Source organism: Balaenoptera musculus, chromosome 15 (genome assembly GCF_009873245.2).
Source record: "Balaenoptera musculus isolate JJ_BM4_2016_0621 chromosome 15, mBalMus1.pri.v3, whole genome shotgun sequence".
Classification (NCBI taxonomy): domain Eukaryota; kingdom Metazoa; phylum Chordata; class Mammalia; order Artiodactyla; family Balaenopteridae; genus Balaenoptera; species Balaenoptera musculus.
The window spans coordinates 71975993-72113930 of record NC_045799.1 but is presented as its reverse complement, the minus strand read 5'-3'; the positions used below and the strand labels follow the sequence as shown (position 1 = coordinate 72113930).

General features: G+C 48.7%; 10 protein-coding genes and 1 pseudogene across 17 annotated transcripts in view; 5 read left to right on the top strand and 6 right to left on the bottom strand.

Annotated features, from left to right (window-relative positions):
* The window catches only part of ITGAL (integrin subunit alpha L), a 41681-nt gene extending 4122 nt beyond the window's left edge, over positions 1–37559 (bottom strand). Inside the window, exons 1-29 of one of the 2 annotated variants that reach the window (XM_036827352.1) lie at positions 37435–37559; positions 36260–36362; positions 35559–35653; positions 35382–35449; positions 32595–32712; positions 32340–32470; positions 30992–31137; positions 27575–27707; positions 27265–27415; positions 23716–23789; positions 23503–23635; positions 19231–19382; positions 18758–18895; positions 18165–18362; positions 17891–18021; positions 15986–16146; positions 15729–15880; positions 13824–13913; positions 11397–11453; positions 11231–11301; positions 10762–10903; positions 8696–8806; positions 8208–8287; positions 8006–8092; positions 6392–6467; positions 1401–1514; positions 1103–1159; positions 909–1007; positions 403–498 (exon numbers count right to left, since the gene is read on the bottom strand). In XM_036827352.1, coding sequence (XP_036683247.1) covers positions 403–498; positions 909–1007; positions 1103–1159; positions 1401–1514; positions 6392–6467; positions 8006–8092; positions 8208–8287; positions 8696–8806; positions 10762–10903; positions 11231–11301; positions 11397–11453; positions 13824–13913; positions 15729–15880; positions 15986–16146; positions 17891–18021; positions 18165–18362; positions 18758–18895; positions 19231–19382; positions 23503–23635; positions 23716–23789; positions 27265–27415; positions 27575–27707; positions 30992–31137; positions 32340–32470; positions 32595–32712; positions 35382–35449; positions 35559–35653; positions 36260–36362; positions 37435–37489 — 3219 coding nt within the window. In that variant the 5' untranslated portion in view covers positions 37490–37559. The remainder of the gene's footprint in view (positions 1–402; positions 499–908; positions 1008–1102; positions 1160–1400; positions 1515–6391; positions 6468–8005; positions 8093–8207; positions 8288–8695; positions 8807–10761; positions 10904–11230; positions 11302–11396; positions 11454–13823; positions 13914–15728; positions 15881–15985; positions 16147–17890; positions 18022–18164; positions 18363–18757; positions 18896–19230; positions 19383–23502; positions 23636–23715; positions 23790–27264; positions 27416–27574; positions 27708–30991; positions 31138–32339; positions 32471–32594; positions 32713–35381; positions 35450–35558; positions 35654–36259; positions 36363–37434) is intronic. The other variant, XM_036827353.1, reaches the window with a different exon arrangement.
* Positions 37560–55284: 17725 nt separating this feature from the next.
* SEPHS2 (selenophosphate synthetase 2) lies at positions 55285–57561 on the top strand. The gene has a single exon (XM_036827143.1). The coding sequence runs from the start codon at positions 55461–55463 to the stop codon at positions 56814–56816; it is 1356 nt and encodes a 451-aa protein (XP_036683038.1). The 5' UTR covers positions 55285–55460; the 3' UTR covers positions 56817–57561.
* An 8203-nt stretch (positions 57562–65764) lies between these two features.
* Positions 65765–68955, top strand: DCTPP1 (dCTP pyrophosphatase 1). Its single transcript, XM_036827184.1, has 3 exons — positions 65765–66017; positions 66709–66819; positions 68461–68955. The coding sequence occupies exons 1-3, from the start codon at positions 65824–65826 to the stop codon at positions 68759–68761; spliced, it is 606 nt and encodes a 201-aa protein (XP_036683079.1). The 5' UTR covers positions 65765–65823; the 3' UTR covers positions 68762–68955.
* Positions 68956–71618: 2663 nt separating this feature from the next.
* Positions 71619–80181, bottom strand: ZNF771 (zinc finger protein 771). 3 transcript variants are annotated; one of them, XM_036827181.1, is made up of 3 exons: positions 79781–79983; positions 79280–79429; positions 71619–72669 (listed from the first exon to the last, which is right to left on the bottom strand). In XM_036827181.1, exons 2-3 carry the CDS (start codon positions 79418–79420, stop codon positions 71866–71868), a joined length of 945 nt encoding a protein of 314 aa, XP_036683076.1. In that variant the 5' UTR covers positions 79421–79429; positions 79781–79983; the 3' UTR covers positions 71619–71865. The 3 variants fall into 3 exon arrangements, with proteins under 3 accessions (XP_036683076.1, XP_036683078.1, XP_036683077.1); XM_036827183.1 differs by lacking the exon at positions 79781–79983 and adding an exon at positions 80079–80181 and having other exon boundaries at positions 71622–72669; XM_036827182.1 differs by having other exon boundaries at positions 71622–72669; positions 79280–79442; positions 79781–79985.
* Positions 80182–84220: 4039 nt separating this feature from the next.
* ZNF48 (zinc finger protein 48) lies at positions 84221–88407 on the bottom strand. The gene is made up of 3 exons (XM_036824144.1): positions 88239–88407; positions 87984–88077; positions 84221–86828 (listed from the first exon to the last, which is right to left on the bottom strand). The coding sequence occupies exons 2-3, from the start codon at positions 88060–88062 to the stop codon at positions 85027–85029; spliced, it is 1881 nt and encodes a 626-aa protein (XP_036680039.1). The 5' UTR covers positions 88063–88077; positions 88239–88407; the 3' UTR covers positions 84221–85026.
* Positions 88408–94357: 5950 nt separating this feature from the next.
* On the top strand, positions 94358–99583 carry SEPTIN1 (septin 1). Its single transcript, XM_036824127.1, has 12 exons — positions 94358–94919; positions 95315–95970; positions 96142–96232; positions 96325–96411; positions 96661–96784; positions 97095–97229; positions 97329–97446; positions 98078–98179; positions 98300–98399; positions 98582–98747; positions 98979–99069; positions 99174–99583. The coding sequence occupies exons 2-12, from the start codon at positions 95968–95970 to the stop codon at positions 99258–99260; spliced, it is 1104 nt and encodes a 367-aa protein (XP_036680022.1). The 5' UTR covers positions 94358–94919; positions 95315–95967; the 3' UTR covers positions 99261–99583.
* A 186-nt stretch (positions 99584–99769) lies between these two features.
* MYLPF (myosin light chain, phosphorylatable, fast skeletal muscle) lies at positions 99770–102055 on the bottom strand. Its single transcript, XM_036824189.1, has 7 exons — positions 101950–102055; positions 101219–101314; positions 100888–100963; positions 100583–100687; positions 100396–100474; positions 100061–100109; positions 99770–99969 (listed from the first exon to the last, which is right to left on the bottom strand). The coding sequence occupies exons 1-7, from the start codon at positions 101950–101952 to the stop codon at positions 99865–99867; spliced, it is 513 nt and encodes a 170-aa protein (XP_036680084.1). The 5' UTR covers positions 101953–102055; the 3' UTR covers positions 99770–99864.
* Positions 102056–105563: 3508 nt separating this feature from the next.
* On the top strand, positions 105564–116469 carry TBC1D10B (TBC1 domain family member 10B). 2 transcript variants are annotated; one of them, XM_036825092.1, is made up of 9 exons: positions 105566–106755; positions 109715–109814; positions 110120–110227; positions 110327–110433; positions 113676–113790; positions 113917–113982; positions 114202–114391; positions 114718–114872; positions 114961–116469. In XM_036825092.1, exons 1-9 carry the CDS (start codon positions 105812–105814, stop codon positions 115579–115581), a joined length of 2406 nt encoding a protein of 801 aa, XP_036680987.1. In that variant the 5' UTR covers positions 105566–105811; the 3' UTR covers positions 115582–116469. The 2 variants fall into 2 exon arrangements, with proteins under 2 accessions (XP_036680988.1, XP_036680987.1); XM_036825093.1 differs by lacking the exons at positions 109715–109814; positions 110120–110227; positions 110327–110433 and having other exon boundaries at positions 105564–106755.
* Positions 116470–116593: 124 nt separating this feature from the next.
* Positions 116594–118625, bottom strand: LOC118881661. The gene is made up of 4 exons (XM_036826783.1): positions 118618–118625; positions 118137–118501; positions 117548–117630; positions 116594–117246 (listed from the first exon to the last, which is right to left on the bottom strand). Exons 1-4 carry the CDS (start codon positions 118623–118625, stop codon positions 116629–116631), a joined length of 1074 nt encoding a protein of 357 aa, XP_036682678.1. The 3' UTR covers positions 116594–116628.
* On the top strand, positions 118192–122698 carry CD2BP2 (CD2 cytoplasmic tail binding protein 2). 4 transcript variants are annotated; one of them, XM_036825094.1, is made up of 7 exons: positions 118192–118301; positions 118837–118940; positions 119167–119299; positions 119427–119584; positions 119669–120104; positions 120186–120292; positions 120380–122698. In XM_036825094.1, the coding sequence occupies exons 2-7, from the start codon at positions 118863–118865 to the stop codon at positions 120488–120490; spliced, it is 1023 nt and encodes a 340-aa protein (XP_036680989.1). In that variant the 5' UTR covers positions 118192–118301; positions 118837–118862; the 3' UTR covers positions 120491–122698. The 4 variants fall into 4 exon arrangements, with proteins under 4 accessions (XP_036680989.1, XP_036680993.1, XP_036680992.1 ...); XM_036825098.1 differs by lacking the exon at positions 118192–118301 and adding an exon at positions 118309–118448; XM_036825097.1 differs by lacking the exon at positions 118192–118301 and adding an exon at positions 118309–118485.
* Positions 122699–130165: 7467 nt separating this feature from the next.
* LOC118881689 lies at positions 130166–130566 on the bottom strand (annotated as a pseudogene).
* Between the last annotated feature and the right edge of the window lie 7372 nt (positions 130567–137938).

Genomic DNA, 137938 nt, shown 5'->3' with positions numbered 1-137938 from the left:
TGTGGTGTGCGGGCTTCTCATTGCTGTGGCTTCTCTTGTTGCGGAGCACGGGCTCTAGGTACGCGGGCTTCAGTAGTTGTGGCACGCGGGCTCAGTAGTTGTGGCTCGCGGGCTCTAGAGCGCAGGCTCAGTAGTTGTGGCGCACGGGCTTAGTTGCTCCGCAGCGTGTGGGATCTTCCCGGACCAGGGCTCGAACCCGTGTCCCCTGCATTGGCAGGCGGATTCTTAACCACTGAGCCACCAGGGAAGCCCTGTGGGGAGGTTCTTACTGCACTAAAGCCCAAACCTTCTCCTCTGTGGCTGCCCACACTCCCAGCTCCAGCTCTCCTAGCTCTGTCCTGGGTTCCTCCCGTTCCTCTGCTGCCCTCTGTTCCTGGGTCTTCTGAGGAGGTAGAGAGATACCTGGGCCAGGGAGGCATTGCTGCCATAGAGGTGAAAGTGCTTGCTGCTGTTGAAGGAGATGGAGAGGGAGCTGCAGAGGCTGAACATAGAGGAGGCCTGTGGGAGGGAGGGGTGGGGGTGGGGCATCAGGCCAGAGGGAACAAGGACCCAGAACCCACTGACTTCTGCCCCCCAGTGCAACTCAAGGGGCAGAGGCAGAGGAAAATGGGTCCTAGTGGGTGCGCCATCTCTACCCCATTCTCTCCTGGAGCGTTCTAACGTGCCGTTTGCCATTATTGGGAGGACATTTTTCCTATAAAGAACACCTAGGAATTATCTGTAGGCCCCTGAAAACAGTCCTGCAAATTTTAAACAAATCATGGTCCTCTTTCATCTGCAACTGTGTAAACGCTGGGGCTATTTCCTCAAGACAGAACAAAACAATGAAGGGAGGCTCTCTGGGGGGGAAGACCACCCTCCACCCCTCGAGGGCCCCCCAGAACCACTTGGAGTCTGTTGCCAGCTACCTTGATTTCCCCAACCAGCTCCACCGTCCCGATCACTTGGACGAGGATCTCCTGCCTGAAGACCACTGGGCAGCGGAACTCGGCTCCAAGTGAGCAAGGCTGCGGGAAGAAGGAAAGCAGGGGGTCAGGGAGGTCTCTTCCCACCTGCCCCCTGGCCAGCCCCCACCCCAGTTTCTGAGATCACGGGCCCACACCTCAGCCACATCAGATGGACTCTCCAGATCCTCACGGTGGCAGGTGACAGGAGGCTCCTGGGAAGGATGAGGCGAGGTCTTCAGTTAGTCCAGAGCTGAGAGGGGACGCCAGCCCCTTGCGGCCAGACCTGGCATTCTTCCCCACTCTCAGATACCACCGTGCATCCCAGTTCTCCCCCACTGGCCCCTGGCAGATTCAATCATCCTCACTCCTGTCCCCACACATCTCCCCCCAACCCCACGTCATGAGCTCACCCCCAGAGACCTGGGCGCCCTTCCCTCCGTGGGCCACACTCACCATCTGCACGCTCCACTTGTGCATGATGGGCCCCTCGCTGTGAGGCTGTGGTACCCTAACCAAGGCCTCCAGGGTGGGCACATTGTGGTCATAGACAGAAGGCTGGATCCTCACCTGGTACAGAGGACAAGGGGCTGCAGAGCCCTGAATGCCACCCCAACGGCCACCCCAGATCCAATCCTCCTTGGCTGGGACCCAAGGGCCCACTCTTCATTAGGCAGCGGGCAGTGGTCAACCATACCCTTACCGCATGGGTTCCACGTGCTTCTCTGCTTCCTCCATGTGGCTAACCCTTGCCCATCCTGCAAGGTACTGCTCAAACATCATCCCTGAAGGTTTGGCTGACTCTCCCACAGCACCCTCGTTCACCAGCAAGATGGCAAAGCATCTGCTTGTGTGTGTTTATCCCCCCTAGACTGTGAGCTGTGAGAGGGCAGGAGCTGGGGCTCACTTCACCTGCAATTCCCTACGGCTTTGACACACTACCCAGCACAAAACCAGCCTCGCAAAAAGTAGTTTTATGAATGAGTGAAAGAAGGAAGGACATTTAACAAGGATAGATGCAAAAATTATTTGGGAAAAACATTTTGGCAAGTGCACTGAATTTATTTAAGAAACATCTCCTGGGGGTTCCCTGGTAGCTTACTGGTTAGGATTCCGGGCTTTCACTGCTGTGGCCTGGGTTCAATCCCTGGTCGGGGAACTGAAATCACACAAGCTGTGCGGCGCAGCCAAGATTTTTTTTAAAAAAGCATTTCCTAAGTGCCTTTTATAAAAAAGATCTGTCTGTGCTAGGGCTGGAAGACCCAGAAATGTAGAAGAAAGTGACACAGGAGTAGCACCAATGAATCGCAGGGAGGTCAAGCAGGGAAATACATATCCAGTTTGTGGGGTTCTACCATTTATTCATTCAACAAACATCTGTGGACACTTTAAAAGCATCAGTTAAGTTAAATTTAAATGGCCTAATGTTAAAGGCAGCATTTGAATTTAGCTGTGAAAGGTAGAGAGGAGATTAACAGATAAAGATGGGGGAAGCCAGCGGGAAGAGAAAATGCAGGCAATTAGGAGAGCACCAGGTGAGTGTGATGTGGCCAGACGGTAGGGTGCCTGGGAAGGAGAGATAGGAGATAAGTCTGGAAAGGAGACTTGGGATGAGATTCTGGTGTCCAGAGGCTGGAGGGCCAGAAGTCAGGGGACCAATGACTAAGCAATGGGCAGTCCTGGAAGGCAGCCAAGGGGAAGATGGCTCCAGGCGGTTGCACCCACTGCAGGCACGGAATGGAAAGAAGTTGGGAGCCTGTGCCATAGTCCAGCTGCAAGAAGATGAGGAACTCAGTCTGAGCAGTAGTGAGGTCAGAAGAGAGAAGAGGATATAGACAACAGCACCTGAGGAGGCAGTGGAACCAAGTACAGAGGAAGGAGACGTTCACCCAGACTTGGAAGTTTTGCTTGAGGAAAAGGTGGTGCTTTTAAAGGATTCTAAGCAAACCAAAGGAGATGCTGGCTTACAGGAAGATGATAAATTTGGTTTCGAACATCCTGAGACCAAAGCTTCAAGAGGAGCAATTGTACTCCTAGTTATATATCCAGGAGAAACAAAACATATGTCCACACAAAAAACCTGTACAGGAATGTTCTAGCAGCATTATCCATAATAGCCCCAAATGGAAATAACCCAAATGTCCATAGACTGAAGAATGGATAAATCAAGTGTGGCCTGTCTTACAAAGGAATATTATTTCCCCTCCCCCCCCAAAAAAAGAATGAAATACTGACCCATGCTACAACATGGGTGAACCTTGAAAATACTATGCTAAGTGAAAAAAGAATCCAGTAACAAAAGACCACATGTTGTATGATTCTTTTTATATGTAACGTCCGGGATAGGCAAATCTATAGAGACAAAAGTAGTGGCTGCCAGGTGCTGGGGGAGGGAGGAAGGGGGTGTGACTGCAACTAGGTACCGGGTTTCTTTTTGGAGTAATAAAAATGTTCTAAAATTAGATTATGGTGATGGTTGCACAGCTTTGTGAATATACTAAAAGCCATTGAATTGTACACTTTAAATGGGTAAATGGGTATGTGAATTCTATCTCAATAAAGCCATTAAAAGACAACAACAACAAAAAAAGATGCTAGGAAGACACCCCAGGGGAGATCAGTGACCAGCTGCAGGCACAGGTGCATTGGAGGCGCAAGAGGGACACAATTCAGAGTTGTCATTTGGAAGGGGGACACTGACCCTGGAAGTGAGACACACCTAGTGGAAACAGACACAACAGAACAATCAGTAGCGCAAGCCCAGAGCCCCGAATCTGCTAGGAGGCAATGGCAATGGTGACAAAGCAGAGGACGGAGGATTAGAACACGTAGGTGGTAACTATCCCCACCTGATGAACACTTAGCATGCTAGGCCTCGTCTGAGTCTCACTAAATGCATGATCTCATTTAGTTCTTTCAATATTCCTATGTGGTGGGCAGTACTATCATCCCCATTTTACAGATGAGAGAACTGAGGCTCAGGGAGATTCACTAATTTGTCTGAAGCTATCAAGTAGTAGAGCTGGCATTTTAACCCAGGCTGTGACTCCAGAGACTGGAACCACTGTGTTCTATCACCTTCCTTGGATGATGGGGAAAATAATAATGTTAAAAACAGCCAACGTTGACTGATACCGTTTGTGTCAGCACTGTGCTAAGCTCTTAAACTGCATTTTCTGGGAATTCCCTGGTGGTCCAGTGGTTAGGACTCTGCGCTTTCACTGTCGAGGGCGCGGGTGCATGGCCAAAAAAAAAAAAAATTAAATTGCATTTTCTCATTTGTGCCTCCTGAAAACCCCATAAGGTAGGTGCTATTATCCCCGTTTTACCGAGGCTCAGAGAGGTTAAGTAAGCTGCCTAAGGTCACACAGCTTTAAGTGGCAGAACTTCAAAAAGATCTCAGATCTGGCTGAAGCCTATGTTCCTAACCAGCCAGGGGAGCAGGAGACCACGAGGAAGGAGATCCGGTGGCCCAGCTGGCCAGCTCTCACTGGGTTTCCATGCCTGTTTAGCCCACAGTAAACCTTAGTTATTAGAGCTGACCTCCTTGAGGCAAACAGGGCCTGACTAATGGGACAGCTTCAGGAAGGAGGGACAGGATCACTCATGCCGTGTTGGGTTTAGCTAAAACGGAGACCATTAGGGCCTTTAGCAAGAGTGGCTGCTTGCCAAGGCAGGCAGTAGCGAGGCAAATGCATGGCTGAAGATGCTGGAGGCTGGTGAGGTGGTGCAGGCATCTAGCCCTGGTGACTATTCAGAGGCGGAGAGAGAGAGCGAGCGAGCGTGCTCAGGGGGTTGAGCTGGTTCCAGGCTGAGTGAGGCAAGAATGTAAGGTTTCCAAAGTAGCTGGGAGGGTCAGGGCTGCAGCACGACACCCACCTCACCCCTGTAACGACCTCCACGTCCCCAGGCACCGTGCCAAGCACTCTAGAGGAAGCAGGTGACCCATTTAAACCTCACGACTACCGGTGAAGTTCTTATGCCAGACCTCACTTGTCACAGTGGGGAACTGAGGCACGGACAGGTGAATCCTTGGCCCAAGGTCATACAGAGCGCAAGCGACAGAGTTGGGGTTTGTCGGACTCTTTCCCACTATTCTGGTGGTAAAAGGACTGGCCTGGTCGACCCCCGTAGGGAGCCCAGAGCCATCCCAGTGAAAGACACTGGAAGCCAACTCCACTGGTCACTCAGAACGTTCTATCTCAATGCAAATGGGCATCTGACCTTCCCAAAGGCCCCTCTCCCTCATTGAGGTGTCAAGGTGAGATGGCTTCCACCTTTGTTCCAAAGGGGCTTGAACTGCCTGGGGTCCTTCCCCTCTGGCTACTGCCCAGTTGGCCCTGACTTCAGTGTGGCCTTGGGGAAGATGGCGCCTCTTTGGGGCCTCTGTTTCCCCCACGGTAAAATGAAAATGCTCTTGGCTTGTTCAGCGCCTGCTCCTCTCTGAGGTTACCTCAAGAAAGCCCTAGACGCCTCAAGGTTTAGATTCAGGGGGCGGCCTCCCTCTTCTGAGTTCCCATAATGAAGACTCTACTACAGCACCAAGCATTGCAGGAGAAATGAGGACCACTAACTTAAACACATGGATTTTGTATACAAGTAAGTGCTTGAATCTGACCTGTTCCCCTTACTAGCTGGGTAACCAGGGCAAGTTACTTGACCTGTCTATGCTTCAGATTTCTCATCTGTAAAATGGAAACGACACTGCCTGTCTTACAGGCTCTCACAGTTGGGTGTGAATTACAGGGCTAGCATGTATAGAGGTCCAGGCTCAGAACTTGGGTTTGGTGAGTGGTCGCGGACCCTGTTTTATTTATTGCTGCCCCACCACCTAGGAAAGTACCTAAACTAGAATAGTAGCTCATTAAATGTTTGAATAAAAACTAGGTTCTTGGAAATGCCCTGGCAGTCCAGTGGTTAGGACTTGGCACTTTCACTGCTGGCCCGGGTTCAATCCCTGGTTGGGGAACTTAAGATCCCAAACGCCTCACAGTGCAGCAAAGAAACCAAACTAGGTTCTCTCCAGAAAACATGAATCTGATTCTGTACCTAACTGAGAACACAATTAGGAGATCAAATGTCTATATAATTGAATCCTAAAATAAATGGGAACTTTCTACTTCAAAAAACAAAAACACCCCACGACACTGTAAATCAACTATACTTCAATAAAATAAATTCAAACAACAACAACCCCAAAGTTAGGTTCTCTCTCAGAGCCCTTCTGGCTCTCAAGTTCTGTGATTCCAGAAATAATTTATCCAGAGTTGGAAAGGAGCCGGTGAGTATGCGCCACTGGCAGCATTTCAGGGAAAGGATCACAGAACGAGGTGGAGGGCTGGGCTCGTTGAGGATGGGACTGGGTCTAGTTGGTCTCTGCATCCTTGGTCCTCAGGATGGGGCTGAACGTGAAACCTCTAAGGACCCTTTCACATTGAGGTTCATACCTGGTAGATGTGCTTGACATCGTGGATCTTGGGACCCTTGGGGGTGAAACTGATATAGAGTGTGGAGTTTTCCTGGCTGTGGAGAGAGAGGAGCAGCTGAAGAAGCTGGAGAAGACGGCAACCCAGTCACCCAGGGGGCCCTGGGCCAGGGGGAGCCTCGGAGTTGCCAGCCACTCTGCTAGAGATGGCGCAGGCACGATCTCGTGTCATCCTGACATCGCTCTGCTCTTGCCCTTTGGAAGCTAGGGCTCACTGAAGGGGTCAGTCTTGCCCAAAGTCCTGCAGTGGGGGACGAGGACTGGAACACAAGTGGATGGCTTTTGGAGCTGTGTTCTCCCCACTAGACGCCACCTCGCCGGGGCCTCCACTGTCCTTGGGCCCCACTGCTCATCTCCTCGAGAAGTGCACCAGCCTCTGGCTCGCTCTCCCACCCCATCCGTCTAATGACCTTCCTAATATCACTCTCTGATCCTGCCACGCACCTCCTCCGAATCCATCAATGGGTCCCTGCTGCCCACAAGGGTCAGGTCCAAAGCTCCCCCATACCCAGACCTGCCCGCTTCCTAGTCTGCCTGCCCACTGCTCCCCACAAATACCTACCATCTTCTGGGCCCGCCCACTCCCTGCTCCCCAGATCTGCCCCACTGTTTGCTGCCTCCGTGCCTTCCCCTTTGCTAGTCTCTCTGATGAGAACGGCTGCCTTCCTTCCTAGCCCTTATCTGAACCTCCTCACCCTCCAGACCCCAGTTCAAGCCCCTGTTCTGCACGACTCCTTTCAAGTCTCCTCCAGCTCACATCATCTCTCCTGGCTCTAATCTCATGTCACACCTCAGACAATATTGTGTTTGGCATTTATGTTCAAAAGCACCGGGGACCCCGGCTCAGACACGGCCCCGCCCTTATCTCACTGAGCCGACTTAAAAACGCCACTTCCCTTTTCCGGCTTCATCCTCTTCTCTGTAAATGAGAAAACCCAACTAGTGATCCCCATGGGTCCTTCCTGCCACAGCATTCTGAGACTCACTCATTCCGTGTGTTTGGGTTCTCCAACCTGACCATAAACTCTCTGTGGGCAAGGGCCATTGTGAAAACTTTTCTATCTCTTCCAGCACTCTTGGCCCCGGGGAAGAGGGAATCTAGCATGGCTGGAAATGTTCAAGCGCTTGGCTGGGGTTTGGAGTCAGACAGACTTAAGTTCAGACCCTGGTGTCAGTACTTCCTAGCTGTACTACTCTGGGCAGATTCCTCCCTTCTCTGAGCCTCATTGTTCATCAGTAAATCAGAGAGAGGCAAGGTGCCTCGCTAGGTGTCGGAAGCTCCAGGGAAAGCCCTCAGCTGCGCAGTGCAGTTGGAGCAGAAGCTCACATCAGGTCAGCATTCAGTGCACTTTTTCTTCCGTCAGTAAGTATTGATCTGACTCAGAGCTCTTCAAGGGTCTTCACTCTACTGAGTGTTGAAAACTGCTGAGATTGTAGCTAGAATCAGTTCTAATCACCCTGGGGCTCTAGGAAAGAGGTGAGGGGGGCTTTGAGGGGTAGCCCTGGGAGGAAGGCTGGGGCCCTGGGTGGGGGGGCTGAGGTGGGAGGAGAGGGGGGACGGCTGCTCAGGACTCACTCCTTGGTGAGGATGTTGATGGGGTACATGACTGGTATGCTGGTGGTGGCCGAGTTGTCCTCCAGGAGGCCTGAGTCCTCATTGTTGCTGCAGGGGGCAAGGTAGAGGGCAGTGTTAGGAGACGGCTTGGCCAGGACTGTGTGACAGTCTGAGGCCAGGGCGGGAGGGGATGCTGGCAGGGGCCTGCCTGGGGCCTGCTCACCAGCTCACATTGGCGTGCACCTCGACAAAGTCCCCCCAGGAGCCGTTCAGCAGCGTATGAAACATCACCTGGATATCAACCTGTCAGGGGAGGAGAGGGGAATGAAGAAGGAAGGCGCCTGGCCCTCAGGGGGCCACCTTAGCCCCTCGCAGCCCCCATGCCCCCCACTGCCATAGTCACAGTGACACCTTATCTCAAGCTCTGGGCTGGGTGTTTTATCCCCATTGTAGAGATGAGGATACCGAGGCTCTGAGTGGTTAAGTCATGTGTGTAAGGTCACAAAATGAATGACCCAACCCTGGGTTTCTCTGATTCCGAAGTCCAGGCTCTCAAACACGACACAGGACACCTCTGCACACATTCTCTTGGGGGTAGGGATAAGCCCTGCCTTTCCAATCACCTTCACCTTTCCCAGAGCCAGGAGCTCCCTCCCCTCCTGAGCTTACAGCCCCTTGGCTGCTTGACTCCTGGGGGCTGAAAGCACTCACCAAGCTGTCCGCTTTGAAGATGGGAGAGCTCACGTTGCAAGAGAGGGCCCTGCTCTGAAGCTTGGTCTCCTCGGGAAGCTCCTCGCAGCTCACAGGTATCTGGCTGTGGGGCTGGGGGTGAGAAGAGAGAGAAGGAGCTTTTTAGTGGGCGAGGCTAAGGGTTCCCCAGAGGCCACCAACCCTCAGGCCCCCGCCCCCCGCCAGGGCACATTTGCAGAAAGGTGGGGCCGAAGGATCAGGGGTACAGCCAGGGGTTCAGTACAAAGATGTTCACTGCAATCCTGTTTGTCACAGGGAAAAACTGGAAGTGATCAAACAATCCAAAGAGGTGGGAATCGTTCAGTGAATCATGGTACAATCACAGGAGAGAGTTAAAATGCAGCTACATCCACACATTCAGCAACCATTTACAAAATGAACTTGATCCTGGGCTAAGGAGGACAAAACTCTCCATCTTCATCACTGTCTGGGAGCGACAGATTTCAGTTCGGATTGGGAAGAAAATTAGATAAGGAAATAGAGGCTCAGAGCAGTCGAGAGACTTCCCCCCCAGTCTCACAACAGGGATCTGGTAGGAACTTGAATACAGGTCTGTTTGACCCCTGATCTCAAGTTCTCAATCACTCTACTAGATGCCCCTTAAGAAAGCATTTAATGTTGCTGTATAAGAATAATTCAAGGATTCATCAACAGAAGAACGGATAAGCAAAATGTGGTATATCCATGTGATGGAATATTAGCCTTAAAAAGGAATGCGGGGCTTCCCTGGTGGCGCAGTGGTTGAGAATCTGCCTGCTAATGCAGGGGACACGGGTTCGAGCCCTGGTCTGGGAAGATCCCACATGCCACGGAGCAGCTGGGCCCGTGAGCCACAACTACTGAGCCTGCGCGTCTGGAGCCTGTGCCCCGCAACAAGAGAGGCCGCGATAGTGAGAGGCCCGCGCACCGCGATGAAGAGTGGCCCCCGCTTCCCGCAACTAGAGAAAGCCCTCGCACAGAAACGAAGACTCAACACAGTCATAAATAAATAAATTTAAAAAAAAAAAAGGAATGAAATTCATACCTGCTATCACAGGGATGAACCTCAAAAACATAATGCTAAGGTGAAGAACGTCATGCTAAGTGATGTAAGACAGACACAAAAAGACAAATATTGTATGGCTCAACATTTTTTTTTAAATTTCAAAATTCAAAAATTTTAAAAAAACATGGAGGAAAAATAACCATATGGAGAGCAAAATGCCAATTACTTAAAATACAGAATAAATATACAATGTATCAATAATTTATACCTATGTGTATAGATAAACAGAAGGATAAACACCAAAATATTAAAAGTCATAATTGTGGGTTGTATAAGTACGGGTGTTTGTCTTCTTTAAACTTCTCTGTAATTTCCAAGTTTCTGTGGTGATCATGTATTACTTTTGTAACAATAATTTAAAAAATAAAAGTTGTACTTAAAACAACCCAGCTCAAGAGAGTAAATCCTAGGAGTTCTCATCACACACAAAAATGTTTTTTCTGTTTCTTTAATTTTGTATCCATACGAGATGATGCATATGCGTTAAACTTATTGTGATGATCATTTCATGATATATGTAAGTCAAATCATTATGCTGTACACCTTCCACTTATACAGTGCTGTATGTCAATTATATCTCAATAAAATTAGAAGAAAAAATAAAACAAAATAATAAAACAACCCAGGCCATCCCTCAAAGACAAGTTGGTCACCTTTAAGAGGAAGGTAGCTCGATCTCCCTGAACCTGTGCGCACCTTCTTGGTCACCAGGTCCATGAGCCTCTGTCACACTCTCCATTTCATGCGACCCTCTAACCCTGTGATGTCCCCAGCCTCATTTCTTGGTTGCGAATCCGAGGCTCACAGAGGATGAACCTTGTATCTCAGCTCACACAGCTCGAGGGTGGCCATCAGGCTGAGAACCCAGAGGTGGTCCAAAGACCTCCGCCCACATCTTCAGGCTGTCCTGACCGCCTGGGGCTCCAAGAGGCAGGACAAGCCTGGCACGTGGTCTGAGGGCAGACCCCACCCTCTCGCTCACCTTGAGTGTCTCCACTTTGCGGAAGGAGAGTCCCCGAGGGAAGCTCAGGCTGAGGTGGACCCAGTAAGCATCTTCTCCCAAGTTACTCAGTGTCAGCCCCACAGAGAGGCTGGCGGAGGGGGTCAGACGCAGGACTCTGGATCTGGGGGGAGGATCAGGGCAAAGTTATGGGGGCCAACAAAGGAAGCAGGATCAGAGGTGGGGACTTTCAGAACTGAGGGATCCAGTAGGCCAGAAAAAAGAAATACACAAAAATAAGCTCCTATGCACAGGCTTTAAGTTTTGCGATCTCATCTATTCCTGATAGGAGAGCTGCAAGGCACCAGCATTTCTCAGAGAGGGAAACTAAGGCCCAGACGACAAACGGAGTCAGTGACCGTGGGGGTCTTCCGACCTGAAGTCCCATGTTCTTTCTATACACAGGAGCTGCCTCGGGAAAACATTGAGTGAAATAGGAGGCCTTACAGACCTTGCAGCGGAGGTCAGCCCCAGGTCAGCCTCACATTTCTTGTCCTCTCCGCAGTTCTTCTCAAAAGGGATCTGAAAGGCCAAGAAGAAAGGACCAGGAGGCTCAGATCCCCACACCCAGGAGGACTGGACCCTGGCCTCTCTGTTTGCCCCTCTTCCCCTCTTACCTCCTTGGTCTCCGAGTGTGGTGAGGGTCTCAGGATGGGCTGGATGTCCTTGCCCTGCTGAGCACGGAGGAGGGGGAGACAGGAGAGAATAGTTGAGGCAGCAGAACTGATGGAGGAGAGCTGGAGGGGCTCGGAGCTTGGTGCTCAGCTGGGCTGGCTGTGGTCGGGGCCCTCTCAGGAGCCAATGCCTTCCCGGGTCAGGCCCCAACCTCCCGACTCAGCCCAAGGCTGTCTGTGCCACACTCCTCTGGTGGCAGTTCCTTGAGGGAGGCTCAGGGTGTCCACTTCCTGTCCTGGCCACGAGATCTGGGCCTTGACCGAGCAGCTCCCCCAGGTTCTCCCAGCCTCTGCTGGGAGCAACTCCTGGCCGTGCAGCCTCTAGACTCGCCTGTTTGGGACTAGCTCCTCCTGTGGTTCTCCTCTGTGAACCCCAGTTCTCCATCTCTTATCAGATCAAGGCCAGTTTTTTCAACGTTTCCAGAATTTCTGCTCTGGGCCAGACCCCCCCACCAGAGATCAAAACAGACACACTGCCCGTCCTCCCAGGGTGGTGGGAGAAATGGCCCGGCATCCTCAAGTGTGAGGATGGGACAAGTACAGGGTATGTTTAGAGGATATAGAAGGGGATCCTATCCTAAGCTTGGAGATCAGGGAAGCTTCCTGATGGGACGGCATCTCAACTGAAATCCACAGGGTGAGGAGGAGGGAGCCAGGTGAAGAGAATGGCAAGAGACGAGGAAAGAACAGTTTATGTGAAGGCCGAGGCAAGAGGGATTGTGCCCGTGTAAGGAGCAGGAAGATGCTCAGACTGGCTGGAGCGCCACGTGTCAGGAGGGGCAGGAGAGAGAAGCAGGGTCCAGATTCGGCCCCCCGCCTTGCAAGCCATATTAGGCAGTTGAGGGTAATGGCGACACAGGATTGTTTTATGGGTGATCAACTGTATGTTCTCGAGAGACTCCAGCCTCCTCCACTTCCAGGCCGTCTGCCAAGCAGTCTCCAGACTCTCCCCTAAGGGCGGGGCTCCTGGCAGCTCCTGCTGACGGGCTCGCAGCCACCCCAACATTCCCACCACCCACCAGACCACAGCCCGTCCCCAAAGGGCCATCCAGGGCCTCTGTCTTGCTCAGTTGTGCTGCCAGAAGCTAAGCCCACCTCCCCATTTCCCCTGAACTTAAAATCGTGCCCCTTCTCTCTCAACCTACCCAAAATCTACTCATTCTGCGAGATCCGGAACCAATGACACTTCCCCCAGGAAGACTTTTTGACAACTGTGACCTCAGGTCTCTCTCTCTTTTTTTAAAAATTACCCTTTAATTTGTTTATTATTATTATTTCTTTTGGCCGGGCGACACACCTTGCGGGATCTTAGCTCCCCAACCAGGGATCGAATTCGTGCCCTTTGTAGTGGAAGCTTGGAGTCCTAACCACTGTACCATCAGGGAATTCCCAGGTCTCTTTTTAAGCCTGAGTTGCTGCACCACACAGTTTGACTTTTTTTTTTTTTTTTTAATTAGTGCCGATGGGAGAAACTGCTGGTTGTCCCTATACATCCTGAGTGGGTGGCAGGTTGGGGGGCGGGGCACTCAGTGCAAGCTGCCAAAAGCCACAAGAAAGAGTGTGCTTATCAGTCACTGTGCTCCGGCTCTGAAAGGGGCCTCAGAATGTTGCGACTCATTTCAGAGATGCAGAAACAGTCCCGAAGAAAGACAGACGTGCTTGTGCCAGAAAAAAAAAAAATCTACATCTTCAGGGCCAGAAAAAAAAAAATCTACATTTTCAGGCTTCCAGGCCCAGGTTCCTTCCATCAGACCCTGCTGCCTTCCAACAGAAGCCAAACCACCAGCTGAGTGTCAAGGATTTCAGAAGAGGAAATTAGGCTTTTGGCACTGGGTAGGGAGCGTGTGATCCAGGAGACTAGGATAGAGAGTGTTTTCCTCCTCTTTTACATAACAAGGGCACCCCAATTAGGCTTTGAGGGAACTACCTGCCCTCAACGGAATACCCTTGGGCGAGAAGGCTAATTAGGATACCCTGTCCTTCCACAGATAAGGGATGGTCCTAGGCTTTCTGGTGTTCTCTCCCTGTAATTTGCATATGTTAGAATTCGCCCCATGTTAGAACCCTAATGAGGTCTGAAGCAGATGCACAGAGGGACGGGGAGCAGATTCACGGAAGGGGCCGTGCCCTGGGAAGTCCATCCATTATTTCTTCCTCTTGAGAGCCCCCAGAGCCTCCACCCACCCTGGTCCTCCATCTTCCCAATCCCAGTTTTCCAAATTTCTCTTAAATACAAACTCCCATAGACTCCTTTCTGCGTAAGTAAGCATATTTCGTTTCTATTGCTTGAAGCCAATGTAACAGTCCTGCTACACTGAATTTCTATTCTCCCTTATTTCCTATCAGTTTCTCCAGCTGATCTCTTCTTACCGCCCTTTGGTCCCTCGGTGTCCCTTCTTCCTCCCAGAGAGAGTAATTTAGGGAGACATTGATAGGAGAGATGAGGTCTTGAGTGCACACCTGAGGGCAATAAGAATACACCCTATGTCATGAGTTTAACCTTTACCACACTTCCAGTTAAAGGCACAACTTGTCCATACTTTATAAATGATGACATTCCAGTAGCTAGCTGTCTGAGACCTTACCAGGAGTGGAAATATGTTTACTATACATCAGGTGTTTATAATATGCCCAGCTTGCTTCTCAGTACGATTGTTCATCCCTCAGCTCCAATCCCAAGGCAGACATCAGTCATCAACCACGGCACTTTTCCCCACTGAGTCCTAACAGAAGTCCCTGAATCTCTGTCAAACTCCTCTAGGCAACCATTATCAAAGTTTGCACAGGAAAAGAATACTCTAGAATAAGCAGAATATCCCAGTTCCTTGAGAACAGGGGTGGGTGTCAGTCTTTTACGTTATTACCAGTGCCTGACACTTTGGAGACGCTCACTTTGGAGGACTTTTTGTCCTCACTTAAAGTTTCCCCCAACTCGAAGAGGTAGGCATTATTATCCCCACATTGGAGACGAGGAAAGTGAGGTGTAAAAAGGGGACACAACTTTCCTAAGGACGAGAACTAGGAAGTGAACCCAGGCCTGTCCAACTCCCAAGTCTAAAGTCTTTCCATCATGTCACAGGGCCTCTTCTCTGGCAAATTTATGTTTAAAATTTCCAAGTCTTGTAATGCGGGTTAGGGGTGTGAGGAGGCAGAGGGGTTCTGCATGAAATGAGATCAGGAGCTGATAATTGTTGAAAATGGGTGATGGCTATTTGGCGGTTCATTAAACTATTTTTCTACTTTTGTATGTCTGAAATTTCCCATAATAAAAACTTGAACACAAACTTCAAAATCTTATACTGAATATACCAATCACATATTCAGTCTCTTATGAAATATTTGAGGCCAGAATAAAATTTAATATCAATCTTATTTCATACAGAACAGGTATAAGCATACGGAATTTGGGTATTTTGGCAGTTATCTAAACTAACAAGAACTTAAAAAAATTCTTTCTGGGATGGATTTTTTTTAAAAATAAATTTATTTATTTATTTCTGGCTGTGTTGGGTCCTCATGGCTGCGTGCAGGCTTTCTCTAGCTGTGGAGAACGGGGGGCTACTCTTTGTGCGGTGCGTGGGCTTCTCATTGCGGTGGCTTCTCTTGTTGCCGGAGCATGGGCTCTAGGCACTCGGGCTCAGTAGTTGTGGCACACGGGCTTAGTTGCTCCGTGGCATGTGGAATCTTCCTGGACCAGGGCTCGAACCCATGTCCCCTGCATGGGCAGGCGGATTCTTAACCACTGCGCCACCAGGGAAGCCCTGGGATAGATGTTAATAATAAAAGACCCACACGGCAAACGAAGATCCCGAGTGCCGCAACTAAGACCTGGTACAGCCAAATAAATAAATAAATAAATATGTAAATAATAATAATAATAATAAATGACCACGTGTACCTGGCAAATAGTGACACACCACCGCGCCTGAATATTCCATAGGCCCGAATATTCTGTGGCCATTAAAAATAATCTGAAAGCTGGGCTGCAGCATTAATATATGATGTGTGAAAAGAGTAGGGAAAAAATGGTAAGTACTTTACAATTGTAGTCATGTTTAAAATGCCTATGGATGTGGATTAAGGACTAGAAGAAAATATGCTGAAGGTATTGTTACTACTGTGGTACAGAAGAGGAAACGGTAGGACCAGGAGATCAAGGTGACCTGTGACCTGTGCTGGACAGCGATGGAGCCGAGCCTGGCACTGGGGCTGCCTCCCGCTGCGGTCAGCTCGTCCGCCCCTTCCCTGCCCTGAGCAGCCTTGCTGGCTCCTTACCGGGAAGTGGAACCAGAACCCAGTGCAGGACTTGACTGAGGTGACAGCTGTGTTCCTGCTGAGCTCATGTTTCCCATCTGGGAATAACCCCCGGCTTCTGCTCCGATGGCCATCCAGCTGCAGAGTGTAAGTGAGGTTGGCAACCAGGTGCCCTGGGCAGGGTGGAAAGGCAAGAGTTGAATGACGGCGGATCCTGGGGCCGTGAGCCTGGATTTGGGGCAGGCAGCTGAGCTGGGAAGCAGGAAGACAGCACTGACCTTTGAACTGGGAGATGAGAGACTTGACCTGGAAACAGACTGTGATGTTAACGCCCTCCTTCTTCTTGTCGCTGGTGGAATACAAGCACTCGACTTCATGCACTGGGATCTCGGCCGGGGAGAAGGACATGGCTGTGATGATATCCACCACGGGCCGGGAGCTGCAGGGAAGGCAACAACCAACGCTCTCCCTCGGCCTCAACTGCCATCCCCAGCCAGACCTGGGGCTCCAGCTAGCAGAGTCCAGAGGACTCCCCTTCCCTAAAGCAAACTTCAATGTCACTGTCTCTTTGCAACAAAAATAATAATGATAAATCCTTAGGGCTCCCCATAATGATAATTCTTCCTAGCAGCCTTCTGACCCATTTCTCACACAGAAGAATGAGCTTTTAAAAAGAAAAGTCGGGACTTCCCTGGTGGTGCAGTGGTTAAGAATCCGCCTGCCAATGCAGGGGACACGGGTTCGAGCCCTGGTCCGGGAAGATCCCACATGCTGTGGAGCAACTAAGCCCGTGCGCCACAACTACTGACCCCGCGCGCCACAACTACTGAGCCCGCATGCCTAGAGCCCGTGCTCCGCAACAAGAGAAGCCACCGCAATGAGAAGCCCGCACGCCTCAATGAAGAGTAGCCCCCCCTCATCACAACTAAAGAAAGCCAGCACGCAGCAACGAAGACACAACGCAGCTAAAAATAAAAATGAATGAATGAATGAATGAATAAATTTATAAAAAGAAAAATCAGGGAATTCCCTGGTGGTCTAGTAGTTAGGACTCCGAGTTTTCACTGCCGAGGGCCCAGGTTCGATCCCTGGTCAGGGAACAAAGATATTGAGCTTCCATGCCAGTAACCTTTCAAGGATGCCCCATGGTATTCAGAATAAAATCTAAACTTTTCACTGTCTGTGCCATACCACCTGCCTCTCCAGTCTTTTTTTTTTTTGGCTGCGCTGGTTCTTAGTTGTGGCACGTGGGATCTTCGGTGCCGCATGCGGGGGGATCTTTAGTTGCGGCATGTGGGATCTAGTTCCCCGCCTGGGATTGAACCCGGGCCCTTTGCATTGGGAGCACGGAGTCTTACCCACTGGACCACCAGGGAAGACCCTCCTCTCCAGTCTCACCTCCTACCACACTGACCCTATTTCCGTGCCTTGAACACGTCACACTTTTGCCTGCCTTACAGCCTTGGCACCTCCTGGGCTTTCGACATAGAAAGCTCTTACCCCAGATTTCTGCAAGCCTGGCTCTTGCTTATCTTTCAAGTCCCAGTTCCTCAGAAAGGCCTTTCTTGGCCACCCAGTCTATAGTAGGTCTCCCCTGCTATTCTCTCTCACAGAACCCTGTTCATGTCCCTAATGGCACTTATCACAATTGTAATGATCTATTTATTTGTTTTACTTTTTTATTATATGTTCCCCCACCCATACACTGTAGCCAATGCCTTGTTCCGTATTGAAGACAGTATCTAGTCACTAGATGACATTACATGAGGCTTCCAGTGACTGTAAGATCTGGGTCAGGCAGGAAATGCCATCACCATTTCAAAGATGAAGAAACTGAGGTCTTGAGAAGCGAAGTGACTGGGGTAAGATCACCCAAGAAGTCAACGGCAGAGCTTCAACTTGAATCCAGGTCACCAGGTTCTAAAGCCATCCCACGTCTCTCTAGGAGGTTTTAGTGTTAGATAGGCCTGGGTTCAAATCCCAGTCTGTCACTGAATAGCAGCTGTTTAACCTGGAGCCAGACACAAAGCCGGTATAAAAGGAGAACCAAACTCACAGGGTTGAGTCAAGGACCAAGTGCGCCGATGTTGATAAGCATTTAGCACGATGCCCAGTACATCGCAACTGCTGAAAGGATGAGGACTGCAGTCATCCCCAGGTAGGACTCAGGAGTCCCACCTTACCTCAGCACGATCACCTGGCTCTCAGCCCCTACAGCCACATCTACCAGGCCGTCCCCGCCAAGGTCCTTCACACCGTGGATGGAACGTCCAAACCATCGAATTCCTGGGAGCATCCGGGTCCCTTCTATCCGCTGAGACCAAGAGAGAAATTCATGCTAAGCTGGGGAGAGGACGAGTGGAAGGGCGGGAAGAGTTGGTCTGAGGAGTGGGGTTGGGGCTTTGTGGCTGCCAGGTGCCTGGGCATGGGTTCTGATTGGCAGGCGGGGTACCTCACCTGACTGGGCCAGGGGCTCAGCCCCGCTTGCTGCCCATTGAAGATGTACACAGCCCCCTGCTCTTCCAGAGGGGCTCCCACGGCCACGTCCGTCAGCTCATCCCCATTGATGTCCGTCAGGGCAGCGATGACTGCTCCAAATCGCCCAAGGGGGTAGCCGGGATCCCCCTGCAGCTCTGAGACCATTTCGAACCCCAGCTGGGAAGGAGCAAGGCAACAGGTCCCACCTCAGTCACTCAGCACTAACCCCTGGACCACCAGGGAATTCCCCACCTTTGTAATCTGCGTGATTTTGTGCCTTTGGAAAGTTGCCCAGCCTTGTTGAGCTGCGACGTTCCCATTTGTAAAATAAAGCTCATAGTATCCCAGAAGGTGATTATGAGAATCAAACGAGGTATCCTATATATAAAAAGTTTGGCACTGGGCCTTGCACACATTTTACCCACCTCCGCATATTTGCTATTGTTTGTAGTTGTTCTAAAGGTCTGATTAACACAGGATCAGGCAGGGAAAGGCTTTCAGAATAACTGAGACCTGAGAAGGCATGGGAGTCTCCTTCTCCCACATTCTCCGCTCAGTGTCCTGGTCCCCACCTTTTTTCTCTGGTAGATAAACACCCGGCCTCCTCTCTGCTCGCCATAGAAGAGGGGGGCTCCAACCAGCAGCAGCTCTGTCTCCCCATCTTGGTCCATGTCAACGCCACACAGCTCGCCACCAAAATAAGAGCCAATCTGCAGGGAGAGGAAGACGTTTGAGGAAGAAACCTAGAGCAGGACACCTCCCTCCCCATCAAGTGCAGCCTATCCATCCTACTCTAAGCCCTCAAATGAAGGTCCAAGTCCTGGATCCCACTTAGAGCCCGTATGAATTCAGACAAGTTGGGATCTTAAGTTGGCAAGCGGGGATGACAAAGCTAACCTCAGAGGCTTTGCAGGGGAACAAATGTGACAGTGCTCGGCACAGGGCGTGCGCTCAGCAAGTGGATGCGTGTTCGGAAGACAGCAGGAAGCATAACTAGTGTCACTCCAGCCCCCTCTTGGGCGGACGCCCCTGCAATCACGCTCACCTGGATCCCATCTATTTTCTGGATTTGGCTCCAGGGTTCTCCGCCCTTTGGCTCTTGGAACAGCAACACCCGCCCCACGTGCTGGTATCGGGGGGCTCCAGCTGCCAGCAGCGACGGGGTCCGTCGGGAGGGCAGCCAGGTCACCGTGTAGCCTGAGGAGAGAGCGAGTGCGGGGCTTGGAGTTAGGAACACAACGGCTGCTGAACGAAGGTAAAACCCAGGGGGAAAGGCGGCAGAGACCCTGGGAAGCTGGGTTAGCAGCAAAGATGCACTGAGACGGCCAGAAGGCCTTCTCCCGAGAAGAGCAGCCACGTGCTCCGAGGAGTACAGATCCTGCCGTCAGGGTCCAAGGCTGCATGTCTCACACTGTGGACAACACGCATGCGCAGGACGAAGCAGCCGCGTACTGCAGGGTAAACATCTTCCTGAGGCTCAGTTCACCTAAGGGTTTATGAAGGAGACTACCTTCTTTTTAAAGAGTAAAATGAAATGGAATATATTAGTAAGAAGAAGGCAAAGTTTGCACGAAGATTAAAAATAAAGCAGCAGATGCCTCAAGACTGCCAGCCTGCCCTGTTTCAGACTTGGCAGCCCCTACATTGCATGACCCAACTTCTTAAAACCAATCTCTTTATAGATGATTGATAGATAGATAGATAGATAGGAAAAGAGAGAAAAAGAATTATGTATCTATATAGAGATACAGATACAGATATACATATAGATATATCCTATGGGCTTTGTTTCTCTGGAGAATCCTGACTGATAAAATAATATATACGTATGTATGTTATTCTTTACATATATATGTGTATATATATATAAAGAGAGATAAAGCAAATGTGGCAAATGTTAACAACTGATAAATCTAGGTGAAGGGTATATGGATATTCACTGTACTATTAACTTTTCTCAAAGTGTGAAAATTTTTGCAGAAAAATTTGGTAGAAAAGATTAAAGATGCGTTTCAATGAAAAAGTTTGGTAAGGTAGTACAACTCAATCAGCATGGAGACATAGCCTAATAAAAATACTGAAATTTAAACATAAAGAGTGGTGGACTTCCCTGGTGGCACAGTGGTTAAGAATCCGCCTGCCAATGTAGGGAACACGGGTTCGAGCCCTGGTCCAGGAAGATCCCACATGCTGCGGAGCAACTAAGCCCATGCACCACAACTACTGAGCCCGCGTGCCACAACTACTGAGCCCGTGCACCTAGAGCCCATGCTCTGTAACAAGGGAAGCCACCGCAATGAGAAGCCTGCACATCACAACGAAGAGTAGACCCCACTCGCCGCAACTAGGGAAAGCCCGTGCACAGCAACAAAGACCCAATGCAGCCAAAAATTAGTTAATTAATTAATTAAAAAAAAACATAAGGAGTGGTGATTGTACAGCACAGAGAATATAGCCAATATTTTATAATAACTATAAATGGAGCATAATCTATAAAACTTTTGAACCACTATCTTGTACACCTGAAACTAATATGTTATTGTAAATCAACTATACCTCAAGAAAAAAAAAAAGCAGGAGACTTGAAAACATTTCTGCTTCAAGATATCACTGAGGTTATCTACATACTTCACAACTGCTGTGGTTGAGGTTCCCTGCCTTCTGTTCCTACACTGATGAAATGCTGCAGGAAATTGGACCAGGGATTGGGGGGGAGCCAGGAGCCACCTCACAGGAATGCTCTGAAGATGACTCATTGACCCAATTTGACCTTCTTTGTTTATTTTTTTTTGAATTAATTTTTATTGGAGTACAGTTGATTTGCAATGTTAGGTTAGTTTCTACTGTATAGCAAAATGAATCAGTTATACATATACATATATCCACTTTTTTAGATTCTTTTCCCATCTAGGTCATTACAGAGTACTGAGTAGAGTTCCCTGTGTTATACAATAGGTTCTTATTAGTTATCTATTTTATGTATAGTAGTGTGTATATGTCAGTCCCAATCTCCCAATTTATCCCTCCTCCGCATGACCTTCTTTGCTCAGAGCAGTTGAAAGTGAATGAGAAAAACAGATGTCCGAGACTCTATAGCCCATGAGAGGAAGGGTGAAGAGGCTGAACCACTCTCCTGTTTCTTCATGTATATTCCTGAAGTACAAGGGTTAAGAACTTGCCCTTTGAAATCAGAGAGACAAGGTTTTAATCCGAGTATTACTTCTTCTTGGCTGTATAATCTTGAGTAAATTACTTCATGTGTCTGAGCTTCAGTCTTCTAGTCTAAAAAAAAAACTGGGACAATACCAACCTTATAGGGGGGTTTTGAGGATTAAATAAGACCGTGGATGTAAAGTGCTTAGCACCATGTTAGTGAGATCTAAACTAAGATCTGAAGGATAGTAGCATAGTAGGCAATCAAGATTATATTTACTTCTACATATACACAACACACACATACATCTGTGTGTGTGTATATAGTGGTATGGGTGCCTAACTAGAGATTCAACTTTGGGTTATTTCTTCTTATTCAGTGAGCAACTTTGCCAGCTATTTTGCAGTACAGTCATCTCTACGTATCCGCAGGGGATTGGTTCCAGGACCTGCCCCGATACCAAAATCCACCACAGACGCTCAAAGTCCCACAATTGGCCCGTGGTATCCCCGGCTTCCAAATCTGGGGATTCAACCAACCATGGATCATAAACGTGGAAACCACGGCTGCAGAGGGCCAACTGGATACTGAAGAACAGAAAACCACCTTGAAGGCAGTAGTGTAGGTGCTGCAGTGTAAGTGCAGTGGCTACTAAGCACAGACTTTGGGGCTGGACTACCTGGGTTCCACCTACTAGTCTGTGACGCTGGGGAAGTTATTTAAAGTCTCCTGGGCTCAGTTTCTTCATCTGTAAAATAGAGATGATAAAAATACCTACTTACAGGGTTGTTGGGAGGATAAAATGAGATAAAAATAAGTTAATATGTGCCATGCACTTAGAACAGTACCTGGCACATAATACTTGCTCAGTAAAGAAAAAGAAAAGGAAAACAAGGAAAAAAATCACTGAGGGCAGTCCCCCTTAGAAGGGTAAGGGTAGATGCATGATGAATAGCACCAATTTTCCCGAGGAAAGTATTTAATAAGATCTTGTGTTTTGAAAGTTTAATAATAATCTTTGTGTACTGAGCCCATCCCCAGCCAAGGGTCATGGGTGAGGCAGGGTGGAGGGTGGTGGTTCTAGATCTATGAGGAGGTAGAACCTGGAAGCACTCCTATCCCAGGGCTCTTGGAGTCAGTTCGTGCCTTGAGACAGGTGACTCTTTGAATGTGAACTAGAAGAGCTATAACCCCAAGCACAAGGGTGAGGCCGTTCTGCTCCTGAGACTGGCGTCGGCTTGGATGGACAGCATCCCCAGGACTGTGCAGGACAAGACACCACGAGGCAGAGAGAAGCAACAGCAGCTGTGTATTGACCAGCCTCGTTTCCTCTGAGCTTGGCATCTGAGAACCCTTGAGACTGAATCAACCCTGGAGTTCCTGGACAATTCAAGGGGAGAAAGCCTCACGGAGGAGGGGCTGGTCCTCCCACCGATGAGGCAGGTTGTTTTAAAATGGACTCGGGATTTAATTTATAGGTATAACTGAGTAACGACACAGAGAAGTCACTGCCATAGAAAAAAGTTTATCACTCACAGCTCCCCAAAGCAGGTGCCACAGCAGGCCATGCAGGGCCACATGGGAGAAGCACCAGGGTAGAAGGAGCAAGGGGAGAATGGCCCAGAGCCGTTATTGCAGTTTCGGTGGGAAGGAATGAGGGAGGCAAGACAAGTTTGAGCAAGCTTAGGACTGGACGGTTTGAATAATGTTGGCAGGCTCTGGGCTATAGAGGTGGTCTTCAGTTGTCTAGTACCTGGGCCTGGGGTGATTTATGTCAGGGTAGATACTGGCCTGGTGTGTGAAAGTTAGATAAAAGGGTGGTTGGGATGCAGTGTCTGGATTGGCCATTTGGCTTATGGAAGGCCTGCTCCCAGGCAAGTTGTTTCCTACCTGTAGGAATTAGCTGGCCCTGGGAGGAGAAGTCTCTCCAGGATTAGCAAGGCCACAAGATGTCAAAGCATCATAAGGTACAGAAAATAAAAACATGATTAATACACAGGTGAGGGGTTAGTAAGGGAAAAATGAAGACTATTATAACCATAGTTAAACTGAGTTTGTTCATGTTGTTGCTTAATTGCTTTCATTATTATTTTGAAAGTCAATCTGAGTGACTCCCTGGTTCCTCAAAGCTGAAAGAACCCAGCAGAAAAGAGAAGTACTCACCCAAATATCCTGTCCTCGCTTCTGGTGTCAATGGTTCATTCCCAACAAATGTATCACCCCGCAGGTCTGTCTTCAGATCGAGAAAGCCCCCAGCCCAGTCTTTGGCTCCAGCGGCCCCTACAATGCCATGGCCCTGCCCAGGGAGGGAGATGAGTGCGGTCAGCTGCGTTCCCACCACATCCCTCAGCCAGTAGCGTCAGGCTCGCCGCTCACCCTGCTGAGGTCCGCGCTGATCCCGCTGGAGGACAGCTCCATGTTGAAGGATGTCAGGTCCTGTTTGCTTGTGCCTGAGGGATGAGGTAGGGAGAATGGGCCGAGACCCAAGGAGCAGTGAAAACTGTGATGCTCAAGAAAGGACTGAGGAAAAAAACACAGCATCTACCCGTAGGCAAGGTAGAAAGAGCATGAACTTTTTTTTTTTTTTGGCAGCTCTGTGCAGCTTATGGGATTTTAGTTCCCTGACCAGGGATCGAACCCGGGGCCCTGGCAGTGAGAGTGCCAAGTCCTAACAACTGGACTGCCAGGGAATTCCCAAGAGCATGAACTTTAGCGTCAGACGGGGAAGCGACTTATGCCCTGAGCCTCCCGTGACTCTCCACGCGCCCCGGGTGTGGATATTCCATTCCCTGACTCAGCACGTCTAGGAGGCAGCTCTTGATTTCTGCTCCTACTCAGGCTTCCCCTCTTCAATGAATAGCACCCCACACCCACCTAGTGACTCACGCTGAAAGCCCCGGAAACAACATTGATTCTTCCCTTTTCCCTCCATTCTATCTCCAACACATGACCAAATCATGATAGTTCTACCTGCAAAACACATCTGCCCACTTCTGTGAATCGTCTGTATCACCGCCACACTGGCCCAAGCCATCCTCCTCTTGTACCTGACTAAGGCAGGAGCTTGCTAATTTGGTCTCTTTGACTTCATTCTTTTCTTTTTTTTTTAAATTAAATTTATTATTTTTTTGGCTGTGCTGCACAGCACATGGGTTATTAGTTCCCTGACCAGGGATCAAACCTGTGCCCGCTACAGTGGAAGTGCAGAGTCCTAACCACTGGACCGCCAGGGAAGCCCCTTTGACTTCATTCTTCCTCTTTCTATGCCTTTTTTCACAGAGCAAGTTGTGTATTCTTTTTAAAAAATGTACATCAGACCTCATCTTTCCCTTTCTTTTTTTTTTTTTTTTTTTTTTTCCCTTTCTTAAAACCCTTCCTAACTTCTCATTTGTCTGAAGACTAAAATCCAAACTCATGAGGAGCTGGGAGGCCCCTGCCTTCCTCTCCAAACTTCGGTCTCCCTTACTCCCCACACTGCTATTACACTGACCTTTTTTCCTGTTCCTCCAGCACACCGAGCCCTGCCCCATCCCCTGGCCTTTGCACTTGATCTTCTCTCTGACTATAATGCCCTTTGCCCACACTTCTCCCATGGCTGCCTGATTCTCATCTTTCATGCCTCAGCTCAAAAGTTATCTCAGTGAATTTTACCTCACTTTAAAAAAAACACCCCACGGGATTTCCCTGGTGGTCTAGTGGTTAGGATTCCGGGCTTTTACTGCCGGCTCAGGTTCAATCCCTGGTCAGGGAACTGAGATCCCGCAAGCTGCGTGGTGTGGCCAAAAAAAAATTGCATCTCAGAAAGGCCTTCCTTGAAAAGCTTATTTAAAGTGGCTTCTTCCAATTAAAGCTGTCTTATCACTTTACTCATTTTCTTTATAGCACTTACCACAATCTTGAATCATCCTGTTTGTTTACTGTCTTTCTTTATCCAACCTGAATATGAGTTCTATGTTGGCAATATCCCTGAGAGTCTGATTCACAGTGCCTACTCCATGGTTGTTGCCAGCATGAATAAATAAAATGAAAATAATACCACCAGCCTTGCAAGGATACTGAGAAGAACCGATTCAATGATATAGATAAAGTGCCTGTTACCTGTAAGCTTTCAAGAACCGTAGCAATTATTATGAAGATTTGTTCATTTACTGAAGAAACATTTAGAGTCACTAAATATTTGGTGCCAGGGATACAGGGGTGGGAAAGCAGGCACAATACTTGTCACTAAACCTCTCAGTTTAGTGTGGGAGACAGACATCTAATAGAGAGCTTTTTTTTTTTTTTTTTTTTTTTTTAAATTTTTTTTTTGACTGCGTCAGGTCTTAGCTGTGGCATGTGGGATCTTTTGTTGCTGTGCTCGGGCTTAGTTGCCCTGCGGCATGTGGGATCTTAGTTCCCTGACCAGGGATCGAAACCGCGTCCCCTGCATTGGAAGGCGGATTCTTAACCACTGGACCACCAGGGAAGTCCCCTAATAGAGAGTTCTTAATACAATGTATGTCACGGGCTGTGACAGGGAATGTACTGTGGTTAAAGCAGCACATGGGATCCCAGACTTGGGATCAGCGAGAACTTATCAGAGGGAATGACATCTAAACTACGATCTGAAGGACGAGTAAGGGCAGGGAAGGATAGAGGATAAGAGCTATGATTTATCAAGAGTCTACAAGGTACCAAGCACTTTGCTAAGCAGTCATTAGGGCTTGAATTGTGTTCCCTGAAGAAAAGATGTCTAAGTCCTAACCCCTAGTACCTCAGAATGTGACCTTATTTGGAAATAGGGTCTTTTCAGAGGTAATCAAGTTAAAATGAGGTCATTAGGGTGGGCCCTGATCCAATCTGACTGGTGTCCTTATTAAAAGGGGCAATTTGGACACAGAGGGACAGACACAGAGACAAGACGATGGGTAAACACACAGGGAGAAGACAGCCAGGCGACCAGAGTGATGCAGCTACAAGTCAAGGAACACCAAAGACTGTTAGCAAACACCAGAAGTTAGAAGAGGCAGGGAAGGATTCTCTCCGAAACCATCACAAGGAGCATGGCCCTGTCAAACCTTTGATTTCTGACTTCTAGCCTCCAGAACTGCAAGACAACACATTTCTCTTGCTATTTTTTTTTTTTTTCATTTCTCTTGCTTTAAGCCACCTAGTTTTTGGTACTTTGTTACAACAGCCCTAGTTAATGAATACAGCAGTTAAACCTTACAACCCTCTGAGACTGGTATCACTATCCCCCTTTAACAGAGAACAATGAGGCTCGGAGAGGGAAAGTGACCTGGCTGAGGTCACACAGCACAGGCAGAGTGAATTCTTGAGCAGGTTTGCCTGGTCCCATTAAATATAATACATGGCTTCTTCAAGTGAACTGAACACCAAGGCTGTGTCCTAGTGAATGGGCTTCCTGGGGGAATCAGGTACCTTTCAGCAGACTAAGCTACCTGGGGAAATACTCTCCCATAGGCAGTCTTCCATCTGGCGACTACAATCAAACCTTCTCTTATTCTGGGCCAAAGAAGAGGGCCTGTGGGCTCCTTGCACTTGGCCCCTGCCTGCTTGCCCGTCTTAAATAATTTGAGGCCCAGGACAAGTGACAATGAGGGAGCTGAGTGAGGAGAGGAAGGGATTATAGTCATTCTACAGGGCTCAGCTGATGCCTACAAGATATAGGTCAGCTTGGGGACCCATCCTGGACCAGGCTGAGCTTCAAGAGGAAGACAGACTTTCAGAGGGAAATAGAGGTTGCTCCTAAACCACCCTCCCCTAAGTTCCTACCTGAGGTCTTTTAACCAGAGAGCTCTTAACACAGTGGCAGATGCTCTGTAAGCTCCCGTGATTATTATTCCGCGTGTCCTTAATCTAATGTCCCAGGTGAGGTTCTGTATACATCCCCATGAACCCTCTCTTCCAGGGTCTGCCGCTCACCTTCAATGACATAGATCTTTTTTTGCAGCTCGGTGAATAGATCTTTCAGCTTCTCAAATGTGTCCAGAATCTTTACAAACTCCTCCGCAGGTTTTGAGGCAAATTCATGGAGTGTCTCCTGACTTTCCTTGGTCTTAAAATACTTTCCAATCTGGAAGAAATGAAGAGTGAAGAGCTAGCATCCCCAGAATGGAAGACCAATTTTCTGTTATTTTCACAAGACCCTGGCCCCAGGGAGAAAGGGAGAGGGGTTCAGGAATAGGAGAGGGAAGATGGGTCATAAGAAGAAGCAGGGACCTGGAGCCCGTACCCCAATGATGTAGCGGATGATGTCTTTGGCCACGTCAATGTTGGCTTTGTCAGTGGCTTCCCCGTCAGTGATGATGATAAGCACTTTGGTGGCATCTGGCCGGGCCCCCAGCTCTTGCTGGAACACCTTGGTCCTGTGTCCAGGAAGTGGGGGGGGGATGTGAGAGACTCCCCGCAAATCACCTGAGGTCTCCCCCTCACCCTGCTCATTAAGTCACTGTCCTGCTGATTATGCCAAATCCCTTCTCACAATTCGCAGACAGCTATTCCCGGCCTTCAAAGCTCTCTTCTGAACCTCCTTCCTCACCCTGGTTGCCATATCCCTCCTTCTGGACCAGTGGTCTTCAACCGAATTCTGGGCAGCCACGAGGTTGTCCCAGAGTCTGTGGGCAGTGAGGGGAAACTCTGGGCTTTCTACTCTTCATTTCAACCACGTGGCAACTACCCTTTAATCAGTTAGATATGCTGGTGATCTAGGTGAGATTCCAGTGGAAGGATGGGCTCCACGGCAGAAGGAAATTGGAAAGGCCACTCTTCTAGAGAAAGCTCATATAACACCCCCTTCTGTCTCCCCTACCATTGCCAGGCTACCTGTACATCTCTGCTGCAGCAAATCTCCTAGGCAATCAAAGAGACTTGTTTCTGTGTCAGTTTTTCCCCAAACCAGATTTGCTGCTGTATCTCTGGCTCCTGACTCAGAGTAGGTGCTCAGTGCATGCGACAGAAGAGAAAGAAGGAAGGACTGAATTCTGGACAGGCCGAGGCTCCAAATTCCTGCCCTGCCCACAGCCTCCTTCTGAAGCAAGACAGGCTGCCCACAGCTTCCACTGGGACAGCCGCTCTATTTGAACCATCCTCCCCTCCTCACCCCACAGCTAACCAAAGATGGACAATTAATCCAAGAGCAGCCAGTCCGCAACCCCTGACTTATGGCATGACCTGTACTGGGAACAGAAGCTGAAACTCACCTGGAGAGGCCACAGTGGGAGGTGAAGAGATACAGAGAGGAGGGCGGGAGAGCTACTTGGAAGCTGCCAAAGACAGAGGAAACTGATGGGCGGGGTCAAAACCACATCTTGTTCTATCTCGGATGCAAATGTTTCCCCAACTTCCATCCACCTGGACATGGCCTATCATGGATCCTGTTCATGGATTTCCACCCTGGTTTAAACCACCATCATCTCTCGTCTGGATTTTTCAATAGTCTGCGAATTGGCATCCTGTTTCCACCCTTGTCCCTTCCACAGTCTAATATCAACCCTGCAGCCAGGGGGATCCTTTTAAAAACATGAATCAGATTATCACTCCTCTGATCAAAACCACCAATGATTCTCATCTCACTCAGAGGAAAAGCCAAAGTCCTCACTAGGGCCTCATCCAGACTTCGATGATCTCTCTGACTTCACCTCCTACTACTTGAACTCATCACTTACTTCTTTCCAGCCACACTGGTGTCCTGGTTTTTCTGTGAACATTCCAAGCATGGGATCAGGGCCTTTGCTGTTCCCTCTGCCTGGAATGGTCTTCCTTCAGGTATCCACATGGCCTGCTTCCTCACCTCCAACAAGTCTTTGCTCAGATGTAACCTTCCCTGATCTTCCTATTGAACATTGTTTTATTTTTCTTTGTAAAACTTACATCTTCTACTATATGATCTAATTTACTTATTTATCCTATTTATTACATTTCTCTCCCCTACCAGAATGTTAAGCTCCAGGAGGGCAGAGACTTTTCTTTGTTTCGTTCACTGTTAATTCCTAGCACCTAGAAAATGGCAAACAAAAACCTGCAGACCAGAGCCAGCCCACAGCTTGTTTTTGTATGGTCTCTGGGCTAAAAATGGTTTTTATATTTTTGTTTTTAAAGAGTTACAAAAACAAAGAAGAATATGCAACAGATAACTGTTATGTGGCCACAAAAGTCTAAAATAGTACTATCTGGCCCTTTATAGAAAAAAATCTGCCAAGTTCTGACCTGGAACACTACCTGGCACACAGCCAGATGGTCAAGAATTATTTATGAAATACATTTCCATGACCACTTCTTTTTGTTCCCACAGCTGACACCTTTTGGGGTATCTTCCCATCCTGTGGGGACCCAGTTCTCTAAGAACTGTCCCCTTCCCAATGGAGGTGGGACCCCTGAATCCATGTGACTCTACACCATGAAGCAGAACAAGGCCTTAGCTGGGTTGACCCATGGACACACAATCTAGGCTCAGCCAATCAGATTTCCTCCCCTGGAAGCTAGAATTCAGGTTGTTCACCTGAACTGAGGAACTGAGGCTGCCATTTTTTCAATGGACATTGTTTGATCATGTACCCACCAGAGCCATCTACAGACAGAAGAACGAAGTAGACATGACAAGTCAAGTAAGCCCCAGAAGAAAAGAGCTGGAAACACATGCAGAGTCTTGAGATACATCACATGCATGTTTAACTTATGCAAATCCAACTATACATGCTTGGCAAAGAAATATAAATGAAAAATATAAGTGTAATAGTATGGGAGATCCTTTCTGCTATTTCACTCAATCTGAGCGTATGCCCCGGGGGAGCATGAGATAAGAGATGTAATTCTCTTATTCCCCAAAGTGATCTCGGTTTCCATGGCCATTCTAATGTTTAAATACAGGTATTTAAAAAATACACAATATGGCCCTTTAACACAGTCCAACTACATTCATCTAGGCCTCAATTTAAACACAGTAATCTGATCCAACTCTGGGTAAGTAGGTTTAGAAAATCAGGATATGCTAATTTCCAATATGGGACTTGGATATATTGACTCTGATGAACAATTCAAAGAATAATTCAAAAATAATTTGACTCTTTGAGATTTGTATTCATACACTGACTTCAAAAGCTGATCCCCAACTAAGATGTGACTCTACCGTGGCTGCCATCATTCACAATCTCTTTTCAAGTTCTGGTTCTAATCCCTCATGAGGCCTGGAAATATTCTCTGTCCCAAAGGTTCATGAGCTATCCCTGCATCCTCTCATGAATTCCCCTTTGGGATTTAGTTGGTGTAGAGTCCTGTTATAATCAAAAGAACCCTGGAGTTCCCTAGCGGTCCAGTTGTTAGGAGTCTGTGCTTTCACTGCCCAGGGCCCGGCTTCAATACCTGGTCGGGGAACTAAGATCCCACAAGCCACGTGGCGTGGCCAAAAATAAATAAATAAATAAAAATTTTAAAAAATCAAAAGAACCTGGACTATAACACAATATTTTAAATCAACTATATACTTCAATAATAATAATAATAAAGAACCTGGAATATAATTGCTCCACTAGAATGCTTACAATAACCTGCCCCTTGCTGAACCCACCTGTTGAGTTCCTACACCTTGCAACTTGAAGAAGCTAGTACACACAGAACAACCGACGGATGGGCTCTCTCACAAAAGGGAACTCACGCAACATAGTTGATGGCACCAAAGGTGTTGGTCAACAGGTGCATGTGTTTGACTTTGGCAAGCAGAATATCAGGGTCCTTCCATTTAACATAATCCAAGAAAGTAAATTCTGTTTTGTAGTCTGAGGAAAACTGAACAGCCGCAAACTAGAAAAAGGAAGGAAGACATAAAATGTCGTTACATAGTCCTTCCCACTTGTTTGCGCCAATCTCTACTTTTTTTTTTAATAAGTTTGTTTTATTTTATAAATTTATTTATTTATTTTTGGCTGTGTTGGGTCTTCATTGCTGCGCTCAGGCTTTCTCTACTTGTGGCAAGTGGGGGCTACTCTTCGCTGTGGTGCGCGGGCTTCTCATTGTGGTGGCTTCTCCTGTTGCAAAGCAAGGGCTCTAGGCGCGCAGGCTTCAGTAGTTGTGGCATGCGGGCTCAGTAGTTGTGGCTCATGGGCTCTAGAGCGCAGACTCAGTAGTTGTGGTGCACGGGCTTAGTTGCTCCGTGACATGTGAGATCTTCCCGGACCAGGGCTTGAACCCGTGGCCCCTGCATTGGCAGGCGGATTCTTAACCACTGCACCACCAGGGAAGTCTCACCCATCTCTACTTCTTATCCAGGACCTGGGCAACCCAACTCCACATTCCTGCCTTGAATCATTCTTTTGTTTTGTTTTGTTTTGTTTTGTTTTGTTTTTTTGGCCACACCTCTCAGCATGCAGGATCTTGGTTCCCCAAGGATGGAACCCATGCCCCCTGCAGTGGAAGCATGGATTCACCAGGGAAGTCCCTCGAATCATTCTTTTGAAAATGAGGCTGTATATAAACAAACACAGAAATAAATCAACCTGGAGCCCCTTATGGAGCGCTGTCTGCTGGGCTCCGGTTCTCTGGGTTCTGCCTACCTCATCAGTAGAGATGGCTCCCAGCAACCATATTTCTGCTGAGTGACCCTGCTAAACAGGATACAGTTGGCTGGGACTGAGGTGAGGCCAGTCAGAATCTCTTCTCTGAGAAACTGGAATTTGCAGAGGGAGGGGTTGCTTGAGAGGAAGATTGGGAAAAAAAAAAAACCTCCTCCTGAAACTTTAACATGTGAACTTGGGAGCTTTCCACAGGCCTATGTGATCTAAAGAAGCTGAGAGCCAGTCTACAGAGAGAAAGAGAAAGAGAGAAGGAAGCAAGAGCTAAAAAGAAACAGAAATGAGAATTAGGTAGAATCCTGGAAGCAGACGTCCAGTAATAGCCATGCCCTTAGGTTCTAGAGACACCCTGTACTAAATTTTCCCTTTATGCCCTTAGCTAGCTCAGGTAGGCATCTATTGCCTACAACCAGGAATCCTAACTAATATATTTACCTGGTAGGAAGAGTTGCTGAGTTTCTTCATCACATCCTTCATGAAGTCCAGAATTTTCTGAAATTCATCTTGCTGCAAGCTCCTTGAGCCATCAAACAGAAATACCAAGTCTACGTTGCCCTTTATACATTCTACAGAGGCCAGACACAGAGGGACTTGGTAAAGGGTCTCTGAGGGTTGGCCTGCCCATGCCAGTTCCCATGTATGGGCAACCACTTGGAGGTATTTTTACCCACTGGATCCCCCGTTCCTTACCCTGATAACCGGGGTGCCCTTGCAGCACCGGACCCCTCAGATTCTGGCGGAAGAGGTAACACAGGCCACTTAGATAGATGTTCTGGTCACATGTCCGAGACAGTCCAGAGTCACAGGCCTGAAGGAATCAAAGATTTTTAAAAAGGTTGGGGCTTCCTCTTGCTGTGTGTCTTTTGGGCATCATCAACCAAGAACAAGAACCTTCAGGGTCATCATCCCCCGACCTCATTCCCATCATCCAACTGGTTACCAAGGCAAGGTAATTCGGCCTCCAGGTATCTTGTATCAGTCTCCCCATCCCCACTACCAATGTTATATGCCAACGGATGCTCGCTGCCTATAGGACGAAGTCTAAACTCCTTAGTTTGGCATTCATATAGTTTACAGTGGGCACTATCCTACATTTCCAAACCCATCCTCTTCTACTTCCAATTACACATTCTGTGTTTAAGCCAAATCAAATGACTCCCTATTCCCAGAATATACAATGATGTTTCTTTCATTTATGACTACCTTTCCTGCCAGACTGTAATTTCTTGAAAGTCAGGGCTCATGTCATGGTCATCTTTGCATCTCACTCCCCTTCCCCCATCAGAACCCAGCACAATGCCTGGCATGTAAGAGTAGCTAAGTAATCAAGCTCCAATTAAATACTGGATAAATATTTCACTCGTTTAGCTTTCTATTTCTCATATACCTGTGTCAGAAGGATGCTGTTGGGATGAACTGTAAAGAGTAATGGACTTGTAATCAAATAGGAATTATATTCAAATTCTGGCTCTACCTCTTTAAAACCATGTGATCTTGACCAGGTCTTTTAACCCCTTTGGTCCTGTTTCCTCATGTGTAAAATCTGTATACTGATCCCTATCTCACCTGAGTGTCTTGAGGATTAAAAGAGATAAGGCAGGGCTTCCCTGGTGGCGCAGTGGTTGAGAATCTGCCTGCCAATGCAGGGGACGCGGGTTCGAGCCCTGGTCTGGGAAGATCCCACATGCCGTGGAGCAACTCGGCCCGTGAGCCACAATTGCTGAGCCTGCGCGTCTGGAGCCTGTGCTCGGCAACGAGAGGCCGTGATGGTGAGAGGCCCGCGCACCGCGATGAAGAGTGGCCCCCGCTTGCCACAACTAGAGAAGGCCCTCGCACAGAAACGAAGACCCAACACATACATACATACATACATACATACATACATAAAAAGAATGTAAGCAGACAAGAATAGCATTAAAAAAAAAAAAAAATTAAAAGAGATAAGGCAGTGTTTCCCAAACTTTAGGCGTTTGTGTACCAGTTCACAATTTCTGTCATATGGGCATATCATCCACACTATTATTTACTTAATATTTTATTTAACTAAAATTTACCTTTTTTAAAAAAAAATTATTTATTTATTTATGGCTGTGTTGGGTCTTCGTTTCTGTGCAAGGGCTTTCTCTAGTTGCGGCAAGTGGGGGCCACTCTTCATCGCAGTGCGCGGGCCTCTCATTATCGTGGCCTCTCTTGTTGCGGAGCACAGGCTCCAGACGCGCAGGCTCAGTAATTGTGGCTCACGGGCCTAGCTGCTCCGCGACATGTGGGATCTTCCCAGACCAGGGCTCGAACCCGTGTCCCCTGCATTGGCAGGCAGATTCTCAACCACTGCACCACCAGGGAAGCCCAAAATTTACTTTTTTAAAAAAATTGAAGTATGGTTGATTTACAATGTTGTGTTAGTTTTTGGAGTACAGCAAAGTGATTCAGATATATATATATACACATTCTTTTTCATATTTTCTTTTCCATTATGGTTTACGACAGGATATTAAATATAGTTCCCTGTGCTATACTATAGGACCTTATTGGGGGAGGGAGGATGGAGGAGGGAAGGATTGGGAGTTTGGGATTAGCAGATGCAAACTATTATATATAGGGTGTATAAACAACAAGGTCCTACTGTACGGCACAGGAAACTATATTCAATATCCTGTGATAAATCATCATGGAAAAGAATGTGAAAAAGAACATATGTATAACTGAGTCACTATGCTGTATAGCAGAAATTGACACAACGTTGTAAATCAATTATACTTCAATAAAATTAAAAACAAAAACAAAAAACAAAAGAAAAACCCAAGAGGAACTTGTTGTTTAAAATTTACTTTTTTAAACTTTAGCCTCATCCTGTGCAATGCGAGCCAAGAAATCATGAATTTAATGTACCTGTTGAATATTTTTTCTAATAAGCCATTAAATAAATATATGACTATTAAAACATTAAAAGTTGTGTACCACCACAAATCATCTTGTATATTAACAGTCACAGATATTGTACATTTGGAAAAAACACTGAGATAACTAAGGTCTCAAAAATAGCTGACTGATAGATGGTCCTCAATAAACACTGACTGAATCTGAATCTTTCTGATGCCTATAATCTTCTATAGCACGGGTCCCCACCCCCTCGGTCCGCGGACCGCTACCCTTCTGGGGCCTGTTAGGAACTGGGCCTCACAGGCGGAGGCGAGCGGCGGCAAGCAAGCAAGCAAACCTTCATCTGCCTCTCCCCATGGCTTCCCTTCACCGCCTGAACCATCCTCCCATAGCTCGCAATACCGCCTGTACCATCCCCCATCCCCCCGCCAGCCCGGTCAGTGGAAAAATTGTCTTCCACGAAACCAGTCACTGGTGCCAAAAAGGTTGGGGACCGCTGTTCTATAGGATCTTTAATCCATTTTTTTCTTTCCTTTGTCTCCCTTTCCTAGCATCAAGCTTCACAGGCGCTGATATCACACTGTACAGAACTCTTACCAAAAGGCTGTCACTTGTGGGGTCTGTCGCCAAGGTCATTCCCAAGTACTTGGAGGTATAGTTGGAACCTGCAGGCACCAGAAGATTGGTCTGGAGGAACTTAGGCAATCCAGGTGTGATGGGGCCAGCCTCGATTTCTTGGTACCGTTCCTCCCAGCTCCCAAATCAGTTACTCACTACTCAGTCTGACTGGCAGGCAGTGTCCGGTGCCCAGCTGGCACTGATAGAGGTTTCCCATGTTGTTCCCCTCACCTGGAGCTCCCACGACAACCCTGATGAGAAATCGCATCTGTGAGATGGAGTTGCCCAGGCCTTTAACCACCCACTCCTACCTATTAAGGGGGTTCAGACCCCCCACAAGATACCTCAAAGCAATTCAGCCACTCCTCTTCTGGGAGACTCCTCAGCCCCCATCTCGTCCCTATTGAATCCCAGATAAATAATCCAATATGACAGAATTCTAGAAAGTTAAGGATCTTTTCCATTTACAGTCCAGAAAAACAGAGGCCCAGAGAATGATCTGCTAGAATGTCACATTATGAGTTCATTCAATCAGCCAAAAATTCAGAAGTCATTTATGGCCTACCTGCTATGTGCTAGGCTGTGGTATGTACTAGGGAGGGGTGGGGATTAGAGAGAAAAACCAAATCTCTGCCATCAAGGAGCTCACTGTCTAGTCTGGGAACGAGTCTGGAATCTAGGAAGTGTGGCAAAGTGTTTTAGGGGTTGTGATACATATCCCCTTCTATTAGGCACTTATAAGGTGCTTTAATGATGGATGGTCCTCATCCTACTATCTGTTGCTTGGGTCCCACCACGGACTCCTCGAAACAGGAGGGTCCTGGCCAGGGCAGGGAGGACCTGCGGCGACAGCTCACCCGTTTCCAACCTGCAAGACGCGGTACCCAAAATGCCTCCCGGCGTGTGGAATGGAGAAGTTTTGCACGTGTCGCACATCCAGGTTGTAGCTCCAGGCTGGGGCTGAGGGATACCAGGACCAGGTCAGCCACTTCCGGCCAGGGACCCCCCCCCCCACGACCACCCCGGAACGGCGGTCGTTGATTGGCCTCAACCCACGTGCCCCCAGTGGGCGGCCTCACCCCCAAAGACCTCGCTTCCTTCTCCCCAGGCCGCCCACACCCGGGGCAGGGCTGGCAGCCCATCTCCTGGACTCCAGGAAATGTGGAAGCAATTCCCTACTACCGAGAGCTCTGGCAGCGCCATGGCCTGGGGAGGACACACAACTTCCCGATTGGCCCATCAGCAAAGAAGGAAGGATGAGAAGGCGGAGGCCCCTAAGAGAGGTCAGAAGGCCCCCCCCAACCCCCGAGGCGGTGGGGATGCCCCAAGGCAGGGTGCATCTCCCCACACACACCCACTTCTCCCTTGGGCTTGGGGCCCCATCGCCCTGAAAACTCAGATAATTAGCCTCAGGCTCCCTCCCCGTGAAAGTTCAAGATCCCCTGATCCTGTGAAGCTGCCTCCTCACTCATGTAATGCTCCCTCCCTCCCCACCCCACCGTGGACCAGTCTCTGCCATAACCATTAGATCTCAAATTCCCCCATCACATACCCCACCTAAGCCCCAAACTGTCCTTTTTGGCCTTGCTTTCCTTCCAGGCCTCAGGCTCATTTCACAGCACCTTAAGATGTCAGAGATGCTGGCCCTGCCATTTGTTCAGATGAAGAGACTGAGGCCCAGAAAGGGGGAAGGGACTTGCCTAAGATGGCAAAGAGAGGTAGAACCATGGGTAGGACCAGACCCTAGACCAGCTGTCCATACCCATTAACCATCCCCCTTTTTTAAGGGCACACTGCCCCGTCTCTCACTGCTGCCACCTTTGTCTCCCTTTTCTGTCTTTTCCTTCAGACCTTGCCTATACTTTGACTTTCTTTCTTTTCCCCCTTCTCCCTCCAGGATTCCTGGGCCCCACGTTACCTATGGCCAATCCCACACTTAAAACAGCTGCTCATTTACTCTGGTTCCACAAAGCCTTGCAGTTTCCCTGGGCACAGACACATGTCCCCTCCCCTCCCCACCCCTCTTGCCTACCGAAGAGAAAAGGCCCAGACAGCAGCAGCCTTATCACCATGATGCAGGAATTCATCTTTCAAGGGGCTGGAGGGACCCGACCCAGGTGCAGTCTCAGAGGGCTCTTGGGATTTACTGGCAACCTAGACAGGGTGAAAGAGGGAAATGATAATGCCCCGGGGCCTCTTGCAGTGGAACTTTCTCACAGAGGCGCCAAGCTGGTGACACTGCACTGGGGGAGAGAGGGTTGTGCCTGGAGGGGTTGTGAAACCGCATGGGTTCAGAGAGGAAGTGTAAGCAGGTTAAAGACACTTCCTGTGCCTGCTTGCATTTTCTTATCATCCAGGGGCAGGCAGCACAGTAGTGCTGCCCGAGAGCTGCTGTGTCTCAGTCCTTCACCAGCACACAAATTTAAGATTCGTTAAAGCTCAGTGGAGGATTGGTCAGATGAACTGTGGTACAACCGTAATGGAATGCTATGTAGCCACAAAAAAGAAGGAGGATTGAAAAAAAATAAGATCGGCGGGGGGGGATGAATGATATAGCTTTCTCTTGATGTTGAAAGATGCCCATGAAATACTCACCATCGAAGAAAAAAACAAGTTACAGAACAGTATATTTAATAATTCGTTTTGAGTCTAAAACACAAACAAAAAATAATAATTTCCACAGAATGGGAGATATATGATTTGCAAGTCATCTGATACAGGACTTGTATCCAGAATATATAAAGAACTCTTGTGGGACTTCCCTGGTGGTCCAGTGGTTAAGACTTTGCGCATCCCCTATAGGGGTCGCGGGTTCCATCCCTGGTCAGGGAACTAAGATCCCACATGCCGTGCAGCATGGTCAAAAAAGGAAAAAAACAACAATGACAAAACAAAACAGAATATATAAAGAACTCCTGTAACTCAATGGTAAAAAGACAACCCAGTTTTCAAGTGAGCAAAGAATTTGAATAGACATTTCTCCAAAGACAGTATATAAAATGGCCACTCAGTACACGAAAATGTTCAACATTATTAGTCATTAGAGAAATACAAATCAAAACCAAAAGATACCACTTCACACCCACGAGGATGGCTAGAATAAAAAAGGAAGAAAGAAACTAAGTGTTCGTGAGAATATGGAGAAATGGGAACTCTTGTACTGTGCCAGTGGGAATTCAAGCTGGTGTAGCTACTGTGGAAAACAGTTTGACAGTTCCTCAAAAAAGTTAAACATAGTTTCCATGTGACCTAGCGATTCCTAGGTCTAGACCCAAAAGAATTGAAAATATGTTCACAAAAAACTTATACACGAGTGCTCATAACAGAATTATTCATATTAGCCAACAACTGGAAACAATGCAAATGTCTACCAACTGATGAATGGATAAACAAAATGTGGTCTATTCATACAGTGGAATATTATTCAGTCATTAAAAAAAGAATGAAGTATTGGTACATTCTACAATGTTTGTCCATGTAGAATGTTTGTACATTCTACAAACATTCTACAATGTTTGTCCATGGACAAACCTTGAAAACCATGCTAAGTGAAACAAGTCAGGCACAAAAGGTCAGATATTGTATGATTGCATTTACATGAAATGTCCAGAATAGGCAAATCTATAGAGACAGAAAATAAATGAGTGGTTGTCAGGACGGGGGGAGTGGAGAATGTGGAGTGACTGCTCTTGGGTATAGAGACTCTTTTTGGAGTGATGAAATGTTCTGGAATTAGATAGTGGTGATGGTTGCACAACTTTCTGAATATATTTTAAAAAAACACTAAATGGTATGTGATTTATATCTGGAAAAAAAAGAAAGAAAAATGGAAGTTGAAATTATGGGTGTGTTTGTAAAAAAAAAAAATCTGAAAGGACACACAACCAAACTCCAAACAGTGATTACCTCTGCAGAATACGGATTACACATTTCTGCATTATCTGGAAGAGGGCGTATAACTTGGGTAATTAAAAAAAATAAAAATATTAAAAACACAACAGAATAGAGGAAGTGTATTTGTTTATGGGAAAGCGATACTGTTACACTTCATATTCTCTCTGTTGTGAGGAAATCCTGCTCAACCTGCAAGGCCACTTCCAGTGTCACTGCCCTGGAGAAGGCTTTTGCAGTCAGATTACCCATAATCTACTGCCAGGCAGTTACAATTTGACAAGCTGGCTCTTGATAATTAGATGATATTAAACAGTCTTTTTCAAATTCAGTTAAAATCAGATAAGTCAGACTGATTTCTTTGATTCTCTGTACAGCAGTTTCAACTTACAGCTAACCAAATTCTTTCGTTTTGTTCTGAAATTACAAAAAGAACATACATTTTAAAATTCAAACATCACAGAAGTGTATAAAGTAAAAGGATAAAAACTCTAGAATAACCATGGTTACCAGTTTGGAGCCATACGTTCTTCATGATAAAAAATTATTAGTTCTAGTAGTTAACCATACAGGTTTGATCTGTTTGGAAAAATTATAATTCTCCTCTCACCACGGAACATCTAATCCAGAATTAATAGTCAAATTAGCCATCTCCAGTGTGAGGGTTTTCCTTTACACCAGCTTCAAATTTTAGATGCTTGAGTTAGGGCTTAAGTTTATAGAAACTTTAAGTGTATCAGTAGCAACGAATAGAACACCTGGGATGAAAGGATTCAGGAAACAACCTCAGGGTCTCCACTGCTTGGATTGTATTAGTTTATGTGTATGTTTCAGCAGGTGGGTATACTCATTTGTATATTTATCATGTTCTGGTTTTCAGTTTAAAAAAACAAAAGAATTATACATATATATAATATATATATATATATATTTTCCCCCCCACTTCTTTTCAAGGTTTATAAGGCTAAGGAACTACAAAGTACAAGTAAGCCCCAAAGATTCTAGGAAGTCAGGGGCCCAATGCAGGAGAGAGCAGGTGATTCCCCTGAAGAGCTGGGCTGCAAAGATCTCAGGCTGGGACCACACGGGGAAGGCCTGAGGGGCAGGATGCACCTTACACACACACACACACACACACACACACACACACACACACACACACAACTTCTTCCTAGTCATGTTCGCCAGCTGCCTTCATCATAACTGAGACTCAGTTCTCTGAGGGCCCAGATCCTCTGAACTGTCTCTCCATTCCATCCCTTGTGTTAGAACCTCCATCAGTTTTCACCTGAACAATATATTGCCACTGCAGCTCTTCTTTCCCTCAGTCCCCTCCCCCTAGAGAAGGTTCTACCTCCCAGGTACTACCACAGTAGCCTTGAGAAACCTGAGCATGTCTCTCACGCTTTAAAACCCCTGATGATTCCCCTTTTGCACACACAAGATCGAGTCCGAGCTCCTTGGTATGGCTTTCAGGGGCCTTGTTGCCTCTCTGTGCCCCATGATCTAACCTACCGAATGTCTCCTCAGTGGACAAACAGACCAAGCATCTAGAGAAAAGTTTATGAAACAAAAAGTGTTGGCCATACTCGCACCCCTTTCTGAGGAAAGCAGCTTCAGTAGGTGGTTTCTGTATGATGTCATATTGGCTGCATCAAATGAACAGTGTGGAACGGATTCTGTTGGCGTGGTGATGGCTGACTGGACCTGAGGTGATGCCTGGGGCAAAGATGGCCACGGATAGACTGGACCCAACACATGCAGCTCTCTCCAGGATGGCTTGGTTGTTCCACACAAGGTCATGAAAATGGACTCAAACATATCACGTCACAGAGGAGTGACAAATGAGATCTCAGATTGGGAAGTTCCAGGTTACACAGAATCCATGCAACTAAGACTGAGCCAGTGGGCTGGATGCCTCAAGTCTGTGTGTCCTCTGTGGGGTAAAACGATCTTAATGATGTCTTATTTTTCCGTAGGTTCATCTGAAAACGATGAGAGAGAATTTTCTCTTGCTCCACTCAAGAGAGCGAAGAGGACTTTGTATCATGCTCTTTTGTATCTTCATCACTGCTCATTCCATGGTCCAAGCCATCACCATCTTGTGCCCAGATTTTTTTTTTGCATCAGATTATTTTATATTTTTTGATAAATGTATCAATGCAAATAATACTGTAATCCATGTTCCCTTCTCCTCATGCCCTAGAAGCAATAATTACAATCATTTGAGGGTAATGATGCTTTTATATTTTAGTATGTATAAGTATCACAATATATATATCTATATATGTGTGATATTTATGACTTTTAATTGACATAAAATGATTTCAAAACTGTATAAAATGTTCTGCACTTTGGTAACTCAATATTATGTCTATGAGATCAAAGTGAATATATATAATTCTGGTTTATTCATTTTGATAGCTGTATAATATTCCATTGTTTGGATATGCTCATATGCAGTCTTCCTTTTCTGATAGATGTTGAGTTGCAATGTTTCAGTAAAAATCCTAGTATATGTCTTTTTGTATATTCTTTATAAATTCCCTTATGGTATAACCCCAAGGATAAATTTTAAGTCATAAGGCATACACATCTTCAAAGACAATATGTAATAATACCTGATAATAAATTGTCTTTCAGAGTAGTTATGGCAATTCTACCAATTCTCCTTTTCTTTATTTGTCAATATCTCATTTTTTTTCCTTGATGTTGTTGTTGACTGAAAAAACACTGCACACCATAAAAGCAGTGAGTTTCAGTTTTATTGGGGGACCTTACTGAGAACTATAGCCCGGGAGATAGCCTCTCAGATTGCTCTGAATAGGTAGGGGAGGAGCCAGTATATATGTGATTTTTTTGGCTGGGAAAGACATGTAGTCAAGCATACATCGTGGTAAAAGATTACTAATCTAATCATAAAACTGAGATATCTCAAGTTAATGATCTTAGTATTTTCTATGTCTGGGAAGATGCAAGAATCTGGGGTCATTGACATTCTCCCTTAGATATGCATCTTAATTATCTACATCCAAAACACAGAAAGCTCCATCTTACTTTTCTCCTTCCGGAGTTCCCTTCCAGGTGTACTGTCGGTGGGCAACTGCAGTGGGTTGCAACTTAATCCTTATAGAACTGGAATGGTGGGGGGCAACATTCTTTGTTTACCTTGTAATGTCCAGTTTTGTCTATTAAGCCATATATGTAAATATATATATATCTTATTAACTTAATTTCCCTTCTCTGATAGACCTAGTGGCAGGGCAGGAATAAAGACGCAGATGTAGAGAATGGACTTGAGGACAAGGGGGGGAAGGGGAGGCTGGGACGAAGTGAGAGAGTGGCATTGACATATATACACTACCAAATGTAAAATAGATAGCTAGTGGGAAGCTGCTGCAAAGCACAGAGAGATCAGCTCGATGCATTGTGACGACCTAGAGGGGTGGGATAGGGAGGGTGGGAGGGAGGCTCAAGAAGGAGAGGATATGGGGATATATGTATATGTATAGCTGATTCACTTTGTTGTACAGCAGAAACTAACACAACATTGTAAAGCAATTATACTCCAATAAAGATGTATAAAAAAATTTCCCTTCTTTTACAAAGTTATAACAGATGATAAAGTGGGAGATTTAGATCACTGGCTTATTATAAAAAGCTATAGTTCAGGAACAGTCAGATGGAAAAAATGCACAGGGCAGGGTGTGAGGAGAGAGTTTCCCTGCCCTCTCCAGGCACCTCCACATGCTCACCAACCCAGAAGTTCCTTGTGCCCAGATTTTGTGACAGTTTCCTAACTAATGGGTCCTGCTTCCAACCTTGCCTCTGCTACAGTCAGAGAGGTCCTTTAAAAATATGTCAGATCACGTCACTTTCTTGCTCAAAACATTCCAGTGTTTCCTCACGTCACCCAAAATACCAGCCAAAATTCTCACCATGTCCCACAAAGGCTTAACTCATCAGACATCTCATCATGTGTTTGAGCTCGTCCCCCTCCAGCTTACTCCTTTCCAGCCTCACTACTGTCCCGGCCCTTTGATCATCCATCACTCCTTTGCCTCAGGGCACTTGTTCTCCTGCAGGCTCCTTCCCTCTTCTTCTCGAGCTCTTTGTTCCTTAGCACTTATAAACTGCTTCTATTATCTAATTTCCTTATTCATCCAGTTTATTGTCCATCTTCCCTACTGGAATGTAAACTCCACTTGGACTGTTGCTGTTCACTGCCGTATGCCCAGTACCTAGAACAGTGCTTGGAGCAGAGTGGATAAATATTGAATCAGTAAATGTTTACTGAATGAATGAATGCTCGGGGCTGCCCTTGTCCCTAAGGATAGTTAAGAGGCTTTTGCTTTCCAAGGTCTAGGCTCTCAGAAGCAAAAATCTGTATCATCCAAAACGGAGAGGTTGAAGGAGTTGAAAGAAGAGGGCTGGGGGCTTCCCTGGTGGCACAGTGGTTAAGAATCTGCCTGCCAATGCAGGGGACATGGGTTTGAGCCCTGGTCCGGGAAGCTCCCACATGCCGCGGAGCAACTAAGCCCGTGCACCACAGCTACTGAGCCTGTGCTCTAGAGCCCAAGAGCCACAACTACTGAGCCCGCACGCCTAGAGCCCATGCTCTGCAACAAGAGAAGCCACCGCAATGAGAAGCCCGTGCACTGCAGCAAGAGTAGCCCCCGCTCACCACAACTAGAGAAAGCCCGTGCACAACAACGGAGACCCAACGCAGCCAAAAATAAATAAATAAAATAAATAAATTTGTTTAAAAAAATCTATTTGTTTTCATTTCAGGATGTTAATATCTATTTTAAAAAAAGAAAGAAGAGGGCTGAGTTCCCAGAGCCAGGAATTTATTTAATGACTGTATAAAATGACATAATACACTAGGGGCAGGTAAGCAATCTGTTGGCTCCTTCCAGACTGTGAACTGGAGAACAGAGAGAGGATTGGCCAGTTACAAGAGAGGGGAGGGCAGTTCAGACATGCAGAGAAATAGGTGTCATGAGAGATATAAATATGAGCTCCGTGAATGAGGAACAGCGATAACTTGGGGGGCGGCGTCCACTCCTAATGGCCTCTCTAGCCCCAGTCCACATGGACTCTCACGCTGCAACTCTTCTTCCTGTGGCTCTTGGACGAATAAAATATTGACTAGGCAAGGGTGTGGCAGCAGGAAGCTTCTGGGCGCGCAGGGACCAGCGGGCCTCTGGCTGATGTAGTTGGCATCAGGAAACACAGGCTGGAACCTCCCAGCCTCCCACACGAATCCACCAGGCCCAACTGCCTCGAAACCCAAGACAAATCAGGGCAAAGTTCTCTTTTCAGATCCACACAGAAGATCCGCTGGTGCAAATGCTGCTGGCTGCTATCAGCTGCTGTCTCCCGGCCCAGGCTCCTCACCCACGACTTCCTCTTGGGTGTATCAACACAAGCTGTTTTGGTCAGGATGGTTCTGACACAAGTATCTGGGTCACCACAGGGCTCTTTCCCCTTCTTCCCACCTGCCAGGAGGTTAGAAGGAGAAACTCCCCAGGAGAGGAGTTGGAGCCTCCAGGGAGAGGAGGTCACTAAGGCTACCACCCTATTCCAAGGCCCTTATGATCTCATGGCTAGGTGGACCGTGCATTCTATGGTTCTAGAAACTCTACCTGGGTTTTCCCTTTACCTGGAGGGAGGGTTGAGCTGAACACACCACAGGTAGGGATCTTCTAAGGATGGCACCCCTTGGGCATTCACCTGTAGTCCATGGGGCCCCCTGTTGTCCCTGATTGACCTCACTTCGAGGGCTCCATTTCCAGCATCTGGGTGTGGGGTTCATTTTTGTGGCCAACAGAGCATACAGTTCAGGGCCAGCAATCTGGGAATCAGTTCTGGGCCGTATTGTCTTGCTATGTTGTGCCAGTGAATCTCTTCACCTCTCTGGGCCTTGGTTCCTTCTTCTGTACATCACCCAGACTTCCATAGGACTCACCAATCTGTGAGCTCAAATAGGATCATATTTGTCTTCATACCCCCATTTTGTTGCTTTATGACCCTCACCTGCTAGTACAAGATCTCCAGCTTCCTGCAAATCTTCTGTGCTATTTCAGAAAGTCTCACATACCATTCCCTGGCATGTAAGCTGCTCCAGGCTTCATACCTTGGCTGCTATAGCCTAGATGATAGCCACTGTGTATAAGAAGGATCTCTACTCTCCTCTGACAGCTAAGACTTCATTCCTGGGTCAAGCTCATTGTCGTATGAGTCTCCCCCACCTTCAGGAAGCTCCTCTGCTCCCTCTTGAAAAGGTCTTCTATAGGGTCACCTCGGAAGTTTTCCGGGCATGCCCAGTCATTCTTGAACTTCCAAAGTGGCCAGAACCCAAGTTTGGCCTGCTTTGTGTACAACGAAGATATCAGTAACGCCTGCCTGATAAAATTTTTTCCAACAAGGAAAAATTTGTTAAAACAAGGAAAATGACTCCCTGCCATCACTCTACCTCAGTGGGAAAAAAGAAAACATTTCCCATCTTCTCACTGGGTAGCTTGAGTCCATCTAGAAAATAGGTCAAGAGAATTCCCTGGTGGTACAGTGGTTAGGACTCCGCGCCTTCACTCCTGTGGGTCCAGGTTTGATCTCTGGTCGGGGAACTAAGATCCCACAAGCCTTGCCGCACGGCCAAAAAAAAAGAAAAAAGAAAAACAGAAAAATAGAACCTGGAAGACTGGTTATTGTAGGATGTGTTTGCACTGTCTGAAGTGTTTGGGGGAATATCTAAATCATTAGGAAGGCCTCCTCCTAGGTCTCACGACCAATCAGACTCTCCTCAACCCCTTCTGCTGCCCCTCCTCCAGCTGAATATTCCTGAAGCTCCTTCAGGAACTATGGGCAACTCCCTTCAAGGCCTCAGATGACGCCCTATGAATTTGGAGGGTCTCGGCCAAATCTCACATTGTGGTAAGTAATAGGAGCCCACTTGAACTGGCTAAAATTAAAAGAATAAATTTGTTTAAAGGATATCACAAAACTCTTAGGGGAACCCCAAAACAACTGGGTCTTCTGGGTCGCTGGAGAGGGCACCCCATCTTCCCCCATTCTTCCCTTCCTCTCTGCAGGCCAGCATTCTCCGCATCTTCAACAAAGCTCGAAAAAGTTTGCACTTTATTGACCACCTCATCCCAACTTTATATATACTTAATCGAAAAGACCACGGGGGCTAAGATCTCTGAATTTCCACACTCTTAGGAGGGAGAATCTGATTGACCCAGCTAGAGTCAAATGTCCACCCCACAGTAACGAGCTGAGGCCAAGGGAACAGAGTCACATCCTAAATATAAACCAGCATCTGGCCACCTCGTCCTCAATCCCTGGGTGGGGAAGTAGTCCTCAAGCAGAGGTTGCGGGGCTAGGGCGAGGCAGAAATCCCAAAAGTTCTTTGTTTCTTGGGGTAAATTTCAGTCTTACAACATAACTTGGCTCAAACTTTCTTTAGCCTCACGTCCCACTTTTTCTTCCTCAATCTCTCATCAGCCTATCCCACTTGTCTGAAATGTACATTCCCCATCACCACGTGTCAAAATCTGCCCAAGATCTTCTCTAAGGCTTTAAAAAAATAAATAAATTTATTTATTTTATTTATTTATTTTTGGCTGCGTTGGGTCTTTGTTGCTGCGCACAGGTTTTCTCTAGTTGTGGCGAGCGGAGGCTACTCTTCGTTGCGGTGCGCGGGCTTCTCATTGTGGTGGCTTCTCTTTGTTGCGGAGCACGGGCTCTAGGAGCGCGGGCTTCAGTAGTTGTGGCTCGCAGTCTCTAGAGCGCAGGCTCAGTAGTTGTGGCGCATGATGGGCTTAGTTGCTCCGCGGCATGTGGGATCTTCCCAGATCAGGGCTCAAACCTGTGTCCCCTGCATTGGCAGGCAGATTCTTAACCACTGCACCACCAGGGAAGCCTTTCTCTAAGGCTTCATGCCAACTTCTCCATGCCATCCTTATGATAGTTTCCACTAGAAGTGTAGTAAGAAAAATTTCAGATTTGAAAGATCTCCTGAATATCACCTAATTCAACCCTCCCTCGCCTCACACAAGTCCCTTATATGTTACCTCCCACTAAATCTTCAGCCAGGTCCCACTCACACACCTCCAGAGCTGGGATGTTCATGACTTCTCAAAGAGATCCATTGTGTCTCCGGCATCTCTGCCTGTAGCAAAATGCTTTCTTGTATTACATACCAATTTGCCTTCCTGTGACTTCCATGCTTTAGACTTGGTTCTGCCCTGTGGAAATGCCTAGGACTAATCATTCCACCTTCCCACCCGGAAACTCCTCAGAAATTTGGATACGGCTCATGTCAACCCTTAGCCTTCTCTCTTCCAGGCTGAACATCCTCAGTTATGTCTAATATTCCCCATAAAACAGTCTCAAGTCCTCTGACCATCCCAGGAGGACCATGTTTCAACTACCCTCCTAAAATCTGGTGCCTCAAAATAAATACAACAGGGATATTCAAGGAAATCTTTAAATTAAAAAAAAAAGGAAGAAAATAAATTAAATCTCCAACATAATAAGAATTTGGTTATATCGATTAAACAAATCGATTTTATACAATACTATTCAGCCTTTATCAAAATATGGTAGATTTACATATACTAGCATAGAAAGATTGTCATGGTAGAAAAAAAGCAAGTTACAGAGCACTGTGTGTTACATCTTATTTGTCTGCTAGGCAGGAAGTCTGTCTTTCTCAGCTTCTCTCTCTCCCATCTCTCTGCTTCTTAAACATTTTGTTTTTTAGTGTATATAAAACCAATTGGGGGGAGGATAATGACTGAATTCTGCATAGTTATTTCTAAATTCTAGAGATGTCTTGAGTTATTTCTAGAATATAGAGGATAAGGTTTGGGGAATCTTTTATGCTGTGATTGTTATGTCTGTAATGTTTTTTTTTTTTTTTTGTAAAGAGCACATATTACTTTCATAATCAGAAAACAACAACAACACTAATAAAGGATTTGCAATGCTTTGGTGAGCTCCGAATATCAGGGTGTTGATCTATTTCCTCCTTCACATTCTTTTCATTTATTCATTCAGCCAACGCTCTCTAAGGCCTTCTCTGTGCCAGACCTGGTGCTGGGCCTTGGGCTCTTAGAGGCTAGTGAAGTGTGATTCCACCTGTGAGAAGCTCACAGATGTCAGAGAAAACCTAGCATGATAAATGCTAGAACAGAGGAAATCACAGAGCTGAGGGATCACAGTGGGGGGACTTCCTGGAGTCTTGAAGATAATAGTGTTTGTGGGCCATAAAGGGCTTTTGGGTGATTGAGAGCAGCCTGGCAAAGGCCTGGAGGCAGGGAGAGCTGTGCTGTCCTCCGTCCACCCCCTCCACCTTCTTCCCTCTAGTCCAAGCCACCACCATCCCTCACCATCCTCTGCAGCATTCTTCCCCTCCAGTCTATTTTCAACCTAGCAGCCAGAGTGATCTTTCAAAAACACAAAGGGTTCAACCATGTCATCCTCCTGCTCAAAACTAATCTTGTGGCTTCCTCTTTCTATGAGGAGAAAAAGTCCAAAAATCCTCCGCATGACCCATCAGATCTTGCACTCAAGCCATCAGGAAATCTGCTGGTTTCAAAAAATACCCTGACTCTGATTGCCTCTTACCATCTTCACTGTAGCCACTGGTGCAAACCACCATTGTCTCTCTCCTGGGGTTTTGCAGGAGCCTTCTCACTGTCCCTTTGATTCCACCTCCCGAGCCCATCTGCCCTCACCTTAGGCAGAGTCATCATGTCAGTCCTCCAGTCTAAACCCTCCAATGGCTCTTATCTCACCCAGAGCCAAAGCTAAAGGCCTTATAGTGGCCCACAGGCCCTGCATATCAGGCCCTTCATTGCTCCTCTGACATCACCTCTTCCTGCCCTTCTCTCGTCCAGCCACTGGCCTCCTTATTCTTTCGCCATCGCATCAGCCTTGCTGTGTCTTGGGGCCTTTGCTCTGGGTGTTTCTCTGTTTGGAATGCTGTTCCCCCAGATGATCACATGACTCCCTCCCTCCTCATCTTCAAAGCCGCTCTGGTGATCTCTATCTCTGTCTCAGAAGCCTCCATTCCCCGAGTTCTGCCCTTACCCCAAGTCTCTTTCTCTCTCTGGGTCTTATGGCAGGAGTTCACTCACTAGGGTTTCTCACATTTGCCTCAGATACAAAGATGAAACTTCCTGGCATTTGGGATGGTGGAAGGTGGTTAAGAGTGTGAGAGCTGTGGCCATGAGTGTCATTTCTCAAGTTTTCTGAGGCAGAGCCTGTTGCTAGAAACCCCATGAGGCAAGTCCAGGAGAGGTGGGAGTTGGGAACTAGGGCTGAACCTGGCCTGGGTCAGGTCCAAGGCAGGGACCACCAATAGGGACACTGACCTGGGTGTCAGGCCAGAGCGGTGGGGGCTCAGGCCGACGGGAAAAGTTTTGGACCTTTGGGGTTTGACTACAGACTAAAAACCATAACAAAGTTAGATTATGTCAATCCTACAATGACCTGTGAAGCCCTATGTCCTGTGCTACCTCCTCCCTACCCTGTGCCACATCTGTCTGACTTCATTTCCTTTAACACTCCCTACTCACTGTGCAGCAGTCACCCTGACCTCCTTGTTGTTCCTAGACCACCCCAGGCACACTCCTTCCTGCCCCAGGACCTTTGAACTTGCCAGTCTCTCTCCCTGAAACACTCTTTCCCAAATATCTGCATCCTTATTCCTCTCTTCAGTCAGGCCTTTATTTCAAAGTCACCTTATCAGTGAGGCTTTCCCTGACCACAATCACACAATACACACTCACATACAAGAATTCTTACCTCCCTCTCTCCAGACTTTGTTTTTTCTCCTTAATATCTATCCCTAACCAACAAAGGATTGCTCTTATCTAGTGCTATCTGTCTCTCCATTAACATGTCAGCTCCATGAGGACAGGGATTGCTGTCTGTTGCGTCCACTGATATAGCTCCAATATCCAGTGCAGTGGCTAGCACAAAGGAGGTCTTCTATACATATTTGTGAATGAACCCAGGGAGTGTCTCCAGCATCTATTACATGCCAGATATTTTTCAACCATTATTTTATTTCTTACTAGAAATAAATGGGATGATCCCATTTTTGTTAAAAAAAAAAAAAAAAAAAGGTGTATATAATGCACAGAGCACACACTATGTCGCTCCATACAGCCTGGAGGGAATGGCTGGGCGCCCCCTGGGGCTCATTGTGAGGTGGTGGCCCTCCATATAGCATGGCAAGAAAAATGTCTAAACTTAGCTCTGCTCCACTAAGGTGTCAATAGCAATTATCTCTGGGAGGAGGGATTTCAAGTGATTTTAACTTTTTTCCTTTTTACTAAGTTGCATTTTGTGATTTTTCTACAATGACAAGACAATGATTTTGTAACAAGAAAAAATTTTAATGGAGAGTGTACTGAGCCTACTGAAGTATTTTCAGTGTACTGAAAATGTACTAAATGTATATTTTCAGGAATTCCCTGGTGGTCCAGTTGTTAGGACTCCGTGCTTCCACTGCAGGGGGCGCAGGTTCTGTCCCTGGCCGGGGAACTAAGATACCACATGCCTCGAGGTGCGGGGCAGGCCCCCTCCCCAAAAGAGTGTACTGAACCCTAAAGTGTAGTGTTATAATTCTGAATGATTATCATAATGGAAAAAAACCCCAAGGTTTTTGTTGTATGTGGAAATCAAATGGTGGTGGGTGAAGGGTGAGATAGGAGTAGGGGATTAAGAGGTACAAACTACTATGTATAAAATAAGTAAGCTACAGGATGTATTGTACAGCACAGGGAATATAGCCAATATTTTATAATAACTGTATTTTTTTAAATATTTATTTATTTATTTATTTTGGCTGCACCAGGTCTTAGTTGTGGCACACTGGATATTTGTAGCGGCGTGCAGGATCTTTAGTTGCAGCATGCATGAAGGATCTAGTTCCTCGACCAGGGATTGAACCTGGGCCCCCTGCATTGGGAGCACTGAGTCTTAGCCACTGCACCACTAAGGAAGTCCCTAAAATAACTTTAAATGGAGTAAATCTATGAAAGTTTTGAATCACAATGCTGTACACTTGAAACTAATATCATATTGTAAGTCAACTATACCTCAGATTCTCTTATTCTTTAAAACCCCTCTTTCTTCTCCTTTGCCTGCTCTCCCAACCCCACCTCCAGGTTTTTACCTTTGCAATCTTTGACCCAAATGGTAAATGTAGTTCAATGAATCTCTCAGTGAAAAAATAAGAAAAAGATAAAAAGGATGCTTTCGAAAGCTCATGATGCGGTCACAAGGATCCACCCAGGTGGATGGCCTGCACAAAGGCACGTGAACTTGTCGTTCTGGCCCAGTAGGTTGGTCACTGGCCAAGGCAAATTCATGACTTTTTTTGCACTGGCCCGGGTGAACATTGCTCCCAGGTAGAAGTGACAGGGAGGGATATGGATGCAAATCTTCCCCCAAAAGAGTCCTGCTTCCTTGAGGGGCGTGGTAAGGGTTGTTAGTATTATCAAGGTGACCCCTGGAATGAGGGGTAGAGCACCAGCCTTCAGGTCAGACAGACTTGGGTTTGCAATTCCCACTAGGTTGATTCCCAGTTGGTGACTCTGTGCAAGACTCCTAAGCTATCAGGGACCTCAGTTTCTGCATCTGTAAAATGGAGATAAGAAAACCAACTTCCTGGGGCTGCTCTGAGGAGGAAATGAGGAGATAAATAAATGCAAAATGCTCAGCACCGGGGGCTTCCCTGGTGGCGCAGTGGTTGGGAATCCACCTGCCAATGCAGGGGACACAGGTTCAAGCCCTGGTCTGGGAAGATCCCACATGCCACGGAGCAACTAGGCCCGTGAGCCACATTTACTGAGCCTGCGCGTCTGGAGCCTGTGCTCCACAACAAGAGAGGCCGCGATGGTGAGAGGCCTGCGCACCGCGATGAAGAGTGGCCCCCGCTTGCCACAACTAGAGAAAAAAAAGCCCTCGCACAGAAACAAAGACCCAACACAGTCAAAAATAAAAAATAATTAATTAATTAATTAATTTAAAAAAAAATGCTCAGCACCATCATATGGCTCATCATATGTGCTCAGCAAACTGTATTGTATAAAATGATGTATTCATTCAACAAATGTTATTGCCATGTAAAGTGCTAGGGTGGACGAAACAGAGCAGCCCCTGCTCTGTGGAGCTTACAGACTAGTGGAACAGATAGTCATGGTGTAATCACATGAATAAAGAATTACAATTGCGCTAAATACTGAGAAGGAAAAGTCCAAAGAACTAAGAGAGCATATAAACAGGGGCACCTGATCTAGCCACTTTTTAACCCAGAAGAGGTGACTACAGACGAAATAGAATGTTTTTGTTTTTCCCTTAATGATAAGAGAATCCTTCACATGTACAATATGCTGAACGTTTTGCAAAGAACTTTTCGTAGATGAGATTTTCATATGATCCGAAGCAGAGATGATGACCCTCGTTTTACAGAAGTGGAAACTAAGGTGTAGAGAGGTTATATAACTTCCTTAAGGCCAGACAGCTCATTGATAGCACACCCAGAGATCAGACAAAACCCAGAAGTCCTTTGCTTCCACATCTATTGTTTTTTCAGTATATCATTTTTTTAAAATTCTGAAATACAGCATACTTTCTTCTTTTTAAAATGTTGAAATATAGTTTACTTACAAAAAGCATGGGGAAATATATGTGTATGGTTTAAGGAATACCTATGAAACTACCACCCAGCCCAAGGAACAGAATTTAACATAGCTCAGAAGTCCCCTTATATACCCTTCCCCAGAAGTAACTCCTATGCTAAATTTTGTTAATCATTAATTCTCTTACCTTTTAAAAGAGTTTTTATCATTTATGCATCTCAGTGATATATTATTGCTTATTTATAAATGGCATCTTAGTTTATGTTTTCTATAGCTCGCTTCTTACTCCCAACGTTTTGTTTTTGAGATTATTCATGTTGATGATGCCTATATCTCACTTTTACAAATAAATAATATTCCATTGTGTGATTACACCACAATTTATTTGTGCACTCCCCTGCTAACAGACATTTGGATCATTTCCAGTGTTTTACCGTTATAGCTCTTCTTTTTCCTTTGGGAGATAAATGAATTTGTTTTTATAAAAAACTTTTGTAGATGTTATAAGTTTTGTGAATTTAAAGTCCAGTCCCTACACCCACATTATCAGTACTGTATGATAGTAGGTTCTATCATTTATTTTGAGTTTACCATCAGTCAGGAACTGTGTTAGGAGATTTACACACATTTAAAAAATTTAATTCTCTTAACATTCCTATTTGATATGTATTATTATCTTCAGGTGAAAGGACTACTTTTTTAGGCAATGAAACTGAGGTCCCTAGAGGTTAGACAATTAGCCTAAGGTCATTAGGAGAGCCAAGATTGCAACTCGGTCTAATTCTAACGTTCCGGTTCTTTCCAATTCACTCCAGGACTTAATACCGTATTGTGCAGTAATAAAAACCAAATGTAATGATGAACTATACTATCTATAAGTATCTACTCTATTTTTTATATTTGTGATTGTGGTAAAACACACATAACATAAAATTGACCATCTTAACCACTTTTAAGTGTACAGTTCAGTAGTGTTAAGCACATTCACATTGTTGTGCAATCATCTCCAGAGCTCTTACAGCCATTCTTGAACATATCACCTGGGGCACACGTGCAGGAGTTTTCTCCAGGACATGTCCTATGGGTGGAATTCCATGGGTTTGCATGTGTCCAACTTTATCAGTTAAGGCCAAACTTTTTTCCAAAATGTTTGCACCAATTTATACTCCCATAGGCAGTTACTTTTTTTTCAAGTATGCATTACATTCAAATGTTTAAAAAAATTATTTTAAGTTCCAATGTTAAAAGAACAAAAAGACAATACAATGAAAAAATCTCCTGTCCCCTAACCACCTCATTCTCTCCCCAGAGGCATCAAAATTACTTATTACTCACATACTTATTATTATAAGGTCTTTATGAGAATTAAATTAGTTAATATATGTAAAGTATTTAGAATCCTGCCTATTAGAACTGCAACTACTATCAGGATAATCACATCGATGTTTTCTCATTCTTTTTTACAGTTGCCTGATAGTCTATTACATAAATGTATCACTATTTTAATCATAATTGATAAACATTTAAGTTGTTCCTGTATGTTTATAGCACAGCAGTAAATAACTATTATTTCCCACTCACATAGGTGAGTACATCTAAAGGATAAAGTTCGGGAACTGGAACTGCTGGGTCAAAGGTATTTAGCACAGTTCTAATTTTAATGGATATTGGCAAACTGCCCTTCATGAATACATCACAGATTCTCATATATATTAACTTAAAGAGATAGAAACTTTGGAATAGAATAAACCTAGGTAAGCTACTTTTTGTTCAGATGAGTCAGCTGATGCACGGGAGAGGGAAAATGACTGGCACAGGCAGTTAGTAGTGGAAACAGCACCAGAACCCATGCAGATGTCTGGACTTGGAGTCTTAAATGCTTTGAAGTCCACGTTAACATTTCATTATTTTGATGCTGCGGCTTGCTTATATAATGGTAGTAACTTAATAACTAATTTCTCACTATTCTTTCCGATTTTTTCCCTGGGCTATTTTCCTACCCTGGATTGATCATGCGCGCTATCTTGGACAATTCTGACCGGCTTGAGGTTTGCCAAGTGACCCATCTGCCCTCGTCTTCGAAAATGCTGGATTTGATAAACTGCCTCTAGGGAAACAGAGCTCCGCCAGCCACTCCCAAGAGATCGTTTAAATTACATCAAGGGAAATGAACCAAGGTATTTGTTCTGTAATCTCTCCGAGGTCAATTTCCCAAGCTGGTGGTTGATTAGTAATACATCTTTTAGACCAAAGGAAGCCCGCCTCTCGAGTCATCATTGGCTGGTACGGCTGTCAATCACCAGGGGTATAAATAAGGGATGCCGGCGGCTCCTCCTCCCGGACGGCCAGGAGCGCGTGGGGTGGCTGCAGTCAGGCTGCGCGAGTCGTGCCGGGGAGGCGCTCTGCGGTAATATCTGACTGTTACTCCTTAATAACTGGAGTGGAAAGTAAAAGGGACCTCTGCTCCTCTCTCCTCTTTTCCCCTCCCTGCCGGGCAGGCGTGATGGCGGAAGCCGCGGCGACGGGCGCCGGCGGAGAGGCGATGGCGGCGGTGGCGGCGGGGGAAGGCTCCTCGGGCCCGACAGGCTTGCCTCTAGGCCGGGGCTTCTCGAGCTACCGGCCTTTCGAGCCCCAGGCGTTGGGCCTCAGCCCGAGCTGGCGGCTGACCGGCTTCTCCGGCATGAAGGGCTGAGGCTGCAAGGTCCCGCAGGAGACGCTGCTCAAACTCCTGGCGGGACTGACGCGGCCGGAGGTGCGGCCTCCGCCGGGCCGGGGCCTGGTCGGAGGCCGTGAAGAGACGGCCCAGGAAGCCGGCCTGCCGGTTAGGGCGGAACCCAGCCCAACCTTACCAACCCTCGGCATTGGGATGGACTCCTGCGTCATACCCCTGAGGCACGGGGGCCTGTCCCTGGTGCAGACCACCGACTTCTTTTACCCCTTGGTGGAAGATCCCTACATGATGGGGCGCATAGCTTGTGCCAACGTGCTGAGTGATCTCTACGCCATGGGCATTACTGAATGTGACAACATGTTGATGCTACTCAGCGTCAGCCAGAGTATGACTGAGGAGGAACGAGAAAAGATAACACCACTCATGGTCAAAGGCTTTCGGGATGCTGCAGAGGAAGGAGGGACTGCAGTGACTGGTGGGCAAACGGTGGTAAACCCTTGGATTATCGTCGGCGGAGTTGCCACTGTGGTGTGTCAACCAAATGAATTCATAATGCCTGACAGTGCCGTTGTTGGGGATGTGCTTGTGTTAACCAAACCCTTAGGAACCCAAGTTGCTGTCAATGCCCACCAATGGCTGGATAATCCTGAAAGATGGAATAAAATAAAGATGGTGGTCTCCAGAGAAGAGGTAGAGCTGGCCTATCAGGAAGCCATGTTCAACATGGCTACCCTAAATAGAATTGCTGCTGGATTAATGCACACGTTTAATGCCCATGCAGCCACAGATATCACAGGCTTTGGCATTCTGGGTCACTCTCAGAACCTTGCAAAACAACAAAGAAATGAGGTGTCCTTTGTCATTCATAATCTGCCAATCATTGCCAAGATGGCTGCTATCAGCAAGGCCAGCGGGCGCTTCGGGCTCCTTCAAGGAACCTCAGCAGAAACTTCTGGGGGGTTACTGATTTGTCTGCCAAGAGAACAGGCAGCTCGCTTTTGTTCGGAAATCAAATCTTCAAAGTATGGAGAGGGCCACCAAGCCTGGATCGTCGGCATTGTGGAAAAGGGAAACCGGACAGCCCGGATCATTGACAAGCCTCGAGTTATTGAGGTCCTGCCCCGTGGAGCCTCTGCTACTGCTCTTGCTCCTGAGAATTCCAGTACCTCCTCTGAGCCTAGCTTGTGAGATGGAATAGGGGAAGTTGTTTGGACTGTAGAGCCTTTGTACAGAATCATGGACAATTCTCAAGAGTTGATTTTAGGAAATTTCCAAAGAAGGCTGCCTGCATAATAGTTCCAGCTGCCCTTTCTAGGTGATTTGAATCAGCCCATCAAAAGCTGCACATTCCAAGGCCAGAAGTAACATTTTGGACTTTCGGGGGGTAGGTTTGTTAATCTCTTGAGTGGAAAAAGAGCAGAAAACCCTCTGTTTCCTCTTTCCAAGAGCAAGATGAGGCTACTCAGGTTTGAGAGATTTTTCTGGGCACAGGGTTCATTGATTTCTGCCCAGGGAGTGAGATTATTTAAAATTACATAGACACCAAAAATAAGTTGCAAAAAGAAAAACATTTAGATCAGAAGCAAATAAGTTTGGACCAGTACTGTTGATAAATCTAAATTGTTAAGGGAGATTAAAATGCAAAGTCAAATTCTTATTAGATTACTCTGAAATACTGGCTCTTTCCTACTCTGGACAAGAATTGAGCAGCTTGTCCAACGACTGGGAAAGGAGGACCTCCAACCACCTTACTTGGTCTCTGTTAATGACGTCTCTCCCTCTAAACCCCTTTAAGGACTGGGAGAGGCAGAGCAAGCCCCAGAGCCCAGGCCTTGGTGGACATTAAGATGTTAAATTCTTGTGCTGAAAATTCCTGGTGATTTAATCAATAAAGTGATTTCTAGTGAAATAAAGAGGATTTTGTTGAAAAATTCTTCTGGCTAATGTTTGTATCCTTGGAATTCTGAATCTTTTACAGTCTTATAAAATGAACCAGCTGATACATTTAGCGTTGACAGTAAAGGACTCAAGAACAGGCATAAATCCCAAGGACTAGAGGGTGGGAGAAGAAATAGGTAAAGAAAGGTGTCAACAAATCTTGGAACATGGAAAGTGGGTGGAAGAGGGGTAACTGACTTAGAAGAACAGAGGAAGCTGAAGTATAAATGCCTTCAGAGTTGGGGAACACTAACAGGAAGCAAAGAGATACGCTCCGAATGTACTAAGGAAGGTGGGGTCAAAGGGTGGGGATGAAAACGGAGATACTGGTTAAAAATTTATGCACAGGGCAATTAGATCTTTGCAGTTCTCAATCCTCTCCCCCGTGTCATACAACCAGCTGACTGCCTCTCACCTGTGTAGGTAAACGGAGGTTTGTTTTCTGGAAAATGTGAATTTAAAAAAATACTGTAAAGTCAGGGGCACCAGGCAGAGCAGAGGACAGGGAGCCTCACCAAAAACAAGAATAAAGACAAAAATGAGATTGCCCAGCCCCCTCCCTCAGCTTAGGTATTAGAAACACTGTCCAGGAAGCTTATACCGCCCCTGCCTGGCGCAGGTGGAAGATACTCCTCTGGAGAATATAAACCTGTCCAGAAAAAAGACCTATAAATACAAACATTTAGGGAGTCCCCGGTGAAAATCCCTGTACTGGGAAGCCTCCCAGTTGAAAAGCTTCACTCAAGCACATTCTTTTTAATGCCTCATTCTCAAATATGAGCAGGCAAGGATCACCAGATATTTGAGGCAAGCCTCCAACTTGAAAGAAGTCAAAGCAAACTCAAGAAAGAGACAATACAGGGAGCAAAAGAAAAAATAGAGCAGAAATAAAAGAAAAAGTATCCATTAAAAGATAATAAGAGAGCAAAGCACTTAGAATATAAAAATATAGCTAAAATCTTAAAATTCAGTAGAAGATTTAGAAGGTAAAGTTGACATTTATCAGAAAGGAGACAAACAAAAAGATGCGCAATAGACAGAAAAAAAAGTAGGAAAATCAGAGATGAGCCAGGCGGTTCAACATCTGAGAAAAGTCCCAGAAAGATGTAATGAAGCAGATGGAAGAAAGAAAACGATCAAAAAATAATACAAGAAAGTTTTCTAAAGTTTAAAATTGCGACTGTCACATGCCTTTTGAATTCCCAGCATTGTGAGTGGAAAAAGGCCTACATTCATTTTATTGTTAAATTTTAAAATGCCAGGGATAAAGAGACCCTAATAATAACAATAGCAAATTCTTACCTGGTACATACTCTTTGCCAGGCACTGTTCTAAGTGCTTTTATATGTATTAACTCCTGTAAACTTCCAACCACCCCATTTCGCAAATGAGGAAGCTGAGGTGCAGGGCGATTGAGAAATTAGTCCAAGGTTGCCCTGGCAGTCTCCTAAACAGCCTGGTTCCAAAGTCCATGCTTCTAATCATTGTGCTCTCCTGAATCTTCTGGGGGGAGGGGAAGATCGCAAACAAAGGTTTGGTATCAGACTTCTCAACAGTGAATTGGAAGCTAAAAGACAATAAAGCAATGCTTTCAAAATTTTGAGGGTAAATGATCTTCTCTGTAATTCTATATTTAGCTACATTTTTCAAACAAATAGTATAAGGATATTTTTTAGACATGGAAGGTATCAACGTGGTTTCATCCCATTCACTCTTTCTCAAGAAACTACTGGAAGATGTGCTCCAGCAAAACAAGGGAACAAACGGAGAAAGAGAAAAACATGGGGTCCAGGAAACCCAACCCAGCACAGGTGGAAGGTGAAGGGAGCTCTCAAGGTAATAGCGGTCCAGCAGGCATAGAGAAGAACCAGCCCATGCTGGAGCAGAAGCCTGGAAGGCTTCCAGGAAAAGGAAAATGGAACTGATAGAGTATTGGTATGTTTAATTGTGTGATAAATTGTATTGGAAGGTTATCAGAAGATGTAAATAGAATTAGTGATAATTACATAGAAAATTAGCCAAAAAAAAAAAAAAAAGAATGAGGCTGTTATCAACTCCAGCCAAAAATAAAACCTTGAAAGATAAACGAAATGTAATCTAACAACAACAACAAATAAATAATAAATAGATAAATTCAATCAGGTTTTCTCCTGCTCAGAGCTCAAAGCTCTCAAATAGCTTTCCACAAAATCCCTGCTTCATCTTGTGACACTTTATCTCACGGCACTCTCCCTACCTCTCTCACGAAACTCTAGCCCATTAGCCTTTCCATGGTGCTTCAAACAAATCAAGATCCTTTGTTCTCCGTCTGGAACCTCACCTCTATGCAGCTGGCTCACTCTTAGTCCTAATTCAGCTCAAATAAAACCTCTTCATAAAAGCCCTCTCTGACCTCAGCCAACACCCAGCTACTCTCCCAACTCATCACCGTATTTATTGGCTTCATAGCTTTTATCCTAATCTGTAATTATCTTGAAATTTTCTTAGTTTACTTTATAATTGTCCCTTTCTGCTTGTATGTAAGCTCCAGGATGGCAGAGGATGTTCTGTATCCCAGCACTGGAACAGTGTCTGGCCCACAGTTAGTGTTCAGAATAGTCTGGCCCACAATTAGTATTCAGAATATACTGAATCAATGATTGAGTGAGGTATACACTGGGGACCCCAGCACCCTCTGTTTTCACACTTTCCTTGCTCTTGGTGTCTCCTAGTGGTGGAAGTTGGTACCACCAATCTCTTAAGACAAGGCTTTGGAGAAGAAATTTGGGCCTTGGTTCTGCTTATCAATTTACACAGCTCTCTAACTGGTTTATTTTCTTGCTTGGGGTGGGCAGTAGAAAAGGGCAGGAAAATGATGCTTCCCTGGCCTGGGTCCTCTTAGTTAACCTAGAAAGGGTTAGGGGTTGGAAGCAAGGTAGGCATCCAACTATTCCTTGGGGAGGGGTTGGGCAGCAAAACGGAGGTAGCAGGTAGTGGAGGTGACAGGCCTCGGGTGGAAATCAGAACAGAATCACAGGTATAAACAGAGGTAAGAAAGGTGATGGAGGAAAAGAAAGAGGAAGAAAAGGAAAAGGGAGCCAAAGGAAGAAAAGAGAAAGGAGAGGAAACTGAAGGTAGAGAAAGAGAGAGAGGAAGATGAAAAGAAAGGACAGAAGGGCAGAAGGAAAGGCAGTGGCAAGGTGACCTCAGCAGATACTCAAGCACATGTGAGCTGCCTCCTTTACTCCTTTGTGGGGAGACATCTTTCAGTTGCTGAAGAGCACTGGGGAGTGCTGGTGAGCTTCAGCCTTCGCCTTTCTGGGTGATCTCAGACAAGTCTCCTGACCTCTCTGGGTCTCAGTTTCCTCATCTGTAAAATAGGTGCAGCCATACCCACCTATGGCAGGCAAGTCATGGAGAGGATCCCATGAGACCTGCTCCTCTAAATATTTATTAGATCGACTCAAGTACCAGGTCCCAGGGAAACAAAAGCCGGACACTGCTTTTGTTCTCCAGGAGACCCGGTCTAGGGGGAGATCTAGAACAGGAACACCAATCGGCCCCAAATTAAGGCAAGAAGTGGTAAGTGCCACGAGAATGAGAGTGGATGAAGTGCTTTATAAAACCAAATTATGTCCTGGGAATTCCCTGGCGGTCCAGTGGTTAGGACTCCGTGCTTTCACTGACGAGGGCGCGGGGTCAATCCCTGGTCGGGAACTAACATGGCCAAAAATAAATAAATAATAAAATAAAATAAAACCAAATTATGTCCTTTTGGAGGAAGTTTAGGAAGGCTTCCCAGAGGAGGTGGCTTTGAAGCAAGGCTCTACAGGATGGGTGGAATTTGGATTTGGCTATGCAGAGAAGGGGGATGGGCATTGCAGATGGAGGGAACCATGTGAGCAAAGGCAGGGAGAGTGGGGAACACCTGCTCAGCATGTGTGTAGGGGGATACAGCTGGATAAGTAGGTTGGGGAAGGACTTCTAAGGGTGTTGGGGACTCCCTGGCCTGACTGAGCTAGGCTAGAGGTTCCTAAAAGCCTCTGTCATGACTCCTCCTGAAAAATTTAAGAAGAAATATTTTTAATTATAGCAGCACCCTTTCTCCTGTCCCTCAGTTCAAAACCAACAAGGCCTATGGATCTACCTCGAATAAGAACAGCACTGCAGCAGATTCTCGGGATCCAGCCATGAACAAAATACATATTGTCCTGGTCCTCCTAGCACACATGTGGAGGGTCCTTGGAGGTCACCTAGGACAGACCCCCATTATATAGAGAAATTGAGGCTCAGAGAAGAGAAACAATCTTCCCAAGAGCATTGGTAGATAGGTTCCCAATCACCTGACTCCTAGTTTCCCATCACATTCTGTTGTCTCTGGGACCTCCAACTGGCCCAGGTTCCCCCACCCTAATACCACTTACCCAGCTTATGGGCTTCTGTTATTTTGTTCTCCAGCTGCTGTTGACACTTCTACTCCAGGGTTTCCCAAAGAGCCTTACTGGAACCAGTTGCATCTGTTTGGCTGTAGTGGGGAAGGTGGCCAAACTCTTGAGTACCAGAAGGGCATATGTGTGCATTTACACATTTGCCTGTTCCAGCCCGTCCACCCTGTCATTAAACATTTATTAGCCTGCACTGGGGAAACACCTTTGGTTTGAAAAGACTAGGGCACCTAGTCTCTGGGGGTTGGTTAGGCTTCTAAAGGGCTAATCACAAATGTGGACCAAAAAGCAAGACCAAGTACACTGAGGCCCTGACTAAAGCAGAGAAGTCTTGTTGCCTAGATATGACTGAGGAGACTGGAGAAAACTAACAGGATGTGGGGTGAAGGTTCAGGAAGAGCCTGGGATGAGAAGTCTAGATGATGGGGCCAATCATATGTTCATGACTGTTCCTTCTCCCTCGTGAGGGTCTCCCCCGCCCCCACCCCCAACTCCGTGCCATGCTGATGCTGAGTTTGGTTGGTCTTTAGAGGATGATGCCGTTGGAGCAAAGAACTTGGATATCCCTGCAGGATGCTTTGCAAGAGCTTTACAGCTCAGCCAGGGAATCTCCTAGGGGAGATGGGCAGAGGCAGTCTCAGAGAGAGCGCCTCCTCCTTCAGGTCAGTCTCAAAGGACCATCTGACCTGGGAACTCTAGAAGTCCTGGAAACCTGACTCTTCAAAAATCTGAGATGCAGAGGACTCCTGAGAAAACTGCTCTCCAAGTGGTGTTTTATATTCCAGTAAGAGTTTGGGTTCTGGTCTGGAGAAGCTTAGCAAACACCAGGGAAGGTGCTAGGGGTGGTACTTGGCTCCTGAAACTTTCAGTACCCAGATCCATAAGGCAGTTCAATGCTCGGAACTTCAGACCTGTCTGTCCACCTGCCTGCTGGACATCATCTGGATGTTCTAGAGTCATCTCGGACTCAACGTGTTCCAAACTAAAATTCGTTATCTTCCCTCCTACCCCAGCTCCCAGGTCTTCTGTGTCCTCATTTCAGCAAATGACAAAACTATCCATCCATTTACTCAAGCCAGAAACCAAGGAGTTACCCAGGACTCCCTCTTATCTCCCACACCCTATATCCAACTTCCATGTTGCCTAATCTAGCAAATTCTGTGCTCTCATTTTACCCAGCAGCTCAGCCGCATCAGATGTCCACTCGTTCTGGAACACTTTCCTCTCTTAGGCTCCGTAACTTCACACTCTGTCAATTTTTCTCCTACCTCACCTTTCTCTTCTGCTCAACTGCCAAATGTTGGAGTACCCCAAATCTTGGTCTCGTCTACCTAGATTCTTGTACTAGTTATTCTTCTCCAATTCCCTGACTTTAGGTACTGTTTAAATGACTGAGACTACCAAATCTGAATCTCTAGCCCTGATCTCTCCTCTAAACCTTAGGCTCATAAATCCACCTGCCAATTCGATACGCACCTTCAACTTGCTTTGTCCTAAAACACTCTTCTGATGCCTCGTGTGTTCAATCCTGAACCTCATCTTCCACATCCCAGTATAAGTCACCATCCATCCACCAAGTTGCTCAACACTCAAAACCTGTAAGCCATGCTTGATTCTACCCTTTCTCCCATCTCACTAGTTCAAAACCACCAAAGCCTATAGATCTCTCTCCAAAATATGCATCCACCTCTCTTCATCTTCACCGGCTATTAGCAGCCCAAGGCACCAACATCTGTTGCTGGAAAACTGCAGTAACTCATCTCTCTGCTTCTACTCTTGCCCTCTTCAGTTCATTCTTTTTTCTTTTTTTAAATATAAGGTCAAATTACATAGACTGCTACTCTTTTTTTTAAAAATATTTATTTATTTATTTGGTTGCACCGGGTCTTAGTTGTGGCAGGCGGGTTCCTTAGTTGCAGCACGTGGGATGGAACCCGGGCCCCCTGCATTGGGAGCGTGGAGTCTTATCCACTACGCCACCAGGGAAGTCCCCCCTTCAGTTCATTCTTAACACAGCAGTCAGAGGGCTCAGAAATACAACACATGATCATACAGCTCCCCTGCCTAAAATCCTCCAGAGGGGTCCCGTAATAGTTAAAATCCAAAATAAAATAAAATCCATGGTTGATTGATCTGATCTAGCCTCTTTTTACTTCTCCAACACCATATCCCACCATTCTCCCCCTTGCTCACTGCATTCCTGCCACGCTGGAATTTTTTTTGCCTTTAGAACATGCCAAGCCTTTCCTGCTTTAAGCACTGGTGTTCTCTCTACCTAGTACTCTTGATTTTTCCCCTTGACTTTTACTCAGCTTAAATATCACTTTCTGAAAGACGAGTAACAACAACAAAAAAACCCAAAACAAACAACAAAAAACCCTAAAAGTGGCTTGACCAATAAAGCAATTAAAAAAAAATATTTTATTTATTTATTTATTTGGTTGTGCCGGGTCTTAGTTGTGGCGTGCAGGATCTTCAGTTGCAGCATGCGGGATCTAGTTCCCTGACCAGGGATTGAAGCCGGGTCCCCTGCACTGGGAGCATGGAGTCTTAACCACTGGACCACCAGGGAAGTCCCCCTATAAAGGGATTTATTATCTTATATAACCAGAGTCCTAAATCAGGGCATCTCTGTAACTTGTAAAAGTAAGTGGTTCAGCAATGTTATCAAGGATCCAGGTCCTTTCTGTCTTGCTACCTACCAGTCCCAGATTCTTTTTTCATCGTACTTATCACCATTTGAGACGATATGACGTAGGGGTTAACACAGACTCTGAAGCCAAACTGCCTGAATTTGAAACCTGGCTACCATTTTACTAGGTGTTGAGTTAAACTACTCAATCTCTCAGTTTCCGTATCTCTAAAATGCGGATGATTATTATAGTATTACCTACCTCAGAGGGTTGACTTGAGGATTGAATGAGTTGCTGTGAGGATTAAATATGTAAAATGCTTAAGCAACCTAAATGCCCATTGACAAGACAAATGGATAAGGAAGATGTGGTACATATACACAATGGAATATTACTCAGCCATAAAAAGGAACGAAATTGGGTCATTTGTAGAGACCTGGATGGAACTAGAGACTGTCATACAGAGTGAAGTAAGTCAGAAAGAGAAAAACAAATATCGTATGTTAATGCATATATGTGCAATCTAGAAAAATGGTACAGACGAACTGGTTTGCAAGGCAGAAATAGAGACACAGATGTAGAGAACAAACGTATGGACACCAAGGGGGGAAAGCGGCGCGGGGGTGGGGTATGAATTGGGAGATTGGAATTGACGCATATACACTAATATGTAAAAAATAAGTAATAAGAACTTGCTGTATAAAAATAAATAAATAAAAATTTAAAAATATAGATTTTTTTGATTTTTTGCTATAGATTTAGCAGAGTCTCCAAAAAATAAATAAATATGTAAAATGCTTGAAACAGCTACCCTACTTCTAGTTCATTCCTCAGGCTCAGCTGTATCCTGGAGACATTCCTGTATCCTTTTAATAAATTCCCCTTTCTCGTTTAAACCCTTCATTGCTGGGGTTCTCCACGGGGTTCCCCGCCATCATTTTGCTTTGGCGCCATCTGGCGCCCAAAAGAGAAGTGATGCGCCTGCGTTCTCCACTGTCTGCCTTTTGTCTCTTCCCTTGGTCGAATCCGGTACCTATACCTTTAAGATGCTTGGTCAAGACTGAAGAATTCGGGGGCCGGGGCCAAGGAACGCAAGCATGAAGTCCTCTTAGGTTGGTCCCGTCCGGGTAAGGGGCGGGCTGTAGCAAACTCCACGTAAGAAATTGGTCCTTCTTTCGGCTCCGCCCCCGTGAAGCAATCATGAACGCCTGTGATTGGTCAGGCGCTCTGGAGGCGGGGGCTCCGAGCTTGGCTCCAGGTTCTTCAGCAAGTCAGGGCTGCGGCGCGGTGGGCGGTATGTCCGCGCGTGGGGAGACGCGTGGGGATGCAGGAGGAGAGGGCACTGCTGCTGCCGCCCCCTTCAGCTTCAGCTCGGAACCAACGCTCGAGGACATGTAAGCCGTCCTTGCCCAGGCTGGGCTGGGGAGATCGCCCCCCTTTCTCCCTCCATTTGGGGAGGGTCCCTCCACGTGGTCGGGAAGAAGGCTGGCAGCTGTGCTCAGGTCCTAGCTCTGCTGGCTGACCCCCGCAGGCGAGCCTTCTAACCTCCTCCTCTGTAAAATGGGCTTAACAATGCACACCTGAGGCAGGGGACATACCGGAGTACGATGCTGCTTCTGCCTTGTCTCTGCCCTCCAGGAGCGGGAGGTAGGACGGGGGATAAATGTAGTGTTGAGAGGTGGGAGACATTTCTTGCTGGAGGAAATCAAGGAGGGCTTCTTAGGGGAAGTGTCCTGGAGCTGTATTCTGTAAAATCAATAGGATTTAGATATACAGAGATAGGGCTATTCCAGATGGAGGAAAACTGCAGAAGCAGCAGCAGGAGGTGGAAAAATGAAAAAGAAAGTATTATTAGATTTCGATAATTTAGGGTCTGTGTAAGGTCCCACCCATTTTATAGATGAGGAAACCAAGTCCCCTAAAGAGGAAACGACTTGCTTAGGCCACCCAAGGAATTAGTTGCAGAATCCCCCCTGATACCCATGCCCCCATTACATATCACTGAGGTACCTGCCAGGGCCCTGCATCTCCTCCCCCATCCCCTAACCTTGGGACCTGGACTTCCACCCCTTTCTCCTATTCCAGCCGCCGCCTCCATGCTGAGTTTGCTGCTGAACGAGACTGGGACCAGTTCCACCAACCTCGGAACCTCCTCCTGGCCTTGGTGGGGGAAGTAGGGGAGCTGGCAGAGCTCTTGTGAGTAGATGACAGGCTTCTGGAAGAGTCTGTGTGTTGGGGAGGGGAGGGGAGGATTTATTTGACCATTAGATATTCCTGGATCCAATTTCCCCTCCTCACTACCAAGCTCTGTACATGGTTGCTGGGCATACAAAGATGACTTATGGGTCCCTGCCCTCTAGGGGTGCCCAGTCTCCTGAGAGAGAAAGGTGTGAAAACAGCAAGGCAGGTCCAGGTCTAAGAGGGGACAGTGGCAACTGTCCTTTACCTCTGCCTCTGGGGTGGAAAGGCAGGTATTCTATAGAAGACCTGCCTATGGCATTCCAGACAGGGGGAGTTTACATTTGCAAAGGTAGTGAGGTGGGAAAGGGCAAGTTAAATTCAGGGAGAATATAAGATTCCTTCAGTGTAAGCTTCTTGAGGAAGAGCAAGGATTTTGTCTGTTTTGGTCTCTGGTGTGTCCCAAGTGGCTGGGATACAATAGGCACTCAATATACTGTGGCTGTGGAGGACAGGGGTAGGATAGGAACACAGAATGATAGAATCAGGGCTGGGAAGTAATGGAGTTTGGACAGACCAGATTTGAATGGTAGAAAGGTCACTGTGTCTGCAGGGTGGACTGGATCCCCAAGAGAACTGGGTCAGGGGAGACCAGTGAGGAAGCTGGTGTAGATGAGGCAAAAGGTGGTGAGACCTAAGTCAGGGCAGTCACTGTGGGATGGACAAATGAGGGCACTGGTGTGTGTGAGGGCAAGCCATTCGTTCATTACAGATTTATGACCACCATCTGTGTGCTATGTCCTCTAGAATCAAGATATGGCCTTGAACAAGATAGACACAGTTCCTACCATCACAGTGCAAGGAGACTGACAATAAATAAGTGAACTAATTTTAAAAGATGTGGAATTGTCACAAGTTCTATGAGGAAAGTAACACAAGGTGATGAGAAAGAAGGTAACAGAGGGAGAAGGCTTTTCTGAGGAGGTGACATCTGAGCTGAGACCTCAGTAACAGCCAGCCATGGGAAGGATGGGGGGAAGAGCATTCAAGGCAGAGGGAGCAGTAAGTGCAAAGGTCCTGTGACAGTTTGGCCTGTTTGCAAGGCAGAAAAGGCCAGAGTGGCTTTAGGTGGGGAGTGAGAGGGAGCATGGTGCATAATGACACTGGAAGAAGCAGGAGTCAGTTCATGCAGGACCTGGAGGGCATGGTAGGAGTTTGGATGTTATTCCAAGCACACTTGGGGCAGTTTTAAGCAGGGGAGGGACAAAATGTAATTTGTGCTTTTAAAAGATGGTGCAGGGTAAGAGTAGAAGATGAGGTAGAGGCTTCTGCAGTGGTCCAGGTCTAAGGTTTAGTCTGGGGTGGCAGTGGCTAAGGCCGGCAGGGGAGGAGTAGAATTGTGTCTCGATAAGTGAAATGTCCTTTTGGCTACTCCTTGGCTCAGGTAGGGACACAGAGGTCTGGGTGAATCACCTGATGGGGTCTCTTCCCCACCATGAAGATTCCAGGGCCCAGCTGGGTTGACTTGTCTTTGGAGGAACCTCCTAGGAGGTGGGAGTTCATTGCTGCAAGGTCTGGGGTGTGCCCCTAAGAGAGGTGGAACCCATTGTCCTAGCTAGCATCTATGTGTGTGTGCCTGTCTTTGTGTCCTGTCCTCAGTCAGTGGAAGCCGGATGAGGAGCCTGGGCCCCAAGCCTGGCCTCCCAGGGAACGAGCAGCCCTTCAAGAGGAGCTCAGTGACGTCCTCATCTACCTGGTAGCATTGGCAGCCCGCTGCCGTGTAGATCTGCCCCGAGCAGTGCTCTCCAAGATGGACACCAACCGGCGACGCTACCCAGCGCATCTGTCCCGCGGCTCTGCCCGCAAGTACACAGACTTGCCCCATGGGGCCACCTCTGAAAACCAGGCTGTGGGACCTGCAGACCTTGCCTGTGAGTCCACAGGTCAGGCCTCAACCTAGAAACATGGGCACAGAACCTGCAACTCAGTACGGCATCTGAGGAGCAGAGGATGCTCCAGCCATGCTACCTCATTCTAGTCCTTTCCTAACAGATCATGGGCCTGGGGGCTACCCTTCTTGAGGTCTGAGGCCCAAGAACCTCCAGTAGATAGCCTCCTGGTTTTTTCTCTCTCAATAAAAGTTTTGGTTAGCAACTTCTGGATTCTTCCTGGGGCAGCTGGGGAGGCTCTCTGTCTCAGCACATGCTGGAGAGGGGTACCAGGGATACCTGTGAGCCCAAAGCCCATGTTTCTCTATTATACCTCCCACCTGCAGAGCAGAGAGATCTGATTTCTAGTAAGTTCTCTGTCTGACCTCATGCAAGTAAGTCCCTTCCCCTTCTCTAAACAAGACTGGAGGCTTTATGTAGTGTTGGATAGGAGCCCAGATTCTGGAGCCAGGCTGTCTGGGTTCAAATGCCATCTTTGATACTGGATGATGTTCTGGATTATATTGTCATCTTTCTGTGCCTCCATCTCCTCATCTAAAATGAAAATAAGGGACTTCCCTGGCGGTCCAGTGGTTAAGACTCTGCGCTTCCACTGCAGGGGGCATCCCTGGTCGGGGAACTAAGATCCCACATGCCGTGCAGCCAAAAATAAATAAATAAATGAAATAAAATGAAATGAAAATAATGTTATCTATCTAATAGGGTTGTAAGGTTTAAGTAAGTTATTCTAAGTAGAGTGCTTAGGACAGTGTAAGTTTGCAGTTGTCATTATCTGTTTGCTTTTTCAACTCAAAACTTTCAGGGGCCCAGAGCAGGAAATTTCAGCAGTTAAGGCAGGCGTGGGCCTTGTCCATCAGGACCCCAGCCCTGTGAGAGCCCTCTGCCCCTCTCCCTTGGCCCCCAGCACAAATCAGGGTCAGGTCTGTCTGATATGAAGCAGAACAGGGCTTCCTCTCTTTTGGGGCTTGGACCCCTTAGCCCCCTCCTTCTCTCCCGAGGCCAATTTGCTTGTTCCACTTCTACACCTAAAGATAGTGTTGGGTATGTATGATTCACCCGTTGTGTGACCCCAGGCACATCACTTTCCTTTCAGAGCTACCCAGGGAACTAGCAGCCTGCCTCCTTCACAGGGTGAAACCTGATTCCACATCAGTACAATAAAGCATTTCCCTTTACTGGCCTCACTCTTATTAATGACCTCACTTCCTCTTAACCAGTGACCTCTCTTACTTCCTAGGTAAAAGAGAATCCATCAGATTGGAACTGCTTTAGCTTTATCTTCCCAAACCCTCCTTTCCTCTGCCCACCAGTGATAGCAGGAGCCTTATCTTACTGATCTCTTATTTCATCCTGTCTCCTTGACCAATTATCTCCTCTCTCCTCCATATAATCAAAGTCTTTTCCTTTCCATTAGCCCTTCCCATTAGCACATAAAGCATACTTGAGTCTCTTTCCTATTGACAAGACAAAACCAACAAAACTCCAGCTACTTCCCTCATGCTTTTCACAGCCAAACCTCTTGAAATGGATCTACACCGATCCACTCTGCTTCTTCATTCTCTCATTTCTACCCTAACCCACTCAACGCTGGCTTTCACCCCCCACCCCTCCACTGAAACTGTTCTCATCACTTTCCCCGAATTCATACACAGTGGACACCACAGCAGCATCTGACTGAGCTAAGTTTCCTCCATAAAACACTTTCCTCTAGATTTCCCAGACAAGACACTTCTGCTTTTCTACCTCTGGCTATTCTGTCACAGACTCAAGTTCTCTACTACCCTCTTCTGGATGTGGTGCCATGCCCTCTAGACCTGATATCCCCAAGGTGTTACTTCCAATCACCTCCCTGACCCGTCCACATTTACTTCACACTCAATGTGTCCAGATTGGGGTGTAACAATTGCTGCCACTTCAACTCTGGTCCTGCTCCTCATCCCGTGTCCCCATCTCAATGACACTGCCTGCAGTCACCCAAGCTAAGAAATGAAATCAGCCCCATCTCTCCTTTCTCCACGTCCACTTTAACTCCTATTAATTCTAGCTCAATAATATGCCATATCCCTCCCCCCCCTCTAATCCCTCAAGGCTTCTTTGTGGCCTTGGAACCTTTAACCTGGCTTCCAGGGTCCTTAGTGGTCTGTCTCCTGCCAACGTCCTTGCTTGTTGTCCCTGCCTTCCACCCCAGAGGACATCTGCAAGCTCTAACAAGTCTGGCATGCAGGTTCAGGGGTTCTCTCCATACGTCCCCAACCCCAACTCTCTTGACCTTAAGACCAGCTTAAATGCCACCTCTGAGAAGAGCCTCTCTAAACTCCAAGATTGCACTGAAGACCTCTCCTATCCAGCAACGCCCCCATCAGAGTTCCAATGACAAGGGACTGCACTTGCCTGTGTACTTGTCCCCACTGTGCCATTCACTGGCTGTCAGTACCTATTTACTCATCTGCAGAAATGGAGGTAAAAGAGTTACCTCACTTTGGGATGCTTTGAGGATGAAAATGAGCTGATAATAATGTAGCACTGAAGTTCTTTAACCTAGTGCTAAAGTTTCCACTATTGCTTCTCTTTACTAGACCGAGTTCCATGAGGTTCATGCCGGCTCACTCAAAGCTCTGCAGAATGCAGTGCCTGTTGATCACGAATGCGCTAAATTTATGGACCCTTCTAGGTCTGAGGTCATGAAGACATAACCAAGGGCCAAGCGTGGAATGACTCCACACACACACAAAACCAGTTCCTGTAACACTTTTGGGCTTATAGCCCCGCTTGACTCCATGACAATTCACCTAAATCAGCTAAGCCTGGGGAGACCCCCAACTTTCCTCCTAATTCACACCCCACCCACCTCATTCACAGGCACGGGTGGGGTGAGAGTATAATACTTTATTCACACGGGCCGAGGGGATGTAATGAGGGGGAGGTGGGCGCGTTTCCAGGGACCCCGGTAGGGGATCCTCCCTGTCTCCCAGTTCCAGGGCACCCAGGCCCGCCGTCTCACCCTATCTGAGACGCAGGTGGCGGGGCGGGGAGTTGTCCGGGTTAACGCAGCCCCAGGTCGGGATACTAGCGTTCCCCTCCCCAGCTCGCACCCCGCGGAGATAAGAATGGCGATTCAACTGCCCTCACAATCTGGGCAGCGCTCAGTGGCAGTGGCTCCGGCGGGTAGCTTGAAGTCCCGGCCGCAGCCCGCGCAGATATAGAGACGGCGCCGCATATGCGCGCGACGGTGGCGGATGAAGTGCGAGCTGAGGCGGAAGCGCCGGCCGCACTCGGCACATGGGTAGGGCCGCTCGCCTGTGTGCGTGCGCGCATGCTCCGCCAGGTTGGAGCGGTGGCCGAAGCCGCGGCCGCACACGGCGCAGCGGTGCGGCTTCTCGCCCGTGTGCACGCGCCGGTGCTTGGCCAGCGCCGAGCTCTGAGCGAAGCGCGTGCCGCAGTCGGCGCATGCGTACGGCCGCTCGCCCGTGTGCGTGCGTCGGTGGCGCGCCAGACACGAACTGCCGCCGAAGGCGCGTCCGCAGTCCGGGCACGAGTACGGCTTCTCGCCCGTGTGCACGCGCAGGTGCTGTGCGTAGTTGGAGCTCTGCGCGAAACGGCGGCCGCATTGTGCGCATGCGTACGGCTTCTCGCCCGTGTGGCGCCGCCGGTGCTGCCGCAGGTTCGAGGCGGCCGAGAAGCGCTTGTCGCATTCTGGGCATTCGTAAGGCCGCTCGCCCGTATGCGTGCGGCTGTGTTTGGTCAGCGCCGACTTCTGCGAGAAGCGCCGGCCGCACTCGGTGCACGCAAAGGGCCGCTCGCCCGTGTGTATGCGGACGTGCTTGGCCAATGTGGAGCGGCGCGCAAAGGCACGGCCGCAGTCCCGGCACGCGTGTGGGCGCGCCGGGTCCGCCGACGGCGCTGGCGCCTCGCTCGGGACCTGCGGGGAGAGGGGGGGACAGGTCAGCCCTGACCGAGAGGCTCGGGAGCCAGAGACCTGGGGCTCTGCCGGCTGCAGCCTCTCCGTCCCCCGTTTGTACAGTAGGAAAAGGCACGGGGTGCGCCTCTCAGGACGGTTGTGCGCGTTAAATGAGATTAACATAAACGCACATATCACAATGCCTAGTGTCATTCTAGCTATTCTTTATTAATTCATCCAGTATTTATTGAACGCATACAATGTGCCAGACTCTGTTCTAGGAACTGGGGATTCAACATTAAAATTTTTAAAAAATGCCTAGTTTCAGGAAGAATGGATACGGAGTGCTGGTATTGGAGGGGGTGCTGCAAGTTTAAATAGGGTTGAGAAACCTCGCTGATGTCACATGAGCGAAGACCTCAGGAGGTGAGAGAGCAGGTTCCAGAGGGAAAAGCAAGGCCCTGAGGCAGGAGTTTTCCTGTTCTAGGAATGGCCAGAAACAGTGCCTAGGGCGGACGGCAGGAGGGGAAGAGTAATCCATGGAGTGGTCCTGAAGGGGATATCTTAGCATAGGGCCTTGCATGTGAATGAGGTGAGGACTCAATAGAGATGTTAGACGGTTTTGAGCAAGGAGGGGAACAGATTAGACTCATATTTTAAAAGGTTTCAAGGGCTTCCCTGGTGGCGCAGTGGTTAAGAATCCGCCTGCCAATGCAGGGAACATGGGTTCAAGCCCTGGTCCGGGAAGATTCCACATGCTGCAGAGCAATTAAGCCTGTGAGCCACAACTACTGAGCCCGTGCTCCGCAACAAGAGAAGCCACCGCAATGAGAAGCCCACGCACCACAACAAAGAGTAGCCCCCGCTCGCCGCAACTAGAGAAAGTCCATGCGCAGCAACAAAGACCCAACGCAGCCAAAAAAAATTAATTAATTTTAAAAAAACAAAAAAGGATGAAGGAGGGGAGGGGGCAGGAACCCAGTGAGGAGGCTACTGTACTGCAAGCCAGAGAAGACAGTGGCTTGGACCCAGGTGACAGAGGTGGGAAGTGAAGGTGGTGAGAAGTGGTCTGCTTCTGGATATATTCTGCAGTTCGAGACAGCAAATTTGACAGTAGATTAGACATGAGGTGTAAAGAAAGAGAGGAGTAAAAATGACTCCAAGGATTTTGAGCTTAGCAGCTGCAAAGGCGGAGTTGCCATCTACAGAGCTGAGGGTGGAGGGAGGAGCAAGCTGGTACCTACTATCCGTTTCTGATCTTATCTGCAGTTCTCCTTGACACATCTGGAGCTCAGGAGAGAGGCCCAGGCTGGAGATGTTAATTGGGAAGGCATCAGCGTGGAGGTGGTTTTTAAAGCATTGAGACTGGATGAGTTCGCCCAAGGAATAGGCAGAGAGAAATGGGGGTGGCAAGACGAAAAGCAGCCAGCAAAGGAGACTGAGCAGAGGCAGCCGGTGAGGCAAGAGACCCAGGAGAGCACAGTGCCTTAGAAGCCAGGCCACCATCAAGTCCAGGCGCTCTAATAAACTTTCAAGAGCAAGCACCTATCATTTTGTAAGCTGCAAAAAAGGCAGCCAGGGTGAAACCCAAATACTATTCTGAGGCCTGAAATGAAAAAAATTCAAAAATAAGCCAGTTTCATGAGGTCTGGGCCTCTGGAGATAAAATCAGAAAAAGAAATGCTTTATAAGAAGCAGATTAAAAAAAAAAAAAGAAGCAGATGAAGGGAAAACAGTTTGTACTAACAGTAAAGAGGAATACTGAGGAAACATTGCTTCCTTCTTAGAAAAGAGAAGGCTCATCCTAGCAAAAGTGGTGTTGAATCTCTACTATGGACTAAGCAAATAGGATATTAATTCATGACCAAATGAAAAACCAGGCACATATTAAGGATAAGACAGTGTTAGCTTCTTTCTCCCCATATTCCATCTCCACCAAGTGATTATCACTATTCTTCTTTTATGGATAAGGAAACAGGTTAAGAGAGGGTAAGTGACAACTAGGGAGTAGCGAGGCCTCTTCTTTCTGAAGTTGTAAGGAGGGCACCTTCAGGGCCTTCAAGATTCTTTGTTAAAAAGACAGTAGCTTTTTGGTAACCACCTCAGAAATTTGAAAACAAGGCAGTTTGGGAAACTGGTCACCAGCCAAGGGAACTCTGGTTTAAATACTATTATCACGATAATGATAATAGTGATAACAACATTACAGCGTAAAGATGTGACAGTGCTATGTTATGTACATTATTGTATTAAATCTTCCTGTCACTCCCCCTTGAGTCAGGCGTTATCTTTTGAGAAAACTGAGCTCAGAGAGATTAAATTCACATAGCCAGTGGGAGTCAGGACTGACCTTAGAGTTCTCACCCTTAACCAGTAGGCTAACACTGCTTCCCTGCACACAAAGCACGAAGATGTGACAGCGGCTGGACTCCCAAGTGCCTGGCACTCTCCAAGAGGGATTCAAGGTTAAAATACAACTTGATACTTTAAATCGAGAAACTCCCCACAGCAAATTCGGCACAGTCTGAATTCAAGGTCACACTTTCCAGTCTTGCCCTGGTTTTGACATCTATTGGGTTTATTTCATCACGTCAGGAGAGAATTTTTCTCATTATATTTTTCTGGCCTGTTTTTCTTTGGCACCCTTCTTTAAGGTGACTTTGACCAGCCTGAGGACTTCCTTATGCTGTATTCACTATCTTGTGAAAAAGAAATTCTTCACACAAGTACCCTTGGTATCTCCAGCTCCAGGAGGAGGGGCCTTGGGTGCCCTAGGAAGAATCTTGGTAAGAGGGGCTGAGTCTAGCTCATTAAGACCCCAGGCAAGTCCCTCCCTTCCCCTGCCTCAGTGAACCAAGGAAGGCAAGGTAGGCTAGGTGAGATCAATATTTCCCGACTTGAGGTATGCACATCACAGAATGCAAGAGGATTCTAAGTGTTATGTAGGCTAACTCTTATCTTACTATGATCATTATGTATTTTCATGGATATTAGAAAAACAACAGATCACATGAAACCCACAATTTCATGAGTATTATTGCTCAGATGAAGGTAAATTTATTTAACAAAGCAATGTGAATCTATCTGAAGAAGAGCATTAAATAAATGAGCAAACAGGTGAGCAGTATACATGTGACTGAAGCTTGGCAAATACCAGACTTACATGCCTTTTAAGTTCTACAGCTGTTAGATTTAAAAATTAGAATACAGGGTATCTGCACTATAACATGAGGGTACTAGGGGGATACATGTAGTATAAGAATATGATAATCCAAGTATTTAAAGTTAGTGATTTTGGGACTTCCCTGGTGGCGCAGTGGTTAAGAATCTGCCTGCCAATGCAGGGGACACGGGTTTCAGCCCTGGTCCGGGAAGATCCCACATGCCACGGAGCAACTAAGCCCGTGCGCCACAACTACTGAGCCAGCGCTCTAGAGCCCAGAAGCCACAACTACTGAGCCCACATGCCACAACTATTGAAGCCCGCGTGCCTAGAGCCCGTGCTCCGCAACAAGGAAGCCACCGCAATGAGAAGCCCGTGCACTGCAACGAAGAGTAGCCCCGCTCACCACAACTAGAGAAAGCCTGAGTGCAGCAACAAAGACCCAATGCAGCCAAAAAATAAATTAAATAAATAAATAAATTTATTTTAAAAAATAAATAAAAATAAAAAATAAAGTTAGTGATTTTGTCTTCCTGCTTAAGGTGTTTTTGTTTTTGTTTTAAACCAGAGCAAACATTCCAGTTTTTTCCTCAGCCATTACTTTTCTAATTAATAACAATAACTGCCATTTACTGAGCACTCACTATGTGCCAGGAAGTGCGGTAAGTGCTTTTCACCCATGTTCTTATTTTAAATTCTCACAACCCTTTGGGTTAGGCTGTATTAGCACCATTTTAAAATAAGGATATAAGACTCAGAAGTAAGTGACTACCAAGGTCCTACAGCTAATCCATCGGCAGGGTCAGGATTTACACTGGAAGTCTGTCATTGTCTAAAACACCTCTTCTCTCATAGAATGATGCAATTCTATCTCACTGACAAGTTTAAGGTTACCTACACAGTTTGTCTCCCTCACCTGGACTTTTTTAGCTGTCAGAATCTCCCTTCTTTTGAGTGCAGAGTATAAAATACAGTCCCTATCCTCTCGCTCATTGCTAAAGGAAGTGTGGTCCACAGACCAGCAGCAGCAGCATCACTGGAAACTTGTTAGAAATACAGAATCTCAAGTCGCCCCCATACCTACTGGACCAAAATCTTCAGTTTAACAAGATCCCCAGGTGATATGTACGCATGTTAAAAATGAAGAAACCTGATCTAGGAGATGCACTACTCCCAGGGAAAGCAGGTGGGAAAGGTGAAGAGGGTTTTCCAGGCTGAAAGACAACATGGGCAAAGTCTTCGAAGTGAGAAGGGTCAGGTGTGTTTGAAGCTGGGGCATGGGATGGGTGCTGAGTGACTAGAGATGAAGCCATGAGGTCAGACGATGAAGACCTTTGAATGCCAGGCGCAGGAGCTGAGGGAAACAGAATACCACTCAAGGGTTCAATTTTAAGCAGGGAGAGACAGGACTGGATGTACATAGAGCCCTCTGAGAAAACCCTTCTATTCATTAAAGATAGTTTGGATTTTAATAGGCAGTGAGAGAATACTCCAGCTACTGAGTGCAGCATAATTAAGGCCTGTTCTGGACAATGACCGGCCATGGGACTGGGTGAGAGCTAAGAGTCACAGAATGTTGACACTAGAAGGAGCTTTGGAGACCACTATTTCATAGAAACCAAGACTCAGGGAGACCACACAGCAAGTTGATGAGCTATCTTGTGGGCACAGTGCTAAATCTTTCTGGGATGTGTGTGTGTAACTCTCATTTCCACCCTCCTCCAAATCCAGTCACCCACGTGATACTTAGACTGGATTTCAAGGATCTTACTTTCATTATCTCATTTTATAGATGAAAAAGCTGTCGAGGCAAAACTGGTAAATAGTGGTTAGGATTTGAGCCAATGCTTTTAACCGCTACATGATACCATTTAGAGTCTAGCTCTACAGCCTTTTCATGACTAGCCATGCCTACACCCACCCTTCCCATCCTTAGCTCCATGCAGTCCAATCAATGTTCCCCGAAACCCCCTTATTTCCATCTTCTCTCCCCTGCTGCCACTACCTTAGAGCAGGCTACCAGCCATACCTGACCTGGTCTCCCCACATCAGCCAACGATTCTTCTAAATAGAAAATCTGATCATGTCTCTCCTCTGATTTGAGGCTTCTGATGGCACCGCATAACCTAACAGAGTATGTCCAAATTCCTAAGCTGGCTTTCAACACCTTTTACTCTCTGGCCCCGCCTACTTCTCTGGCCTTATCTTCTCTGAGCATTTGCTTTTGCTGTTTCCTCATCCTGGAATGCCCTTCCTCCTCCTCCATTTGCCAAATTCCCACTAAGTTTTCAAGGCCCACGTCAAAGTCATTTCCATGAAGCCTTCCCCACTGCCTTGAGTTATTTGCCCTCAATTCTCTGTCTAGGCCTCCATGTTCTGGGTTTCCCTGTTCACTCTCAGCCTCAGGATTCAGCCCAGAAAGGCCCTGATAAAAATGAGTAGAAAAATCTCCAGAAGGATGACCTAGCCCAAGGTCCTGAACTTTAGGGAGAAGAATGAATAATAGCAGCAAATACTTACATAGTGTTTATTATGTGCCAGACACAGTTCTAACTCTTTACACGTATTAACTCATTTAATCCTCCCAACCCCAAGAAGTCGGTGCTATTATGATTTCCCTTTTACCAGTGAGGAAACTGAGGCACAAAGAGGTTAAACTTGCCTAAGGTCACACAGCTGGTAAGTGATAGAGTTGGAAGACCACCCTAAACTCTGGAGTCTGAGTTCTTAACTTATAGGCCAAAGGTGGAGACCAGGGGATTCACAGGGCCGGAAGAGGCAGGCTGAGCTAGGAGGATGGGCCAAGGAGGCCTGAGAAAACAGAACTAAACGGGCCACGGCAGTGAAAGCGCAGAGTCCTAACCACTGGACCGCCTGGGAATTCCCTAAATAGTTATTTTGACTGGAAGAGGAGGCCACAGCAGCCAGCCCCCTCCCCCTAGGGCCCACCACACCCACTAGGGGGCAGCAGAACTTTCTTTTTCTGGGAACTGGCGCCTGTGCAGGAAGAAATCAGAGGGAGCCTGGCTGGGCCCACAAATCTGGCCCAGGAGTCCTCCAGCTGGACTCAGGGCTGCTCTGGCTGTGGGTGGGAGTCCTGTAGGGTTTTGGGAAGTAGAACTATACCTAGTGGCAGTTAAGGTCTCTAATGGGTAAATCTAACTCATATTTTGATCTCCTTAAAACTCCTCTCTTTAAACCTTCAACACCCTTATCAGTCTAACCCTGATAGACATCAAGCTCCACGAGGAACCAAGGAGAGCTTTTACTCTCCAGCACCCAGCACAGAGCCTGGCACAGTAGGCGTGACATCTGTATGATGGCAGCATGGACTGTGGGACAGAAAGACGGGTGGCCAACCTTGAGAGTCAAGGGAAAGTAGGGACAGGATCCCTGGATTCTGTCTGAGGGAGGCTGGACCTGCACCAGGTTTAGGGACGAAGGGACCCCAGGGTGTGGGACACGTACCTCCTTGTTGTCCATGGGGATCTTGAGTTTCACCACTTCATACTTCTCTTCACCCTCATCCTCCTCACCCTTCACCAGCAGCACCATCTCTTCTTGCATCTCTTCCTCCTCCTCCTCCTCTGTCTGCTGTTCACCGGGCATCTTGGTGTCCTGGGGCAGGGAGCTGAGTCAGAAGCTCAGGACCCGCCCCCCACCATGGCTCTGGCCCACACAAGGCGGTGCAGCCGTGGCTTCTCCTGTGATCTTTGTGTCTGACCTTCTTCCCTCTATCCCAGCCCGGCCCTAGGCCCCAGCCCTATCCCGGGACCAGCTCGGAAGACTCTCGTTCACCCCACTCATCCCGGCATTCAAGGCCCTGAACACTTCGAATCTCTAGCCCCAGTGAGTCGCCACCCTCCCCGCGCTGAGTCACTCCCCGGTGCCTGGGTCCGCGGCCCGGAGCTCTAGGGCACGGGCTGGAGGCGGGATCGGGGCGGAGACCCTGAAGGGGTGAGCACTCACCAGCCGCAGGTTCGGGCGCTCGCGCTGCCCCAGGCCAGGGCGCCGGGCGGTTGGGCACTCTGCGACGCCGCGACTCCGGGGGCGGGGCGTAGGCGGGGCCTCGGTGACGACTGGCCATTGGTCAGAATGCCTAACCCCGCCCCCGAGGGGAGGGGCCAGAGGACCCAGGCGTCCGGCCCAAACTGCCCCGGGAGGGTGGCGAGCCCACACCCAGTGCCTTCCGCTCAACCCCGACTCCCAAAGACCCCGGGCCGCCCTACTCGGTGTTCAACGTCCTCACAGTCCGGTAGTGACCTACCTTAAAGGCTCGTCTCCTGCGGCCGGCTCGGAGGTCTCCGCTGCGGCCAAGCGCGTCTGCTCCGCCCGAAATAGGCCACGTGCGCTCCCGCCCCTGCCTGGGCCTCTCGCTGGCGCCCCGCCTGGAGGGCGGACCCTGTTGCCTCCTCACCTCTTCCCTTCCCTCTTTTTGCCTCTTCTCCCATCTTTTCTCCTTTCGCAGCGTCGCCTGCACGGTCTCCTGGTCTCTGGGATATCTTGCTCCTTGAATACATACTTACCAACAGCCACCCAAGCAACCGCTGCTGTTTGTTACGTGGTGTGCCTTGTGCCTCTTACGCGCCATCGTTATGCTAAGCCTTTTGCACATCTGATCTCGATCCGCACAAAGGTGGGTCCATTTCACAGATGAGCTAATTGAAATTCACAGATGAGCTAATTGAAGCTAACTGACTTGCCTGAGTTACACAGTAAGTGTTCTCACAGCATCCCCAGCAACCCAGTAGCCTAGGTGGAAAATTATAGCACACGGACCAGAGTCCACAGAAGTATCTTGTTTGGCTCTCAAGTTTAAAAGTTAACTTCAAAAGAAGCACGAGAGGTCTTTTACAAAATTTAATTTCCAACATTTAAAAATTGAGATATTTCATGTAAAGATCTGTATTTTCCCACTTCTCTTGAAAAAGATACCCAATTCTCCCAATTTATGAATGGGGCAACGAAGATTCAGAAATGATGAAAGAGAAATTACATTCAGTAAGTGCTTACAATCCCTAGTTGTCTCTTTACAACAACCCTGTGGGGATCAATCATATTACCTTCCTTTGACAAACGAGGGAACTAAAAGCTTAAGTAATTTGCTCAAAGTCACATAGCTGGTAAGTAGCCAATTCCAAACCTCATGCTCTTCCTGTTGCACCAAATTCTCTCTCAGAAATGAGGTTACATGAGGAAATTGGTAGCAGAGCCAGGACTCAAGCCTGATCCTCAGTCTGCAGAGCCCAGAACATAATTTGGATGTTGGGATTACATCTGGTCAAAGTTTTGCTCTTCCTCAGAGCTGGGAAAAGGGGGTAAATGAGTGTGATACTCACCCTCAGGATCCCGAAAGCCACTTTGATTGTGTTAATTCTCTCATCAAATATTTATTGAACCCTACTATGTACCTGGCACCATTCTAGATATTGGAGATGCAGTAGTGAACAAAACAGACAAAAATCTTAGCTACCATGGCACTTCTCAAGGTGTAAAAAATGTCAACAAGTAAATAAGATAATTTCAGATAAGGATAGGTGTAAGAAGGAAATAGGGCCAGATGATGCAACAGGGAGTGGCTATGGTTGGGAGCTTCTTTAATGTGGGCAGGGAAGGCATCTCTTAGGATATAATATATGAGATGAAACTTGAATGATGAGAAAAAGTTAGCCATTTGAAAATCTAGACGAAGAATGTTCCAGACAGAACTACAGAGACTTTAAGGTGAGATTAAGCTTGGCATGTTTGAGGAAAAGAAAGAAGGCTTGTGTGGCTGGAGCCAAGTGAGTTAATGGAAATGTAGTGTGGGAGTTGGAGAAGAGGCAGGCAGGGCCAGATTATGGCTGGAACTCTAGCAAAAGGCAAGGCGTGCTTCCCCTAATTCAGAGAATCAGTGAGGAGACTCAGCTGGGAGCAGCGAAAGTCCCTACTGGAAGGTCCTCCTACTGTGGGAGGACTTTGGAACAGATGCTTGCAAAAGGAGGAACATGTACAAGTATCTGTCTGGAATCAGAGCTAGTTCTTGTTCTTGAGAATCTCACAGTCTAGTAAAGAAGGTGATTTTAAAATATATATGTATATGATATATATATTACATACATATGAAAAGGAAACAATAGGTGTTCTGGCAACTCCCTGGAAGGGAGTGGATATTGGGTGCAGGCCTCACCAAAGAGATAAACGTAAAGGACCTTCAGAGATGAGTGGGAGTTTGCCAGATGGACAAAGAGGTAGCAGTTTGTGGGACTGTAAACTCTCGTGAAGAGCACATCATGTTCCCAGGACATCGTTCACCAAAGTATTGAGTGAGCCTTATTGTGTGCCAGGCCCCTTTTAGGACTGGGAGGTAGAAAGTTGAATTTGGAAGTCTTTATCTTACTTCTCACTATTCTGCATTTCACTATTTGCCTTCAGCCTCACTAGAAGTTTACTTGAGTTCTTGAATCCCAAGGACTGGTGCATAGAACACGCCATCCGCCATCCCATCTCCCACCTCCTCCTTTCTTGGCTTGTTCCAAATCATTCTTTACATCTTAACATAATTGCCACTTCTTTGGAGAGGCATTGAATCATGTGGGAGTCTCTCCTGCATGCCTGCTTCCTGCATAGTCTTTACCACGCTTGAAAATATTTGTTCAATGTCTAGCTTCTGCGTAGAAACTGAGGGCAGAAACTTTGTCTTATTCATCTTTCTATGCCCAGTACCCAGCACACAGTAGGTAATGCTGTTGAGTGTCTTTTTATCCTAAAGAAGCTCTAAATGTGTTAAGGGAGCTTAACACATCAGATGAAGGGGGTTCTAACCCAGGCTGGAGGTTTAGGGAAGGCTTCTGGGAGGAAGTAACACTTGAGGTGTTTGGATAGGTTAACACGTTGGGAAGGGGGGCATTCCAAGTTACAAAAACAGAATATTTAAGAGGCACGGGTCTGAAACCACACAAGTGGAAGGCCTTGAATGCCATCTAAGGAGTTAAGTTTTATAGAGAGGACATGCGCATATACGGCAGGGTTTTATTTTTGTTTTGTTTTGTTTTGTTTTAAATTTATTTATCTATTTATTTACTTTTGGCTGTGTTGGGTCTTCGTTTCTGTGCAAGGGCTTTCTCCAGTTGCGGAGAGCGGGGGCCACTCTTCATCGCGATGCGCGGGCCTCACTGTCGCAGCCTCTCCCGTTGCGGAGCACAGGCTCCAGACGCGCAGGCTCAGTAGTTGTGGCTCACGGGCCTAGCCGCTCCGCGGCATGTGGGATCCTCCCGGACCGGAGCACGAACCCGTGTCCCTTGCATTGGCAGGCGGATTCCTAACCACTGCGCCACCAGGGAAGCTCCCGGCAGGGTTTTTAATAGGGGAGTGAAGTGGTCAGATTTTACAAAGTTCACTGCAGACTAGCTTGGAGGCCGACCTGGTAGGGAGGTGAGACACGGCAACCAGCAGGGAGGATCTTCCCAAAGCCCCAAAGGCCTCCATTCAGGTCTATGGGTGTTTGTGTGCACTTAAGGACAGAAGCCGCTGAGAACTCCAGGCCTGAACTCAAAATTCTGGGATTTCGAATCTGTTTAACAACTTGGCAGGGGTGCGAGGACTGGGAGGAGCCGCGCTGCAGCAAGCTTTCATTGGTTTCTAAGGAAGCCCGGCTGACGGTTAAGATGTCGCGAGAGCTTCTACCCGGGGACCGTTCCCGCACGTAAATTAGCTGAGACGCCAAGCCAGCGAAGTTGTAGGGAGTCTTGTACTTCATTTCTTAGATGGGTGAACCGCCCTAGTCTTTTTTGTCCCTGGCCAATCAGGTCAGTTCCTTTTTCCCCTTCCTCCCTATTGGCGCCCTCCTCGGAAAAAGCTAGGAGTTGGAGTCCTGCACCTAATGACGCATGGGTGGCTGGGAAATACGGTTGCCTTTTCTGGGGGATAGAGACATCCCCTTTGCCCTGCCTTTGGGCTATGCAGCCAAATGACCTGTTTCTCGACAAATAAAAAAAGGGTCGCAGGGAGGTGGGGTTTCCCAGAAGGCAGAACATCAGTGTCGGGGTCTTCTGAGCTGGTACCAATTCCTGCCGGCCACTTTTCTCCCAGTACCTGTCGCCATAGCAACAGCGCTCGCAGAACACCCGCCCCCCCACCCCCCACGCTCCCACCGAGTGTTTTTCCTTTTAAGGGTCGCGCTCGAGCCTGTGGCGTAGGTGGCTGCCGTGGGCAGCCAGAACTCAGGTCTGAGGCATCAGCTGACAGGCCTGGTGGCCGTTTTCTTAACCCGTTGTCAGAGCTAAAAAGCAGCTATGACAACCCAACTTCTTTATTTGACAGGGCTCAAAGAGAGCAAGTTTACAACATGGCTTGTGGGTTTTGCCTGTGGTGACCCTTCGGCACCTTTTTCACCCCTCACCACGCACACACGCACACACGAGTCCACGCCTCAGACAAGAAGCAGTTTATTGGCGAGACACATGGAGATGTGGCTGTCAGGCCTTGGTGCTTCCCTGGCTTCTCCTCACCCCTGTACTGCCCTTCTCCCAGTGTATCTCTGCTGCCGTCCACCAGGACCTGGGCTTAGCATCCAGGGCAGATGACTGCTCTTACTGCTGTCTCTGACCTATTCTGCTGTGTCCAGGTGTCAGGGCAGTTTGGGCTTCTCCAGGGCAGATAGGTCTGGCCTCTCCAAGTGTCCTCTTCCTGGCTAAGACCACGTCCAGCGGCCTGAGGCTGGGTACTGCCTGCCTCACAACAATACTCTCACCATCAGTAGGGTGGTCAAGATGGCCCTGCCTCACTCTGTCACCCTAAACCTCAGAAGTCTCATTGTTGCAGCTCATAGGTCTAACAAACCCTGGTTCAGGGTGCTGGTCTCTCAGGGGCAAGGTTGGGAGGGGTCAATTTACAGGTTAAGAGGCAGCAGGAATTTAGAGTTCTTTAAGGGCCCTCAGGCTAAGGTCAGTTTATTCATCAACAAATATTTATTGCCTACTGTATACTAGGCAGTGTTCTAGAAGCTGGGGGTATAAACCACACTGGCAAGGTCCTGACTGAGCCCAGCCAGGAGTTTCCTGAGCTTCAAGGTCATTGTCTCCAAATCTCTATTGCTATCTATCCACTCCTTTCTCCCATTTGTTTCTTCCCCTCCTTCTCCCTCCCACCGCCTCCCAGGCCCTTTCTTCTCTGCTTAAGCGGCAGATACCACCCCCCCCTTTGGTCTCCTGGGCCTCCACCCTCCCTGGACCCCATCATTCCAGTCCCGTTGGTGGCTCCTCTTTGAGGGGCCTTGCCTGACCATCCCCTATCCCAAAGGGCCTCAAGACCAGGTGCCCACGCTGGTGCTTGATGCGGGCAGAACTGTCACCAAAACCCTTGCCGCACTCTGCACACTTGTATGGCTTCTCCCCGGTGTGTGTGCGCCTATGTTTGACTAGATCTGAGCTCCGGGGAAACTCCTTCCCACAGAAGCCACACACGTGGGGCTGGCTGGGCCCAGAGGGCTGAGCCCGGACTCGGGATCGAGGGGCCGTGGGTGCTGGGCCAGGGGGGTTGTGTGGCCTCAGGAGAGTGGATGGTGGCGGTGGCTGAGCCCGTTCACCACGGTGGGTGCGGAGGTGCTTGACTCGGGCGGAGCTGTCGGCAAAACCCTTGCCGCATTCAGGGCAGAGGTAGGGTTTTTCCCCCGTGTGTACACGATGGTGTTTCACCAGGTCCGAGCTTCGGCGGAAACCCTTGCCACACTCAGGGCACTTGTGGGGCTTGTCACCCGCCAGCGGTGGAGGCGGCTCCCCAGCCTGTGGGCCCCCAGGCTCCGGCTCCAAGCCAGGCAGGCCGAAAGGGCCATCACCCGAGTGCGAAGGGCTTCGAGGCGTCAGCGGGGGGCTGGTGCCGAGGGGAGGTGGGGGTGGGCTTGAGCTGGGGGGTGGGCTGGGGATCAGGGGGGCGAGGGGGTAGCCTGGGAAGCTGAAGTCCTGGGGCTCCGCGTGAGTGAGGCGGTGGCGGAAAAGGGTGGAGCTGAGGCTGAAGGTGCGGGCACACTCCGGACAGGCATGAGGCCTCTCGCCACTGTGGGTGCGGAGGTGCTTGACCCGGGCAGAGCTGTCAGCGAAGCCCTTGCCACACTCAGGGCAGAGGTAAGGCTTCTCTCCTGTGTGCACCCGCAGGTGCTTCACCAGATCTGAGCCCCTGGCAAACTCCTTTCCACACACATCACAGCCAAAAGGCTTGGGCCCCAGGTGACTGCGCTGGTGGCTCAGGAGGCTGCAGCTGAGCACAAATCTTTTGCCACAGTCGGTGCAGATGTATGGCTTGTCCTGGGCCTTAGGTCCCTGTGCAGCTGCCGTGGCTGCTCGAGATGGCTGCCGTCGGGGCACCACGGGCCGGGGGGGCTGCTCCCCCCGGTGTGTCCGCTGGTGCTTTATGCGGGCAGAACTGTCGCCAAAGCCCTTGCCACAGACCCCGCACTTGTAGGGCTTCTCGCCCGTGTGTGTCCGCTGGTGTTTCACCAGGTCAGAGCTCTGCCGGAAGCTCTTGCCGCACTCACCGCAGATGGTGGGGCGCTCACCAGCAGGGATCCTGGACCGAGGAATCTTTGGGGGGCCCTGGGCTGGTGGCCGGGCTCTGTAGGGCTTTTCACCACTATGAGTTCGCTGGTGTTTGATGCGGGCAGAGCTATCGCCAAAGCCCTTGCCACAGACCCCGCACTTGTAGGGCTTCTCGCCTGTGTGGGTTCGCTGGTGTTTCACCAGATCTGACATCTGCCGAAAGCTCTTGCCACACTCGCCGCACACGGCAGCCCGATCACTAGCCTGGCCCCAGCGTGGTTCTCCCAGGAGCCGAGGGCCTCTGTCCCGGGCCTGTGGTTTCCCAGGTCCCACTCTTTGGACCCACAAGTCATCCCAGGTCTGAATGCCTTCGGGTTTGAGAGAGGCATTTCCTACTTCATGACCTGGGGCCAAATCTTCCTCTTCCTTGAACCCCAAGTCATCCTCCTGTGGGGCATGTTCAAACTCATCTGGCTGAGAAATCTCCACGTTCTCACTCCCTAGACCTGGGGAAAGAAAAAGGAGTTGTAGACCCTGCCCTTTGGCTCAGCCCCTATCTTTGATAGCAACCTCCCCAGAAAGGCGTCCTTGACCATCTGTGGTTGCAAGGATCTCTCTTGCTCTCTCTCCTCTGAATTTCTGAAGCACTTATTATTGTCTGTGCCTCTCAGTAACAGTAACTTCCTTTTACCGTGCCCTTCACATGTGCCAATAACTTAACCAAGCATTACTGAATCCTTGCAAACAATCCTATGAGGTAATACTGTTAACTACCCCCATTTTACCAACATGGAGACTCCGAGAATTTAAGTCACTTGCTCAAAGTTATAAAGTAGCAAAACCAGGTTTCTAACTCAGGTCTGTCTGATTCTCAAGCCTGTGTTAAGCCCTACATTATACTGCCTCTATTTGGAAAGCCTGGTATTTGCTAATTACATTATATCTTTTTTATATTAGCCCAGTCTGTAACTTATTACTTCAGTCATCTTGTGTGTACCTGAGAGGATCCAGACACACACCTGTCCCTCAGGATGGGTAGGAGAGATAAGATAAGGCACAAAAAATTATAATTGCAGGCTCAGAATAACTGTGCTGTCACGAGAGAGAGGAAATAAAGAGACAGGGCTGGGCTTTCACAGCAGAGAAAAGAGTAAACCATGGAAAGGGATGCTGAGACTAGATTAAGCATGTAAGATCTAGATTGAACACTAGACTAAGGCTTTTAATTAGTAGCAGAAGGGAGCTAGGGAAGGTTTTTGTTAATGGAGACAGGATTAGATCTGGACTTAGATCAATGTGGCTGCACAGTGCATCACTGGAGAGAAAAGGGCTGAGGGGAGGCTGCTGCAATTGCCAGGATGAGACAGAATGAGGCCTGAAGTAGGGCAGAGGCAGCAAGCATGCTGATCGCTGTCGGGGACGGGGAGGGAGTCCTTGAAATGATGCCCCTCAAGGCCTGGCGCATAGTAGGTGCTCAGAAACACTGGCTCCGTCCCTCGGCTTTTGCTCCCCTCCTCCCCGCCCGCCCCCCCACCCCCACCCCCACCCCAGGAAGCACAGTTCATGTCCGATTTTTCTGGGTCTGGGCCAGGCAGAGCCCAGCACCGGGGTCCCCACCCAGCCATTACCTACCCACGGCGGTGCACCGCTTTGGCCCTCACCTGTGCGGGTGCCTCTCAGCTGCTCCCTGTCCTCTGAGCCACGGAGATCCGCGCCCCAGGGCCCCACCGAGCGCTCCATCGCTGGCACGCCGCCCTGAGCAAGGGGACAGACACAATTTCACGGTCACACAGCCATGTGCGGACGGCGGCGCCCTGCCCTCTGCTGGCCGGCACGGGCACCGGGCAGCGTTCGGGTCCGAGGTGCGGGGCGCGGCTCCCGGTGATCCCCGCCCGCGCCGCCAGCCGCCCCTGCACCTGCTGCTCCTTCCGGCGCGCAGCCGCTCCCCTTCTCCTCCCGCCGCCGCCGCTGCAGCAGCCGCCTCCGCCACCCCGGCGCCCTCCGGAGCTCCTCGGCGGGGCTCCGGTGCCCGCGCCGCCGACGGCTCGGGGATGCGGGCTCGGCGCCAAACGGGGAGGGGGGCTCAGTCCCAGGCGTTCCCCTGGGGCGGCCGCCGGGGGCGGGGACGGGAAGCGGAAGCCCCGGGCGGCACCCGGCCGCTCTAGGACCTTGGAGGAGCTGCACGCTTGTGGGGGCTGCCCGCGTCCTCCAGAGCTCGGTGGCCGGCGGGCAGCCGCGTGCCGCGGAGAGGGCTACTCTGAGCCGAGGACAGTTGCCCGAACTCGGTGGTATTAACCGTGTGCCTCCTGGGCTGGAGCTGGATGTGGTGGGCCGAAGACTTCCTAATTGTCGCTGTGTCGGGCCACCCGCGCCGACCTCCGGAGCTGGCCGACAGCGCCAGCCACCCCGGCCCGGAGAGACAAAGAGAGATCCCAAGGCAGACCCAGGGAAAGGGGTGGGGGAAAGACCAAGGCAGACAAAGGGCGTCAGAGGGCGGCGGAGACCCCAGATGGGGCGGGGGCGGGGCGCCGAGACACGGGAAACAAAGCGGGGCCGATCGGCGAGGCCGAGGGCCGCGCGTGGGGGCTGGGCTGGGGGAGACCGAGGCAGTAGCGGGAGCTAGTGGCAGACGCCAGATAAATGCTGAGGAGAAGCAGGCCGATGGACACAGACCTGGATCCGGAGTCGTAACCTAAGAGCCCTGAATCAGAGAGGATGCAAAGGCAGAGAGACAGAGACTGCAGCAGACCAAAAACACAGGAGCAAAAGATTGGCCGCCAGAAACAAACACATGTAGAAACAGATAAGAGAGACATAAAGTCGTTGAAGCAGAGTCGGAAGAACTACAAGAAAAGGCAGGGAACCTGGAGAGAAACAGAGGCAGAGGAACGAAGAGTGAAACAGGCAGAGACAAAGAGAAACAGGGACACAAAGAAAGAGGCCATGGGGAGACTAGGGACAGGTCTACAGCCCTACCAAGGGAGCCCAGGGAGAGGCTAAAACATTAAACCCTGTTTCCCAGCTTGGTGGGGCCCTGGCTGGGGCTGTGTTCCAGTGGTCCCAGGGGTGTGATCCCCAGTATCTGTACTCTGGGCAAGGTTGCCTTTGGGGAGGGGGTGGGGTGCCTGTAAGTGTCTGCAGCCCATCTAATGATGGAGAGGGGTAACCAAGGTTTGTATATTAATTAACATTTATTAGCACATCAGTGCTATGTCAAGAGTTTGACAAAGAGATGAAACATGTGTTAAGAGTTGTCCTTGGGGTGCTACCAGTTTAAAGGGGCAAGCACACAAATCATGATAAATAAGAACTCTAAGGGCGTGAGAGAGTTACGTTCACCGATTCAAGATAGTAGGAAGAGTTCTCATTTGTGGGAATGAATCTGTGTGGTTTTGTGTACCTGGTATGCATGAATGTTAGACACGGATAAAGATGGAGCACAAATCAATCAACACATACTTACGGATCATCAACCATAAGTCTAGACCCTGGAAATACAAAGAAATCCCTCAGGGAGCTCTCTCTACTCAGTATAACATGGAGACATACAGATGATGTGACAGATTGTACACCGACCTAATAAAGATGTGATAGGAATGTAGTACAGAGAGAGAGAGACCTGTAGAGTTTAGTGGCTGTAGACACTGTCTTTAAGTTCATTCATGCAGAGTTTGATTCCTGACCTTGTCATTTGCTCCCATTTAACCTTGGGTGGGGAAGTTACTTCTGTTTCCTGAACTGTAAAATGGGGATAATACTTAATTTGAATGGTTGAGGTGTAAAGTACTTAGTAAAAAATATCAGTTATTACTCTTTGGGCTGAAGTAACCAAGGAAGAAGGTGGCATTTTTGAGCTGATCCTTTCAGGACAGGTAAGATTTCAGCCAAGTCCAGAGCCTGGCTGAAGTGGGCCTAAAATGAAGAACTCCAGGCAGAGGGAATGAAATGAACAATGGCCCACATACTAATTGAAAACCTACTATGTGCTAGAAGCTTGGGATCCAAAGATGATTAATATCTATCCTCAAAGAGGAAGATAGATAATAGTTCTGTTTTAATGTGTCAAAAGTTTACATAATAGGAAAGTAGTGGAAGCTGCTGATGAGATGGTAAGTTAATCATCTGTTCCATGAACATTTCCCGGGGGTCCAATATGTGCCAGGCACATGTGCTGGGAAACAGAGGTAAGAGGGTACCAAAATGGCAAAGAGCCAGCCCCTCTTGGAGGAAACCCCCAAAGGCTGGCCAGCCCGCATGCCATACTCACTTGGAGAGCTAGCTCTGACTTTGAGAAGACAAAGCCTGGAGTTATTGGGTCTGAACCTGAACTCAGGTCTAAAGACACAGAAACCCTTCCAGGGACGTCTGGTAGGGCCATAGGTAGCTATGAAGGTATGATGGAGAGATGAAAAAGAACTAATCCAGATGATTATTAAATGGAAAGACTGCTGTCTACCATTCACTGCCCCATAGGAAACTCAAGGTGGGATCTTCCTTTCTACAAACAGGCCCCAAACCTTATCACAGGAATGATTGGGCATAATTTGTTGGAGTTAATAAGCATGTAAATAGAATATTGTGTCACTGCTAATTCATATCATCTCTGCACTTAACCAAGCCAAGAGCCTTTTCTGAGGGCATTTATTAGTATGCACAAATGCCTTAAATATGTGACTTCCTTTGACTCAGTAATTCCCCTTATAGAAATGAGGCCCCAGGAAATGGTTGGACAAGTGCACAATGATAGCACCATAAACACAGTCATCCCAGCTCAGCGTTGTTTATCACAGGGAAGAATGGGAATCAGCCTGAATACTAAGCATCTAGAAAAATGATAATGTAGATGTGTATTTATGATCATAGACATAACATATAAAGTGACAAAAACAGGTTTCCAAAGTTATGTTATCCTAGTTTTGTGAATATATATTTATTCATATGTATAGGCATATGAGAAAATCTACAAGGATGAAAATCAAAATGAGGATATATCATGGAATGATATTAGATGTAAATTTTTCTAACCATTTGCATTTGCTAATTTTTCCATGAGAATATGTATTGGTAATACAGTAAATAAATGAATATAAATGCCATTTTTTCTTTTTTTTATTGAGGTATAGTTGATTTACAATATTATGTAAGTTTCAGGTGTACAACATAGTGATTCACAATTTTTTTTGTAAATATTTATTTTATTTATTTTCCTTATCTTTTTGGCTGCGTTGGGTCTTAGTTGCGGCACATGGGATCCTTGTTGAGACATGTGGGATCTTTCATTGCGGCGTGCGGTCTCTTCTTTGTGGCGCTTAGGCTTCTCTCTAGTTGTGGCGTGCAGGTTTTCTCTCTCTAGTTATGGCGCGCAGGCTCCAGAGTACGTGGGCTCTGTAGTTTGCGGCACGTGGGCCCTCTCGTTGAGGCACGAGGGCTCAATAGTTGTGGCGCATGGGCTTAGTTCCCCCGAGGCATGTGGGATCTTAGCTCCCCAAACAGGGATCAAACCCACGTCCCCTGCATTGGAAGGCGGATTCTTTACCACTGGACCACCAGGGAAGTCCCAGTGATTCACAATTTTTAAAGATTATACTGCATTTATAGTTATTATAAATTGGCTGTATTTCCTGTGCTGTACAATATATACTTGTAGCTTATTTTAGTTTGTACCTCTTAATCTCTCAGCCCTATCTTGCCCTTCTCCTTTCTCTCTCCCCACTAGTTTATTCTCTAGATGTGTGAGTCTGTTTCTGTTTTGTTGTATTTGATAGTTATTTTTCATTTTTTATATTCCATATATAAGCGATAATATATAGTATTTGTCTTTGTCTGACTTATTTCACTAAACATAATACCCTCCAAGTTCATCCATATTATTGCAAATGGCAAAATTTCATTCATTTTTATGGCTGAGTAGGTAGTATTCCATTGCATGTGTGTGTGTTTGTGTATGTATATATATATGTATATATATTTTATATATGTATATATAGTACCACATCTTCTTTATCCATTCATCTGTTGATGGACACTTAGGTTGCTTCCATATCTTGGCTATTGTAAACACTGCTGCTATGAACATTGGGGTGCACGTATCTTTTTGAATTAGTGTTTTCGTTTTCTTCTTATATATACCCAGGAGTGCTATTGCTGGATCATATGGTAGTTCTATTTTTAGTTGTTTGCAGAACCTCCATACTGTTTTCCACATTGGCTACACCAATTTACATTCCCACCAACAGTGTACAGGGGTTCCCTTTTCTCCACATCTTGCCAACATTTGTTATTTGTGGTCTTTTTGATGATAGCCATTCTGACAGGTGTGTGCATGTTATTTTCTTAAATATTATTGAATAATTCAGGGAAGAGCTGATTAGAGTCTGAACCCAGGGCAGGGGCAAGACAGTGAAGGGTGTAGAGAGGAGGGGCCAATTTTTCTCATCGATAGAAAGGACTTGGAAACCAATTGGATATACTTGTGGAGAGCAAAGGAAGGAGTTCAGAGTTTTAACTAGGATGGTAGGGCTGCTCGGCCTGGTGAGAAATGCAGGGGGAAGGGTTGTGGTGCAGGGGGAAGGGTATAATTATCCCTTCCCTTGGCTTCTCAAAGTACTCTGTTTATCTCCTTATTACACTACATTTTTAGCACCAGTGCTGTGTGTCACACTTGCTTGTGGCTGTCTCCGTCTCCCCAGAGGGCGGCAACCCTGGCTGATTCACGCTGTCTGGATTCTCAGCAACTAATCCAGAAGAGCAGTCGCTAGATTGGAGCTAGTGGCACTGTTGCACCCATCAGCTCATGTAATAGCAATAACTAGCGTTATGTGTGAGCGCATCTTTTATGCCAGGCACTGCTAAGAACTTTATATGTGTTAGATATGTAATCCTCATCATGTCCCTATGAAGTGAAATTATTAATGGCATTATTTAACAGATACAGAAACGAAGTCACTGAAAGGTTAAAGATGCCCAAGGTCACACGGCTCTTAATTACTATATGTCTTTATAATCATGAAACTTGAACAACTTCTGTGAATTCAGTGTGGTGGGAGCATCCAATCCCATATGGTAGATGAGGAAAGTAAGGCCCAGAGAGGTGATTTTTCCAAGGTTACATGAAGGGAGCAGTACTAGAAATGAGGTTGAAGTAAGGAAAAGGTGGTAGCATGGATGGATCTTAAAAGATAGTGCTGATTGAAAAAAATTAACAAACAGAAATACATATTAATATATACATATATAGCTATTTGTGTAAACATGTACTATGCACTGCACATTTTTCAAAATGTGTACAAACTAAAAAATTACACATTAAGCACATTAGAGTGGTTGCCTTAGGCTGAGGAGAGGAAATGAGTGAGCTATGAGGTGGTATAACAGAGCACCGCAGACTAGGAGTCTTAATCAACAGATGTTTATTTTCTCATAGTTCTGGAGACTGGAAGTCCAAGATCAAAATGCCAGCAGGGTTGGTTTCTGGTGTGGCCTCTTTTCTTGGGTTGCAGACAGCCACCTTCTCACTCTGTCCTCACATGGCCTTTCCTTTGTGCATGCGCAGAGAGAGATTGCTGGTGTCCCTTCTTATAAGGACACCAGACCTATAGAATCAGGGCCCCACCCTTCTGACCTCATTTAACCTTAATTTCCTCCTTAAAGGTCTTACCTCCAAATATAGTCACGTTGGGGGTTAGGGCTCCAACACATGAAGTGGGGAGTAGGGGGACACAATTCAGTCCCTAACAGGGGCTAAATGGGAAATAATAAATAGAACCATGAAGAATAGAGAAAGAAAATGGGGTTGGAGCAATAGGCAGGATCCAGATTGAGCAAGGCCTTATAGGTCATACTAAGCGGACTCGCTTTAAAGGTTCAGAGAGGTCACTCAGTTCATAAATGCTAAAGCTAGGGTATGTGTGTGTGTGTCTGTATATATATATATATATATATATATATATATATATATATATATATATATATATATATATATATATATATATATATATATATATAGTATGTTGTATACATAACTGATTAACTCCAAAGCCCATGTCATCCGAAACCACTCTGAGTCCTGATAACAAAATATAAATGTGTGTATTTCATCTTACTATGAAAAAAATGGAGTTCAGAGAGGGCAAATGACTTGTCCAAGGTCACACAGTAAGTGGGAGAGCTGAGGTTTGGGAAGTTCTTTCTGACCCCAAAGCCAAGCTCCTTTTACAAGTTCTGCAGCCTGCCAGCCTTTGTCCCGGACTAACTTCAATCACTCACTCTTTCATGCATTCATTTATCTAGTATATTATTTATTGGCACCTTCTTTGTTCCAGGCCCTGTGCAAGACACCAGGGATACAGAAATTAGGAAGACATGGTCCCTGTCCTCAGAAAACGCAGCCGGGAGTAGAAGAGACAGCCAGATAAGCAAAGGTGGGCATTGGAGGGGCCTGTGAAAGGTGCTGGGGAGTCCAGAGGATGGAAAATGACTCTGCCTGGGGTGGGTGGGGAAGGTTTCATAGAGGAGGAAGAGCCCTTTGAATCAAACCCTAGAAGGGTAAGGAGGAGTTCACCTGGTGCAGAAGAAGGTAAAGTTCAATATACACAGAGGTGGGCTTCCCTGGTGGCGCAGTGGTTGAGAATCTGCCTGCCAATGCAGGGGACGCGGGTTCGGGCCCTGGTCTGGGAAGATCCCACATGCCGCGGAGCAACTGGGCCCGTGAGCCACAATTACTGAGCCTGCGCGTCTGGAGCCTGTGCTCCGCAACGAGAGGCCACGACAGTGAGAGGCCCGCGCACCGCGATGAAGAGTGGCCCCCGCTTGCCACAACTGGAGAAAGCCCTCGCACAGAAACGAAGACCCAACACAGCCATACATACATACATACATACATACATAAATAAAAAAAGAATGTAAGCAGACAAGAATAGCATTTAAAAAAAAAATAAAAAATTAAAATGGAGATCGTGGCAAATTTAAAAAAAATATATATATATACACAGAGGCTAGGATATGGGCACTCAGTAAGGGTGAGTGAAAGATGGGGTGATGAGGTCAGATGGGGGAGGCTTTGGCTGCCAAGTCAGGACTCAGACTTGATTCTGAGATCACTGGGAAGCCCATGAAGGGTTTCAAGCAGGGGAGTGCCTTGGCCAGGATCCTGAAGGACAGTCTCTCTGGCTGTGGTGTCCAAAGACCTGAAGTCCTTTTAAGAATCCAGTGTATGAGCTGGCGAGGAAAATTGATGGCCCCTCCTCCCACCCTCAATCTTTGTTATGGCTTTTGGTCCACTCCTTGGAACTTTTTTTTTTAACCACCTCTGTCAAAGCCTTCATCTCACTTGCTAGAGAGACCAACCCACTTCCTTCCTCTCTGCTTACACCCTACCTCCCACCAGGGTGATGGGGTTACAATGGGGCTTGGAATAAAGGTGTACAGAGAACAGAGGGGTTGAAGCTTCCTATTGGGGTTATGGGCAAAGGTATCCATGAATTCAGGACCACCGCTGTTCTTGGTCTCGGCTTTTCCCACCTCTCTGGGCCAATTTGAGCATCTCAGCTTCCTACATTGCCCGCCCCCTTGTTTGCCACCCTCAACTTCCTGCCCCACCAGAGGAAGTGGGGAGAGACAGCAGGTGCAGCGACAGCTATCGGGGCCATGGTGAGTCTTTATGCCCAGGAATCCAGGTATCTCTGCCCCCAGTCCCCAACCCCCAGGCTAGCCAGGTCAACCCACAATAGGTTGACTTCTCCTAGCCTCTGAGATCAGGTTATCCTGGGGGCCCTGCCTGCTGCCCCCAGCAGCCTCGTATTGTCCATCCCCTGCCAACAGGACAAGGAGTATGTGGGTTTCGCCGCCCTCCCCAACCAGCTGCATCGCAAGTCCGTCAAGAAGGGGTTTGACTTCACACTCATGGTGGCAGGTCTGGGGGTTTTGGAGAGGGGCCTGGCAAGGGGTCCTCAAGAGACCTTGGCTGTTCCCTCACCTGACCAGTTGGGCCTGTCTTGTCCACAGGGGAGTCAGGCCTGGGAAAATCTACCCTCATCAACAGCCTATTTCTCACCAACCTCTATGAGGATCGGCAAGTCCCAGAGGCCAGGGGTAAGACCCCCTCCCCACCGTGCTCTCCAGGCACTCTGACCCCCTCCTCCCATGTCCCTAGACTGCACTCTCTTCCTTTCCCTCTGGGTTTCCCATGACGTTCTGGGGGACTCAGGCGGCTCACTGCTTTTCTCCGAGACTCACTCTCCTCCCCTGAAAAATGGGTGGAGGCAACTGTGAGTCTGAGAAAGGAAATTAGTCCTGCCTCAGGCCCCTACCCAGCTCCCTGACCTCTCCCCATCCTCATAGCTCGCTTGACACAAACACTGACCATCGAGCGCCGGGGCGTGGAGATCGAGGAGGGGGGTATTAAGGTGAAGCTGACCCTGGTGGACACACCTGGCTTTGGGGACTCAGTGGACTGTTCAGACTGGTGAGGAATGGGGGAGGACCCGGGGCTTAGCTTCCCAATGTGGCTACTCTGTGGAGACTGCGGGGTCAGATTCAGGGCTGGTCTGCCCTGCCCTACCCCCCACCCCCCGCCAAAGGTGGGGCCTGTTTCTGGTGGCCTTGTGGCCCAAAGTGCCCTGTGCTTCCCAACATCTCACCTGCCAGTTTCCTCTGATGTCTTTGGTTGGAGCCAAAGAAACTACTTCCCACACCCACAGTCCTGGCTAGCCTTGTCCCCTTCCCTGTGCTGTGGTCCCTGTTCTCTGACTTTCCGCTCTCTCCCCACACCCCAGCTGGCTGCCCGTGGTGCGCTTCATTGAGGAGCAATTTGAGCAGTATCTTCGGGATGAGAGTGGCCTGAACAGGAAGAACATCCAGGATTCCCGTGTCCACTGCTGCCTCTACTTCATCTCACCCTTTGGCCGGGGGTCCGAGGGTCACCCTGGGGAGTTGGGACATTTGGGGAGGGCCGGAGGGGGAGTGTCTCTGTGCCCTGAAACTGAGCCCTGACCAATCCCTGGGTGCAGGCTCCGGCCCCTAGATGTGGCCTTCCTCCGGGCGGTGCATGAGAAGGTCAACATTATCCCAGTCATTGGCAAAGCAGATGCCCTGATGCCTAAGGAAACACAGGCCCTCAAACAGAAGGTGTGTGGTGGCCTCTGACATTTGACCTCACGTGAAGCCAAAAGTCATGATCAAAATTGAACTCAGCTTTGACTTCTTTGATCTTGGGGTAGCCCTTTTGGAGCGTGATGTGTCAGGCTAGACTGTGGAAGAAAGTTTCTGAGGAAGGTGGGTCATAAGCTGCCTAAGGAAGCCATGTCTCTGGAGGTTCGGAATAGAATCCCTGGGCTGGATGCTTGGCTAAGGCCTGTCTGAGGCCAGGGGTGTAGACATAATGACCAATGTTATCCTTCTGGCCCCAGGATGCTGACTGCTCCCCCCACCACCTTCCCACCCCCCTGTGTCTTCAGAGCCCTTTCCCACTGTTTCCGCTTATGCCTCTCTCTCCTGGTCTTTTGGTGTCTGCTCATCATCAAAACTTCCCATTAGGGTAACTGTCTCAGTTTTTCACCATCTACGTCTCTGTCTCTCGTTTGAGATTTCGTTTTCAGTCATCCCGTATGTCCATCTTTCACCATCTCTGTCTTTCACGTCTTCCTCTCTGTCTCTTCCACCCCGTGTCTGTATCTATATCTCACTGTCTCTGGTCATGCAATGTCTGTGGTTCACAGTCTCTGTGTTTCTCACCATCTCTGCATCTGTCTCCTCCAAGATCCGGGAACAGCTGCAGGAGGAGGAGATCAATATCTACCAGTTCCCCGATTGTGACTCTGATGAGGATGAAGATTTCAAGAGGCAGGATGCGGAGATGAAGGTGCAGAGGCAAAGGAGGAAGGGGCAGAGAAGCCAGGGGAGGCGGATGTGGAGGTGGGAGCTGAGAAAGAGGTTTCTGCCCAAAGGGGGCCAACGGTGATCGCTGACTCCTGCCCTCTAGGAAAGCATCCCTTTCGCCGTCGTCGGTTCCTGCGAAGTAGTGAGGGACGGCGGGACCCGACCGGTGAGGGGACGCCGCTACTCCTGGGGCACCGTGGAGGGTGAGTAAGGCCAGGAACGCATTCTGAGGCCAGCAGGGAGCCCAGGACGCCTCCGAGTCAACCGCACCCAACAGGTGAAGTTGGGGAGAGTTCTGGTCCCGGGGGTCCTAAAAGTCAAAAGAGGGGTCCTTGGGCAGCAGACCCGACCCAAGCTCCCCGACTCTCGCCGGTCCGCCCCCCAGTGGAGAACCCACATCACTGCGATTTCCTGAACCTGCGACGGATGCTAGTGCAGACGCACCTGCAGGACCTGAAGGAGGTGACACATGATCTGCTCTACGAGGGCTACCGGGCGCGCTGCCTACAGAGCCTGGCCCGGCCTGGGGCGCGTGATCGAGCCAGCCGTAGGTGAGAGCCAGAGCTGACTCCTAGGTGCTTCCAAGGCTCCGCGCTCACCATCCATGACCCCCGCCTTCACCTTCTAGACTCCTCTCCCGGAGCCTTTCTTTCCCCACCCACTTTGCTTATGGCCCTAACCTGAAGGACATGGTCCCGTCAAACCCCAGGCCCTGCCTCGCGGCAGTGACCCACAACCACGGTTCTCGACTTTGATTCCTGTCCCTTTCCCCCACCCCCTAGTAAACTCTCCCGCCAGAGCGCCACAGAGATCCCGCTGCCCATGCTGCCTCTGGCCGACACGGAGAAGCTGATCCGCGAGAAAGACGAAGAGGTGAGCAAGCACCTCGCTTTCCCCCAGATCAAGGCCCCAAATCCTCTTCGAAGTCCCTTTCTGGCCTTGCCCAGTCCCACCGCCTGCAATCTTGCCCCGCACAGCTGCGCCGCATGCAAGAGATGCTGGAGAAGATGCAGGCCCAGATGCAGCAGAGCCAGGCTCAGGGCGAGCAGTCGGACGCTCTCTGAGACCCCCGCCCGGACCCTACTTTACCACGCCTCCGCCTTCAGTTCGTATCTTGTCCAATCCTCGAGCCCCAGGTTGCCCGGCGCTTAATCCCGGAGCCCAAACCTGTAAGGCCCGCCCTTGCAAGGGGTTAGCGGGCTAGCAGGTTCTCCCAATCCTGGAGTGTGTAGCCCCGCCTTTGGCTCCGCCCCGACCCCGCCTTGGCTCCGCCCCAATCCGCCTCGGCCCACATAGCGCGCCAGAGCTTCCCTCCCATCCCCTAACTCTCCCAGCCCCGCCCCACTTCACCCAAACTGCGACTTCAATAAAAACTGAGTTTCCCTGAGGCCACGCAAGTCTTCTCTTTCCCAGCGGGAATAAGCGGCGGGCGTAGCGGGTGGAACCGTTCCACCCAGGCCTCCGGGCCACTATTTATTCATTCATTTGCTGGGCACTCGTTTCGTGCCAGCCGGTGTTTCAGCGCAGCCTCCCACCTGAGCCCTGTTCACACAAACGCACTGAAGCCGTCGCGGATAAGAAACGAGACCAGTTCAATTTATTAGGAGTCGAGGTGGGGTGGTCGCACTGGCAGGAAGGCGTTGCCCAGCAGAGGCCTAAGAGGGTCCGCTACTCCTGGTCCTTGGCGTCGCCATGCGTGATGATGTAGCTTATGTTCTTGTAGTCTACGTTGCCGCCCACGTCGGGGGGGAAGGCCGCCCACATACTTGTGATCTGGGGAAAAAACGCAGGGGTATCTCCAACCGGTTCCTTACGTTCCCCTTCCCCCATCCCTCCGCTTCCCCTAGGCCCTTTCCCCACTCACCTCTTCCCGGGAGAAGCGGTCACACTGCGTGGTAAGCAGCTCCTCCAGGCTGGAGAGAGGTGACAGAGATTGGGCTTCGTGATTCCTTTCCAGTCCCTTCCACCTCATCCCCGTTGCCATTCCCAGTCTCGCCTTGAAAACCGGGGTTACTCTGGATTCCTCATTGGTCTCCCAAACACTCTGGCCTCCCCCCTTTTGCCCTTCCCCCTGTGTGCTGTGAAAATTTAATCCCATCACCACAGTCCTAATTTTTCCCTTATCTCTGGCAGTGCCTAACTCTTGGTAGGAATTTAAGGAGGCTTTCTGTGTGGGAGCAGCTGGAGGGTGTCACTTACAACTGCTTCTTGATGGTGCCCTTCCCCTCAGGGTCCAGGACCTTGAAGGCTCCAGTGATCACATCCTCAGGGTCGGCACCTGGGGGTGGTCAGAGGGCACATGAAGCTGAAGGGTTGCTAAAGGGTCAGTCCCTGAACGGTCTGGGGAGAGGCATCTGGGGGTTTGGACCCAGGACACTTCATTCACCTTTGAGCTTCTCCCCAAACATGGTCAGGAAGACAGTGAAGTTGATGGGCCCGCTGGCTTCCTTCATCATGTCATCTAGCTCCTCATTCTTCACATTGAGACGCCCTGGAACAGGGTGGGGGAAGCATGGAGTGGAGTGGGGTCTAGGGGCCAGGGAATAACGCTTCCCATAAGTTCACATCATCCCATCCATTTTTTATCTGGGTAGACTGAGGCCCAGGGTGGACCTGGCAGGGCTGGAACCTAAGGCTGCTGAATTCCCAGGACTCTGCAGCCTTGAATCTTTACAGGTGGAGTAGGCTCACCCATGGCTGCGAAGGTTTCCCGCAGGTCGTCCTTGTCAATAATGCCATCACGATTCTGGTCAATTACTGTGAAGGCCTGTGGAGGGCCAACGTAGGGAGAGGTTAGGTCCCCCATGGCCAGGCTTCAGCATCCTTACTCCAGGCAGATCAGATTCTGAGATTCTGGCCCCCAGCCAGCTGTCCTCTTACACTCCAAGCAGGGAGGAGAACAAGGAATTCTAAACCCTTCCCCTCCCCCCAACAGGTGCACATTCCAGGGAGGGGTGGGGGGAGGGGCAGCAAGGGGAGCCTTTGGTCAGTCTTCAGTCTCCTCCCTTCTCCCCGCACTTACCTCCTTGAACTCCTGGATCTGGGTCTGATCGAACATGGAGAAGACATTGGAGCTTCCGCCCTCTGCCACTGCCCTTCTCCTGGCCTTCTTGGGTGCCTGAGGGATGAGGGTTGGGCAGAGGGGTTCAAGGACCAATCCCCACTCCTCTCTAGAGGCGATGGATTAGATTCAGGCTTCTTTGAGTCCATTCTTCTAAAGCAACTCTTCTGGCTCTAGGCTTCCCCTTCCTTATGACCTCTTTGCTGAGGAGACCTGCTGCAGTTGTACCCCCAAATTCCTCTGTGTAGCCCTCAAGTCCCCATCCTTCCATCCTACCCAACAAGTGGAGTGTACCTCCCCTTCTCAGTGCCCTGACCCTGCCTCCTCTGAGTCCCAGACTTGCTGTGTGACCCTGATCACTCACTCACCTGAACCTCTACTTTCTCATTTATAAAATGGGAGTGGGAACACTTGTCTGGCTGATCCTGGGGGTTTTAGGAAGATGGAGTGCAGGACGGCATGGAGCATGCTTTGGGAGGGACAGGGCTCCTGCGAGTGGAGTGTCTAGGCAGATTATCCTTGGTTGGATCCTTTAGGGCATCATTCTGTACATTCCCCATTAGTGATATCAAGGAAGGGAAGATTCATCTTTTTTCCTCTTGCCAGACTGGGAACCAGCTACTTTCTTTCAAAGGATGAGGCTGCCCTGAGGTCTGAGGGATCTGGGCAGGGGCTGGGGGATTCTCACTCACCATGTCTTAGGTCTCCTGGGGGCCAGGCAGTGGCTCTGGCTGGAAAGGAGCAGAGAGTCAGCCTGGGGCGGTCCCTCTGGAGTTATATAGTCCTGCCCCAGGGAGTCATTAACATACCAGGGTAACCTTAGCCCTGTGGGTGCCCACCCCAGATACCAAAATAGCCCAGCTCAGGGCCTCTCCTTTCTTGGGCTGGCAGCAGCTGGAGCCCAAGGAGGGAGGGAGGAGGGAGTGAGTCTTGGGATGCAGGTCTCACTAGGACCTGGGCAGGAAGGGATGTTCTTTTTCCCCAAAGGAGGCTGGAATGTGCCAGAGTTCAGAGAGGGCCCAGGCTGAGACACAGGACTAGGAAAGTGATGCACCAGCCTCCTGTACCCCTGTGTGGGGTGGGCCCAGATTTAAACACAGTAAATTTATTGAGTACCTACAGTGTGCCAGGCACTGGTGCATGCTTTGCAGGGGCACTTTGACAAACACAGTCCCCCCACTGTGGAGTTCACAGTCAAGGGTATGTATATGTGGGGGTAGTGACAGAGGTTACAGGTGGGAGAGAGCTGCCTGGGGAAGTTGAAGGATCAGGAAGTCTGCTACATCCCCTTCAAGAAGAGGGGGGATTTTGTGAGGAAAGATGTGGGGCATGGAATCACTAGGTATGAAGAGACTAGACAGCCTGGAGCAGAGAGGCTGCTCTGTGACCTTGGGCTTTGTGCTCCAACTCCCTGGGCCTTGGTTTCCCCCTCTATAAAATGGGGACGTAATTCTCATCCCACAGAACTTCTGGATGTGAACACTATTTGGAAACAGTTAGTGAAGTATAATCATTATTTTTATTTTTATTTTTATTTTTATTTTTTGGCTGCGCCACATGGCTTGTGGGATCTTAGTTCCCTGACCAAGGATCGAATCCAGGCCCTCGGCAGTGAAAACCTGGAGTGCTAACCACTGGACTGCCAGGGAATTCCCATAATCATTATAATTAATATTCAGGCCCTGCCTTGGTAGAACTTACAGTCTAGCTGTGGAGACAGGGTAAATGCAGAAAATGACAAACCAGCTGGTCAGGAGTACAGAAGTAGAGGGCATAGCAGCCCTATCTAGGAGTATGGGAATGACATTACGAAGGCTGGTAGAAGTGAGTCAGGTGAAAGTGGAGGAACAGCCATGCTAAGTGGAGGGCACAGATGGGCAAAGGCCTGGAGAAGTGAAAGATCAGAAGTGTTCAGTTCGCCAGAATTGGGATGGGGCTCGAGCAGAGGATACAAGGGGCTGGACATCAGACACCGGAGGGTCTTCAAACGCCATGCTGAGGGCTGAGACCTTGGGAGCCTTGGAAAGGTTTGAAACAGGAGAAGGACATGGTCTAGTGTGAGTCTATAATCACTTTTTTGGATACTGGTGTGAAAGTTGGAACTCAGAGGAGGGGAGTCAAAGACACCAAGAGGGAAGCTAATTGGTCACCTCCTCTTTGGTGGCTGGGATGGCCAATGGCTTCTCTCTCCAATGTGGGCAAGAACCACCTAGGCTGACTGTGTGACTTTGAGGTACGCTCTCCCACCCCTCTGGGCCTCAGTGCCCCAGTCCATTCTGTACAGTGGAGGTCTGCGGAAATTGTGGGTGAGGAAGCCCCAGGAGGCCCAAGGTTGGCAAGGACACCCGTGTCTCCTCCTCCTCCTGTTCCCTCTAGGACCTGATGTCCTGAGGAAGTCTCCTCCTCCCCTCCCCCTCCTCCAGCCTCATACCAATGCCTCTAAGACATTTGCTTTTCTGGTCACTGGGGTCCAGGCACCTGTTGTCTCTAAGAAGAGAGACAGAGCCACCCTAAACTTAGCAGCTGCCCTTGGCCTCCTGCACTGGCCCCTCCCTGCCTCAGTCGACAGCTGCCTAACCTTATAGGGTTACCATGGGGGGGTCCAGGCCCAGGGAGAAGCCCACTTATTACTGGGTTCTGGGAGGGGAGGAGAACTCCAAAGAGGGGGATGGGGGAAGTGCTTAGGAAGCTTGGGCCAAATGGAAAGTGGAGAAGTTGAGGAGGAGGAGATCGGGAGCGGCATATCTCAGACACTGGAGTTCACAGGATCTGAGTCTGAGCTGGGAGTAAGGAGCCTCAGTGAACTCAGCAACCAAGTAACTGGGAAGCTGGGAGCTAGGCCTGACTGAAATTTCAGGATGGTGGACTTTGTATGGAAATTGGAGCCCTCCTGGTGCTGAATCCTGAATCCTAGACGTCAGGGGAATGAGGGCCAGAGAGAGGAGGTGCTGGTAAAGTCAGGGCTTTGTGTTTGTGGTCTAGGGTAGCCTGGAGGGCTCATGAGATTGGGGTCTGATTTCTTAGCAGAGAATGAGGAGCACAGAGGGGTGTATCAATGAGGAGAGAGGAGTTGATGGAATGGGTCCTGGATCCCCAAAAGAATAAGAACACAGATGTGGGAATTCATGGTATTGGGAATTCATGATTTGGGGTCTGGGATCCCCACTAGAATGGAGGGGGCACTCAGAGGATGAGTTCCGAGGAACTGGAGCCCAGATCCTGGGGAAGAGCTCAGATAGAAGGGGCTGAGGAGAGGGACTTGGCGGTTGGGATACCCACAGGAAATGGTGGATCCAGAGATTTTGGGGCTCTGGTTATAGTCGCCTGGGATTTGTTGCGGGCTGGGATGAGAATTAGAGACTGAGTGAAAGGCAAGAGTACCCGATCAGAGCACTGGATCAAGTGCCCTGTGGTGGGCTTGCGAGCTGAATAGAGAATGGGGCCCACGAGAGGACTCAGGCAGGGCAGCGTGGCGCTCTTATTGGCTAACGGTTGCACCCATGCCCCCGGTCCCCGCCCCCTCTCCGCGCTGTCCCCAACTGTCACCCCCTCCTCCCGCGCTTGTCTCCGGTTGTCACCGACATCCCTGGCTTGGCACTGCCTGCTGGCAGCACCCCTTCCCTTTGGATGCTGCCATTGGCTGAGACAGCTGTCTATCTTCCTCCTGTTGCTAAAGTGAGAGAATGCATTCATTGGCTGACGAGGCAAATTTCACCCTCCCCTCCCAGCTGTCATTTCTTCCTGACCTTCTTGGGAGACCCAAAGAATCCCTCAGCTCCTATTGACTGCGGATGCTGTCTGTCACCGCCCAAATAGACATCACTGTCTGTCAATTTGACCTCCGCCTACTCCCCTTTTCATTGGCTCCCTTTTAACCATTCCTATTAGGCAGGCCCGCCTCTTCTCGCACAGCACCCGCCTCCTTCCACAGTTTTTCACTCTTCAGCCATCTTTATTGGCCAGGACGTTCATCTTCCCGCTTTTCTATTAGTTACTCCCTTCGTCCCGCCTCCTCCTGCCTTCACTCCCCCTCTCATTGGTTTTATAACCTCCGTCTTCTCTGTTTCTTCTTCCCAAATTACCCACCCCCTTCCCACCTCCAGCCCCACCCACACTTCCAACGATTGGCAGAAACCCAGTTCTCTCTCTCCTATTATTCGTCCAAGCCCTCTGACGAGGCGGGAGAAAAAAGGAGCGCGATGGGGCCGCCCGCGCGCAGGCGTGAAGCGCCGAAACGCTGGCCGCTTGGCCAGCACCGGGGCTTGTGCGCAGGCGCGAGGTGGGCCGCTCGCCCGAAGCGGGAGGGAGGGGGTGGCGGCGAGAGTGCGAAAGGCGGGGAGAGGGAGCGAGCGAGACCCCGGCGCCTGGCGCCCCGGGACCCGTGCCCTGGCTCCGCGCGCCGGGTGGCCGCCCGCGCGCCAGCAACGACCCCGGCGCGCGCCGGGCCGCGCCCTTCACCCTTTCCCCTTCCTCGGCGGGCGGTGGGGAGCGGCCTGAGGGGCGGCGCCTTTTGCGGCCGCCGCGGCGGGGGGATGTGAGGGGCGGCCCGCGGTCATGGAGACGGGCCCGGCGCCCCTGGTGGCCCCGCCGCGCCGTCATGGCGCCCCCGCGGCCCCGTCGCCGCCGCCCCGCGGCTCCCGGGCCGGGCCCGTCGTGGTGGTAGCTCCGGGGCCGCCAGTGACCACGGCCACTTCGGCCCCGGTCACCCTGGTGGCCCCCGGGGAGGCGCGGCCCGCATGGGTACCGGGTCCAACCCAGACCTCGGACTCGGCCCTGGCCCCCGCCCCGACAGTCACCGGCAGCACGGAGGTGGGGCTGACCCTGGAGGCCTCACCCGAAGCCCTGAGGGCGCAAGTCTCCGACCCAGAGCCCTTGGTGCCCGAGGCTGTGGCAGGAGCCGAGAGGTCCATGGCTCTGGCCCCAGGGGCAGACTCTCCGAAGACGGAGGAGGCCAGAACCTCACCCGATCCTGGGCCAGGTACCCTCACCGGGACCCGCACCAGGACCCCTTCAAGAACGGCTCCTGGGGCCCTGACCGCCAAACCCCCGCTTGCCCCCAAGCCGGGAACCACAGTGGCCTCAGGAGTGACTGCACGGGTTGCAGCAGTGACAGCAGGACAGGTGACAAGTGGACATGGAGCTGCAGCATCAGCATCAACAGGACAGGCTCCAGAGGACCCTTCAGGGCCTGGCACAGGCCCTTCAGGGACGTGTGAGGCTCTGGCAGCTGTCGTGACGGTGACCCCAGCTCCGGAGCCTGCTGAAAACTCTCAGGACCTAGGCTCCACGTCCAGCCTGGGACCTGGCATCTCTGGGCCTCGAGGGCAGGCCCCAGACACTCTGAGCTACTTGGACTCCGTGAGCCTCATGTCTGGAACCTTAGAGTCCTTGGCGGATGATGTGAGCTCCATGGGCTCAGACTCGGAGATAAATGGGCTGGCCCTGCGCAAGACGGACAAGTACGGCTTCCTTGGGGGCAGCCAGTATTCGGGCAGCCTGTGAGTACCCAGTGGACACCCAGCGGGCCTGCTTCAGGGAAGTAGAGGTTGCAGGGTGGGGGGATGATACACCTTGCCCACACTCTCGCTGCCCATCCTCCTCTGAGGATCCACGGGGTGATTAGTGGGAATGGCATGCTTAACAATCCTTATCATGCCTAGAGCTTCCTGAGGTTTCTGTGGCACCAGCGTGTTAGGGTTTGAGACCAGGTGTCGGGAGTTCTGGGTTTGAGCCTAAGCCTTGCCTTTGGTGTGTGTGTGCCCTTGAGTTAGTGCCTTCCACATTTGAGTTAGTGCCTCACTTTCCTCCTCTGTGAAGTGAAAGGTTGAATGAGATGATACCTCAGGTTGTCCCACCTCCTTGATGGGAAACTCCAGCTACAGGTCAGGTATTCTGGAGGGTTGGCTGGACAGGGGTTCTAGTAGAGATCTTTGGTTCCTTAGAGAGAAAGTCTGGAGGGATGCAGGCACCTCCCTTCCCCCATAGCCCTAGGTCTGATGGGGTGGTGAGGTGGGGAAGTCTGTTTGATGGAGGAGAGACTCTGAAGGTAGGGCCCCTGTGTGAAACAGAAGAGCAGTCTTGTGTTTTCACTGAAGGAAAGGGGGTGGAGGAGGCCTCTTCCCCATTTCCTCATCTCCCCAGCCGGGCTTACTCTTTCCTAGTTCCCTCCAGGGGCCTGAGTCACTTCTGAGGTGAGGATGTGATTGCTTCTGACTTCTTCCTTCCCTCTCTTTGGATCATTGTTCCTGTACCCCTTTAACCTGCTGGTCAGTTCAGTTTACAGCATTGCCTGAGAACCCCTAGTGCCAGCCCCTGTGCTGGGTACTAAGGATAAAATAATCATTTCAAGGTGCTCATCATCTAGAGGGAGAGACAAATACTTAAACAGTTGGTTTCAATATAATATGTTAGGTTTAGCCTGGAGATCATCACAAGGTTTTGTGAGCAGCTAGGGAAGGGATCTTTTGCCCAGTCTGGGAATTCAGCTGGACTGATCTGAATCGTGAAGAATGAGTAGGATTTAGTCATGGCTGTGCGTGTTGGGGTGAGGGGGACCTGCCTGGTGTTGGGGGAAGCCCTGTGGGAGGGATTATAATCCAACAAAAAAATCAGAAAACCTTTGAGTACCAACATTCTCGGTCCTGTGTGGGGAGGGCAACTGAAGTTTGACCCTGGTGCTTTCCCATGCATGAGGGATGCATTGCTGTACCTAATTTATAGATGAAGAAACAGGATTAGAGCAGTTGAGTGAATTGCCCCACTCAAATAATTTGGATCTGTGTGACCAATGGCACTCTCCTCAATACTCTGCTGCCCTGAGGAACTTGGATTGAATTGGATTTTAGTGAGCCCCTCTTGTGTACCAGGCACCGTGCTGGGTGCTAATTCTCTGCTTTTAATTTTGTCCCTCTAAAATCCATCTTCCATGCTGGCAGAATCTACTTCTGAGGCAAGGCTGACTGTGGCGCACGTTACCTTAAAAGCTGTTAGCAGCTCCGCACTGTCCACAGGATAAAGTCCAAGCGCTTTAGCCTGCACACAGGCTCCTTATGATCTGGCTCTGCCAGCCTCTCTGGTCTTCTTTTCCACTGCCTTCTCACCATGCACTGCGTGCTGTGGTCCTGTTGAAGTGATTGTAGTCTTTCTCCCTTCATACTCAGGCTGTACTATCAGCCAGGAATGCCCTTCTCCCGGTCTTTCCCTGCCATGTTCTACTCAGTCCTTCATGGATTACCTCAGATGTCCCTTCCTCCAGGAAACCTTCCTTGATATCCATTAACCCTCCTCCAATTAGGTGCCTCTTCTGTGCATCTTTGTCATTGCATTTCCCTCACATATTGCAGTTATCTCCCCTGCTAGCTTGTGACCTTTTGAGGGCAGGAAAGTTATCTTACTCTTCCTGGCCTTTAGTAGAGTTTGGAATTGCCTTATGATAGAGATTAATGAGAAATCACCTTTTAGTGTAAGGAGCTTCTGGGACAAAAGAAACTAACATTAAACCTCCCATTTAACAGTTCTTTATATACAGTTTCTCAATAGTCCTCTCATAACTTTGTGATGTAGGTGGTGGCATTCCTTTTTACATTTATAAGGAAGAGACTTAGGTTATCACTTGCCAAGACTCCCCAACTTCTAAGGGACAACTGGGCTTTGAGCTCAGGTCTATCTGGAAACCCAAGCTCTTTCTTCCATTCCACTCACCTGGTACTGGCTCCTACAACTAACTGTTTCAAGACTGATGGGGTATCGTGAGTGCGAAGCTCTGACAGAACAGTGAGCAAACAGTGCAAGGAGAGCTTCATTTGCTTGGGAACGTGGGGTGATTTCAGGGAGGAGGAGGTAGCGGAAATTGCAGATGGTGCAAGGGATCTTGAGTCTGGAAGAAGGAAACTCAGACAGTTGCTTCTAAGGGGACAGGGAAGTATGTTTGTTATGTATTTTATTTTATGGATAATAATTGCTGTTACTTACTGAGTCGCTGCTATGTGTTATCTCATATAACCTCTTAGGTAGATACTGTTTTTCTCTCCATCTTACACATGAGGAGATTGAGGCTTAGAGAGTGACTTGCCCAAGGCCACACAGTGAATAGGTGGCAAACCTAGAACTTGGATCCAGGTCTAATGCAAAGTGTAGCTTTTCAATATTCCGTGCTCTCTCCCCAAACTTGTATGTGTCTGAAATGGGATTTGAACACAGCCTCTGTGTAGCGATCCAACATGAGAATGTGATCTCTGTTCAGAGATTCCAAGGAAATTCCATTTAGTGTAGTGAACTAGGACCTTGGATGGCCAGAATGACCAGACGTCCTAATGTTTGGTATTGGTAGCTCACAAAATGCTTTTATGGTCTGATCTCTCATTTTTGAGCTTGGGGAGGTGGCTTGCCTCAGTTCCCCCAGTAATCTAGATTTTATACTACTGCTACTGACCTCTTCCATACTCCCCATATCCTCAGAGAGAGCTCCATTCCTGTGGATGTGGCTCGGCAGCGGGAGCTCAAATGGTTGGAGATGTTCAGTCACTGGGATAAGTGGCTGTCACGGCGTTTCCAGAAGGTTTGAGAAGGCTGTGGTGGGCAGGGCAATGGACATGGTGGGGGTGGGGAGGACAGGGTGGGCCCCTGTGCTCTGGGGAAGCCCAGGAACCTGATAGTATCTGCTCTCCGGACCATGTTGGGGGTAGGTGGTACTTGGGCCTGGGGGGAGGAGTAGCTTTAAAGATAGAAGGCCAGGCGGGGTCCAGTGGAGTGAAGCCTATGGGATGTGGGGCAAGTGTCCCAGGGAGCCCGAGGACTGCTGGGGAAAGCTTGGAGGCTGTGCCTGCCACTGAAGCTGTTCCCCTGCCTGCCACTCTGCCTTAGGTGAAACTGCGCTGCCGGAAGGGGATCCCATCCTCCCTCAGAGCCAAGGCCTGGCAGTACTTGTCCAATAGCAAGGAACTCCTGGAGCAGAACCCGGGCAAGTTTGAGGTGCGCACAGCTCCAGGGTGTGGGGACGTGTGACAGTCTGTGTGAAGGGTATCATCAGTTCCCCCAGATCCTGAGATAATCTCAGCTGTCCCACTGCAGGAGCTGGAACGGGCTCCTGGGGACCCTAAGTGGCTGGATGTGATTGAGAAGGACCTGCACCGTCAGTTCCCTTTCCATGAGATGTTTGCTGCTCGAGGCGGGCATGGGTAAGGCGACCTGACTACGTGAGTCAGTGGTGGATACAGGGCTGGGTTGAAAGCAGTTCTTGCCTTCCAGAACTTCTACAGCAGTGGTCCTTAATGGATTGAGTGTCTAGCCATGTTGAAGGAAGTCTCCTGGGAGGGAGACTCTGACTCAGGGTGATGGGGGTGGGGTGGGGTGGGGTGCTGGTGAGGGGAAGGGGAGGCACATCAAGGGCTCATTGAAGAGGTTGCATTTGAACTAGATTTTAAAGGATAGATGGGAGCAGAGCAAGGGGCAGGTTTTTCCTGGCTTGGGGGTTATGTAAGCTGTGTCTGGGCAGTGGGGTTGGGTAGAGCTGAGGCTGTAAAAGCAATTAAGGGCCCTTAAATGCTGTGCCCAGGCCTTTCGATCTTTGTTCTGTTTGCCCGGCTTCCTCACGAAGGCTATATATCGCTTCCTAGTGGTGTGTGATGTTTTTAGGTGGTTCTCAGCTCCTTTTGGGAGCATGTTGATGGACATTTTTTTAACAGTAAGTTCATCCTTTCAGCAAATATTTGTCAAGCGCCTGCTATCTGCCAGGTACTGTTTTAGCTACAGATGACAGCTGCCCCCTCAGGGCTTATATTTTAGTAAGGGTAGACAATAAATAAAATAAAGAATGAAAGTATGTTGTATGTACAATGGTGGTAAATAGAAGAGTTTAAAGCAAGAAAGGGGAAAAGAGAATGTGAGCCGAGATGGGGTTACAAGTGACCTGATCTGACTTGTGTTTTAAAAAGATCATTCTGGGACTTCCGTGGCTGACCAGTGGTTAAGACTATGCTTCCACTGCAGGGGGCATGGGTTTGATCCCTGGTCGGGGAACTAAGATCCCACATGCTGTGCAGTGCGGCTGGAAAAAAAAAAAAAAAGGATCATTTCTGGCTGCTGTGCTGACAATAGACTATAGGAGACAAGGCCAGAAGCAGAGAGACCAGGTAGACTATTTCCATAATCCAGGAAAGAGATGATGATAGATAGACCAGGATGGTAGCCGTGAAACTGGATATATTTTGAAGGTAAAGCCAAAATAATTTGCCAGTGGATTAGATGTGGAGAGTGTGTGTGTGTGCGTGCGTGTGTGTGTGTGTGTGAGAGAGAGAGAGAGAGAGAGAGTAATTAAGGAAGACTCTTAAGGTTTTTGGTCTTAGAAAGAAACTAGAATGAATGGAGTTGCAATATACTGATATGGATGGGGAAAACTGGGGGGAAAATAGGCTTGAAGGGTATATCAGGAGCTCATTTTTGGAATGTGAAGTTTGAAATATTCACTGGATATCCAGATGGAGATGCCAAGTAAGCTGGATGTACAATGGACACAACATCCAGGGAGAGGTTTAAACTGGAGACAGATTGGAAATTGAGAGTTGTCAGGCTCTAGATGGGACCAGATCTCACCCATGGGACTAGATGAGGTCATCAAGGCAGCAAGTATAGATACGAAAGGAAGCTGTTCAAAGATTGAGCCCTGCAGCTCCAACATTTCAAGAATGGGAAGATGAGAAAGAACCTGTAAAGGAGCCTGGAAGAAGCTGGTGAGGTATAAGGAAAACCAGGAGAGTGTGATTCCTGGAAGCAAAGTGAAGAGGGGTTTCGGGATCAGCTGTATGAAATGCTGCTGACGGGTCAAGTAAAGTGAAGTCTGCAAATCGACCTCTGGATCTAGCAATGTCGAGGTCATTGGTGACCTTGATAAAAGCAGTTTTGTGTGGAGCAGTGGGCTAAAGCCTGACTGGAGGATGGGAGGAAAGAAATTGAAGATAGCAAGTCCGTACTCTAGGTGGGTTTGGCTGAATAGGTAGGAAAGAAACGGTGTGGTATTCAGAGGGGAAGGTTGGGTAGAGAGAGGTGTTTGTTTGTTTGTTTTTTGGCCATGCCCTGTGGCATGTGGGGTCTTATTTCCCTGACTAGGGCTCGAACCCGCACCCCCTGCAGTGGAAGCATGGAGTCTTAACCATTGGGCCGCCAGGGAAGTCACAAGAGGTGTTTTTTTTTTTTAAGCTAGAAGAAATGACATGTTGGTATGCCAGCCTCTGTAGTTAGAGAAAAATGGATGACGCACAAACAATGGGAAGGTTGCTGGAGGGATGGCCTGTGTAGGCGAGAGGGGATGGGACCCAGTGCCCAAGTGGAAAGGCTGTGGTTGGCCAGGATCACAGATAGTTCACCCATAGCAACGGGGGAGAAGGCAGGGGCACAGAAGCAGGCAGGTGGGTGAATGTAGCATGGGAGCTTAGGGAAGTTACATGTTTATTTTAATACATATTAGATGAAATAACTAGTATATCAAACCTGTCATTTCATGGACGTTATTACAAAGTGGAGAAAAATAGTGGGGTGGTGTGCAGATAAAGCACAAATGAAGGTCACACTTCAGTGACTGAATTTTGAGAAACACTACTGTAAGCAGTGGTCAAGAGTGTGTGACTGGAGGCAGGGAGAGGATCCTGGGAGGTTATTACATCGTCCTGGTTAAGAGATGAAGGTCTGAGCTGCTCAGTGGCTGTGGCGGCGGAGAGAGGGAATAGACGTGAATGAAATTCAGAAGGTAGTGTTGATACGACTTGATGATTAGCTGTGGGGAGTGATGGAAGGCTCGCTGTTTTCTGATGTGGGGCTGAGGGGATGGGATTCCCACACACAGCGATGGGGCACCCTCAGGGGAGAGGAACAGATCTAGGGCAGAGAGTTTATTCTTTGGATGCAGAGACAAGAGAAAGGTCTGAGGCACAGCTGGCTTCCCAAGCCTACACCGAGAACCAGGGCTCTGCCCCGGGGGAACTGATGAAATCCAGTCAGACAGATAAGGCAGGGCCTGCCCTGGGAGAGCGCCTGCTCTGGGGCAGTAAAAGCATTCAGACAGTGCCAGAGGAGGGCTGATGCTATTGAAAAGCTTCCTGAAGAAGATGACCTTGAAGGTTTACGGGATGGGGGCAGACAGAGAGCACAGCCCGTGTGGGGACATGGGTGGGGAGCACGTGGATGTGCAGGCAAGGGCGCAAGGGCGGAAGCCTAGAGCCTGGAACAAAGCTTAGGTTACGGTCTGAGTCTTTGGCTTAAGCTTGATAGGCAGGATTAGGAAGGTGGATAGAGGTGTGTGGTGGTAAAGCTCTGGGGTTGATCTGCCACGGGATATAGGGGGGCTCTGGGGGGGGTGCGGGTTAGTTTGGGGGTGAGAGCTCCCAACTCCTGTGACTTTCCTCATGGTCTTTCCCCATACCCACAGGCAACAGGACCTGTATCGAATCCTGAAGGCCTACACTATCTACCGGCCCGATGAGGGCTACTGCCAGGCCCAGGCCCCCGTGGCCGCAGTGCTGCTCATGCACATGCCTGCTGAGGTCAGCAGACGCTGGGCCTGGTTGGGGAGGGGCTGGGAGGATCTTGGCCTGCAGTGGTGATGGGGGAGCTCCCTCCTCCCTGTTTCTCAGGCCCCATCACTCCCTCCTTGTTCTTGCCCTTCTCAGCAAGCCTTTTGGTGCCTGGTGCAGATCTGCGACAAGTACCTCCCCGGTTACTATAGTGCAGGGCTGGTGAGTGTCTGGAGGCTGGGTGCAACTGGGGCTGTGACTTTTCCCCAAGACTGCAGGGTGGTCCTTGTCCTGCCCCACGCTGTACCATTCTGTCCCTCTGTTCTGGGCCTCCCCCACTGAGGTGAGGATCCCACTTTGTGGATGGGTACTGACTACCAGGGCCGGTTCTACCCCAAGGGTCCACAGCAGGCCTCTTCTCATGGTTTGTCCCACTTCCAGGAGGCCATTCAACTGGATGGAGAAATCTTTTTTGCGCTGTTGCGCCGGGCCTCCCCACTGGCACATCGGCACCTGCGACGGCAGCGCATTGACCCCGTGCTGTACATGACAGAATGGTTCATGTGCATCTTTGCCCGCACCCTTCCCTGGGCTTCAGTGCTACGTGTCTGGGATATGTTCTTCTGTGAAGGTACTTCTGTAGCCATTCAGGCCATGACGGGGCTGCGGTTTCCATGGTGGCTGCCAGAGGGTGGCCTGCTGACAGAGGCTTCACTGGAAGCTGTCTTGGGGGCTGGAGAAACTGAGGCCTGATCTTGTTGGCTCTGCCACCAGCCCACAGCTTGCTTTACCTCCCAGGAACCTAAAACCCATGGCAGCTTGTTTCCCTTCTTGGGGCCTCAGTTTCTCATCTGTAAGGTTGGCAGTAGACAGGGATGGGGGCTGTGAGTTCCTCCTAAATGGGACAGGCTGAGATCCCGGGCTGATCATCCAGCCTCTCTTCCTTGGACCCTGCAGGCGTCAAGATCATCTTCCGGGTGGCCCTGGTGCTGCTGCGGCACACGCTGGGCTCTGTGGAGAAGCTGCGCTCCTGCCAAGGCATGTATGAAACTATGGAGCAGCTGCGCAATCTGCCCCAGCAGTGCATGCAGGAGGACTTCCTGGTGCATGAGGTAGGTCCTAGCCTTAGCATAACTCACACCTGCTTTGGCCCATCCCCACCCCCAACCTTATTCCGGTACCCATTTCTTCTCCATCTAGGTGACCAACCTCCCAGTGACAGAAGCACTGATTGAGCGAGAGAACTCAGCCCAGCTCAAGAAGTGGCGGGAAACCCGGGGCGAGCTGCAGTATCGGCCCTCACGGAGACTACACGGTTCCCGGGCGATCCATGAGGAGCGTCGGCGGCAGCAGCCACCCCTGGGCCCCTCCTCCAGCCTCCTCAGCCTCCCTGGCCTCAAGAGCCGAGGCTCCCGGGCAGCTGGAGGGGCCCCCTCTCCACCCCCTCCTGTCCGCAGGGCCAGTGCTGGGCCTGCCCCAGGGCCTCTGGTCACTGCTGAGGGACTGCATCCATCCCTTCCTTCGCCTACTGGCAACAGCACCCCACTGGCTCCCAGCAAGGAGGCCCGGAGGCAGGAGAAGGAGCGGCAGAAGCAGGAGAAGGAGCGGGAGAAGCAGGAGAAGGAGCGGCAGAAGCAGGAGAAGGAGCGGCAGAAGCAGGAGAAGGAGCGGCAGAAGCAGGAGAAGGAGCGGCAGAAGCAGGAGAAGAAGGCTCAGGGCAGGAAGCTGTCGCTGCGTCGGAAGGCAGATGGACCCCCCGCCCCCCAGGATGGCGGGGACAGGCCCTCAGCATCAGAGGCCCGGCAGGATGCTTACTTCTGACCTCTGCCCTGGGGCTGGACTGCAGGGCCCCTCTTTTTCCCTCAGCCGAGAGCAGGCCTTGGCCTGGGGTGCTGCTCCCAGCCCCCTTGGCAGGCTGTCCCTCTTTCTGAGGAAAGTGGCTTGATTCCCCATCTCCTTGCCAGCTGCTGATTCCTACATGGCCAGGACAGCCAGAGTACGTGGGGCAGCTGCATTTCCCTGGGGCAGCAGTGAACAAGTCTGGAGCCCTCGCCTCCAGTTAGGCCCAGCTGGGGTCTCTGTCTCTCCTGCCCTGATTCCCTCTGGGATCCCTTCCCAGGTGCTGTCCTGATTGGCCTTTTGTCACCACAGGGGTGACTTTTGGCGATGGGAGTCAGCGGTTTTCAGATTCTTACACTCCAGTCACTCCCCTTACCCATGAAGTGGAGCTGGGTTCCTTTTCCCTTCTTCAGTCCTGCCTGTCTCCCCCCACTTCCTGGCGGGGGGCCCAGGCTCTTCGTGTTCTCCTTCTGGACATCTCCGTGTTGTAATTATGTACGGAGGACCTGGTTGGCCCAGGGTGGGGGTGTTCACTCTCTTCTGTCCTTTGGTTTTCCTCCACCGTGTTCTTGCACGCTGGTTTATTTAAGGGGACATGCACTGGAGCAGGAAGTGTTCCCCACCACCACCCTCCTTGCTCTCCTTCCTCTTCACCTACCTTTCTCTGTATTCTCAGGCCTCCCCTGCTTTGTCTCACCAGGGCTCCCACCTTTCACCTTGTTCCCTTCCAACCCTCCAGCCCCTACCTGGGTAAGGGGTCTTCCCTTGAGCTCCAGGCGGTGGAACCCAATGTTTACATTTTCTTCTGTCTCTGCCCCCACCCTGTGCGGCGCTTTGAGGAACCGGAAAAGAACCTGCTGTTGTACCTGGGCCTGTCTCCTGCATTGTTATTTGATGAAGGGGGTTAGAATAAGGACAAGGAAGGAGGGAGGGAGTGATGGAGCTAGTCAGGATCTGGGTGTCTCTTGAAGCAATCGGCTGGTCTCCTGGTCTCGGCAGGTAGGTACCTTTTGGCCTTTGGTCTATTAGTCACTCATCAACACAGTGGTTGAGCTCCCGCTCCACCTCTGCTTGGGATCCGCTGCCCCCGTTGCACTGGCCTCCTGGAGCCGTCTGTGTGCCCGCCGCCTGCAGCACCCGGATCTCCTTCCCAAAGTGCTCGTGCAACTCCTGCAAGCTGGAGAGGGTACTGCCCTTTCTGTACTGTGGGGAGCCCCAGTCCTCTGGGGGTGAGCTGGTCTCTTGTCCAGCTGCCTGGCACAGCTCCTGGTGCTGGGCCTCCAGGGGGCGTAGCAGCACAGCCAGGCTCCCAGCTTCTGGTTTTCTGCTGCCAGCTTGTAGGCCTGCCCCCCTTCTACCCCTGGGGTCAGGATGGTAAAGGTGTAGGGTTCTGTGGCCCCAAGGCGTGGCTCCACCTGGCAGTTCTCTAACAGGATGAGGCTCAGGGGTGTGTGGGTCAGCCTGGTGTTCCAGGTAGAAGAGGAGGTTTCCCCGGAGGATGAACCAGCGGTGCTGGTAGCTGGTATTTCTGGCCCCCTTCTTCAGCAGGATGCCTTCCCGGTCCGGAGCCTGTGTTCTGTACCCACGGAAGAAACTGAGCACGGACTTGTGGTGCAGTTTCACGGTAGTCCAATCTGGGAGGAAACCCTAGGGGCAGGAGAAAGGAGGGGTGGTCCGTCTGGTTATCCTAGGGACCCCAGCTGCCCCCAGTGCCCTCCTCTGGCTCCAGTAGGCTCTTTCTGGGCACAGCCTTGGCCTACTGGGATTCAGACTGAGTATCCTCAAGAGGTAGAGGTCTTGTACCCTGAGCACTGGGACCTCCTCCCGCTTCCCAACCCCAGCTCTGCCCCTTGGGACAGATTACAAAACCTGGGCAGGGGCTGCTGGGCTGGGGTCCTGTTTGAGGGGGGGGGCATGGGTATCCACTACTGCCCTTTTCCAGGCCTACCTGAGATGAGGGCACAAGGAACTTACGGCCTCGGTACTGGGCACAGGTGCCACTGCCACCTCTCCTATTATGGCTCTTCCCACCTCAGAAACCAGGAAATTGCCCAGGGGGTAGGCGTGGGGTAAATGACTTCCCCTGGGTCCTAAAAGGAGTTGGGTTGGGAAAGTGCCCCAGGAGAACCGAGCATCCCTTCTGGGACAAGAGCAAGGCCGCACCTCGAACTAGGAGAGGGCGGACAACGGGACGCTGAGAGTAGGAAGGCAGGATCTCTAATGAGATGATGAAAGGCGCAGAGCTAGCCCTGGAGAAAAGGAGACTCAACCGGGGAAAGGGAAACAAGGGCAGGGACCCAGCGGCCCTGCTGGGACTTTGCCCCTCCAACGTGACTCTGGGCGCCCCTTTAGGTAAAGCGCGCTCCGCTTTCTCCCCAGAGCCTCTACTGCTGTAGGAGGGAATCGAGACCACTTCCGGCCATCCCTCTCGTCCGATCAGGGTCTAGGCGTTCATACGTCCCCTCTGCTCGCCATCGTCGCCCCACACGGCTCACGTCACTTCTGGGAGGGGGTGTCTTTCCCCGCTCAGCGCGTACTTCCGCCCGCTCCTTCAGTTAGTCGTCTAACACGAGTGAAGCCACTTCCGGCCTTCCCTGGCGCCTTCCTCAGTTCTCTTCCGGGTGGTGGCGGGCGGGTGCCCCGGATGTAGACCTGGCGAAAACCTGTCTCCCGGTATTCCCCCGCCTTTCCTGGGTCTTTAGGTGAGCGCGCGCCGGCGGGATTGCTGGAGTCCTCGTGGCTCTGCCGCCTCTCTGATTTGTACACAGCCCAGGACAGTTGGGGGTCACCCCACGGAGTTGGGAGTTCGGCGCAGGGAGGAGCGGGGCTGCCAGGGTGCCAGGTCCTGGGTTCGCCGGGGCCCCGCGGGCTACGAGGAAGCTGGAGGTGGTTGAGCGGGTATCTGCTCGCGGAGCAACGTCGCGCCCAGGACTGCGGGGGCCGGGAATGGTGGTGGTCACGCGGGGGAGCCCGTCTCAAGGGTGGGGGTGCCCGTGGGGAGCTCCTCCGCGCGTCCACCTCTCCATCCCCGCTCCAGCAGCTCTTTCGGATGCCAGAGCAAGTCCTGGGGGCCTCTTGGGTGCCATCTGCCCTTTTGGCCCCTGATTCTGTGCTCCCTCCCCTCGCAAACTGGATCCAGTACCGACCAAGGGAAAGATTTGTTGTGCGGGAGACTCTCTCGCGGTGAGTATTCTCCTCACCCAGTTCCTTTAATCTGCACCCTTTTCCTCGGCTCAGCTTGGGAAAGGCCCCTCTGTCCAGTCATGCCAAAGAGGAAAGTGACCTTCCAAGGCGTGGGAGATGAGGATGATGAGGATGAAATCAGTGTCCCCAAGAAAAAGGTGAGGGGGCCAGATTCCTGCGTTCTGGGGAGGAGTGAAGGGAGGAAAAAAAGCTAGAAACCAGGAGAGAAATCTGGAGGGACAAAGAAAAGGTGGAAAGGGCTAGCTTTTCTATGTGCTCTGAGAAATGGATTTGCAGGATTTTCAGTTTGAGTCTAGATCCTAGAGTGTTTTGAGTAATAGCCAGTAACCTGCATCTCTCTCGATTTCTGACTCCTGCCCACAGTTGGTGGACCCTGTGGCTGGGGCAGGAGGTCCTGGGAGCCGCTTCAAAGGCAAACACTCTTTGGACAGCGATGAGGAGGATGATGATGAAGGGTCCAGCAAATATGACATCTTGGCTTCAGAGGATGTAGAAGGTGAGCTATAGCCAAGAGTTGACTTTCTGCTGGAGGAACAAATAGGGGCTTCTGAGGTCACAGAGCACAGGAGGCTCCTGTCTCTTTTTTGCATTCCTAGCATGGGACGCCTGTGTCTTTGGTGCAGGTCAGGAAGCAGCCACACTCCCCAGTGAGGGAGGTGTGCGGATCACACCCTTCAACCTGCAGGAAGAGATGGAGGAAGGCCACTTTGATGCTGATGGCAACTATTTCCTGAACCGGGAAGCTCAGATCCGAGACAGCTGGCTGGACAACATTGACTGGGTGAGGTCCAGAGGCTGGCATGGCTGGGCCTGGGCCTTGCTGGCAGTTTGTCAGAAATAAAACCCTCCCATTTTCACGTTGCAGGTAAAGATCAGGGAGCGGCCGCCTAATCAGCGGCCGCCGTCAGACTCAGAGGAGGAGGACAGCTTGGGCCAGACACCAATGAGCGCCCAAGCCCTCCTGGAGGGCCTTCTGGAGCTGATGTTGCCAAGAGAGACAGTGGCTGGGGCACTGAGGCGTCTGGGAGCCCGAGGAGGAGGCAAAGGGGGCAGCAAGGGGCCTGCGCGGCCCAGTTCCCCCCAGCGCCTGGACCGGCTCTCCGGGTTGGCTGACCAGATGGTGGCTCGGGGCAACCTTGGAGTGTATCAGGAGACAAGGGAACGATTGGCCATGCGGCTGAAGGGGTTGGGGTGCCAGACCCAGGGACCCCGTGACCCCACAGCCCCACCCTCCCTGGACATGTTTGCTGAGGAAGTGGCGGAGGGGGAGCTGGAGACCCCAACCCCTGCCCAGAGAGGAGGTAAGATTGAAGGGCAGAGGAGGGGTGTTGTGGGCAGGGGCAGGCCCCTTGAGGCCCAGATGGCTCTGCCTGTTATTTTAGAAACAGAGTCGCCTGGAGATGGTCTGGCCGATGTGATGTGGGAATATAAGTGGGAGAACACAGGGGATGCTGAGCTGTATGGGCCCTTCTCCAGCACCCAGATGCAGGTAAGCTCCTTTCTTCTTCACTTTGCCTCTTCTTTCCCTCCCCCCACCCCATTAGTCCTCCCCGAGCTCTGCCCTCTCTTCTTGCAGACCTGGGTGAATGAAGGCTATTTCCCGGACGGTGTTTATTGCCGGAAGCTGGACGCCCCCGGCGGACAGTTCTACAACTCCAAACGGATTGATTTTGACCTCTACACCTGAGCCTACTGAGGGCCGAGTTTGGTGGCCTCTTCTTTCCTGGATTCTGTGGAGGAGGCCCCGGCTGCCTTAGGCAGTGAGGATATTGGGGGCCACTTTTCAGTCAACTTCCTTTTCCCAATAAAAGCCTTTAGTTGTATATTAGGACCTTGGCTGGGCTGATGGCCAGAAGCCGGGGACCTTTTCCAGACCCCTTTGGACTTGCTTTGGCCCTTGAGTGTTTCCTCTCCTGAAGTTCCTCCTTGGGAGTTTGTCTCTGGTCCCTTGAACCACCTCACCTTTGTTTACCAGTCCTCAGGGCAGAGCTGGGCCTGTCAGGTGTCCTGTGGTCTCCCAACCTGGATTTTGTTCATCTAAAAATTTCTCCACTCACATGCCGTTCTCCAGAATCCTCTGGCGGTTCTTGTTTTGCTGTTCTTAGGTCTTTGGCTTTTAGGACCTAAGATGCTCTGCCTTTCAGCCAGTGCAGGACAGAGCCCCAGAAGTGGAGACTTTAGGCCTGGAAAGGCTGGGACATCTGTTGGGAGTGAGCAGGAAAGCTGATACTCACTGGCTCCCCACTGCCTCAGACTTCTTAGAAGTGGATAGAAACGGCCTCTTAGGTAAAGTCTAGACTCAATGTTGGCACTTGAAGGACCTTTCAAGGCCACCTGGGCCAGTCATGCTTTGTACAGGCACAGAGATGGGCAGTGTCTCACTGGAGGTTACACAGCACGTCAGAGGGCGGGCCCAGACCCAGTGGGCTCCCTTCGAAGACCTTTCTTGGCACCAGGCCTTTTCTGTCTGGCCTTGGAAGCCCTGTAGCTTACATTTCCTGGGCCCCAACAATGTGTCTGACACTGGTTAGTGCCTTGAGGGAACTGAGAGAACTGGACTGGTCCCCTCCCAGGAACTCAGAGTCAGGGGGAGGGATTGGGAGGAAGACTTAAACGCATGACTGTATAGTCTGAACCAAACACCTCCCACCTCCCACCGGTGCTGCCTCATGCCTCTCCTCACTCACACCGGTTAGCTCTCCACCTTGGCTCTCTGTTGGAGTTTTATGGGGAGCTGTAACATCACTCCGCAGAGTTTCTGAATGAATTGATCTAGGTACTGGCCTGTGTTTGGGGCTTTAAAAAGCTCCCAGGTGTTTCCCATGTGCAGCCAGGTGGAAAACCACTGGGCCTGACTCCAGGACTGAGGTTACACCTGGGGAAAGGGGCCATTTCGTGGACCCTGCTGTGGTGGAGCTGAGCGTGGGTGTGGCCGGGGCTCTGGTGGAGTCCGTTAGCCATGGGAGAGTCAAGCACCAGAGCCATGGGGGCAGATGGGAGGGTGGAAGGAGTCAGGCTTGGAACCAGGGAAGGCTGCAGGGGCGACGTGGGGATACTTGATGCTCTAGTGAGGCACCCAACTTGTATAATAATTAACTACTACCATAATTAGGCCCATTCTAGTGCCAGCCCAGACCTGGATTTCATTGACTTCAAGACGCCTTCAGTTGTAAGATGTCTTACTTTATGTGTCAGTTAGAAAAGCCTGCGCATTGCAGTTGTAAGATGTCATTGATTCAGAGCTGCCTCCTGATTTCAGAAATGTTCCAAAGTGAAAAACAGATGTCTTAGGACCAGTGAAATACAGTGTTCACGTTTATATCCCCAATGACCGACTCATGGGAAGTACTTAGTGTTTGGTGAATAGATGGAAGCCGTGGGGGGCAGTTCCCCTGGATGTCCCACAGGCACCCCGGGGTCCACAATCCAAAGCTGACCTCACCTTCCCCACCCGTACAGCCTCCTGTGTTCACCTCCCTGAAGACACCATGTGTAGGCAGAATGAGGGCCCCCAGAGATGGCCACTTGTGAATATATGACTATATGGCAAAAGGGACCTTGAAATGTGATTATGTTAATGACCAAGATGGGGGGATTATTCTGGATTATTGAGGTGGGCCCAGTGTAACCACAAGGGTCCTATTACATGAAAGGGACTGAGGCGGGTCAAAGTGAGAGGGGGATGAAGATGTTATACCCACGGCTGGGTTTGAAGATGGAAGAAGGGGCCATGTACCGAGGAATGCAGCAGCCTGTAGAAGCTGGAAAAGGCAAGAAAACGGGTTCTTCCCAGAGTCTCCACAAAGAAATGCAGCCCCACTGTGGGTTTTAGCCCAGTGAAAACCATTTTGGACTTTTGACCTCTTCTAGAACTAATAAAATCGTGTTGTTTTAAGTTGTTAAGTTTGGGGTCATTTGTTATAGCCTCAATAGGAAACTAACACTCCATCCAGCTGAATGCCTCTCCTTCATGAGCATCAGTAAATTCTCCCTTTGCCATGTCCCTATTTCAAGCCCCTGTCAACACTTAACTCCCTTGCCTTTAAAAAAAGCAAACTGTGTATATATTTATGTGTGTGTACATATATAATTTTTATATAAGCTTTGTATATCTTAGAATAATTTTGTAGATGAACAGAAAATTTACAAATATAGTACAGAGAGTTCACCCAGCTTCCCCTATTGTTAACATCTTTCAGTAGTACATTTGTTACAACCAATGAACCAATGACCTTGCTATTTTTAAACAGCTTTATTGAGATAGAATCCACCCATTTAAAGTACCATTGTTTTTACATTCACAGGGTTGTGCAACCATTGCTACAATCTCATTTTAGAACATTTTTCTCTAAAAGAAACCCCACCCGTCAGCAGTTCCTCCCTATTCCTCTCCACCCCCCCCTCACCCTCCAGGCCCTGCCAACCTCTAATCTACTTCCTGTCCCTGTAGATTTGCCTATTCTGGACATTTCCTACAATGGAATCATACCATACGTGGTCTTCTGTGTTTTCTGTGTCTGCTTCTTCTACTTAGCATGTTTTCAAGATTCATCCATGTAATGTGTAACAGTACTTTATTCTTTTTTATTGTTGGCTAACATTCCATTTTATGGATGGATTACCGTTCACTAAACCTCACACTTTATATTTTACTAGCTTTTCCCTAGTGCCTGTCTTCTGTTTCAGTGTCCCGGTCTGGGACACTGCAGGACATTTAGCTGTCATGTCTCCTTAGCTTCCTCTGTTCCGTCTGGTCCTCAGACTTGTTTTCACTGACCTTGACCAGTTTGAGGAGTGCTGGTTAGGTATTTTGTCAAATTCCTAAAGTTTGGGCTTGTCTGGTATTACCCCCATGATTAGATTTGGGTTATGGGTTTGGGGGAGGAAGACCACAGAAGTGAAGTCCCTTGCCTTTCACTGAAACTTTTTTTTTTTTAATAGGCATCACTTTTTTAAAAAAAATTTATCTTTGGCTGTGTTGGGTCTTCGTTGCTGCGTGCAGGCTTTCTATAGTTGCGGCGAGCGGGGGCTCCTCTTCGTTGCGGTGCACGGGCTTCTCATTGCAGTGGCTTCTCCTGTGGCTGAGCACGGGCTCTAGGCACGTGGGCTTCAGTAGTTGTGGTGTGCAGGCTCAGTAGTTGTGGCGCACGGGCTTAGTTGCTCCGCGGCATGTGGGATCTTCCCGGACCAGGGCTTGAACCCGTGTCCCCTGCATTGGCAGGTGGATTCTTAACCACTGTGCCACCAGGGAAGCCCCTCACTGAAACTTTTAAAGGCTCCACATTGCCCTCAAAGTTAAAAAGCTTGAAGCTGATAGAAGGTTTTGCATGGCCTGGCCTGAGCCAGCCCCTCCAGCTCCACAACTGCCTTTGCTTTCCTTCCTTCCGGCCTCCCCCAACGCCAGGCTCTAGGCTCCAGCCTGCTCCCAGAACAGGACAAATAATTCACTTCTCCAGGCCTGGCCAGTGATGCCCTTCTCTCTTTTCAGACTCTCCAGGGAGACCAGTGACTATGTCTGTCGCAACTTAGCTCTAGACCTCCTTTTCCTAAAGGCTTCCTGACTCCCACTCCCACTTCCCAGGTTGGTCAGCATTTCTTCCACAGCGCCCAGTAGCACAGACGTCTGACGCAGCACCCAGAGCGGCTTTTCCTGGCCTGTCTTCACCAGTTAGCCTGAGACAGGGAATCAGTGCTCATGAATGAATAGGAAATGAGCCATTTCTTTCCCCCTCCTGTGTGTTAGGGGGACAGTGCCTTCCTGAGCCAGACTGGGAAGTGGGAACCTGTGGGGCTGTTTGTCTTTGTTGCCCCAGAGGGGGTGAGGTGTGACCTGGATGGGCAGTGTACAGGTGTCTAGACCCAAGCGTCCCCCAGAGGGGCAGGATGGAGGGGTCTTTAGGGTCATTCTAACTCCTGGGGGTGTCACTGAGCCATGGGCAAATTTACAGGAGGGGTTCAAGGTCAAAGCTGCAGGTGTCATCACTGCATCTGGGACACCAGACCCTCTGAAATGCAGCCTCTTGCCTTTGGCAGGCCATTTTGCAGAAGAGTAGCGAGAGTGGGGGAGGGTGAGTCTAGACACTCCTGGTGGAGGGCTGGGGTATCACTCTGCCCTGGGCATCTGGTGGGGCCCTGGGGGAGACAAGGACTGGGAAAGAGCCCAAAAGGGGTTAAGATTAATGAAGAATCAGGATCCACAAAGCCTGAGGAGTTTGGGCACCTTCACACCTTTGACACACCTGCCACCCCTTCCAGACCCGCCTGGCTGGTTGGAAGTCCCATTACACAGTCACTGAACCCCAAGCTCCCAGGCAGTGGCGAGACCTGAACATGGCAGCTTGCCTTCCACTCTGCTCCTAGCCAGAACCAAGCTGGAGCCCTGGAGATGCCAAGCTCTTTCTGATGCTGAGACCCGAGAGGAATTCCTCTCAAGGGTGGATTTATTTTTTATTTATTTATTTATTAGCCCACCCTGTGGCTTTCGGGATCTTAGTTCCCCGACGAGGAACTGAACCCATGTCCTCAGCAGTGAAAACGTGGAGTCCTAACCACTGGACCGCCAGGGAATTCCCTCAAGGGTGGATTTAGTAGCAGATGTTTTGCACAGGATTCCAGGGTGGATAATGTTCCTTCAAGTCAGTAGCCATTTCTGAGCTCCCTGTGGAGGCTGGGCTGCCCCTGGTCCTTTTTGGCCATTCCCCAAGTTCAATGATACACTTTCATTGTGGTGGGTTCACCATGTCCCAGACCAGCTTCAACCTCCTCCCGGGGGAGCTTCCCAGCACGCATCTCCAGCTGCCTGGCTGGGGGCTGCTGCGGCCCTGTTCTCTAGGAGGCTTGTCTGGCTCAGCCTGCCCTGTAGGTAAGACCCCACCTCCCTGTGTAAACACTGCATGTGACAAGGGTGTAAAGCCTAGCTGCAGATGCTGATGCTGAGATTTGCTTGGGCAGCCTCTGGTTTTCCTGTTCTGATGCTATCATCCTTGTTCTCACTTTCCTGTTCTCCACCCACTACCCCACGTATCTCTACCCCGAGTACCTCTGCAGCTCTCAGTGGCATCAGGCCCTGCGGCTCCCATGCCCTATTTTGGACACATTTCTCTGTCTCAGCCTCTTCACACTCACTTGGACACAATGTGGGCTTTTGCCCTCTGGCCTAAGGGCGCTGCTGCCTCTTATCTGACCCAGACTTCTGAGGCTAAACCCATCTCTACTTGATAAGAGAAGAGGAGGGTGCTTGACATTTCTTTTTTTTTTTTTGGTTGTGTGGGGCGAGATAGGGGTAGAGGATTAAGAGGTACAAACTACTATGTATAAAATAAGCAAGCTAGTGGTTAAGAATCTGCCTGCCAATGCAGGCGACACAGGTTCGAGCCCGGATCCGGGAAGATCCCACATGCCGCGGAGCAACTAAGCCCGTGCACCACAACTACTGAAGCCCGCGTGCCACAAGTCCTGAAGCCCACGCGCCTACAGCCTGTGCTCTGCAACAAGAGAAGCCAGTGCAATGAGAAGCCCGCGCACCACAACGCAGGGTAGCCCCGCTCACTGCAACTAGAGAAAGCCCGCGTGCAGCAACGAAGACCCAAAGCAGTCAAAAACAAACAAACAAATAAATTAATTAATTAATTAAAAAAATAAGTAAGCTACAGGATGTATTGTACAGCACAGGGAATATAGCCAATATTTTATAATAACTTTAAATGGAGTAAATCTGTAAAAGTTTTGAATCACTATGAGGTACGCCTGAAACTAATATCATATTGTAAATCAACTATCCCCAATTAAAAAAATAAAGTGACAGGCTGGTACTCAGATCCTCTTATTCTATTTTTTTTTTTTTTTTTTTTTTGCCCGTGCTGCGAGGCTTGCAGGATCTTAGTTCCCCAACAAGGGATTGAATCCAGGCCCTCGGCAGTGAGAGTGTGGAGTCCTAACCACTGCACCGCCAGGGAACTCCTGACATTCCTTAAATATCTAAATAAGTTAGGAATATTATGTTTAATCTTCCCGACTACCTACTATTTAGTTACATATTTTCCCCATCTTGCTGATGCAAAAAATGAGGCTTAGAGAGATGAGGTAAACTGACCTGCCCGATATGGCAAAGTCTGAAAATGGTAGAGCCAGGATTTGAACCCAGGCCTGTGTGATCCTAAAGTCCAGCCAGAATTTTTGGTGAGCTTTCTGTTCCAATTTATGGCCTATTTTTAAATTGGGTCTTCTTATTGAGTTGTGAGACCTTAATATATCTCAGATACAAGGGCTTTGTCAGATACATATTTTGCAAATATTTTCTCTCAGTCCATAGCTTTTCATTTCATTTTTTTAAAATTAATTAATTATTTATTTATTTATTTTTGGCTGTGTTGGGTCTTCGTTTCTGTGCGAGGGCTTTCTCTAGTTGCGGCAAGTGGGGGCCACTCTTCATCGCCGTGCGCGGGCCTCTCACTGTCGCGGCCTCTCTTGTTGCGGAGCACAGGCTCCAGATGCGCAGGCTCAGTAGCTGTGGCTCACAGGCCTAGTTGCTCTGTGGCATGTGGGATCTTCCCAGACCAGGGCTTGAACCCGTGTCCCCTGCATTGGCAGGCAGACCCTCAACCACTGCGCCACCAGGGAAGCCCCATTTCATTTTTAAATTCAGTATCTTTTGAAGAACAAAAATTTTTAATTTCGATGAGTTCAATTTGGTATTTTTTTCTTTTATAGTTTGTGCTTTTTGTGTCCTATTTAAGAAATCTTCATCAAACCCGGGGTAACTAAGATTTTCTGTTTTCTTCTAGAAGCTTTATAGTTTTAGCTTTAACATTTGGGTTTATGATACATTCGACTTAGCTTTTGTATATGATTCTTTTTTTTTTTTTTTTTCATTTTGCTTTCCAATTGTTTCAGTACCATTTGTTGAGAATATTCTCCTTTCCCCCATCATATTGCCCTGCCACCTTTGCTAAACATCAATTGACCACATATATGTTCATCTTTTTCTGAATTATTTATTTTATTTCATTAATTTGTATGTTTATCTCTACACCAAAACCATGTCTTGATAACTGTAGCTGTATAGTGAGTCTTGACATCATGTAATGAGCTTCCTCTTTTTTCTTTTTAAAAATTGTTTTGGCTAGTCTGTGTCTTTGGCTTTCTATATAAATTTTAGAATCAGCTTGTCAGTTTCTCAAAAACCATGTTGGGATTTGATTGGGATAATGTTAAGTCATGTAGAATTGATATCTATTTCTTCCTAATAATATTTATTGATATTATTGAGTTCTTCCTTAAATATTTGGTAGAATTTACCAATGGAGCCACCTGTGCCTGGAGTTTTCTTTGTAGGAAAATTTTTTTCCTTTCCTGAATATTTCCATTTATTACCTCCAGTTTATGGGGAATGTGAAGGAGTTCAACTGACTTTGCAATGTCACCAGGAAAGAAATGCTGGAAACCTGAGGGTGAATCCTTTATGCTTCCAAATATTTTGAAAGTTGGCTCATGTAGAGACAAAAACAAAAACAACAACAGAAAAAACCACACCCCAAAACCCTCCAAACCAAGAAATTTTGTATGATGAAAGAGTATTTCTGGGAATGAAAAAGAAAAAACTTTGCCTCTCAATGCCTAGAGGTCTGTGCTAGTTTTGAAGATAAAGCTTTTATTTTAGGCACAGTGCTCAAATTGATTTCATAGGAAGGTTTAACTACAAATTGTTTCATTAATTATGTAAGGCTAATTCAAGTTTTCTTTTTTTTTAAATATGTATTTATTTATTTAGGCTGCGCCGGGCCTTAGTTGTAGCATGCAAACTCTTAGTTGCGGCATGCATGTGGGATCTAGTTCCCTGACGAGGGATTGAACCCGGGCCCCCTGCATTGGGAGCACGGAGTCTTACCCACTGGATCACCAGGGAAGTCCCCAAGTTTTCTATTCTTGAGTGAGCTTTGGTAGTTTATTATTTTTAAGGAATGTTTCCATTTCATCTATGTGGTTGAATTTACTGGCACAAAGTCATTTATAGAATTGCTTTCTTTCTTTCTTTTTCTTTTTTCTTTTTTTGCTGTGCAGCTTGCGGGATCTTAGTTCCCTGACCAGGGATTGAACCCAGGCCCTCGGCAGTGAGAGTGTGGAGTCCTAACCACTGGACCACCAGGGAATTCCCTGGAATTGCTTTCTTAATTTCATTTTTGAATTGTTTGTTGCACTTTGCATAAGTCATTCTACTACCTTCTGATCTCCATTGTTTCAGATGCAAAGTCGGCATATATCAATATTGATGCTTCCCTACACATGATGAGTCTTTTGTATTTGCTGCTTTTATGATTTTTCTTGTTGTCTTTCAACAGTTTGGCTATAATGTGTCTGACCATGGATCTTTTTGTATGTATCCTACATGGTATTCATTGAGTTTCTCAGATGTGTAGATTATTTTTTCATCAAATTTGGGAAGTTTTTGGCTGTCGTGTCTTTTTTTTTCCTTTTCCCTGATAAAGTACTTTATGTTACTAGTTTCTACGAAGACATATTCCATGAGCAAAATGATTAAGATTTTGGTTTCTTAGTCAGGTAGTCCTGGGTTTGAATTCCAGCTTTGCTACTTATTAGTGGCAGACAAGTCACTTCATTGCTTTGTGTCTAGATTTTTGTTTACTGGTTTATTATACAGAATACTATAAAGGATATAGATGAACACCCAGATGAAGAAGTACACAGGGCAGGGTCTGGAAGGGCCCTGAGCACAGGAGATTCTGTCCCCATGAAACTGGATGTGCCACCCTCCCAGTACGTAGATATGTTCACCAACTGGGAATCTCTGCCATTGTTTCTTCAAATATTTTTTTCTGCCCTTTTCTCTTTTTCCTTTTCTGTTGGGAATCCTACTATGCTTATGTTGGGACACCTGTTGTTCCATAGATAACTGAGCAAAGACTTATTTTTTAAAAAAATATATTTATTTGTTTATTTATTTATTTAATTTATTTATTTTGTCTGCTCCAGATCTTCATTGCAGTGCACAGGATCTTTAGTTGCGGCATGCGGACTTCTTAGTTGTGGCATGCAGGTGGGATCTAGTTCCCCGACCAGGGATAAAACCAGGGCCCCCTGCATTGGGAACACAGAGTCGTACGCAGTGGACCACCAGGGAAGTCCCACGACTCATTTTTAGTTGCCTTTTCCCTCTATGTTCTACAGATTGGATAGTTTCTACTGACCCATCTTCAAGTTCACTGATTCTGTCATCTGTCATCTTAAATCTGTTGTTGAGTCCCTTTAGTGAATATTTCACTTCAGTTATTATTGTTACTTTCAACTCCAGAATTCCTTTTTTTTTTTTTTTAAATGATGGGCGTATGGTTTATTAAGCTGCACCTTAGTACAAGCGCTGGGGCTTGCCCTTGGTGCTCTTAATGTACAAAGCCCGGATGTTCTGCCAATTTTTCTTGAGCAATGACACCAGGAAGTTGACAGCTAACTGTATGTTGTACACAAGCTCATCATCTGTCACCTTCCTGTGGCCAACAGCCACTGCCAGACACAGTACCTTCTTCATCTGGAACTTGATCATGGACTTCACTTCATCAACTTTGGCCACCATGTTCTCATTGTGGGTAGTTAGGAAGAGAACTTGCCAGACTTATTCAGGCCTGGGCCCAGGATTCATGGGATCTGCTTGATCAGAGACTCTGAAGCCAAAAACGCATCATACTTTTTGGCCAGCTTCTTGACCAGTTTCTTATTCTTGTTGAGTTTCTTCAGCACCTTGATGTCCATTTCCAGAAGTTTTTCATCATTCCAACAGACACTCTGTACCCTAACTACAAAACTCCCCATTCCTCTCTCCCTCCAGTCTCTGATAATCTCTATTTTTTCTGTTTCTATGAATTTGCCTATTCTAGGTACCTCATGTAAGTGGAATCATACAATATTTGTCCTTTTGTGTCCAGCTTATTTCACTTAACATACTATTCTGAAGGTTCATTCATGTTGTAGCATGTATCAGAACTTTTTTTAAAAAAAATACATGATTTCTACCCCCTTATCAAGGTGATCTATTTTTGATTCATCATTGTCACACTTTTCTTTGAATCTTTGTTTTGCTGTCACACTTCTTTGTTTAGTTCTTTGAACATATTTATAATAGTTACTTCAAAGCCTTGGTCTATTAAATGCAACATCTGGGGGCATTCAGAGACAACTTCTACTGATTACTTTTTTCCCCTGAGTTTGGACTGGATTCTGATGTCCCCTAAAGGTTACTGTTGTCATGGTGTGTTTGTTTGTTTAATAATTTGCTTAGGCAAAATCTGTGAAATCTGCCTCCTTCATGGTGTGTGGCCACTGACCTTTCTACCCTGTTTTGGTTTTTTTTAATTAATTAATTCATTTAATTTATTTTTGGCTGCATTGGGTCTTCGTTGTGGCACGCGGGCTTTTCATTGCAGTGGCTTCTCTTGTTGCGGAGCACAGGCTCTAGATGTGTGGGCTTCAGTAGTTGTGGCGCACGGGCTTAGTTGCTCCACAGCATGTGGGATCTTCCTGGACCAGGGCTCGAACCTGTGTCCCCTGCATTGGCAGGCAGATTTTTAGCCACTGCACTACCAGGGAAGTCCCTACCCTGTTTTAAAAAAATCCTTTTTAAAAAATTTTTAAGTTTGGGTTCCTAGGTAGACCTCTGTGTCAGTGTAGCTTAATGGTCAGCCAATTATTGGATGGAGGTTGTACTCAGTTACTTTGCGTCAGTGAGAATTCTGTCCTCTGCCAATGGATCTGTGTGTGGGTAGGAGAGCACAAAGTTCCAGCTGTTTTCAAGTTGGCCCCAGCCTTACTTTCCACTGAGCCCTTCTGAATCTTCTCTGTACATGCAGCCCCAGGGTTAGCCAAGCATGTAAGGGTGGAGCGGGCCCTCTGCCCTCTGCGGCAAATGCACACAGCCTCAGCTAGGAGTATGCTTGCCTCGTCCACAGCCACAGCGTCAGGCTCTTCACTTGCATGCCACACATTTAGCTACTTATATCGGCAACGTCACTTGGCATGGGCATTGTCTGGGTCTCTAAATCCAATGAGTCCCCTTCAGCAGTGAAGCTGCTGGTCCTCAAGACCTGCCCCACCTTGGCAGAACCTATCAAGCTGGGAAGGCTTTTTCTGATTGGTTGGTGGTGAGGTAACCGAGAGTCAACATCATCAACCTTCTGCTTCCAACCGGTCCGGGGTCAAAGTTCTTGGGGCAACATACAGTTAACTTCTTCCACCTGGTATTTGCAAAAGAGCTCAAAATATTATCTATAGCCCTTGAGGAGGAACTAAAGGTCCTTGACTTTGTTTAATGCCTAAACTATTATTATTTTGTCTTGCTTGACTATTTTCCTTTGTTTCTGCATTTTCTCATTTCTCTGACTAAATTTATTCTTTGGAACTTGGGGAAGGCCAGGAGGCTAAAGTTTTTCTATAGGAAAGAGGCAGGCACAGGATGGGCAAGGGGCAGGGAGCTGTCCTGGGAAGGCCCCATAGGGTCCTGCTCAGTTACATGTTCCCTGCGGTCCTTCTGCCACCAACTATTCTGGGATTCACGAGGAGGCAGGACGTGTAACATCTACCTGAAACCCACAGGAGGTTTGTCTTCTGGGGAACAGACTTTGCTCTGAAGTTGCCTTGGTGATAATAATAATAGCCTACATTCATTAAGTACTAATAATGTGCATTTAGGCACTAGGCTTAATTGTATATACACTAGTCCTATTGATAACACAGGGGCAGGTGTACTATTGCTCTTCAGGTGTGTAAATGCATCAGTAGCAGGAATGTGGGGCCTTCTGGAGTTTCCTGAAGGAGTAGCCAGAGTGCCTGATATGGGGGTTACTGGAGGGATTTCTTGGGCCAGTGGCTCTTTTAAAATTTTTTTTTTTTGGCCACGCTGTGCAGCATGCAGGATCTCATTTCCCCAACCAGGGATTGAACCCGCGCCCCCCTGCAGTGGAAGCGTGGAGTCTCAACCACTGGACCGCCAGGGAAGTCCTGGGCCAGTGGCTCTTTACGTAGAGGTACAGAACTATTCCAGTATCTTAACAATTGGAGAGCCACAGCAGTGTGTGCCGACTTGACTTTTGTGGGGAATCTCAGGAAGACACTGGTCTTTGCAAGTTCTAACGTGAGCAGTAAATGGCAGGGCACCAGCATGACACTGCCTGGGGTGCCATTATTGTCAAGGCTGCCTGTGGATCCCAGGCCTGCAACAGAATAGGAAGCTTGACAGGTTTGTTATCGCCTGCCCTAACAAGGCCCTCAGCCCTGTGTTTACTGCTCACAGCACATCCCCCTCCCCACATGCCAGTCACAGTGAGTTGCTTCCAGCAGCTTCTACACCACAGGCTCCTTATTGCCTCCAGGCCTTTGCTAAAGCTCTTACCTCTTCCTGGAGTTCTCTACCCTCTTCTCTCTGCCTGGTTCACTTCTACTATTCATCCTTCAGGTACAGTGAATGTATCACTTCCTCCAGGAAGCCTTCCTTGATCCTCAGGTTTGAGTAGGGACTTCTGTTATGTGGTCTCATAGGTCTGTGTTTCCCCTTCGTAACTCTTGTCAATGGCTGCAGTAAGTTCCATGAGAGCCAGAAACCCTGCAGAACCCGTGTACCTCCAGCACTGAGTGCCATGCCTGGCACACAGTAGGTGCTCAATAAATATTCATTGAAAAGGTTTTTGAAGAGTGGTCTGAGATGGAGGCCAGGCCGGCTTATAACCCAACAGTCTCAGCAGATAGATAACAGCCCAAGGGAGGAAGCTGAGACCTGGGGTCCAAGGGACCATGAAAAATTGAGAATTGGGATTTTGTTTATCCATGCATTAGTTGATGGACATGTAGGTTGTTTCCACTTTTTCGCAATTAGAAATAATGCATATTGTGAACAAGTTTTTGCATAAGTATAAGTTTTTATGTTTTCAGTTCTCTTGGGCATATACCCAAAAGTGGGATTGTTGGGTCATATGGTTATAAACATTTAGTATGTAAAGGAACTGCCAAACTTTCCCAAGGTGGCTGCACTGTTGCATGTTCCCGCCCTCAGTGTATGAGGGTTAAACATTTTGTCTTCTTTTTTTTTAAGAATTCATTTATTGGACTTCCCAGGTGGCGCAGTGGTTAAGAATCCACCTGCCAATGTAGGGGACATGGGTTCAAGCCCTGGTCTGGGAGGATCCCACATGCCACGGAGCAACTGAGCCCGTGCGCCACAACTACTGAGGCTGCGCTCTAGAGCCCACGAGCCACAACTACTGAGCCCACGTGCCACACTACTGAAGCCCGCACGCCTAGAGCCCATGCTCTGCAGCAAGAGAAGCCACCACAATGAGAAGGCCGCGCACCGCAACAAAGAGTAGCCCCCGCTCACCACAACTAGAGAAAGCCCGTGTGCAGCAACGAAGACCCAAAGCAGCCAAAAATAAATAAATTAATAAATTAAATTTTAAAAGAAAGTACATATGCCAAAAAAAAAAAAGAATTTATTTATTTATTTGGTCATGCCATGCAGCATGTGGGACCTTAGTTCCCTGACCAGGGATCGAACCCATGCCCCCTGCAGTGGAAGTGTGGAGTCTAAACCACTGAACCACCACGGAAGTCCCTAAACATTATATCTTGAATACCTGTTAGAATAGTTGAGAATAAATGACAGTTTAAACTGGATTCCCAAATATATAAACCAGATAAAAGTGCCTTGGTTCTGACGGATGTGGGGGAAGGTAGGTACCAGTCCAGCCCAGCAGGAAACAGAGTCTAACTCAGCTGGTTCTAGAGCAGTGCTGTCCAATAGAACCATCTGTCATGATCAGGTTTCTATATCTGCACTGTTCAAAATGGTAGCCACTATCCACATTGGCTACTGAACACTTGAAATGTGGCTAGTGCAATGGAGGAACTGCATTTTAAATTGTATTTAATTTAATTATTGTAATTTAAATTCAAATACCTACATGTAGCCAGTGGTTATTATATTGGACAGCACAATTCCAGAGGCTTTAATATAGGGACTCCTGGTAGAGATACGTGTATGGTTAAAGGAAGCTACAAAGGGGACTTCCCTGGTGGTACAGTGATTAAGAATCCACCTGCCAATGCAGGGGACATGGGTTCGAGCCCTGGTCCGGGAAGATCCCACATGCTGTGGAGCAACTAAGCCCATGAGCCACAAATACTGAGCCTGCGCTCTAGAGCCCGCGAGCCACAACTACTGAGCCCGCGTGCTGCAACTACTGAAGCCCGCGTGCCTAGAGCCCGTGCTCCACAAGAGAAGCCACCGCAATGAGAAGCCTGAGCACCAAAACGAAGAGTAGCCCCCACTCGCCACAACCAGAGAAAGCCCGCGCGCAGCAACAAAGACCCAACGCAGCCAAAAGAAAAGAAAAAAAAAAAAAAAGGAACCTACAAAGAATGTTGCCCGCAAGGACTAAAGGAGAAGAGGAAGAAATAGTGTCGCTGAACTCCAGTGAAAGCTGGAGACATAGAGGAGGAGGTAAAATTCTGATCATCAGTTCCTGTGTGTGTGTGTGTGTGTTTGTGGTTTGGGGAGCTCCATGCCAGAAACGGGGACAAAGGTCAAATGTATATTTCTTATTGCAAATCACAATCTCACAGGAGACCAACTCACAGATGCTATAGACATGGGTAGGGAGATAAAGCCACTGCCAGAGGCGTGATCCAGAGCAGGGAAGAAATGTCCTGACTCTCTTCACTCTCCCTCTGATCTCCAGGCTGTCCTACCTTCAGCTGAACCCAAGTGGGAGCCAGAGGGCAAGGGAGCCTCCAGGGCGGAGAGCAGGGCAGAGAAGGGATCTGGGGAGGGCAGATGTCAACCAGCCCAGGGTGACAAGCCCAAAGCACCACCTCTGAACCCCAGGGTGGAACTCTGTCCTAGGTGGGACAAGTCAAACTGAATAAATTCCTGGGGTAGGGGCAGGAGGGAACCCTTGGAAGTCATATGGCTTCCATATGACTTCCATATTCTTAACGGCTGAGGCAGGAGATGAAAAATAAATTAAACTCTGTGCCAGGGCTTGTCATAAGCTGAGTGACCTCATTGATATTTTCTTGTTTAACCTTATAACAGTCCTGGAGAGACGAGCACCATTACCTTTAATTTAGGATTGGGATGAGGGCAAGTAGTTGGTGACAACTATTGGTGACATTTTTCTAGACTGGAGGAAGGCTGCAGGGGTGTAATACTGAGTACTCCACTAATTGTTCTGGGGCTGGGCTGGATCCAAAATCATGTCTTAATGTTCAATACCTCCAACTTTCATAATCTAGTATTTTGATTCCTACCGCCTCTGGCTTTACAAAGCACACAGATCTGCCCTGTCTCCGTGTGTGGGAATCCCATCAGACCTCCAGGCCCAACCCTGGACTCCTGATTCTCTAGCTGTTCTCAAAGTTCAGCTGAGAAACAACCGAGGGCTTCGGAACCTGAATGAACACCAGTTAAATCCTCTAAATATTCTAAATTATAGCCCTGGCTCAAATTAGATCAAAAGAAGCTTATATAGACGACTCTAAAGGAGTATTGAAAGGTTTGAACTAGGACCTGGTTTTGAATGCAGATTCTACCCCCTTAGTAGCCGTGTGATCTTAGGCAAGTCACTTAAACTCTCTGAGCCACCATGGCCCTCTCTGTAACTGGAGTAACACCGATCTCACATGTCAGTTCTGGTCCTCTTCTGTTAATCAACACTCACTCTTGAGGTGAGCTCATCCAGACTCACAGCTTTAAACACCAACCAAATGCTGATGGCCCCAAATTTACACCTTCAATGTGGGTCTCTTCTGGGAGTTCCTTACTTGCTCATAGACACTCACAGAGAATTGCTTACTTGAAACCTCCACTTGGGTGTCTAATAGGCATATCAAACTTAGCATGTTCCCAGATCAATGCTATATCTTCTCCCCCAAACCTGCTCCATCCCCAGCCTTTCCATATCAGAAAACGACAATTTGGTTCTTACAGTTAGGTCAGAAACCTTGGTGCTGTCAGATCCCCTCTCTCACACCCACATATCCAATATGTTAAGAAATCCCATTGGTTCTACCTCAGAAGATAGTCAGCAGCTGATCGCCCATCATCCTGGTTCCCTAACCCTAAACCTAACCCTAATCTCTCATGTGGGTGCGGGAGCTCCCACCCTCGCCACACCCCCTGCCACCCCCGCCACACCCCCTGCCACCCCCCATAGTCTGTCTTCTAGGCAGCAGCCAAAAGCCCTTTTCAAAGACAAAGCCCCCCAACGGCTCTCCATTGCAGACACACTGGCTTCCTTGTGGTTCCCAGAACAGCCAAGCATGATCTGGTTATAGGGCCTTTGACTTGGCTTTGTCCTCCATAAGAGCAAACACTATAGATTTGTCTAGATTCTGTCTCACCGCAGGAGACTGTCACCTCCAGGGGGACAGGTGACAGGTTCATAATTATAAACTATGCCTGACACATGGTTAGGGTTCAACAAGTATTTGTGGAATAAATGAACGAATTAAATAACCTTGTGAGGTGGATCCCTTATTCCCATTTTAAAGGTCAGGAAAACTGAGACTCAGAAATGTGCCTAAGGGAATTCCCTGGTGGACCAGTGGTTAAGACTCCGTGATTCCACTGCAGGGGGCCCGGGTTTGATCCCTGGCTGAGGAACTAATCCCGCAAGCTGAGTGGTGTGACCAAAAAAAAAAAGAAAAAAAGAAAAAAGAAAGGTGCCCAAGTGCACACAGTTAATGACATGGAGTCAGGCTAGAATGTCTGCCTTCAAGGCCCAGGTCCTTACTCATGACTGATGCATTGTCGGTTGATGTCATGGACATCAACTTACATGAGGGATGTTCTCACATGAAAATTAATTTTATAAGTGAGTGCCAGGAAAGCACCGACTCCTCTGAGGAACTACTGTGTTTCTTCCTCTTTGACTAGGAAAACTCATCATGTAAATTGTCCCTTTAAGGGCCAGCCCCAGGAAGCTCATAGTCAAATGTGAAGTGGGTTACTCTATTTGCTCTTTCTTAGGCTTGGATTTTTTCCTCTCATTTTTGTTAACTTCACCAGTTTTTTTTAAGTTTAATTGAGATATATTGTCATATAACATGATATTAGTTTGAGGTGTACAACATAATG

Coding starts and splice junctions, on each gene's coding strand:
- SEPTIN1 (XM_036824127.1), top strand. Junction 96,233..96,324: donor CTTCACACTCATGGTGGCAG/GTCTGGGGGTTT, acceptor TCTTGTCCACAG/GGGAGTCAGGCCTGGGAAAA. Junction 97,447..98,077: donor CACAGGCCCTCAAACAGAAG/GTGTGTGGTGGC, acceptor GTCTCCTCCAAG/ATCCGGGAACAGCTGCAGGA.
- MYLPF (XM_036824189.1), bottom strand. Junction 100,688..100,887: donor GGAAACCTTCGCAGCCATGG/GTGAGCCTACTC, acceptor ACCCTGTTCCAG/GGCGTCTCAATGTGAAGAAT. Junction 99,970..100,060: donor ACCGCTTCTCCCGGGAAGAG/GTGAGTGGGGAA, acceptor TTTTTTCCCCAG/ATCACAAGTATGTGGGCGGC.
- ZNF48 (XM_036824144.1), bottom strand. CDS start 88,062: ATGGAGCGCTCGGTGGGGCCCTGGGGCGCGGATCTCCGTGGCTCAGAG. Junction 86,829..87,983: donor GCTGAGAGGCACCCGCACAG/GTGAGGGCCAAA, acceptor TTCTTTCCCCAG/GTCTAGGGAGTGAGAACGTG.
- DCTPP1 (XM_036827184.1), top strand. CDS start 65,824: ATGAACGCCTGTGATTGGTCAGGCGCTCTGGAGGCGGGGGCTCCGAGC. Junction 66,018..66,708: donor GAACCAACGCTCGAGGACAT/GTAAGCCGTCCT, acceptor CTCCTATTCCAG/CCGCCGCCTCCATGCTGAGT. Junction 66,820..68,460: donor GGGGAGCTGGCAGAGCTCTT/GTGAGTAGATGA, acceptor TCCTGTCCTCAG/TCAGTGGAAGCCGGATGAGG.
- LOC118881661 (XM_036826783.1), bottom strand. Junction 117,631..118,136: donor AACTGAAGGAGCGGGCGGAA/GTACGCGCTGAG, acceptor CTGGTTTCTGAG/GTGGGAAGAGCCATAATAGG. Junction 117,247..117,547: donor TCCTTGTGCCCTCATCTCAG/GTAGGCCTGGAA, acceptor TCCTGCCCCTAG/GGTTTCCTCCCAGATTGGAC.
- TBC1D10B (XM_036825092.1), top strand. CDS start 105,812: ATGGAGACGGGCCCGGCGCCCCTGGTGGCCCCGCCGCGCCGTCATGGC. Junction 113,983..114,201: donor GTTACTATAGTGCAGGGCTG/GTGAGTGTCTGG, acceptor TCCCACTTCCAG/GAGGCCATTCAACTGGATGG. Junction 114,392..114,717: donor GGATATGTTCTTCTGTGAAG/GTACTTCTGTAG, acceptor TGGACCCTGCAG/GCGTCAAGATCATCTTCCGG.
- ZNF771 (XM_036827183.1), bottom strand. CDS start 79,420: ATGCCCGGTGAACAGCAGACAGAGGAGGAGGAGGAGGAAGAGATGCAA. Junction 72,670..79,279: donor TCCCCATGGACAACAAGGAG/GTACGTGTCCCA, acceptor CTCTCCCCGCAG/GTCCCGAGCGAGGCGCCAGC.
- CD2BP2 (XM_036825094.1), top strand. CDS start 118,863: ATGCCAAAGAGGAAAGTGACCTTCCAAGGCGTGGGAGATGAGGATGAT. Junction 119,300..119,426: donor GGCTTCAGAGGATGTAGAAG/GTGAGCTATAGC, acceptor TCTTTGGTGCAG/GTCAGGAAGCAGCCACACTC. Junction 119,585..119,668: donor GGCTGGACAACATTGACTGG/GTGAGGTCCAGA, acceptor TTCACGTTGCAG/GTAAAGATCAGGGAGCGGCC.